Source organism: Amblyomma americanum, chromosome 10 (genome assembly GCF_052857255.1).
Source record: "Amblyomma americanum isolate KBUSLIRL-KWMA chromosome 10, ASM5285725v1, whole genome shotgun sequence".
Taxonomy (NCBI): Eukaryota; Metazoa; Arthropoda; class Arachnida; order Ixodida; family Ixodidae; genus Amblyomma; species Amblyomma americanum.
Window position 1 is genome coordinate 57,206,800 of NC_135506.1, and position 136,063 is coordinate 57,342,862.

The following is a 136,063-nucleotide window of genomic DNA, read 5'->3' on the forward strand; positions in this document are numbered from 1 at the left end:
ATCCATCCATCCATCCATCCATCCATCCATCCATCCATCCATCCATCCATCCATCCATCCGTCGGCTGTTGAAACCGAAACAGCACGAGAAAGCAATGAGATTATAATTATTTAGCGGTCGTAGGAAAATCTTCATCCCCATCATCAGCCTGACTACATCCACTGCAGGGCAAAGGCCTCTCCCATGTTTCTCCAATTCACCCTGTCTTTTGCCAGCTGCGCCCACCCTATGCCTGCAAACTTCCTAATCTCATCCGCCCATCTAACCTTCTGCCGCCCCCTGCTACGTTTGCCTTCTCTTGGAATCCACTCCGTTACCCTTAAGGACCCGCGGTTATCTTGCCTTCGCATTACATGCCCTGCCCAGGCCCATTTCTTCCTCTTGATTTCGACCAGGATGCCATTAACACGCGTTTGTTCCCTCACCAACTATGCCCGCTTTCGGTCTCTTAACGTTCATCATCATCATCATCATCATCATCATCATCATCATCAGCCTTAATACACCCACTGCAGGGCAAACGCCTCTCCCATGTCTCTCCAATTAACCCTATCCTTTGCCAGCTGCATCCACCCTTTGCCTGTAAACTTCTTAATCTCATCCGCCCACCTAACTTCCTGCCGCCCTCTGCTACGCTTACTTTCTCTTGGAATACACTCCGTTACCCTTAAGGACCAGCGGTTATCTTGCCTTCGCATTACATGCCCTGCCCAAGCCCATTTATTTCTCTTGATTTCGATTAGGATGTCATTAACCCGTGTTTGTTCCCTCACCCACTCTGCCCGCTTCCGATCTCTTAACGTTACACCTATCATTTTTCTTTCCATGGCTCGCTGCGTTGTCCTTAACTTAAGCTGAACTCTGTTTCGTTAGCCTCCACTCTTCTGTCCCGTAGGTGAGTACCGGTAAGATTATGCTGTTGTACACTTTCCTCTTGAGGGAAATTGGTAAACTGCCACTCATGATCTGCGAGAATTTGCCATATGCGCTCCACCCCATTCTTATCCTTCTAGTTATCTCCCTCTCATGATCCGGATCAGCTGTCACTACCTGCCCTAAGTAGACGTAATCCGTCACTATTTCTAGGCTCTGGCTGCCAATTGTAAACTGTTGTTCCCTTGCTAGGCTGTTGAACATTACCTTGGTTACCTCTTAACGTTACACCTATCATTTTTCTTTCCATGGTTCGCTGTGTTGTCCTTAACTTAAGCTGAATCCTTTCTTAAGCTTAAGCTGAAGCCTCCATGTTTCTGCCTCGTAGCTGAGTACCGGTAAGATGAAGTAGTTGTACACATTTCTCTTGAGGGATACTGGTAACCTGGTATTCATGATCTGGGAGAACCTGCCATAGGACTACCACGTAGGAGAATACCACGTGGTCATCTATGCATAATAATTACTTATGCATCATTACAAAGAAGAAAGCAAGCACCAAAAAGTTAGGTGTCTATACTCCTTTAAGTGATGCGTCATTGCCCTGCGATGGCAGGTGCTGCCATCTATGGGAATAGGAGACCCAGGTTTCTCTTTCCGAGCAACTGCCACCTGCAATGGTCGTTCGTTTGCTCACAATCCGGTGGGCAGGTTGTGATGATGCCACCAGGTCACATGATCTAGGTGGAACACGTAGATTGTCGGAGCGGCCGGCCACTCCGGCTGTGAGGCTCCAAACCATGCTTCAAACGGTCGATGCCGAACAAGGCACTGGACATTATGTAACGCGATAGCGTTAAAGGCCCCGTTCTCCAGAATATCCGGTGTTGGCGTTGTCGGTGTCGACGTTGTGAGCGAAAAATCATGAGCATGGCCCTAGCAGGCGGCCCCCAGAGATCAACCTAGGAGGCAGATGTGTCACCTAGGTGACTTGACCTTGCGGCGTCATCAAACCTGCCCACCGGTTAGGGAGCAAACTGCCCGCCGTGGCAGGTGGCAGTTAAATTAATGATTGGTCGCTCGGGAAGAGCAACCTAGTCCGCACAAGGCTCACCGATGGGAGCACATGACATCGCAGGGCAGCGGCGCCATTGGACCTCTGCGCCGGGAGGAGAAGGAAGACTCCCAAGGATCTATGAATGTAAACTACAGAATTACGTTCTAAATATGCCGGAAATAACCCATTACGCTTTCGCGACATCACATTGGCGGAAGTTAGAGGGCCTCAGAAAGGGGCTCTCAATAAAGTTGCGGTATGTCTGGGATGTCAAATGACGCCACTTCACAAATATCCTCCAGCAAGGATTTTTTTAATGCGTTTTGTGGAAGCTGAGTTATACGCAGACAAAATTTGGACTTCCGCGTCTTCGCGACTTTCCCTCTCCTGTCGTCAATTTCTCGCACGCGCTTCTCCGCCGGCTCCACCCACTCGGGCCCTCCTCTACCTCTGCAGTAAACTCCCGCCGAGTTCACTGCAGCCCAGCTGCCGACGTCACTTGCACGACACGACGTCGCATATGCCAGGTTTCGTGCCAAAACCCGGCACCGCGCGTCGCCGCGTGGTGCGAAAGCGGGAATTTTTAAAGATGTATTGTAAATTTCACGCTCGCTTTTGAAGTCTCGTACGTGGCATGAACGCTCGGTGGCCTGTACTCCGCACAATGCAAGCATTTTAAAGCCAGGCTGGAATACCTTTTTCTTTGGCCCCTTGAGTGTCCTCTCCAGTTTTTTTTCCGAGAAGGGGGGTACTAAAGTTCTCGCATTAAAAATCTGATGAAGGGACTTTAGCCTGACCTACGGCAATTTTTGCAATCACTCAAACTGGAGCGCAAAGCAACGAGGCTGCTTATGGAAGCCGCCCAGGCTGGAAAACGAAGTCCCAGAAACAACCGCGTCTCGCCGTTTAGCCCGTGCAATAGAATTGAGCTTCCACACAGTACGAGCCCGGGCTCATCAAATTCCTCCAAGAATTCTGTCCATAAGCTCTGGCGCGGAGAGATGACCCAGGTGCCACCAAGGCCAGGACACCGAATGCTTGCCCGGATCCCGCATGCCGTCAAATCTGTTGCAAGCATTAGAACACTCGTGGCAAATTCAATTCGCCCTTCTCGTATGTGGGGTACCCGTTGTCGTCGTGCACTTCCCTGTCACTGCGAACGAGGCCAAAAAAATTCGGCAGACAGACTTACGACTGCCTACATGTAGGAATGCAAAACCATGCCGTGGACGCAAGACAAAGACGTTTGGTTGCGGTTTGCGAACTGAGTTTATTTCAGGCCCTGAGTGTATTTTTTTAATGCCGAAGCATTACTAGTCTCACTGCAAGAAAATCCGGCGGCGTGTGTGTGTTAGTGTGTGTACTCGCAGATGCTGCTGAAAATCCCAGTGATAGGGGTGACGTCATCAAGCGGCCGTATGACGAGCATAGCAAGCCAAGCACCGCCACTTCAGACAATCATATACGTCTTGTTCGTCTATATATACTCACCACTGGCTGACCTCAATGTGGGTCCAGTTTTCCCGACAGCTTTCGTCCCTGAATTGTGACGCAACCGGGTGGCATCCTACGATTTCTGGTTGGATGTAGCTCACATCTGCTAGTCGAGTTGGAGGCTGCTTCGCAACAGGGATTCGAACCGACGAGATATTCACCTTCAATTTTATGCCTTCATAGACTCCTTACGTCTCCCTTCCCTCATTACATCTGCCTTTACCTCTTTCCGTATTCGCTTTCGGAGTGCTTGATAACTCCTAATTCCAGCATGCGCTTTACCTCCCTATCAAGGAGATTTCTCTGCCTTGGAGAGAGTCGATAGCACCTTGACCGCACTGGCTCCTCGGAAGTTAGCTCAATATTATGCTCAATCAAATCAGTTCTGCCCGGCCTGTCTACGAAGCAGTCATCACTCTGCTATCAGTTCGCCGAGATCAGACAACTGAGATTCTTTCAGTTCTCTCCGCTCAATTCCTGCCTGCAGTACAAGCCATTGTAAGGCATTGTCCAACCACGAGTTCCTCCGGATGACTGCAGACAACCGGAGCCGTCCACTACGACACCTTTATTCTTTCATTCCCTTCTCACCACTTCGTTCACCGCGCGGTTGAGCTGTCCACGGAGAAGTAAGACAGTTACTGCACCCTATGCATCTGGTTCCCTCAAAACCAATTTTTAACGTGACAGCGTTAACGGACCCTTGCCGCAGAAAAGCCGGCGTCGCTGGCCGTGAGCAAAGAATGGGCGAAAAATCTCCAAAGAAGCAGACACTATACGACCGCAAAGTTTGCAGACACGGTGAAGAGAAGATGTGGATGTATGTTGTAGCGTGAGCCGGTCAACGTGGCCGTGTCCTGAAGATGCAGTCCTATACCTGCTCATTTTCGCTACCATTTCTTCTGCCTTCTTTGATTGGGAGCGATTCAGATGTCTCCAGTAGCCAATATTTACGTTTCACAACTTTATGCTCTGAAGTACGCATAACTTAGCGGTTACAGTTCTTGCCGCGAGATTACTGCGCGAAGAGAGGGCCGCAGCGGGAGCGCAGACGACGGCTGTGACCACGAGGCGTTATTGCATGGTGCCTGGCATTGCACCCGGTTTGGCGCCTGGTGCAGCACTTCGAGCCGTGGCACTTGGCGCCTGGCGCGGCATCTGGCGTGGCGCCTCTGATGGCCTGCGGGGACAGCTCAGCGTCTGTACCCGTAGGTCTCCAGACTTGCCGTTGGCCCATGGATGGCGACGATGGGCGCGGACAGCCGCTGGGCGATGAAGAGCAGCCGCATGGCGACGGTGTAGGTCGCATAGTCGCGGTCACCGCCAGGACGGCGAAAGCAAGGCAGGCCCTTCAGATGCTCACCGAGTCCCGCTGGGCTCAAGGGAAGACGCCGTCCAGCACAGAAGGCTGCGCCGTGCGGGGCTCGTCTCCACTGCGCTGGGCTGTCGTCGCAGGTCCGCTTCGTCTGCATGCGGACGCCTCCGGCACTTTGTCGTCCGTGGCTTCGGGGAGGCCGCCTGCCAGAGGACCACTGCTGCTGTTCTCCGTTGGAGGCAGCATTACTGCTGATGTTTCCATCTGCGCTGGTCGGCAGGCGAGGATGATGATGCCCTCAGGATTAATGGCACGTACCCATGGCTGGGGATTGGCCAGGGTGCATTGCTAATACAAACGCACACATGGGCAAGGAGTGGAGTAATTGGATAATTTTGTGACGAATTAAGACTCGAATTTGGATTAAAAATGGTGATAAAGAACGGAAATTAAAAAGCTGTGGATTCACATTCTAGCCGATGCAATTATATATCCGTGAATAAAATCGCACACTGGTTTCAAGGCATATCATTTGGCGCTTGCCCCGAAGGAGAGGAGGATCGGAATAGATAGAGGTAGGCCCGGTCGAGCGAAGGGGATCTCCAAGTAAATTCTAGGGAGAGAAGCAAATCACCGGTAAAAGAGGAAAAAGTAATCTATAGACTCAATTTGCTACTGCTACTGCTGTTGCGGATAGGAAGAAAGAAAAGTGCACGGGCCTGCCTACTGGCTCAAGCCGAGCCGCGCTCGCTGCCGCGTGCTGAAAGTAGGAGAGTTGTTGTTGTTGTTAGCCTATAAAAAGATGGCACATACCCACACTGGGGGATTTTAAAGGATAGGAGAGCAAAGATAGAAAGAAAAGGCGCGCCACGTCCGTCCAGGGCAGATGTCAGCTTCTCTTCGCGTGACTAGCGTGGCTCATGCTCATGCTGTCCTCTTTGTCGTTCACTTCTTCGCCTTTCCAAAGGCGCCGTTTTTCTCACAAAACCCACGGTCATTTCCAGAGTAAACGTTTTTGCAAAATCATTAACTTCAAGAATTTTGTCAATGACTCAGTGTACAATGCTGATTATTAAAGGTATACGGCACCAAGTTTTTGGTACCTGCTTTCTTCAGGAGGGATAGTGGGTGTACCCATTACTTTTCCCTTGCCTCCGGATAGCTAACGAGGGTCTCGAGTCTGGCACTCTAGTCTTGGTGCCATAGGTAACATAAGAGGGTTCTTTTTAAGCTACCACCCTCACCGTTAGACCACGTTCCTACGTGGCACTCGCGGTAATACAGGTAATACGTCCGCCGCAATGAACGAGGGTGGCGCTGGTGAACACCCTGAAGGTTCGGTCACACTACAGGTTACTCTCTACAGTTGGTAGAGTACCGAGCTCGAATTTCGGAGGTCGTGGGTTAGGATCCCACCGGTGGCATGCAGCAGTTTCTGCGGCTTTCTAATCAATTATATTTAAAGTAATTACCCTATCAAGCTCCCATTGATGAACATGACAAATCATTAAAAAACATCCTCTGTGCTCCTTGGTTTCGGTGACTGTTAGCTTATCCGTCAGATTTATTTGGACCCTAAATGGGGTGTCTAACAAGCTTTGGTAATGATATACTCAACTTATAGTGCAGAGACTTCAGTCGTTCTTTCAAATTTTAGTGATTTACAAATAGCACATACTTGCTGTTACTTTTTCTTTCTTGCTTCAGATAGATAATGTTTTAACAGCTTTGGCCAAAAGCCTTCAAGCCACATAGTTTACTTTTCAGCTCTGTAGTTTGGAGCGTATGCCACAGCTATCCCTCCAAATCTTAACAGGATGTACGGAACCCTCCCACTCACCTTTTAGGACCCTTCTGGACATTGGGCAACCGTGAAGCCTTCAGGACTTTTGACGTAGGCAGTATATATGCCCTCAACAGGAATTATGTCTCGCAACGAAAGTTACAGCGAGCAAATATGAAGTTTATTTTGCTTTGCACACGCAATCTTTTCTAAATGTGGCCTATCGGGACTAAGGGTTGAACAGATTAAGCGATGCTACTGAAATGAACTTAGCGAAGAGTATTGAAATGCTCTGATGCAAGAGTTAACTGAAAGAGAAATGTAAAAGCGTATATTACCAAGGTGCAAACCATGAATAAAACTCTTGCCTGTAAATACGAAATGTTTAGTGAAGGCTTGTAAAAGGTTTGTAAGGCTTGTGAGGCTAATTTAGAGGATCGTCGATTGCATCTTCGCCTCAAGTTTTGCCATGGTATTTTCTATATGTATCACAGAAAAAAGACCGTGCACGTATTCAAGGCCAAGAAGGATTCATTTAACAGTTATGCTTTCAGTCATTTTTTGTTCGAACATTGTCAGTGGAATGTTTTATCGCCTGAAATTTTTTCGAACTCGTCATACGAAGCATTTTACCAAGCGTTTACGGCTTAATTTAGCAACGTCTGTATGCATGTTTTTTTTATGTGCCATGTTCACTGTACACTCAATTGTTTTAGCGTTTGCCCCCGTGCTATAATGTAATGTAGGCGATGCAGGCACTAAATAAACAAATAAATAAAAATGAATTGATAAAAACAGTGCCGGCCACACCGGCCACACCTACACCATTTCTTCCGAGGCTGTTGGTCTTGTCACTTGCGCTGTATATTCACCGCGCAGAACGAACAAACCCGTCAACTCGTTCTTGTAACGCAAGAGTGCAGCTACCACGGGTCGTAATAGAGTTGCCTTGAACTGGTTAGTTGGTTTTTTGGGGAAAGGAAATGGCGCAGTATCTGCCTCACATCTCGGCGGACCCCTGAACCTCTCCGTAAGGGAAGGGATAAAGGAGGGACTGAGGGAAGAAGAAACGAAGAAAGAGGTGCCGCAGTGCACTGACATCGCACAGCACAACGGCGCCTTTTGCGTTTCACCTCCATCGAAACGCGGCCGCCTCGGTCGGTTTGGAACCCGGCTTTCCTTGAAGCACGCCGAATCCACTTTACCGATACTTGTGGGATACTTCTGCTCAGAAATATAAACGAGATAATAATAATAACCGCATTTTTTTTTCATTTTTCTGTGCGTTCGGGTGCATAAATTCCGAAGTGACTAATTCACACCGCGCACTGCTCCATGGTCGTCGCTGAAAAATTGCGGGCATTAAAAGCATTGAGCAAATCCTTGAGCACCCGCAGGCGGGAGAAGCTTCCCTGACCGCAGTGGTCTGTGCAGTCCTCGTACTCCACGTTGAACGCAGCGAGGCCGTAGTTCGCCACGCTCACGTTTGTCCTCGCGACGCATAACTGAAATAAAGAGAACATAAAAAAACACTAAGACGTTTGCGATATGCTATCTAGAGAGGGTATTACGGATATGTGCCTCTCAGCGTTGTCAGAAGGAACTGCCGACGAGGCACCGGATCAGAAGTATTCGAACTAATAACCAAGCCTTTTCTACTGGTATCGGTAGCTAGCAGGCGAGAAATGGCCTTCCAGCTGGGCCAAACGCTAATTATTAATGCGAGAGCATTATATGTCTCATCAGAAACGAAATCCAGCGGTGTTGGCCAAGAAAAGTGCTACCAAAACCTCATGACGTCAGCATGGTGTCGCATGCCGTCAGCAGTAGACCATAATATAGTAATGGATGATCATAGGCAATAAAGCAAATTTAACACTTTATACGAGAAAGTAGTAGTTAGTGATAGTTGGTGATAGTGATAGCTCTATTTATTGATAGTGGCAGTTTTGGAATGATAAAGACGTTACTGAGTAATGATGAGGGTCATTAATTATAATGCAATGATAAATGCTTTTAGGTCAGAGGTCTTTTCGGTAAATCCCTTTAGGTCAAAAGCCTTTGGGGCAAAGGATTCACGGTAAAGGCCTTCAAGGTAAATTCCTTCTGTGTAAGGCCTTTGGGTCAAAGGCCTCTCTGGTAACTTCCTTTAGGTCAAAGACCTTTGAAGTAAAGGCTTTACGGTAAAGGCCTTCAAGATAAATGCATTTCGGGTAAACGCAGTTAGGTTGAATGTCTTCATGGTAAAGTCCTTTAGGTCAACGGGCTTTATGGTTAAGACCTTCAGGCCGAAAGGACGGTTTCGCATTTACTGCACGTTAGGACCTTAATCTAGACCTGAATTGCGAATTCCATCGCGAAATGTACCTGAGATATGACAAAAAATGCAGAAAATATTTTTAGCGCGTGGCGTGTCGACGTGTCCTTAGATGATCTGTGCATGACTCGAAACCACGCAGCGTGTTTATGAAAAGAAACAGAGTCAGCCGCCGCGGTGGCTCAGTGGTTATGGTGCTCTGCTGCTGAGCCGAAAGACGCGGGTTCGATCCCGGCCGCGGCGGTCGCATTTCAATGGAGTCGAAATACTAGAGGCCCGTGTACTGTGCGATGTCATTGCCCGTTAAATAACCGCAGGTGGTCGAAATCATCCGGAGTCCTCCACTACGGCGCCCCTAATAATTGCCCGAGTCGCTTTGGAACGTTAAACCACATAAACCAACCAACCAAGCAGTTTGTGTCAGGTGCTGCTGCGAGATTTCCTCAAACACACATTGTTTGAGGAACACATTGCTGAAAGCAAACTGCCCTTTGTTGGTAAGGGTAATGTGGAAAGCATCGCTAGGTGCGCGGCGGGTAACTGAGTGAAAACACTCTGTATTCGCATCATATCCTGCCGCAGAGGTTGATTACATTGTCACGAAGACGACGAAGCTGGCGGTGGCACGGGACGTAGCGCTGAGTGTTACAAAGTTTTCTTTTCTATCAATTATTACATTTTGACTCAATGATTTTGTTTTAATCCCTCTCTTTATTATTATTATTATTAATATTATTATTATTATTATTATTATTATTATTATTATTGCAAATTTTGAAATCAAAACTCTTATCCCTTTTCTGTCCATGAGGAAGAATCCTCCGTGTTGCGTTCCCGCGTGCTTTTCTTTTTTATTACCTGAGTGCAGGTGAATAGCCACCCGATTCTTGGCCGATCCCCCAGTGTGGTTATGAGCTATCTTTTGATAGGCTAACAACAACAACGACGTAGCTCTCGCGCTAGGCCAGCAGCCATTAAAATAATCTCATTGCCATCGTCCATCGCGCCTCATTCTCAGCTGGTCGTCACGTAGCATTTCGTGTGAGGTACGGAGTATCGTCCCCAACCAGGTTCTGGAGCTTCGACGTCCTCCGTCAGCCGTGGTCGTCGGCCGTGAGTTCTTGGCCAGCGTCGCCCAGCCGTGCCCCAGCCTGCCAAGCCCGAACCGACCTCGCCGCTCACCCCAGCCCCGTCCCCGCCTTGATCACAAGACACGACGACATGACGACGCTCCCGCGACCCGAGCCCATGACCCGACCGACCCGAGACGCTGCCCATACGTGAGGACACAGCCCCGCTGCCCCTGCCGTTCGGTGCGTCCAAGGGCTTCGGCCGTCGGCTCTTGGCGACCTGCGGCCCGGAAGCTTCGTGGACCAGGATCCATTCACCCATATCTTTCATCGTGGCGGCCAGCACTTCCCCTCATGCCATTTCTGTTGTACCGTCCTCTGAATTCATCCCCACTGAGCGCATCTCTTCGTCGGTGTCTTCTATTCACGATAGGGCGATCGCTCGGCAGCCCCGGGTAGTGTCACGAAGATGACGAAGCAGGCAGTGGCGCGGGACGGAGCGCTCGTGCTAGGCCAGCAGCCATTAGAGGCCATCATCATCATCAAAATCATCTCATTGCCATCGTTCATCTCGCCTCATTCTTCAGCTGGTCGCCACGTAATGAGATTGACGATGGGAGCAGCCACGGTGGCTCAGTAGTTATGGTGCTCGGCTGCTGACCCGACAGAAGAGAGTTCAATGCCGGTCGCGGCGGTCGCATTTCGATGGAGGCAAGATTCTAGAGGCCCATGTACTAATAAGGCGGTTCAGTGCACGTTAAAGAACCCAAGGGGGGGGGGGGGGTCGAAATTATCCGGAGCCCTCCATTACGGCTTTCCTCATATCCCGGGTCGCTTTGGGACGTTAAACCCCTTTAAACCAAACCAAACGAAACCAAAGTAATAACTTCTTTATTAATCGTCCAAACAGACGAGGAGGGGGCGTTGCTATATATATTGAAAACCGCGGAAATAGTATGATTCCTGAATTTCTCGCCATAATTAGTTTTAACCGGAGATGATTAGGAAGCACCACACGTCTCTCTCGGCAAAGCGAACTGCGACGAACTTGCGAAATATCAGACTGCTTGCAGGACTTCACACCAGAGCAATAGTCAAACTTAAAAGCTTATTACTGCCTGTATACTCCGAACATACATTGATGACTGGCTGCGATTTGTGGGGAATTGTTTTGTCTACTAAGCGCCTCGTTAAACTGTAGCCTTAAATTTTCTACATGGGTTCTGAAAGGCAGAGGTCCAAACTAGAAATAAAACTACTATATAATAATGGTACCTTCGCAGTTAACGCATGTAGATCGAAAAATCTGAAGATAACGAGAAGGCATGAAATGAAATTCAGGACAGCGGTAGAGCTGGAGTCTCTTGGCCTTAACATGTACAGTCCCCGTCAAAAGTAAATAGCCATTGGATTTGCTTGAGGCCTACAGCATGTTTCATTATGCATCCTCAGCGACCGTAATCTCTCGAAAGAGGAATAGTTTTGCATTCTCAATCCTCCAAAGCTTTGTAGTGCTATATATGCTAGGGAGCCCCGCTCAACAGCTTAGAAGAAAAACCATTGGGCTGTAAACTTTTGACGGGGACTGTACACGTGAAAGCTCGCATGAACGATTTCAGAGATTACCTTATGCTCTAGGGATCCAGCACTGTCGTAGGCGAGGAGTTTTCCCGCCTTCCTGTTGTACGCTAAGGCGCCCTGGGGCTCTGTCTTGTGGTATGTCACGACGTACGCCGAGTCGCGGCAGACCTGCGCAGTTTGCCGTATTGAAGGCGAGTAAGCGACCTTCCCTTCGCCAAGCAGGCTCTATAGGGCCTCAGGCCTATCTTCCTGGTGGCCTCTACAGGCGAGTTGTGTAAACTGAATAAATCTCATCGTGTTGTAGCAAAACATGACGTCTAAATACCGCACACCGGTTTATATACAATAAAGAACAGAAATATATCATATTTCAGTTTTTCAAATACAACTTTCTTTTTCCGCACTAAAAGTTGCGCATGAGGTTGCTGGGAGGACAACTCCCAAGTATTTACGAAACAGCAACTATACTTTATCATATTAAGCTACAATTAGTTTCCTGGGCGAATTTCTTGAACTTCTTTCTGTTCCGCGTGATGGTATCGGCTGTTTATATTTTCTTTTTGCATAGCAAAACAACGCAGAAGCTTCAAAAAGGCGTCAGTACTTCACACGCAAGCGTTTTCCGTCGACCGCTGCTTGACTTTTCTGAAGCATGGAGTTCAGAAAGCTCTCAGTGAACGTCCAGTCCCTACTTTTGCAGCAGCTGGCCGGCTTTGTGCTCGCCGCTGTTGGCTTTTGTCTCTTGGACGACTCGGAAGCAGTTCAATTGAAATAGTCTCAGCATACTAGCTTGGCCACCCCATACCTACACACGTGCCCGCAGCATATGTATCTTGAATACGAAAGCGAGATAATATTAATTTAGATCAAGGCGGAAAACGATCGCAGTGGAAGCGCTCATGAAAAGACAGGCAGGAATCAACAATTCCTGCAGGCAGAAGAGGGCATTGTGGCAGAAATATATGCTCAGCAATAGCAAATAAGCCTTTTATATCTGTGGCATTTTGAATTTGAAAAAAAAATCGAAAATATCGAATGTTTTTGTCCACAAATGTATCTCAGATTAAGAAGGAGGAGTACTTTCACGAAAATATGGCTTTTTAATTGAGATTCCGTGAACTACTCCGGCGTATACCGCGTGTCACAGCTAAAAGTGAGCCCGGTTTAAAAGAAAGTCAATTGTCTTGCCGAGTACAAACAACTCCGTGCTGTTGATAGCCGCATTACTTAGACTTCAGTGTTTCTCTCGTCCTCAAAAGTTAATCATTAGTAAAGTGAAACTAGTTAACTTCTTAAATATTGGCTTCAGGAATATAGTATCAATTGTGATGTTGTACATCGTCTCAAAAATCAGCTGGACAAAATGTTTGCACCTAGCGTTAATTAGGGGCCCTATAAGAGAGCACGAGAAATACAGAACCTAAAATTTAACAGCGGCTAGCGCAAATCTTTCGCCCAGTACTCACGTAAAAGCCCGTTCAGGAAAACACTCAGCGAAAAGCGGATTTTATTTATTGTCCTGGGAAGCTGATTAGGACCGCTGTCACGCGGTAGCTTCTTTTTTGTTTTGCGGACTTTCTTTTCAGGCGGACAAAAAATAAAGAATCTATGAGTGCACAAACAGTGCGCGAATGGCACTTTGGCGCAAACATTTATTCTGTTTGGTTGTTTTTCAAGCCGGTATACAACTTTGCATAGGCACTTTTTCCCTGACACGAATAATGAATAAGTTTGATAATTAGTCTCTAATAATTAAATGAGCTTCCTGAACGAAAAAAAATACCACCAACAAGGCCTACCGTGGAGCTCCAAACAGCCTTATATTCGTTTCGCTCGCATAATACTGAATTTTTTTTTCAAAGATCTTGGTTATCTTCACTAGGGGCACCCGCTATAAGCAGCGGTGGATGCTGTTGTCCCCGAAGTCATCGTACCTAGAAATGAGCACAAGCCCTACTGCAGTTGGGCGCCTCCTGAAGCCGCCTAACGTCGTGAGAGGCGCAGCTGACGTCCAAAAGCAGCTATACGGGAGGGGCAGCATACCCTAACAAGCACTGCCAGTATCGGACAGTTGCTGGATCGTTCTTAGGAACCACATAAGTATACCAGCCCCAATGAGTTCACGGGAAGCAAAGTTCAACCCAGAATTCAATGCACTCTCCCTTTCATACAGTAACTGACAAATTTTAAGGCGATCACAAAGCGAACAAGGGAGGGGAAAACCCCACGGTGCTTGTCAACGTTTCGGCAAGGAGACTGGTCTTCGTCTTGTCGAAACGTTAGCGAGTACTCTGAGGTTTTCCCCTTCCTTGTTCGCTTTATGATTATCGAGAACCATCTCACCAACCTCTCTCTTTCATAGACTCAAATCTTCCGTTGGTTCTTCACGCAAGTACTCATTGTTGCTCAGCTCCTTTAGACAGAACCCAGGAGGATCACTGCACTCATTAGGTGCATTTCACAGAGGGCGCTCCCCTTCAAAAGTTCCCAAAGAAAGCTTTAGATGCAAACTGAAAGTAAGAGACGCACCTGCACCGGGCTTCCGAGGGCTTCGCCTGAGTCGTGCCTGCACTTCTGCAGGAAGCCGAAGCCGCCCTGGGACCCACTCCGAGCGCGCACCTCCGCGTTCTGGTAGCGCGGCTTGTACCAGCGGCCGAACATGGCAACCGAGACGAACAGAGCAGACTGGATGTCCCTCGTGTGCAGCTTACGGACGGTCATGTGGGCGTCCCTCTGCGTAGACAGGGACGACACCATCACGGTGTAGCACGTCTTATGTTGCATTATGTGTGGCACTGGTGCATGATTACATATATGAGGTTGGGCTCCCTTTGCAGAATAGGCCATTGCAAATGAACACTAGAAAACATCGTCTTTAAGGCTCCGCCTTCGGCTTTACCCGAAAACATTTTTTTTTTGCAGTTTGCAAGAAACACACGGACAACTTACACGGGCAACATGTGGCTGGGCTTGGTTACCAAGCAGAGTGCTTAAACAGAATAATAATAATAATTGTTTTTTGGGGAAAGGAAATGGCGCAGTACCTGTCTCATATATCGTTGGACACCTGAACCGCGCCGTAAAGGAAGGGATAAAGGAGCGAGTGAAAGAAGAAAGGAAGAGAGAGGTGCCGTAGTGGAGGGCTCCGGAATAATTTCGACCACCTGGGGATCGTTAACGTGCGCTGACATTGCACAGCACACGGGCGCCTTAGCGTTTTTCCTCCATAAAAACGCAGCCGCCGCGGTCGGGTTCGAACCCGGGAACTCCGGATCAGTAGTCGAGCGCCCTAACCACTGAGCCACTGCGGCGGGTCTTAAACGGAAGCTGAAATCGTTTTTTGAGAATTCGAGGCTATTCAAGAATTATAATCTATGAAGCTTCTAGGTAAATCGTGCAAAGTACTTCTGCACTAGCATTTAAAATAGTGACATAATCATTGATTAAAACCATAACGATGTTCAGGCTTCTCCTCTATGTGTTGTAGAATCCGCGGAATGTAATTGTAGTGACGTCGATGTCGCCGAAATTTCAAATGCCCACTGCCTTCGCCTGCGTGCTGCTGAGCGTCGTCCGATGATGTCAAACAATGCTTCGAGAGCTTCACAGTTGATGGCGTTGGTTTTCTTTCATGAAAGAATCGTTTCTTCACTGGAAAAACGTAGCGCCGTCATACGTGATGTCATTATCGGGGCCTCTGCCCTTCGCTGTGCAGTGCATGGAAACCTGAACGCCGACGCCACTTCATTCGGCGATTACGCAACAATTTAAAATGCTAGCGGAAAACGATTTCGCAGCATTTGCCTACATATTTCACGCATTCGGCACTTTTAAATTAATTGAATTCTAAAACCTCTTCAGTTCTCCCTAAAGATTACTATAGTGGCGTTCTTATCAGCCGCTGAAAAAAAATGGCGCAATCTGGCGCAATGCCGGTGGTAGGATCCCACCAGCGGCATGTGGTTGTTTTTTATTCTGCTTTTATATTAACCTCCCATTGGTGAAAAAGCTACAAATTAAAAAAAAAATGCTTCTTGGTTTCGGTGGCTGATAGCTTCCATCATTTATGCCATAAAGAACACCTCTTTTACCTGCACTTGACGGATATATCTATTGTTATAGCGAAATCTTACAATATAGGAAAAAAATTGAGTTAGTAACCCCTTTTCCGTTCAAAAATGCTACAGTGTCGAGAATTGTTGGGTATGCCGTGTGCTCTTTGTCAGTATTCAGAAACCACTCATTACATGCCGGCTTCAGCATTTCTCTGGAACTGTTGTCATTTCACTGCGGCGCTCTCACCAGGCTCGGAGAACCATGGCGCGTGAAGCGTTCCAGCGTCGTCGGAGGCAGTATCTCGCAGCCGACGGACTCGCTGTGATCACGACCAGAGCGGTGACCCACCAACACGACAGCGTCGGGCTCAAAGGTGTCCCTGGGCAACATAAGCGGATTAGTGGTTCTGTGGCATCGAAAGTTTAAAGATGGGCTACTTAGCAGAAAGTACTTCGAACTGGTAACACAGATTACCGTCTGTGAAGTCTGTGCCATCTAGGCGGAGGTGCTGAGTGGTTATGCGGGCGACAACAATGCTCGCTAACAACAAAACAAAATGCACGGTGCCTACAAGCAGCCGCTGTTATTACGCGTGATTGATAAAGGTAGAGTCACTTGCACCTGAGGCGAAAAGAAGAAATGCAAACACCGTAAGAAATGAGCTGTTTGTATAATGCATGCAGAAAACCTAGAAAGAGGACAATGTGTTTCGTCTAGGCATACTTATGGGACGTCCATAACGAGGCTTCTGAAGTGCGGGCGAGTCTGCGTAGCCTTGCTGAAGAGCTGATGTCACCACATAAGCATATTCAGATCACACCGAATGTTCGATCTTATCAGGTGCCATGTAGGCGGTCGGGGCTGAAGCCGTACTTCCAGTACCAGCGTAACTCACAGTACTGCATTAAATTTTCCCACGACGCAATCCTTGGGAGTGCAATAGCAGTTCTTGACCAACGCCTCAATCGGAACTTGGTTCTACACTGGATTTTACGCTTCCCGTAACCTTCCGGAGCTTCTTTTCTGTCGACCAACATGCGGTGAGGCGCGAAAAACTCTAACTTGCAACTAGTTTTGAGAACTTTTTTCTTCTATTAGTCGTGAATTATCACCTAATTTTCATAGTCTAAAAACTAAATTTGTTAAGCTCTGCTGAAAAGGTAGTCAGGTATTGTGAGGTAGTGAGACGCGCTGCTTTCATTGAAATCATGCACCAACTGGCCCGGCAACCTTCCGTAATGTAATGAGGCATATATAGTACCATAACGCTTTTCTTGTGTTGGGAACAGAATACGGAGGCAGTCATTCCGTACCCAAGACAGGTGGTGTGGCGAGAAAGAATGTGGTACGCTGAAAAAACAGTTCCAGTGACGCTGCCAGTGACCGTCGATCCACCAGTATTCACATACGGGCAAAAGAAGAGCTCATTGCACCCACATGTTCGCATCCAAAATGCACCAGCCTCGCCCCCTTCCCCGCTTTCTCTAGTCGTCGCAAGACCTGATCTGGCGAGAACCCTCCTAATCCCAACTGGTTCTGCCAGCACGATGCCTCAGATGAGGCAACATCGGTCACGGCGGGGACTTTCCTTCCTTGCCAGTTACTTGACGGCTGATTGAAAGCACATTTGAGCCTTCGTCACAAAATCCTGCTCACATCAAAACGGGACTGCCGATACATGGCCTTTGTCGGTTGCACTTCCGCCGTGGCAGGGGTGAGCAAGACTACATTGATGGTTTGCATTGTGTTCTCATTCTGTGATATGCTGACTTTTAATTCGGTAGCATTACAAATGCCATGAAGGCAAAAACTTTCTGGCGTCGCCGGCCTCTTCGTCTATGTGAAAACTCGACCTGTGGCAGTTGACAATTAAGGGGATAAAAAAAATGAGGGAGGCATTTAAGCTGCCCGCCGCGGTGGCTCAGTGGTTCCGCAGTTCTCGGGTTCGAACCACGATGTTAGGGCCGCGTCTCGATTGAGGCGAAACGCAAAGGCGCCCATGTGCTGTGCGATGTGAGTGCACGTTAAAGTTCCCCAGGTGGTCGAAGTTATTCCTGGGACCTCCACTAACGGTACCTCTTTCTCTATTTTATCTTTTTTTCTCTGCCTTTCTTTGAAACAAACATCCCCCTCTGTCGCCCGGAGGTTAAGAAATGGTGGTGCGCCGTATCAGCTAAGCAGCTACCTATTGATTGCATTGGATTAGGGGGCTTAACGTCCGAAAGCGACTCAGGCTATGAGGGACGCCGTAGTGAAGGGCTCTAGAAATTTCGACCACCTGGGGTTCTGCAACGTGCACTGACATCGTACAGTACACGACCCTCCATCGAATTTAGATGGAGGTTTCGACGGAGGCGAAATTGTTGGCCGCCCCACATCTTGTTTATAATAATAATAATAATAATAATAATAATAATAATAATAATAATAATAATAATAATAATAATAATAATAATAATAATCAATCTTTATTTTTTCGGTGCCCAGGAACAACCCAAAGGTCTTGGTGCTGGTACACCATTCACACGCACAAAATGTACATTTATTTCACTACAAAGGAAGACACTCAGGGGAGGTAATGCAGCAGTCAAGGCGATAGAAAAAAAAGACACATAAACTAGGCGCGACAGCAAGCATGAAACAAAAAAGCGAGAACAAGGAAACAGCGAGAACAGCGGTAAATGAAAACAGCTAGAACAGGCAACAGACATATAAATAACTAATAAAACAATAAACAAAGAGAATGAACACAAGAACGACCGATAACAGCCAAGTACAGCATATATCAAAATACAAACAAGAATAAAGCCAATACTAATATGAACGAATAAGAGATCTCTGAAATACAAGCTAGAAATACATCATACACAATAAGAAATGTAATTAGTGAACGCGTTACAGAAAATCAGGCGTGAGTACACAGTATTAAAGAAATAATATTAATGAAAACAAGTACACGTGATGTACAATTAAGGAGAGAAAAAAACAATATAATACCGGTGCAAACGCACAAGTGTAGTAAAGACCAAATGCATGAAAGCGGAAGTTATGTGTGAGAAAAAGAGTGCTCAAAGTGGAATGTCACGGACATTCAATATAAAGGAAGGGAGAGAATTTTCGAATATATCAAGGTGAGGACAAAGAGAATTAAACAACTTTTGCATTCTGTCCAGAGGGGAGAGGGAGTGCAGGAGCGCAGAAACTTGAAATGGTCTGAATTCCCTTATGCTCTTTGGCGGTACACGCAAAAGGATACGCGCTAGGAGCTGAGGGCATAGAATGTGACCATGAAGAAGTTTATACAAGAAAATTATATCTGCCCTCACGCGACGGCAGCTAAGAGAAGGAAGCTGCAGTGAGTTACTCCGTCTGGGATGAGAGCTAGAAGTTTTGCAAGAAAACCGATGTTGAAATATGCGTAAAAACTTTATCTGAACTCTGTCGATTTTTTCACAGTTCGACTGGCAAGTGCCGCTCCAAACAACAGACGCATATTCCAAAAGCGGCAAGCATATGGAGAGGTAGAGCTTTAAGAAAGGGAGTTGGGATCGAAACTCTCTCGAAAGCCTGCAGATGAAGCCGAGTGTACGCATAGCCCGTAGAGCAATGCGTTTTGTATGAGAGGAGAAGCTGAGGCTACGGTCGAAAAGTACGTCGAGGTCATTAATTTCATCAACCCTGGGCAGCGGCCTACCATTCACAGAATAAGAGTAGAGAAGACTGTGCGTTTTACGCGTAAATGAGGCAACCTTGGTTTTAGATGAATTGAGAGTGAGCCCATTCTTCAAGCACCAATCAGAGAAGGCGGATATGTCCGATTGCAATGACAAGCAGTCATGAAGAGTATGTATTGCCTTGAACATTTTTATATCGTCCGCATAAAGGAGAAACGAGGAGTTTTTGACCACGGAGGAAACGTCATTGATAAAAACAGAGAACAGAAGCGGGCCTAATACCGAGCCCTGAGGAACTCCGCTGGTTGGAGTGTAAACAAATGAGGTCTGTCCATTTACACTGACAAAGCAGGACCGATCAAGAAGATAGTTGCGTAAGAGGGCTACAATTGAAACGTCGATCTCAAGCAGCAGAAGCTTTTGAAGAAGTAATGAGTGAGTAACAACGTCGAAAGCTTTGCTCAAATCACAGTACACAGCGTCTACCTGACTCCTCTGAAGGACTTCAGCTGATGTATACGTCATAAAAGTCACAAGGTTAGTTGTAGTAGAACGACCTTTTATGAAACCATGCTGATTATGTATGATTACATGTTTGAGGTGGAAGGAAAGTACTTTGTGCAAAGCTAATTCAAAAAGCTTAGAGGTTGCACAAAGAAGAGAAATGGGGCGGTAGTTCGAAACATCAGATTTGTTTCCTGATTTGAAGACAGGGAAAACACGCGCCGTTTTCCACACGCGGGGAAAGGCAGAATTTTTCAAACAGTTATTAAATATCGTGGTTAAAACAGGGACGAAGGTACTATTGAAGGCTTTTATTATGGCGGCTGGAATGCCATCAGGTCCAGGGGACAAAGATGGTTTCAAACACTTAAGACTCTCACTTACGAACTTCTCGTCAAGAAGTTATTATTATTATTATTATTATTATTATTATTATTATTATTATTATTATTATTATTATTATTATTATTATTATTATTATTATTATTATTATTATTATTATCTACGTGCCCTGGTCAGCGGTTAGTTCGTCGGAAAGTGGGAGGTGGCGTCGTGGGCTCTTGACCTCCTTGTGGCCTAACAAGAGCTCCAGAGTTTTATATGCGGGTTCTGTAGAGAATTTTGCAAAATCAAAAATGTCATGAAATTACACACGGGCTGCCCACACAGTAGTCTAACAGGAGGCCGATGAGTGGAGCAGACCAGGGCTTGGAGGCCCCACTGTGGGCTCGGCAACTAGAGTGCGCTTGGTCGGCACTTAAGAATGGCCTTCGGTCTGTTGTGCTCATTTCAACGCGATAGCGTTAATGACCCGTGTAGCAGAAAAGCCGGCGTCGTCGTAGGCGCGTTGACAGTGAGCGAAAAATCCCCAGAGGAGCAACCTAGGGGGCAGGTGGGCCACCTAGATCACGTGACCTTGTGGCGTCATCACAACCTGCACACCGGATTGTGAGCAAACTGACCACCGTGGAAAATGGCAGCTAAATTAATGATTTGTCGCGAGAGGAAGGGCAAACTGGGTCTTATAAGCCCAACCGGTGGCAGCACCTACCATCGCAAAACAGTGGCGTATCGCTTAACCGCTGCAACCCTGTGCCATGTGCGGTATGAGGACGGCCAGACATCTATGCATGTTACGTAGGGAGTGACGAATTGTACACATGTGGGCATTACACGATTAACGCCATCGCTTCATACACTTAAGGCGGAGCTTAAGTGTCCCCCGCAGATTTTCTACGCCGCATCGCTTCAATACGGTCAAGCCATCTTAACTAATGCCTTGCAGCGGCCCTCGCCTAGCTTGCTGCGCTCACTCCGCTGCCGAAGGCATTGCGCTAACTGACTTTATATTAATTTTAAGGTTTTAAGGGCTAGTTCCAAAGTACTGTAGACTACAGCTTCGATGAAAAGGAAGTTAGGCCTAGCAACGTCTATTGACCGGTGAGCTACCAGCATGCCAGTGGACGGCACGCCGCTTGAAGAGGCGCGTCACAAAAAGCGTGAGGCTGTAATGTATTCTTGCTTCTAGGTTAGAAAATTGGTTTTGAAAATGTGTTTGGAGGAAAGGAAATGGAGCGTAACGGTCTCACGCATCTCGGCGGACACCCGAACCGCGCCGTAAGGAAGGGATAAAGGAGGGAGTGAAAGAAGAAAGGAAGGTTAGTGGTAGGTTTATCAGTTGGCATGTTTGATACTCGTATATCGAATTACTGATATATTGAATTATATCGCTATCCTCTTGAGTCCAATATATATTGACATGACTGTGTAAGGCAGATAAACAACCCATAGGGTGGCCGATATTAATCCGCACCTGGGCCCGAAATTAGCCCCTTACGAGTGGCCTCCATCTGTGCGAAATCAGCCGCCGCGGTGGCTGAGTGGTTATGGCGCTCGGCTGCTGACCCGAAAGACGCGTGTTCGATCCCGGCCGCGCAGGTCGAATTTAGATGGAGGCGAAATTCTAGCGGCCCGTGTGCTGTGCGTTGTCAGAGCACGTTAATAACCCCAGGTGGTCGAAATTTCCGGAGCTAACCTTCACTACGGTGTCTCTCATAGCCTGAGTCGCTTTGGGACATTTAACTCTCATAAACCAAACCAAACCAAACCATCACCTGCGCGAACTAGGGCCGGTACGGAAATCCATTACGGGCCCAAGTTACGCCGATGCTCGCCCTTGTTGCAAAGCGGCCATCGACGCAGAGTGAGCTTCTTACATGGGATTGACAACGAATCGCACCGCGCAGCATAACAGTTGCCACATAGATTGAGATTAAAAATTTTCATCGTGTAATCCGTGCTTTCAGTGTAGTACCTGGATATACTTTTAAAGCTCCACAATACTGGATTGGCATTCGTCAAAAGTACTGATCAGTGAATGGCTCCAACTGCTATGGTCAGACACAGGGCGTCTGACCATACCAAAGCCGGGCGTAAACTCGCCGACGGCTCTGCACAGGTTCTGAGGGAGTTCAAAAATGGACAGAACAGAAATAAAAAAACTGGGTGGGGGCGTGAGTCGCGATATGAGATGAGGAGTCATTCAATTGCAATATAAAGGGAAAATGTTTAGAATGGAGATGGTGACAGGTGGTTTTTATTAGTTACGTGTACAGGATATCTGCTCCTATATTAATGGGAGCACGTCTATCATTTCTATTGCAATATAAATGTCAAATTTCATTTCAATTTCAATCATTTCAATAGCGCACAGATTTGGAACTTCGGTACACGCTGGCGTATTGTAAAGTATACCGTCAAGAGGATTAATTTTTCACCAATGTTCCTTTCTAGTGCGCTAGCATTACTGGTCGCTGTGAGTGATTTCAGTGATGTGTGTGTTTTCCTTCTGCGTCAAACTAAAATAATACCAGAAAACATTATCAGGGGTTTATCTCAGCTAGACCAGGATATCCGCGTATGCATACATCCGCGTATATCCGCACATATCCGCATATGCGCATATGCAAACGTCCCGACTACTCAGTGGGGAACTGCGATTGACTGGGTTGGATTGGACGAATGCCATGCTACTTCAAGAATACAGGTGAACGTAGTCTGTGCGGCAAGGCAGCGGCATAAAAAAAAGAAACAAACAGAAAAATAAATAAAAATAAACAAAACCTACAAAAGAACAAGAGATGTGATGTGAACAAGACGGTAGTGGCAGTGGTTCAGCAGTAAAGAGTGAATAAAAGAAGGTGTCTGCTATCGCCAACAAAAGGTGTTTGCAGTGGTTTGAAAAATAACCAAGCAGTCGTCACTGTTGTCTACTTCTTGCTAGCGCACTCGAACCTAGCTCTTGCAGAACATGACCTGTCATCTTTTTAAAAATTTCCAGCTTCCTTCATTCTTGAAATTGCCACTATGAAGTGCTGTGAGTGCCCGCTAGCAGTGACTGTTGCACGCACCGGGGCACCGCCCATGCGCCTACCTGAAAACATGCGTGGCATGTTTGATCCAGAGGTCGGAGTGCATAGCCGCCACCAGGACGGTGTAGGAGGGATGGTCGCCACCACTCCTGTCCCGCATCATGGAGGATACGGTCTGCGTAGTAACCGAAACGTATGCTTGGAATCTAGCACTGTGGCCTCTACCTTAGCATTTCCGCGCATAGCAAGAACAGCACGTCTGTAGTCTATAGTTCTTTCTCTCAACCGTTAATGAAAGAAGGGTGCACTAGCAGAGTTTGACATCGTGTCCCGATAAAGGAAGGCACCGTCTCAAATACTTTCTTCAGCTATGGGAAGACAGCTAAGCCGGGAGGGTCAACCACCGGCAAAACTTTTTGATTCAAGGTCGCTATAGCTGCCAAATTCCATTGATTCACTGCTTCTTCAACTTAAGGATAAAGCTACAGGAGTTACAATTCAAGGCAAGGGCTAAATCACCAAATAGTAGAAGTAAAACATTTTTTTCGGAAGAGAAGAGTTAGGGCATACGGGGTGCGGTAGAGATAGATTTGGAGGTTCAGTGGTCGGTCTTCCCTATTCCAGGATCCTGTTGGCCGCCGCCACCGCCTTGGCCTCTCGTTACCAGCATAAGCTGTGTGGGCAAGCTATGCGGAAGTTTTGGGTCAAACTTTCGCGCAAGCAATCACAATTTTTTTTTACTATGTGGATATTGTATAGCTGCACTTATCGTGTAATCCAGTGCAAGTTCAGTTGAACTACGAAGCGATAGTTCTAAATAGGCCAGCATGATGAATGAGAATGCGACTACACAGAATAAATGCACTGAACTGCCTTCACGTTTCATTCTACTGCAAGTTTTCTCCAGTGGTTCGAAAGGAGCAGTTTAAAGTTGTGCAGAAGACACTTGCCTTGAGGATCTCCATGAGCTGAGTGAATTTGTCGTGCGAGAAGTCTGAAAACGGAGTGTTGATATATCCGAAGTGAAATATCCTTTGGTCCCAAAGGCTGTCGAGGTGCGCTTTGGTCGATGAATCAGACAGAATATCATCCATTTCTTCGAAGGCGCTGCAAGGCATCACGAACGAAAAAAACTATTTTTTTTTGCTGGAAAATCTAACTCAAGAATTATACGATAACAGATAATGGCGCCAGTGCCTCACAAACAAGGAAAAAAACACAAAGCACAGAGATAGTCACGCACTGTCACGCTACGGAGATGTCCAGAGAATTCTTAATTGGTTCGTGGTGTTGCTTTTCTTTGGTCATAAAAATTTCTTGTCCATGTCTATTCTTATCACCCATTAGACGGCCGTGGACAGATAATGTTCACAGTTCCAAATATAATCTATGACCTTCTGATATCTGGTATTGTGTATTGTTTATTTGTCTCGGTGCTCCGAATGGCAGGTGAGAATGAAAGTATACAGGTTGCGAAAGACGGGCTGGCACAAAACTTGGACAGATGTTTGCGCAGCGATATACCACAGTTTACGTGAAACAAGAAAAAAAAAACTGGCTGGCGGTTTAACATTGCTAAGCACAAAAACAATGTGCGAAAGCACGTTTTTTTTTTTGCATCTGGACACTATTGCCAAGTACCTCAAAACGCGATTGAGGTCTCCACGGACACAGGGCGCCAGTTATGCGCCTTTCCTTTCCTCAAGAGTAACGGAGTCTAAACCTACCGCTGGCTTTCAGAACAGGAAAGCCGCACAACTGCCAATATGTAGGTGGTGGTGGTGGTGGAAACATTTATTGCCAACGACGATGTAAATGGTGGGGCGAAGCCCCCTGCATGGCACTGGGATGCTCCCTCACTGTGAGGAGGAACCCCTACAACGCGAATGATAACCTTTGGAAAGCAATCCTTCTCAGAACGCTAGAGATGAGCCGGAGCTGGTCTTGAGGAGAAGTTGCGGTCATAAGAGTCTCCCCTTGCATGACGAGGGGAATTGGTCAGTGTATCGGGCATGTAGTAGTATGGGGTGTGGACCAGTCCGAATTTGTAGTTGTCGCCAGTGTGTGGCCTGCGCTATGGCGAGGGATGGGGATGGGGGTGCGGACTCCCTTCGTTGTTCCCAGTAGCACGAGTGAATATCATGGAATTAAAGCAGGCTCTCCCCGGCCCGTAGAAGGGGCTCGACTCCCGCCCGGAATGTGGACGTCACCGTCTACTCGCAGAGTGATTGAGGTGTCCATTGTCCCAGTGAGCCAGTTACACTTGTTACTCAGAGGCTTCACACACATACACAGACACACCGGTAAAAGCCGGGGACTGCGGCTAGGAGTGCTTTCGCATCAAAACCTAACAGAGAGGCGCCACAAAATTTTAGCGCCGGAAAGATCCCCAGGTGGACGAAATTATTCCGGAGCCCTGCACTGCGGCACCTCTTTCTTCCTTTCTTCTCTCACTCCCTCCTTTACCCCTCTCCTTACGGCGCGGTTCAGGTGTCCGCCGATATGTGAGACAGATACTGCGCCATTTGCTTTATCCAAAAGCCAATATTCCTGCATGTCCGCTCACTTGTAGTCGAATCCCACGCCGTAATCGGTCGTCGCGTGCTCGGCGGCGTGCCGCAGGAAGTGGCGGAAGTTGTCCTCGAAAGGCCCGCCCAGCTCGTTGGCGCCGTCGCGCTGCAGGGAGTCGAAGAAAGTGAAGTCGCACAGGCCATCGTCGGGCAGCGGCAGGCTTCGGTTCAGCTTGACGCCCACGGTGCACACGAGGGAGCCGCGAAGGGGGGCGCGTCCTGCGGGAATTGTTTGCCTCGTCAACGAGTTAGTGGCATGACGTCTGTGCGCCGAAGCCACACGAATGCAAAATAAAACACAATTATTACTTTCTGACAAAGTCGAATATGTGAACTTCCGATGACAACGGCTGCCCGGGTACTCGCAAGCGTTTTCTATGCAACCTATGCTGTATGATAGTTCCTGTGTTCAATTATTTTGACAGCAGACGCAGAACGCAACCGTCCAGTGTTATGCGCTATCGCAGGTTTTGTACTTACGGTCATTTTCAGCTCAAGGGTACTGGGAACTAGTTGCCGTTTCCTTGTACCTTAACGCTCTGTGATCTTCATCCTCCTGCATAAGTACTTCGGACACTTTCCATAGACTGTAAACACGAATACGCCTATATCGGACTAGAAAGGAAGTAAGCCGACCTTTAGTGCATTCTCTTAAATAAAAAGGAGTGCGCTGAAGGACAGCCTACTCCATTTTTACTCCTTTCTGTGTACTTTTGAAGATACAGTGTCAAGCTACAACAGCTATCACGACAGGGGAGTCTCGTCACATTTGGCTACAACGGCGGATGCCCACGGGAAGTGCCTTCTTAACGCTCTTCTTTAATGAAGATTAGGTGCTTTCCTGATATCCTTTTTAGTTGTAGCTCCGCTGCTGTTGCCGCAGTGAATGTTTGTATCAGAATAGGCCCCTTCTACAAATGAGGTTTCAGTTTAATTTTCAATTTATTGCGCATTTTTCATTAATATACAAAAAAATACGAGGTAAGGCAACAAAAAAGCTGCTAATTAGCAGCTTGACGTAAGTTGCGGCCCCTTTTTCGTCAGGTTGAAGGGAATTAACATACACCTTTAAAACAGATAGATGTCTGTAGACAAAAAGGCAGAAAACATCACTGATACACGTGTTAAAGATATTCTGACTGGAAACAGTCGAGGCATATTATACTCAAGCGCTGGCATTAGTGGCCGCGATGAGCCTGTTCAGCGATGTTGCAATGGCCCTTCGGCCACACAAACAGAAAACAATTCCAGAAAACAAAAGTTCCACGGGTCGCATTCTAACTCAGGAATTTGCCCTGGGAAGCGAGTACGGAACCTCATAGCCACGACAAGTGCCATGTCAATTGATGGATAGTGGTGTACATAGTCTGTGCGGCAAGGCAGCAGCAATAGGGGCGGAACTTTCCATGACGCCATCCGAGGTGGCATGGGCGAAGAGAAGGTGGATGACGTGTACAAACTCCGCCTCCGTAGCCGCCATATAAAGCTTCCGCACGCTCGCCCATAAAACCTCCACGCGTTGCACAGCTGGCTTCCTAGCCATACGGTGCTGGGATCTAGGAGCTCTCCCCAATGCGGCGAGGGCTCCTTGTCACCGGGTGTATCTGTTGCTAAACCGTCGTCGTCGCTTCGGATGACGCGGTTGCTGCGATGCGCGTCCTGTCTTTCAATCTTTCCTCTCACATCTCTTTTAACTCGCCTACTGTCTGCACGTCGCAGTGATTGTGGCTCAGCTTGAGCCAGTGGGCAGGCCAATGCACTTTCGTCTTCATTGTTCCTTCAGTCCAAAAACAACAACAGCAACAACACACGCATGGGCGTCGTGCCAAACATGGACTAGAGAAAATAAAAAAAATAATAATTTGAAAGCGCTCTGAAAGGGGCTCTCAATAATCATACGGTATGCCTTGGATGTTAAACGAAGCCGCTTCACAAATATCCTCCAGGAGAAACTTTTTCGCGATGGAAGCGTTCACGGTACGAGGTGGCAGGTCGGCCTCCTCATCATCGTCCTCATCAGATTCCTCGCAGTGCGGGAGTTATCGAACTTCGCGTACTGTTATTTTCGTCAATGTATGGCTTCCCGATGTCAGCGGCATCATCCGCGCCAATGATGTCATCCCGGGCGATATCAGAACGGGCCAGCTGGGCATCTACAAAGCGTTGCCACAAATCCACATGCATCCGATAAAATGCTCACTTACGGAAGCAAAAAAACTTGATGCATTCCGCAGTCATTTCAATCCATGGGGCATTATCTTTCCAAGGCGAAGAGCAGAGAAATTCGAACTGAGACATCGCAGCACCGGGTTGGTCAGTTACTATCAGCATACGCTGGAGACGCGCCGCCGACCGTATACCTTGAGAACATGAATTATGCCCCTGTCAAGTGGCTGGTGGACTTCAACAGCGCCTCCTCGTTCGTTGTAACTGAGGTGTGCAGCCACAGGCCTTCGCTGCATATTAGACGCAATGCGATTGCCTTAATACATCTTATGACCGCAGCACCGCCCTCGTCCATAATAAGAGAGCGTTGGTTATAGCTGCGTCCGCTATAAGTGAGCTCGATTGTATGTAAACTTTGGAGCGTATGTTATACATTGCAACACAACCCAGCTGATTTACGGCGTTTGAAATTACCATAATACATATCCATAAGAGCGCAGTATTGTTCTAATGGATGGTCACGACGTAACGGCCTTTGTCGATACCGGCGCCAATTACTCGGTCTTCAGCGGCAACTTCTCTCGGCGCCTTTGCAAGGTTACCACACAGCGGGACGGCCCGCCCATATACGTACCGCGGGAGGCCACCTCGTAAACCCTGTTGGAAAGTGCACGGCCAGCGCCGAGATTCACGGTGAGACGTGCCCGGCCACATTCGTGATATTGGAGAATTTCCCTAAGGATGTCATTCTTGGCTGAGACTTTCTCCGTGATTATAGACGGCGCAGGGCGGGACAAGTTGACCCTCCGCGCACATTCTTCACCGCCAATATCTCCCCGGGCCACTTGCGCTGCGATGAAAGTTGATGGTGACCATGTTCACTAGCTGCCGATGTCGACAGTATTCCTGGCGGTTAGAGCCAATACAACCGCATGTGGCGAAGGCGTTCAACGTGGGTGTGCCAACATTTCCTTGACCAACTTCAGGAACGAACCTCAGCCCCTGACGAAAAGGGAAGTTATATTCCCAACTGGGCGAACTAAGAGACGTTCGCGAAGCTGTTCCGCTGCTTGAGGAGGCAGCCCCGCCCGGACACGAGAACCTACAACGTTGCCCCTGGACATCGATCCCAAGCTTGAGCCTTCCCAGACGAGCGAACTGCTCTGTCTTTTATAACGGTACCGCTTCGTGACGACATTCCGAGTTCGCCAGACGCCCGTCGCCAAGCATAAAATTATTGTCGACGCCGCACCGGATTCGCCAACCGCCGTACCGTGTTTCTGTGAAGGAAAGGGAAACCATACAAGAGCAAGTGCGCGAAGGGCTGAACGAAGACGTCTTTCAGCCATCCAAGAGTACGTGGGCCGCGCCTGCAGTACTGGTCAAGAAAAAGGACAAGACACTTCGATTTTGGGCAGACTACAGACGACGCAATAAGGTCACCAAGAAGGACGTGTATCCCCTACCTCGCATCTACGACACCCTCGACAGTCTCCGTCACGCCCGCTATTTTTCGTCCATCAACTTGAAGGGTGATACTGGCAGATTGAAATGGGTGAGTGCGACCGGCAGAATACCGCATTTTTAATACCGGGTGGCCTCTACGAGTTTAAGGTGACGCCGTTTGAACATACAGCGCCCGCGACATTTCAACGAGTCATGAACACTGCGCTCGCCGCACTCAAGTGGAAGACGTGTCTCGTTGTATGTGGATGATGACGTTGTCATCTTCTCAAGCACTTTCGCTGGCCATCTTCTGCGCCTTGAAGCGGTTCTTCAAGCCCTCCTGAACGTCGGACTCACGCTCAAGTCTTTGAAGTGCCGCTTCGCCTGAAGTGAGCTGAAGTCTCTAGGAGATATCGTCAGCCAAGTGGGTGTGAAGTTAGATCCTGAGAAAACATGCTGCCGTTGCATCCTTCCCTCCACCATCGGACGAGAAGACTATCCGAAACTATCTCGGTCTCTGCACGTATTTCGGACGTTTCGCAAGGAAGTTCGCCGAGATCGCGGCGCAACTTTACCGCCTTACGAAGGATAGCGTCGCCTCTGAGTGGACCGAGGAGCAGCAATCAGCATTCCGCCAATTAAAACAAGCCCTTGCAGCACCCTCTATACTAGGCCATTTTGATCAAGACGCCGACACTGAAGTCATCACGGACGCCAGCAACAAAGGACTAGGGGCTGTGCTTGTGCGAGTCCAGGATGGCGCTGAGCGGGTTATTGCCTACGCCAGCTGAGCTCTTTCGAAGGCGGAGGGCAGTTACTCGACAACTGAAAAAGTGTGTCTCGCTGTCATCTGTGCGATCATCAAATTCCGGCCCTATCTGTACGGTCGCCCTTTTCGTGTCGTCACCGACCACTATACGTACGCTCTGCTGGCTCGGCAATCCTAAGGATCCCGCAGGCCGCCTTGCTCGGTGGAGCCTGCGGCTACAGGAGTACAACGTCACCATCACCTACAAATTCGGCCGCAAACATGTTGACTGTCTCGAGCCCCCGTGGAGCAGGCGCCAGGAGGCGAAAATGACAACGAGGACGGCTTGTTTGGAGCATTGAACGCGGAAGATTTGGCTGCTTGCTCGGCAACGCAATGATCCTCAGATTGGTCGGCTGGTACCGCAACTGGAAGGGCACGAAGCGGCAGTGCCCCGCGTTTTCCTGCGTGTTCTGCCGAGATTCAGGAACATGCACAGTGTATTGCACAAGCAGAAATTCGACAGTAGTCAGATGTCGTGGCTCCTTGTTGTGAACGGAAGACCTGCGCACCGAGGTCGCCGAAGCTGGTCACGACGATCCTACAGCTGGTCACCTCGGCTACAGCCGAACACGTTCACGTATTCGAGAAAGATACTACTGCCCGAGACTTCCTAAGTACGTCCGTCACTACACAAGAACTTGTCGAGAGTGTCGAAGGCGGAAACCACCGCCCACACGATCAGCTGGTCTTCTTCGGCCACTGGAACGACCGCATGCTCCGTTACACACAATGGGAATGGATTTTCTGGGCCCATTTCCAACGTCGCAGTGCGGTAACAGGTACATTATCATAGCGATGGACTATCTAACGCGATACACGGAGTCCTGAGCACTTCTGTCGGCGACGGCTGTTGAGGCAGCCCAATTTCTTTATTGAGTGTATTGTGCTCCGTCACCGTGCCCTGCCATTTTGATCACTGACAGGGGTGCCGCGTTTCTGGCACAAATCACACAGGAGATCCTCCGACTAAGCTGCATCTGCCACCACCGAACTATTGCGTACGATCCGCATACCAATGGGCTGACGGAGAAGCTGGACAAGGCGATGGCGGACATGATCGCTATGTACGTGGACGTCACCCATCGCAGTTGTGATGAGGTACTGGCCTAAGTTACATTCGCGTATAATACCTCTGTCCAGGAAACGACAGGGCTGGGACACATTTTCATTGTTTCTTTTCTGGTCCAAATGTATCTATGTCCACCTAGGAGACGACAGGTATGCTCCTTTCTCAGCTGGTACATGACAAACAGGACACCACGATGCTTGACCCTACGCTGTCGCTCGAGGCGCCTGATGACGTAGCCGGTGATGCACGACTAGTCTGCGAGCGCGTGGAGGAAGCTCGGCAACTTGCCAGACTCCGCATCCAACACCAACAGCATACCGTCGCTCGTCGGTGCAATCTGCGTCGACATGACGTCCATTTTTACCCTGGGGACAAGGTCTGGGTATGGACGCCGGTACGACATCGAGGTCTCTCCGACAAAGTCACAAAGCGCTACTACGGCCCGTATACGGTTATTCGTCGCATCGGTGAACTTAACTAAGTCCGGCTTAAGTCGTATTACGCGCGATGATCGCCGGCCCCCTTCCACATTTCCCACTGCCTTTTACATCGGCCAGCAGGACTTGCTGGGCCCGCGTGTGGTTTTCCGTCTGTGTTATTGGTATCTGGTCAGCATCGGGACGATGCTTCTTTATAGGGGGAGGTAGTGTAGCGACTGCAAGAGAAAGACGAGGAGCGAACGCCGCGTGCCGACGACGACGTTGCTGCTGGCTGACTTGCCTGCTTTTGCGTCCCCTGCCTTCGCCTGTTCTCGCCGCCGGCCTGTACGTCAAGCCATGACCATATGGAGCAAATTCACTCCAGAAAATGAAAAAAAAGAAACTAGAGACGTACATAAGACTGCATATACCATCACACACAACTTAAATCAAATAAAACCACCATAACAAAAAGAACATTGAAGCTGGCCGCATGAGCTAAACAAATTCTTGGTCATGATGAATTAGTTACCCAACTGGGCTAAATTGGAAGATTTGTGCTCAAAATTAGGTATTTTTTCCAGTCACTTCTTGACATTTTTCTTGTGTCTAAGTTTTTCTCGTCTAAATTATTTAGCAATTTTAGAAGACGATGGACAATCCTGTTGCACTCCTGGTTTGTACTACAAAATGACAGCGTCCAACTCTCTTTATGCCTAATGCTATATAGAAGTTTCGATGCTTTACTGATGCTGCAGGCACTGTTTAAGTAAGTAGTTACGTGAATTTCTCGTGCTCTGCTTGCATCTTATTAAAAGGTTAAATTTGTATTGGTGCTTTACAGGAAGAATATCAAACAGTAGAAATAATTCGTGTGAGTGGGCGTCGCAAGAAATGTTTGCGATGTGGTGGATCCCAATTTTGTGCATGCGAAATAGTTAATGAATATTGATCTGGAATGAATATTCAAAAGGCCGCACGGCTTTTCTTCCCCATCTCATGCTTTGGACTGCAAGAACAACGATCAGTGAAGCCTTCGCATGATTTCTACATTTTTTGGGGAAAATCTCCAAGTGGCCTCCCTTCAAGTGCGTCAGTGGTACAAGAGTGTGACAGTAGTGAGAGCGGTTGTTTATGGTCCTGATTGAGAGACCGCGAAACTACTGCGATTTTCGAGTGCGTTTTCTTCCGAGGCTCATGAAAACATTCCACAAGTGAAACAAAGGTAGGAGTACACACTCGAATACACTATATAGCGCATGCCCTCCAGGAAGCAAACCCAATGGACATTAAAACTCCCACGGACGTCTTGCGGACGTATGGGACGTCCTCAGGACGTCCCAAACGTCCAAGAGACTTTCATTGTCCATTGGAAAGGAGCCTTCGAAGACGTCGTTCGCCTTGGCAATTCACAGCATTAATGGACATTAGCCACCGCCATTTTAGAGCGGTTGGTGCTGCAGAATCGTTCGATAGAGGGCAGTGTATAATGCGCACTCAAAAATTCTGCAAACGTGCTGGCAATGCAGTATATATGAAGTGCATGCCTGCCGCAGTGCGCTGATCGTACGGGATGTCTGCACCCTACACCGCTGGCATTAAATGACCGCTAATCTGTAAGGTGGAGAAAACACGTTGGGCAGTCGTTAGGCTGTGATAAAGATAGACATGATGCACATGCGCATTGTCCAGTCCGGGAAGACGTACTCCTTGCCACCATAAAAACCGAGAACGGTCCCAGTCGCAAGCTACTGGCGGGTCTTCCCGTACCGTTAGCAGAGAACCCCGGTTTCTAATCGTACCCAAAAATCCTGGACAATAGCATTTTTGAACGGGAAAGGGTTTATGAACGCAATTTTGTCCATATATTGTAAGATTTCACAACAATCGATATATCCGCAGATATCTCCCGTCGGCAGGCTTACATATTGTTTTCCTAGTAACGTTTTTGCCATCGGCGGCGTTCCCTTTGGTTTTCTATGGCAGTCTGAACTGTTCAATGCCAGAGATGGAAAAACATTTAAAGAAAGATTTCGCTACACATCTGAATAATGAATCATGACCTTCAATATTTCCGTAACAGCACCCTAAAATTTTTGCAACGTTCGAAGTTTTTGTCCCAAAATGTTGGACATGATTATCGCACATTGAAGAAAAAAGACGTCAAAGCCTGTTTCAGAACTCCACCGAGGTGGCTATGTTACCGTTGAAGGCACAGAATTTGTGCTTGCCATGAGAATTATTTCTCCAAAGAAAACGTGTCAGGTTTAAAGCGCCTCCGACGGATTAGTTCGCAATTACCATATGAACTGCGGAAGCAGTTTTCAGAGATAAGGAGGCGGGTGCAAATGTATGCCTGAAAGAACATGAAAAATCGATCTCAGGATCGATGTCCTCACACTTGGTTGATCAGTGCCGCGAATGTAAAAGTTGTCAGCCCCAATTTGCACAAGGTGAAATTGTAGCAGGCCACGAGGAGCGATTCTCACGGGAAATCAACGAGGCTTTTTATACATCGAGACAGGGAAGTTCACGTATTAGCACACCATCAATTTCTTTAAGTGCAAAAGAACTAGCATACCTAGACTACGTGTAGAACTGATACCTTTTCAACTTTTCGTTTTCTTTGAATGTGACAATCGGATTCCCGTTTTTTGTATCATATGTATTGTTTCTCAGCATTGCGATCTTTTGAATTTTTCGCCCTGCGCGTTTCACGGTGTTATCCTTTTGGTTATCTTTTTACGAGGTGGGTATGTATTGTGTTCTTTCCAATAAAGTTTTAGTTTCGAAAAAGCGCTCGTGACGTGTCTTGCCCCTTCCTTGCCTCTTCCTTTGGCCTTGTTCTTTTCGCGTTACCTTTCATCATGAACCAAATTCAACTAGCCCAACTTTCCACATTACTACAATAATAAGTGCACCCGCCGCGGTGGCTCAGTGGGTAGGGCTCTCGGATACTGATTTGGAGTACCCGGGTTCGAACCCGACCGCGGCGGCCGCGTTTCGTTGAAGGCGAAACGCAAATGGTGCCCGTGTTCTGTGCGATGTCAGTGCACGCTAAATATCCCCAAGGGCCAGATTACGCAACTGTCAATTAGGAAAATTGTCATAAACTTGTCACAAAGGTGTCAATAAGCCTCGCTCCTATTGGTCGGTCGTGGCCGGCGGCCATTTTGCTTTTTTGCGTCATGGGTGGCTGCAGATTACATCACGGATGTGGCAGAAGTAGTGACGTTGCACGCCTAATTATGCAGCCGCTAATTCGCAGTTTTTTGTCACAGTTTCGAGGCCCAACTTCGAAAGCTTTTTGTTTTGCTTAATATTTTAGAACTTTAAACACAACGTTTTGGCAAAATAAAATATTAGTTATTTTCATCATTGCTTATTTCTTATTTCATTTTACAAAAAATTTAGCAGACGCCCTGCTGTAAGTGGCTGATTTCTCGTTGCGTCACGTGGTGACGTCTCATCGTTTCGTCATTTTGACGTCACTGTCAATAACGTTTGACACAATTTGTCACAGTTGCGTAATCTAGCCCCTGGTGGTCGAAATTATTCCGGAGCCCACCACTGTGGCACCTCTTTCTTCCTTTCTTCTTTCACTCCCTCCTTTATCCCTTCCCTTACGGCGTGGTTCGGGTGTCCACCGAGATATGTGAGACAGTTGCTGCGTCATTTCCTTTCCTCAAAAACCAATTTTCATTTTCCTAATAGGCGCAGTGCTCACTCACGTGCCCTGATGGATTTCGTTGCCGCTCGCGTCTGTTTTTCCGAAGCGGCAGTCGTAGTTTCGTCCTCGTCCAAAGCAGCAGCCCGTGTTTGTATTGGTTCCTTGGTGTATGCCACTGAACGGTACCTTTGCTGAGTTGTGGTCGTGTCTAGTTCAGCGGTGCTCAGCGGCGAATGGTCGAGGAAGGCTGGGAAATTTTGCGAAGCAGAAAGAACGTAGTGTTAGAGTTAAACACGAGCCTTGGAATTCCTGTAGAAAACTGTCCCAAACTAAAGCCGTTGCAAGCGACCCGACAGACGTGGTCTAGAATTTAGTCCCCTAAATGTGCGATGCTAGGGCAGGTTGATGTAACAATAAAGCAAAGAATGAAATAACTTCCAAAGTATACACCGCTCGTAACCTTGGAGTGTTGCTGCTACTTTTTATCCCTCACACTATGTTTGTTTCCGCTTGCAAGCAGTTTGAAAATTGTCTTCTCGGAGCAACTGCATACTCGTAGGGGATCATTGTTGGCAAGGCTTAGGAGGAAACATCAGTCACCAGGAAAGCTATATGCGAGTGGATTAAAGTAACGGAATGTTGCAGTTTTCGGCTCCAATCGACCTTAGTCATCAGCGACGCAACAAATGCACCGCCGTGGGAATAAGAGGCCAGTAACAGGCAGGAACACATATTTCGTACTCGCTGGATTCAATAATGTCAAATGTGCCCACGAGGTGGAGACACTTGGTTCAAACAACAAAATTATTTTTCGTGGCTCTGGAGTCACAGTAATGGCCACAGCAGCAGTGGCGGCTACACCGTCTAATGCCGGATCACTTGGGAACCAGCAGTCACTAGGAAAGGAAAGCTCACGGTAACTATGAAAACCCAAATAAATGACTCGTGCGAATCATTCGGTCGGGATAACACCATAGGGCTGGTGTGCTTGAGTGGTTTACCCTTTGTCTAACAATCATACCTACTCTCAAGACAAAACTTCCGCGCGGAGTGAAACTCAACGTGTTGCTACTTGTTCTGGAATGGACAGGCACGAACAACGGCAGACGATGCACGACATTTAGTCGTCAACAACGTGCAGCTCGTAAGGTTCACATACATAGCAAAACCTACAATAAACAATTACTGCAAAGTGATTACAGGAGCACTGCGCAGCGCAGATAAGATCTTTTGTCGCTCTAATTAACCAATAAAATTTTGACGCAAGTTCTTCTATTATATTTCTATTCTATTCTATTTCATCTGTGGCCAGATTTCGTGATATTTGATGCGCAGTCCCCTCTCTGCTCTGTGTCACTGTAGCGTCGATGTCGAAGCTTCCATCCATAAAGGAAGGCAAAACTGAGCGAGAAATATTGGAAAACTTGGCCATTCACAGGAGACATGTTCGCGTCATAGAGCACCAATACCCTGAACGATAGAAAAAAGTAGGCGCGCAATGCAGCGCCGCTTTACTGGCTAAATTGTTTCGACCCTCGTGGCTCTCCTCCAGTAAACACATTTGGTAGTTTAGTTTAGTATCATAGGTCCTTCTTCCTGCATCCCTTTTCGTCCGTGGCATATTTTCGAAGATGAAGGATAATAAAGCGCCTAGTCAACTAATTAAAATCTCACGTCAAAAGTAGATACCATAGGTACACGTAAACTGGAGTCATAGCGAAAACTGATCAGAAACTGCTGGCCATGAAGAGTGAAACTCCGTAACACGTCTTATGCTATTTGTTTTCTTCAATTATGTATGTTTATCGAATAACACAGTATGCCATTCTTCTCCACAGCATAAGTTGACGAGAAAGGGAAGTATAAAGAGGGGCAAAACTACAAACTCTTTGCAACCACATCGTATATTCCTACTTAAAGCACCAAGCACAGCTCCGACAAAAGAAAAGCTGTATCGCAGATACCTCCTGGAACAGACATCTGTTTTATCGCCATACTCAACAATTTTGGGCAAAAGCATTTTTGAACAGAAAAGAGTTTGAGAACGCAATATTGCCATATATATTGTAGGATTTCACTGTAAAAATCACTATATTCGTAGATGTCTCTTTGGCACGCTTGCATTTTCTTGGTATGAACGTTTTTACTAGCGTCAAAAGCGTTTCTCTTAAATTTTCTATGGCAGTGTTAGCTGCTCTATGCGAATGATGGAAACTCTACAAAAGAAGGATATTGCTACCTATCGGGAAAATAGACCATTATCTTAAGTGTTTCTATATCAGTACCATAAAGTTTTCCAATACTGAAGATTTTTGTCCAAGAATATTGGACATGCGTACCACCCCCTTCGAAACGAGACACACCACGTCTGGTTTCATCAGTGTACGGCATACTTCTTACTTGACAATCAAGAGTGCAGTTACGCACTGCTAAAAAGATAGCAGTGCATAACTTAGCCTCACGTAGAAAATGAATCGGTCCTCCTCAGATGGCTCATGCACCCTCATTATGGTGGCCACATACATAACACAGTACGTAGCTTGATTGCAGCAGCATCAGCAGGAACTTTACGGTGTTTGTTACTAGTCTGAATTCGCTTGCTTGCTAGCTTTGTAAGGGCGATTCTACAAAGGTTGGTGGGGAGAACTAAAATAAATTTTATACATTGAGAAACTACAAGGATAAACAATTAACAGAGCCCTTCAAAAACTCGGAGAAAGAATCCAAGGAACACCTCGCTTAATGCAGGAGACTTCTCTGAGAAAACGGTCACAGATCTTTCTGAAGCCGCTTGTTCACAGCACCGTCGGCCGGAAGCCAGGGCAGTTGGTGGCAGGACAGCGAATCACCTTACTGAACGGCACTAACCTGCCAGCAATGGCCTGGAACCTAGAAAACTAAGGCAATTAGTCGGTTTCAACTTTCCTCGAAGAAAATCTCCAGACGGTATGAAGAAACACCGAAGAAAACTTTGGCCGTTGGTGTTGTATTGTCGTTGGGTTGTCCCGATGAGTTCTTCTTACGACCTACCGGAACATCGCCGCTTTGCATACTCGAGGAATAACACGCAAATGTTTTCACTTAAAACTTGGCTGTATGTAGATGCACTTTATCCAGTCTCGTTTTTTCAGCTAGTTCGTCTATTCCTAATTTAATGATCACTTTCTTGTTCCCGTGTGGTTACAGCTAGGGTTGAAATTAAAGCTTATTTCTTGCCTTATTATCCTATTCCTCCTACCATAACCATTTAATGCCAAAATAAAACGGAATAAAAGAAAAATAATACCACACAATGACATCCACACCAGGCTAATTTACTGCCCCACATTCCAAATGAAAATGAAAGGAGGGAGTGACGGAAGGAAGAGAGAAAGCGGTGCCGTAGTGAAGGTCTCCGGAATAATTTCGACGACCTGAGGTCTTTAACGTACACTGACATCGCACAGCCGACAGGTGCCTTTGCGTTTCGCCTCCATCGAAACGCGGCCGCCGCGGTCGGGTTCGAACCCGGGAACTACGGCTCAGTAGACGAGCGCCTAATCACACAACCACAGCGGCGAGTCACATTAGAAAGCCAATACGAAAATGTCGTTAGCGCTGCTAAAACATGAGCAATCGGTGAAGGGAACTTCGACCATGTTCACAGCTGAAGCTTTTATGCCGGTTTGGCTTTAAGCCGGATAACAAGCGACTCGCTTTGATACTTATTAGGTAACAATACAATATGGCAACTCCCGCTTTGAGCTACAGCTTGGGCCTTACGTTGTGATCTCCTAACCTGCAAGTTACAACCTGTTGTCGGTGTGACAAAAAAAAACGAGCAAAAAGCGTGAGCTATTCATTGATGAAGCTTCCCTGTCTCTTCATAGACACCCCTGTGAAAGTCTTACCACGACCGCGATACAGAAGCGTCAGCAGAACTTACCACTTGACATCGCCATCGCCAGGAGCAGAAAAAGCACCATCACGGCGATAAGACCAGAGTACATGGCCCATGTAGATAGCGGTCGTTCGCTGCTGCAAGGAAAGGCGGGCCTTTGTCTCATAAAAGGCGCATTTCACACGCTCTATATTCTTGCATCAGTAGTGCGCTTTGCGATGTCGATGAAATGCGCGAAAATGACTGATCTAAAAGCCATGAGAACGATTTTTGAGTATGGAATACCATGCCAGAAAGTGCTGTGCTCCATACACTTACGATGGTTGTACTGATTCAGAAACTGGAATATGAAAATCAAAGATAACGAATTTGAAACCTATAGCGTCCACATCTTGCTCATTGGATGTTTCCAATTTGTGCCCGGTTACATTACTTACCGGTGGTCGAAAGAACTGCTGTCTTTTCTTAGAACACAAGAGGAAACCAGAAATGAGGCCTCACTCGATTCGAAAATTAGAAATGTGCAATACCAACGGTAATGCATTATGGGGTAAAATAGCTTTAAAACACTTACTAGTTTCTTCCTCGTTGATTTCGGTTATAAAAGTTTCGGGTCTGACTTCTGGGCCCTCTTCTATCTCCATTTCGGCTGGAGGGAGAAAAAAAAAATCGAGCGCTAAAGCAAGCTTTCCCACAAGGCATGGGGATAGATTTCGGCATCAAACAATGCCTGGGCTCCTATTCCAGTGGGAAGTATTCGAATCATGGGTTCTTTTGATCAAACAAAGTGAAAACGCGTGCAGCCATAACTATCCTTTGAAACGCACGCGTAACAACGCAGCAAGACCGGCCGTTAAAGACAAATGGATCTCATCGGCGATAACACTGCGTAGCTTCCACGTATTGCGTGCTCGCGTGCGGCTCGGCTGACTGGCTCGGTAGGCGCCAAGCCAAATTTCAAACGGTCGTATAGTTTCGGATTCCGGCGCGATGCACACTCCAGCGGTTAGCGGAAGAAATTTCAACAAACGAAAGTTTTCTTCCAGCGCTGCCTACAGCTTGTATTGGTAAAGCTATCACCACCGCGTGTGAGCCGGGCTAATAAAGTGCTGTTTGAATATCGTTCATGGAACCAATATGCCTAAGAATTTACGATATATTTTGCACATAGAGCTCGATCCATTCTGGCGAGAGTGGGCACCGGAACGCGCCTCGTACTACTCACGGCTCATCCCCACAATTTAAAATGCTAATTTTAGTTTAAAAGAAGAAGCAGACAGAATTTTGAGCAGCAGTATACGTAGTTTCGCCCATAAAATATGCAGGAGGCCTGCCATGCCGCTTTCAAGCGCAGGAAGACTGAACTTGAATAGTGTAATAGTGACGTTGCAGGGGCACTTTCGCAGCGGCAGGGCTTCGGCTTTGCCTCCGATTGCAGCGCACCCGCAGTTTTAAAGATCGATTTTCGTGAATGAAAATGCGCGTTAGAATCAGTTAAAACGGGAATATTGTGGATTTGCCCACTTTTAGCTTTTTGGACGGCTACTGCTTCTCGTCAATGATTACATAGGCGGGTAATGTAATGGCGTTCCTCATTTATTCGTACTGCTGGACATTCAGCAATGTATGCCTTCCCTTCGGGGAAAAAAACGCGCGCTGTATAGAACAGGCGTTTGAGTATACGTGTATCGCCGCCTTATAGGGACGGACATTGCTATGAGCCGTATGCAGTAGATGTTCAGGGGCAGCTTTCATGATTGGAAAGAGTCGACTCCTGCTCGCCGGCTACGCAGCCAGTTTTAAGAACCTCTACTGTTTCTGATTGTGCACAACAGGAAGGCAATACAAAATTGTTCTGAATAAGCTTTGTTCGCCCTCTCTTCCCCCTCCCTCTCTCTCTCCGTTTAGCACTCGCTTGGATTTGAAGACGATGACGACACGGAAACGCGCTGTTGTGCTGCTGAAGGAACGCTAGGAACGCTAGGAACGCTGCGCTGTTGACGCTTTTACGATACCAGAGACTAGCGTGATTATACTTTTTGTTGCAGTATTGATATTAATGTCTTATGTCAGGCACATATTTACTAGTTAGTGATTATACGAGGCTGCTATATTTTCTGTCATGGAGAGACAATATAGCGTCTGCCACCCGAACGACGGTCGTTATCGTCCTAAACGGACGAGCTGGCACGGAGGCAGCTTAGGTGCTCGTACTGGGTAGCAGAAAAAAAAACGAAAAAAAAAACGTTGCGCCGGGTGCCGCTTTAACAAGGGTGCCCTTACTCGTAATATTCAACCTCTCAGACGTCTGTTATTCGCGTTCACGTGATCGGAAATAGCAAGGCAGAAGACGGCTGAGAGGGCTAGATGATCTTAGACAGTTTGGAATGTGACATGGGTTTCGTGTCGTAGAAGAGGTGTACTGCTTTTGTGAAACGTTTGTAGGCCAGGGGGCTAACTTGTGAGCCCCTTATTTGGATGTAGAACACTCTCCTGTACTTGGCAGCCGGCAGGTAACAGTATTAGGGACAGAATTAATAATGAATGAAATATATCTTCAGCTCACAGTGCAGTAGCATATCTCTAGGGAAATAGGCAGGAATACTTTTTTTTACTTCCACCCGTAACTTACTTCCACCCCTAACAGCTCTGAGTCGCTGTATTCTAATATGCTGATATAGATGGTGAGACTCTGCTGCGCCCCTATACGATATGATTGGCATGAATAGTGAAAAATGATTCATGCTACAATAAAAACAGCAGATTACGCCTCAAAAAAATGCAGCGCTAAAAATTTGATTTTTATTGCGTTTTAGGCTGATCGGCTATTTATCACCACAGTTTAAAGCTTCCCAAAGAACGCGAGGATGCCGATAAGAAAGACAGAAACGACTAGAGTAGCGCAAGTACGCGCCACCCTAAGTTATCATCTTAAAATATCACGCAATTCTATGCCCAGCCAGCACGTCTAAAGAAATTTTCACAGAGCGTTTCCCGCCTTACTCACCCCAATGCAATTGGGATGCGTTTAGGTTTTAACTGTGGCTGGCGATGTCAGCGGGATTTATAGCACCGCAGAGTTAAGACCCCCCCACATGAGTCACTCTAAATGCGAAGTTCTCTACGGTCTGCTATGAAAGCGTAGAGCTGTTACGACCGTTAGATGACATTTTCTGCGAAATGAAAGTACCAACACAGCGCTCAAGGGGCCTTAAACTCACTCATTCAGGTGCAACCGGAAAGTAGGTATTTTCGTCCTCCTTGTTCTTAGTATGGCTGAATCCACAACATCCAATCAACGCACCGACCTCGGATTTGCCCGCGTCGTCGTCGTTGTTGTTCTTTACCTCTGTAAACATGGCATTTACCCACGCGGGAGGATTGGGCCAGGTATGGTGGTGAATGTCAGGGAACATTTTGTAGTATTTGCACAGAAAAGAAAGGCATAAGGCGGAGAAGTAGAATAGTGGGTCAACCCTAAGGCTCCGGTCTGCTCCCAAACACTTCTTCTTTGGGTAATTATGATTATATTTGTTGAAAAAGCAATTATTTCATTAACAGCAGCGCTAACAAACAGAAAAAAACTGAACAAAGTATACGCTAGCGCAAGAACTTGACATCTGCTATGCATTCACTTCAAAGAATTGCGCATTTGGTGACTTGGTCAGGTATCAGTTACCGCGCCTGCCAAATGCGAAGCCTGGTCTGTCATTCAGGGCATGCACTATATTAAGGCGAAAGCCTTTAATGGTTCATACTTGAGGCCATGACCTTGTCCGGTCTCAGGTCATGTCCGGTGTCAAGTCATGTCAGATCGATGACTAAATTAACCCGATAAGAAAAATCTGTGCACGGCGAGATTCCAACCACATCCTTTTGTTCCGCAGCCGAGCGTGCTAACGAGTACGCTACTTCCTGCGAATTTTTTTTCTTTATTGCATGGAAATAGTGCCGAAAAGAAAAGTCTAAGCGTGCTTACACCACAAAACACCAGGCCACCATACCCCTGCATGACCTCTCTTTCCAAAACATCAAATGTCTGGGAGGCACACACATGCATCCAGATAGGGGAGCCAGCTAGGCGGCCCTTGCAGGGCAGCGTATACCCCCCGCACCAAAGCGCATTGTTTACAAAACAAAGACTTGGACGACCGTGGTGATTCGGCGTGGTGGTCCATCATACAGGTCTTCCAGAGGCTAAATAGTGCCAGCAACATAAATAGATCATATGGCACAACACAGTTTTTCTCCACAGGCAAAAAACGGATACGGTAGGGTGTGATGCCAATGTCCTTCTTAATTGTTCGTTGTAATATATCCCAGAAGCACACACCATCAATGCACAGAATAAAATAATGGCCAATTATCTCTGGTGTGCTGCGCAGGCGGCAGTTCACCGACCATGGCGCAAGCATCTACTTAGCATGAAGTCATGCCTTCACAGGGAGCGTAGATGTGTGGAGTTTAAGGAAGAATGTTTTTGAAGCAGAAGAAATGCACTTTCGGCGAACACGTTTTAAAACTCTGGTGTCAAGGAACTCCAGAAAAGGTTGCCGATACAACGGTACAGGGAACAAATGTTCTGTAAGTGCCCGAGTCAGCTGCCTTCTGGAGAGGCTATACAGGTAGTCTAAAGAAAAGCACACAGTGAGGAAATTGAAGGCGTCAGCAACTTCCTTAATGAATCCCCATAAAGGCCCCTCATGAGTGTGTCCAGTCGGTGCGAACAGGAAAAGAAAATGAGCACTGAGATGTCTATAAGCATAGCTACTAAAAAAAGGGTGGTTGGACGATTTGAAAGAGAAAAAAACGGGAAACAAGCTGATGCACGAATAAGTGAACAAGGCCTATTCCACCAGACCATAGAGATAGAAATAGGTTATCGCGACGCATTGGCTCCCATTAAGAACGCCATACGAATGTAGCAAATATTCTTTGCATCACCTGCACTTTCTGTAGGAAATTCTTCTGTTGTAAATTCTAGTGTTTAGCTGCCATTGCGTTTTAGTGCAATCCGCTCAATGTCGCACCCCGGTTCATGCATGTCGTCAGTATGTATACAGTGGTCCTCTTCATCGGTTTGCGATGTTAAATAAAAGCACTCTTCCTTGGCCACCGTGTGTTTATTGTTTTGTTAGCGCTGCGCTTACTCACGCCACCTGCCTTTCTTGTTGCAGCACCAGGGAATTTTTTTTTGTAGCGCAAGCTACACTGGCCGAGGTGTAGCCGTTTCGCGTGGCTCCTGGAGAGCCGTGCTGCGCGTGCGCGAGGAGCAGTGACGTCCTACGGCGCACAGCTGGCGCGCCGGAGCCGCCGCCGCAAGCGCCTCGCCGATATGCGCATTCTCTGGAAACCGCCCCACGTGACCAGCCACGGCGCCGCCTCTGTAGTAGCGCCGCGCCGCCGGCAGCTGCTTCGCACCACGTCACCGACCACGTGGCCAGCCACGTGGTTGACCACGTGGTGTGTCATTTTCGTTAATTTTCAGCCATATTTTGCACGACGCCGAGTTCGTAGTGGCTGCCATGCCTTCAGTTTTACGGCAGGTGTGAAAGTGCGCTTATACAGCACCCTTTGAAAATTTGGTGCAGAGAAAAAAAACGAAAAAAAAAACGGACCCGCCACGGTGGCTCCGTGGTCAGGGCGCTCGGCTCCTGATCAGGAGTTCCCGGGTTCGAACCCGACCACGGCGGCTGCGTTTTTATGGAGGAAAAACGCTAAGGAACCCGTGTGCTGTGCGATGTCCGTGCACGTTAAAAATTCCCAGGTGGTCGAAATTATTCCGGAGCCCTCCACTACGGCACCTCTTTCGACTTTTCTTTCACTCCCTCCTTTATCCCTTCCCTTACGTCGCGGTTCAGGTGTCCAACGGTATGTGAGACAGATAATGCGCCATTTCCTTTCCCCCAAAACCAATTATTATTATTTATTATTAAAAAACGGCCTGTATATATTCTACATTCGCGATCTCTCAGGGAGTGAAAGAAACAGGGCCAGGGAAGCATGCGCGTAGCCAGTGAGGCTATGTTGCGGCTCAGCCCCCCCCCCCCCACCTCCTCACCCCTCCAACCCACTTCGGCAGAACTTTTGGTGAAACTTGGTTTAAAGTCGATAGCTTCCCGGAGCGTCCTTTTTTACGCTTTTGCAACAAAACACTCGCCCGAAAGTACCTCATGGCTACACCCCTCGGTGGGAGGGGTTGAGGGTATGACAGAAAACACACGGGCCCGACAGCTCAACTACGACACTGTCGGCAGTACTGTCGGCAGTACCACCTAGCGCTTATTCATTGTGCGTTTGCTAAGGAAGATTTGGGGTCACTGTTGAGAAAAGCCCAAGGAACTCTAGTGACTGATGTTCAGATAGCGTATGCTCGTACATTTAAATATTGTCGTCCACATAGAAGAATGTCATTTTGGTAGGCAAATGCACAATCTTCAAATATTTATTACGGTTTGAATGTGTGCCACAATTTTCTTGGCCTTTTTTTTGGTGGACCTTGGATACAAAGTATATGTTAAGTTCCCCCTACTTCTTTACAGGCAACCCAGTGCTGACATATACCTACCTATACATGCTATGACATATACATGACGTATATATCGCAGTGTCGGCAATGTGCGTTCCACACACCAACGCTTACTGCATCATGGCGTACAGTGCGACTAATGATCGCGAAGTCGTCGATGTGCGGGTAGCGCTTCAGGGCATTCTTATCATCTGTACATCCGAATTTCAGGACATCCAAAATTGTGCATGTTTTACACAGTGCGCTCCTGCCAGGGAATTTTTCGAATTTGTGTCATCTAGAAATTTGCATCAGCTGCATTCGTATCACCCAGATGCTACTGTGTGTTAGGCTGAAAAAAAAAAACTGATGAAAACTATGTGGATGATGTGGAGTTTGAACGTGACTGTAAAAATTTTTTTTGTCACTCCAGGTGTTCTTTTCTTGTCATTGCAGTCTCTTGAGGCACAGCGCCTCTTAGCAAATAACCTCAAGGTCAGTCTGCATTCACCTGTTGAATGCTGCTGGTAGTTACTCTGATCTTTGGTGTTGACATCTTTGGTGTTGCAAGACAGAGTATTGCCGGTCATCATAGAGAGCTTTTCAGTCTATGTTATATGAGAAGGATAAGCTCGGAGTTTTGTGTGCAACCTGATCCTGTTTGAAAAGGCTACAAATTGTTTCTGAAGAGGTCCTCACATTTAAGAGAACAAGAATTCTTTTTAGAACACGCTGAGCCGCATGCTGTGGTCATTCTACCCTGGCGGGCGGACGTATGATAGTAAAGTTCCGACTCTGTTTTTTTTTTCCCGCAAAAGAAACCCTTCGCTCCAATTGATGTCAACTTTCCTGGAAAAAAGGTCGGTTCACTACACGAGTAGATATGTTGAATGTAATAAACTTTACTTTGTTGGCCAATACTTTGGATTCAATCTTGTTGACAACATTTATGCTTTAAATGTTTCCAAGTTTAGTTTCCGATGGTGGCTAACCTGGATCCGGAGGCAGCTACTGAAAATGATTCAGGTACAGTAAAACCTCGTTGGTTTGTGCCCGATTCATCCGATTTCCCGGTTCGTACACTCAAAATCGTGGACACTAAAAATGTCCCTTAGAGTTACATGACAATTAGTTTCTGAACACATTATTGAGCCTTGCCTGCTGTTAACATGGAGTAAGATAGAGATTATTGGCTGATTTATGATGCCATAGGTAGCATAAGAGGGTTCTCACACAGTCTCTACCCTCACCGTTCAGCCACGTTCCTACGTGGCACCCACGGTAATACAGGACAAAGTAGGCACCTCTGACGCTGTGGACGAAGGTGACACTGGGGAACACTCTCAAGGCAAGGTTGTATGCTGTATAGACACCCGGGAAAGCGGAAGATTGTACAGGCATCGCCATAGCCAAGCTGCTAGAGCACCAGACTCAAAATTTGGAGGTCGTGGGAGCAGATCCCTTTGGCGGCACATTGTTGTTTTTCTTTTTTGGCTTTCTAATCAGTTATCAATTAATGATAAAACACTAATTTCACTATTGATCTCCCAATGATCAACACCACAAATTACAAAAAAAAGAAACATTCCTCTATGCTTTTCGGTTTTGGTGGCTTTCAGCTTCCTTCATATGTCATATGCATGGTGTAACTTGGATGCAATCATAATAGAAAAATGATAGAACCAAAACTGTTTACGAAAAAGGAGCAGCAATCCTTGCTCCCATTAAAGGGCATTGTTGCACGCAAATACAGTTCAGACTAGGTCAGGAAGGCATCTGGTTCTTCGAAAGAGGCTCTCAAGCTTCGCAGCGCTTTTCTCGCTAGCACAGGCCCAAGTGCTGATGGCACAAACGATAAAAAAAGAGGTCCCTTCAGCTCTCTTGAACCACACCACGGTGAGAAGCATCGTAGTTTTTCCAAGCATGGTGAACCCGTATGCTGGCACACTGAGAGATCTTCACTCCAAAAAGGAATAGAGCGGACGATGACCGCCAGTCCTTGTCACTCCGTGCATCAGGGCAGGCGCCTAGTCCAGCGAAAGAATGTAGTTTTGTAAAGAAGGCCAAATCGTCCACTTTCCGTTGTCATGACTCCCGAAGAATGGCTTGGAGCTTTCCACACACGCTATCTGCTGCGAAGCCCCGCTCGTCGCAGGCATTGCAGGCGTTGGCGAGGGCGTCTTCAAAACGACGGCACGCGTCCGAGCTGAGCACCGCATCGGCCCGACTCTCGGGCAGCGACGTGCCGTGCAACAGCTTTGCTAGGAGTTGCCGCAGGTGCTGTGGCAGCAGGTACCGGTTCTCGGGCACCAGGTCCAGGCGGCTGGGCAGCGTGGTGTAAGGCAGGCGAGCCACCACAATGTGGCAGTAGTCGCCCAACGCCTGTGCCTGGTTGGACAGTAGCGCCGCGTACGTAGTGTGGTACAGCTCGTCTATGTTGCTTTCGCTCACGGCGCCCAGGTCCTGCGAGGTACGAAGTCGCTGCTGAGTGTGAACAGAAGCTTTCAGATCTCTTGGTAAACACAATTTAGACAAGTGTTGGCCCCATAGCACAGCTCAGTTCCCACGAGTATACGCAAAATGTCCATTATGTGATCTTCCTGTGTAGCAGAAATGCATACAGCCTGTGCTAAAGTTGATCTAGGATATGTTTAAACTTAAAGCGAATCACGAAATAGTTCGATATCATCAGCACATAAAACGTGGCTATATATAAGGTAACCTCTAGCCTAGAATCAAGAATATCGTGCACCATCATGAGTGGCGCACTTCCCGTAGTAACGCACCACATGCCGGACCACTGGCACAGCACCACTCCCAAGTTGTCGTAAAGCCTAGCCTTTATTACATCAATGTCGCAGCACAGGGTGCTTTAGCTACTCGCAGTCTATTATAAGAAGTATATTCTTGTTACCATTAGACAACAAATGCAAAAAGACCTCATTAAAATTTAAGTACCGTTGGTTTCCGAAAGGCCTTTGGAGGTGAAAGAGTCAAACAAGAGCGGCCGGTAGTCTTCGGGCTGCTTGGCTATATCACCGCACGACGAACGGCCGACCAATCACTTGCTTTGCAGCATTACAGAAGTGTCACGTAGAAAATGGCTGCGAAAGCATCTTCACATGGCTAGCCATGGCGGGTCTTCCCAAGGTCACGTAGTGGCTTGGCGCCGCACTCGAAAGGTCAAGGCGAGTTAACCATCTTAAGTGCCACTTGTAGGGGCCTGGCGCTTCGCTCGGTACACTGATTGTTCTGCTCAATGGGAGTTCACTGCTACTGCATTTTGTATGGAATTTTCAAAGGGGTTTTCCGACTCTTTGTACCATAGACAATAATTCGATATGCAAAGGATCAACTGTTTAAAGTAATGCAAGTATTGGCCAAAATAACACCCTTTCTGTAAAGAATAAGATGACACGTTCTCAAACCCGATCCTCTTCATTCACCAAGCCACAGACCTGTATCATGGGTGATAGCATTACAGGCCTTTTGCCTTTCCTTTATGACGTATTGTACCAACACTGAGAAACTCTGCATGTGACAACAGCAAGCCCCCTCAGCGCGCTTTTACATGCAACGTATCTGCAAGAAATAGAATAAAAGCTTATCTATTGGAACTGCAGGATGAAGCCAACGAGTTTAGAGTGAACCAATCTACGAACCAACAAAAGTGACCACAAAAAGGCGTACAGTGAGACTTGAAGTGGTGAAGTGGTGAGATCATACTGTTAACTAAAATATTCCGTGATCACCTCCTGCTCTTTTACCGGAAGGCAACGGTCAACACCTTCTGCTCCAGCGCCCAAACAGTGGAAGGCCTCCTCTTCTACTTCAAAACTGAAGAACAGGCGGGAAGTATTTAGCGCGCCTCAACTTGCGCAGCGGAGGGCCGCATCATGACTTTGAAAGACAGTGGCTGGAAAATCGAGCAGCATATGACTACCGCTTTTCGACCAAAATGGTTACGCAATCTCAGGCGACTCGCAAATTCCCACTTGCGAGCCTTGAGGGTCAATGTAATGCCCCTATGTAATGCTCGTAAGGGCCCTTAGGGTACATGAAATAAATGAAATTAAAATGACCATTTAGGTCAATAAGCAAAAGTCATCAGGGCAGTTTTCCAGCACTTCGAGACAAAGTCACAAACCACCAACCCATTGAGAGCGCTTTCTCACGATAACCCATTTCGATAACGACCTGGAGTCGACTTCATACATGATTTCAACCTTCTCTTGAGGTGTTTTGACGCGGTATGATCACTGAAGATGGATGGCATTCTAAATAACTACACCATGGCACACAGAGAAGGCTTAAATTGGGGCAACCGCTGCAACCAACTGCACGGAATGTGATGCAGAAGGCACTGGAAAACCTAGATGAAGACATGCAGCACAATCACCAAAAGCTCCAATTCATTCCTTATGCGAAGGTTACGGTTTTGTGCAGGACCACAATTTTCGGATTCAGAGTGACTATGATGCTGCGATGTGCCCGATTAGTTAGTGTCGCTCATTGCTCAACAATTAAAGCTAACACTGAAAATTACTGATGGCTTCAGCAAGAGTGATTACAAACCAATGTTGAGTAGAAATCTCTTGCTGCGGAGTGAGTGCATTTTCCTCCATTCATTCCCCAGACACACCATTTTTACCCTCTCCACATCTCCTGCAAACAAGCAGCACAGCTTTGCACATGCACTGCTTGGCTGGCTGCATACATAGCCACCTATCGCGGAGGCACGTGGTTCGAATTATGAATGGCGGAACCAATGTGCACTTGAACTAATGGGCCACGTTTTACACCCACTTCTTGGAGCATGAAAGGACCAAGTTGCACCAATTGAATTATCCACAAATTAAAATAATTAAAGTTGTAATTAATAAGCTTTCACTATATGCAGCGACAAAGACAGGTTAATGAAGAATGTTTCGCTGCCTCTCTAAAACGTCTTTCGGTGAAATGTGCAGCAACTATTTCACCAACAAATTGCCTCAGATGCCCACCTTGTGCTGTCGATATGCCTGGTGTTTGAGCAGCGCCCCGTCGGACTCGAGTACCAGCAACATTTCAGGCGCTCCCCTGCCCGCCGCTTTAACGGCCGCGGGGTTGAAGGTGGGGCAGGGCAGCTGCGCCATGGCCATGGCCCAGTCGTGCGTCACGTGGGCGGGTCCAACAGCCGCTTCGTCCCACTCCACACGCATGCCCAGCTCGCTCTCGAGCAGCGAACACAGCTGGGACACCGCCGCCACGTGCGGCTCACTGTCACGTGAGTACACCACGTTCACCACTGCACACCCAAGAGTAGGAGGAGGATGCGGACCAGAGGAGGAAGAAGAAATAAAAGGTTTTCTGGTTAGAAGCCAAAAAGCAACTATTTTTGGATAGAAGCACCCGCCGCGGCGGCTCAATGATTGGGGCGCTCGGCAACTGATGCGGAGTTCCCGGGGTTCGAACCCGACCGCGACGGCTGCGTTTTTATGGAGGCAAAACGCTAAGGCGCCCGTGTGCTGTCCGATGTCAGCGCATGGTAAAGATCCTCAGGTGGTCGAAATTATTCCGGAGCCCTCGAATACGGCACCACTTTCTCCCTTTCTTCTTTCACTCCCTCGTTTACCCCTTCCCTTACGGCACAGTTCAGGTGTCCAACGATATATGAGACAGACATTGTGCCATTTCCTTTCCCCAAAACCAATTACTATTTTTATTTGTTAGAAGCGAATTCGAAGCGAGTAGTAGTATTCTTCAAATAATCTCGAAGAAAATATTTTGGATACTTTCGGCGCACAAAAAAAGGTTTGTGGGAACACGCAAGGTCACTACATAAAAAAGGAGAACGCATTGAAGCTTGGTCACACTCATTGATGCTTTGTCGTTGTCCTGCAAAAATGGCCAACATAAATTAGGGGAGTCGATCTACATGCAGATCCCACATTTTTGAGGAGTGAGATCTACTGAGACCCCTAACTGCCGGTCTTAAGTGCAGTTGTGTCATTGCGTATCTAATGCTTGCGCGATGCACACACCTGCTGGGCGTACGCATCGTGCGCCCAGCGCCACCCCGCGTCATGTGGTCTGATAGGGACGCCCATCTGCATGTGTCTCGTGCTAGCTCCCCTTGGTGCTCGCGCGATCGCGTTCGCGAATTTAAAGCAGAGAAGAGTTGTGGCACTTACAGTAAGCTCAGACTCATACCGTGGAAGTCAAGGGAGCCGCGCGTCGAACCCCCTGAACACGCACATATCGCCCTGAGGATGCCACAAGGCGCTGGCCAGCTGTTGGCACGCCTGTCCCGTCAGGACCATTCAGCGTGCTCACTGGCGCCGCACGGAAGCGGATCGCGCTGTGCTAAATCTTTCTGTTTATGCGTTTACGGCGTATATGCCCCACGGGTAGCCCCAGTCGCAGACACCTGGCAGTCACAGTTCTGGGCGTCGCGCTTCCGCCTGCACGTGACAGTTGTGAGCATGCGCACGCCGGCTTCGGCATATAAGCGGGAGTGCAGGTACATGGTGCGGAGTCGAGGCTTTGGTTATGCGCGCGCCGTGGTGCCATTCTGGAGGAGGTACGCTGAACTGAAACCACAGGCAGCAAGAGTTCCAGAAAAGTTATTCGCACAGTACGAGTACATTTCGGGATTTCTAATAACAAACATCCGGATTGAATCGAATATTTTATAAACTATTCTACTGAACGTTTGAAGTCATCGAATAATCGCACATGCCTATTAATTACCCAATACACTAGTCTGGAATGATAAATGAGCTTTTCAGGACAGCATACAAAAAGTACTTACCAAATGAAAAGCTTTGTGTATAGAAAATAGTGTGCGTAAACGTTAAGTACCTAAGGTAGCTAACTGTTAACTTTTCAGCACTACAAAGGATGGCTTTTATATAAAAAGAAAGTTCGTAATCTGCATATCGCCAATTGTTTCTGACAATTAATGCCCACATCAGAGTTGTTCAGAGTAATACAGAAAAATAACTAAATTCAAGGCACAATTCACACAACAACACAACGGAAAGCTGAGTGGTATCGCGCACAGCCAGTCCACTTGAGGTACTTGAATCTATGGTATCTGCGATGCGAAGCACAAAACTCATTAAGTCGAATCTAAGCTCGACAGCTTTAAAAGCAGCTGCCTGCAGTGCACAGTCCTGTAACCATGGCATCCTGACTGTTTAAGGGGGAAAGGCAACGAACAAAATGGCCAATTTGAGCAAAATTTCCAAAACTCATTTTTTTTTCGTAAACCGTCAGCCTCCATCTACCTACTGACAAAAAATTGTAACGAAATATGTTGTATAAATTTTAAAAACGTCTTTGTGATGCATGATCAACAAAAATTGTGAGCGAATAACAGTTCTGATGGCCTCGGCGCGTCTGGAATTTTAGGGATTTCCAACGACTGAGCACCGGCAATGGCGCTTCGTAAAGAAAGACCATGGAATGATTATGCCTTTTGCACATGAATCCCAAGATGTTGAGGAGTGCAATAAATTTCTCACAGTTTATATTTACACAAGGTAAAATTTGAAATTTTTTTGTGAGGAATCTTTTCATGTTAATATATATACTGTAGTACTAGACGCCTAAGAAAAGAACTAATAGCTTCATTGCATAGCACAGGGCTTTGTGAAAATGCACATAGAAATACTTGCGCATTTTCTATTATATATTTAATGTTGAAAAGAGGAATGTAGAGGGTTTTAACTATAACTATTCGACTATATCTGCAAGCTTCAAATAAAATGCAGTTCTGAAATCACCATAAAATATTACATAACACTGTGCCAAATGTGGTTAGATTTCATGCTGAATTAACGAATATAGTTTTAATCGATGCATCCTCCCTAACTATGCCGAGCAAATGAGGTGCTGTGGGATAAGTTCCTTAAACGAGAGAGGACAGAACCAAATCCTCGACAATTTGGTGGGTGGATCACAAGCGGTTTCTTTCCATTTCGTGTTCTCTTCACATATGGACTTGCATTTATGTTAATCTGAGCACATACTGCTCTGTTTGCAAACATGCAAGCATGTGGCTCTTGATACAGCTGAGCTTGTGCCCCTCGTCCAACATTGTTGCCTCATTGTGTTGCGTGTTCTTCAAATAGCAGCTAGCCCAATATCGGCCAGAGAGTAGTCGTGGAGTCCAGCAGGCGCATTTTTCCGTTTGAATTTTCGGCCCCACCCAACAGCAAGAGACAGGGTATGAGGGTACAAACCGGGGGGTCCGGGGTTCTGCCGAGACTTGCGGTAAACGGGCAGTTGCGATGGCAGGGTAAATGGTTTGCCGGCCCATGCTTGACGCCGTGCCCGAAGGACGGAAAGCGCTATCACAGCAGCTGTGATCAGGAGCAATGGCAGGAGCAGCAGCCACAGCAGCCGACTCTGATTCGCCTCTGGCCTGCGCCAGGAGCCTTTCGGTTCAGCTGTATGAAAGAGTCGCACAAGAAACAAGGAGAGTTCAAGCGAGTTGTGAAGGTCAATCCGCCTTTGGTTTCTGCAACCTGTAACAAGGGACATGATATAAGACTGAAAAATAAAGATGAGATTACACGGTGACAGATATATGCATCAAGACAACACAGTCAGCAGTGCCTTTGATATCTTGCAGGAGAATCACTGAGAAAGTCAACACCCAGGTGCCATTCTTCAGCAGCAGCTGACTCTTCAGATATCCACGTAAATAATCAACCAGTCTTGTGCAATATATGAGGTGAAATTGCAAATGGAATGGCTGATGACTTCTTCATCGACAGCGACATCATGATGTTGCCAAATCCATGCGACATTGGCACCAGAATTGCTATCGGAATGAATCCTTCTGATATCAGTAAAAATGTTCAGAACAGCCCCTTTGTGAAATACTTTTGAACGGGACAGCTGGTTCGCGTCATGGCAGACCTGACAAGAGTCACAGCTGCAGCAAAAGGTTCACAGGTGCTCTTTGAAAACACTCAATTTTCAATGCTGAATTCGACTTTGCTCAGGTAGAAGTGAAAACATACTGATCTCTAGTACATCCGGAAAAAACTTAAGATGAACAAGGTATCTACCGTATGGGATGTTTTAGAGCGCTTACTTTCTCCCCGTTCCCCCCAGTCCACTCCCACCCTCCTCCCGACTTTTCCGAAGGAAGGAAGGAAAACGTTTATTGAGCTCTAGAGAGTAGGTGAGCAATTTGGCGGAGTCAGGTGTGTCGTCCGTCTTCTTAGCAATGGTCGTCTGCCCCTAGTCCGGGGCTCCGCTGGATGCCGCTGCCAGCCGTGCTCGCAGGATTAGCCCAAGTTGGACGTCCTGACGGTCCCTGGAGAGCATTCCTTCCCATTGCTCCGCACTCGGGTTTGGTATTTTTGGTGCCACCTCTATTTTCTGGCGGCCCACGTTATGTGATTGAGCGTGGTTGTTTCATGGCACCATGGGCATTTGTCTGTGTATTGTGTGGGTTGTATTTTGTATGAGTGTATTAAAATTCGGGTATGAGCCCGTCTGTAGCAGCCTCCAGGCGACGGCGTCTTCCCTGGAGAGAGATTTATGTGGTGGGGGGTACCGTTTCCTGCAGCCCTTGTAGTGGTTTAAGATTGCCGAGTAATCTCTAGGGACAGGTTCGGCTTCCTCGAGGTCGCTTGTGGAGGGAGCTCGGTAGAAAGTGTACCCTCGAGCTACCCTGTCGACCGCTTGGTTGCCTTCCACTCCCGCGTGTCCCGGCGTCCATACCATCGTATGTTTTATTGGTTCTTCTTCTGTGCTTTGTTTGGGTCGGTCCCCAGAGCGGAGTATGCGGAGCCCTTTGTGACCTATTCTGCCTAACATGAAGTTTCGGCATGCCGTTTGAGAGTCGGTTAGTATTGTTAAGGATCGCTTAGTCCGGTAGCCCTCCGCTGCCGCTAGAGCGACGGCCACTTCTTCAGCCTCGACTACCGTGCAGTCCCGTAGCGACGCGCTGATGATTTCCCGCATGTCCGAGTTTATCACAGCCGCTACCGCGTTGGGGTTGTTTTGTCCCGTCCTTCTGGGCTATGTGGCTGCGTCCACATACACTGTTGTTGTCTGGCGGCCTAGTGATTTCTGGATGTACTCGGCTCTCGCATTTCTGCGTTCTTCTTGTAGGTTGGGGTCCATGTTCTTGGGGATGGGGGTCACTCTAATTGTGCCTCGTATGCCGTCCGGGATAGTCGCGGTTTGCTGGATTTCTTGTATTTGTTCGTTGCATCCCAACTTCTGCAGAAGCTCCCTGCCAGACGGAATCTGCTGTAGTCTCTGCAACTGGGCGGCGTGTTGTGCCTCTATCATGTCTTCAATGTTGTTATGAAGTCCTAGTGCTAAAAGCTTCTCTGTGGATGTGCATTGCGGTAGATGGAGCTCTGTTTTGTATGCTTTGTCTATAATCGCATCAATCTGTTGGATTTTGCTTTTGATTGGGTTGTAGTATGGAAGACTGTAGGTGACTCGGCTGATCACCAGGCTCCTGACCAGCTTTAGCGTGTCTTCTCGCATGCCCGAGCGTTTATGGGAGACGCGCGTGGTCATGCGGGCAACGTGTAGGGTGGAAGCTTTGAGTAGAGCAAGTGCATGTGTACACCGTTGGTTTGATTGTATCCACATGCCCAAGATTCTTATGAGTGTTTTCTCTGGTATGGGTTTTCCCTCTAGGTAGACGTTGAGCCTAAGCTCGTCGCTGTTTGGAACTGTGCGGTTTTGTTTCCCTCTCCAGACTCTGAGCAGTTCTAATTTTTCGGTGGAGCATGCTAGCCCTCTCGCTTTTACGTAGTTCTCTACGCAGGTCGCGGCCTCCTGTAGTCTTTCTTCCTTTTCTTTTAGTGAACCCGTATTTGTCCAGATGGTGATGTCGTCGGCATACATGGCATGGTGTATTCCTTCGACTTCCTTAACTTGTTTTGCAAGGCTGATCATTGCAACGTTAAAAAGCGTAGGTGACATGACCGAGCCCTGGGGAGTTCCCTTGTTAGGGGTGTGGAACTTCTCCGAGCGGAGTTCTCCCCGCCCTATCGTCGCTGTTCTATCTGAGAGGAAAGATTTGACCTAACCGAAAACCCTCCTGCCGCAGTTCAGGTCGTCCAGGCCTGTCAGGATGGCTTCGTGGCTTACGTTGTCAAAAGCTCCTTTGATATCCAGTGCCATTATTACGTTCTCTCCGTCCCTAGGGACGTTAATAAGAACTCCTTTGATTTGTAGAGGTACGTCTTGGGTCGACAGCTTCGCCCTGAATCCGAACATATTGGGGATAGAGTTCGTGATCCTCCATGTATTGTTGTAGCCTTAATGTTACCACTCTCGTACAGCTTGCCGAGGCACGATGTGAGGGAGATGGGTCTTAGGTTTTCGATTTGTAGCTTTTTACTTCCCCGGAATTTTCCGATCAACACTTTCTGACCCAACGGTGCATTGCCTAATAGAAGTTTGCGTGTGGATACATAGCACAGGATGTCATGGGTGCCATAATCAAGGCCTATGCATAGGTTTCACAGTGCACACCCGAACAGGTACTAGTCATAAGGGAATCAGAGAAATGCACAGTTTTTCCCTATGACCACGGCAGGCACTACAATGTCAGTGCAACCAGTAATGGTTTAAGGTGACTATGTAGAGCTTGTAAAGAAACTAGCGACGATCAGTTATTGATAGCCGACTACGTGCACCCTGCTTTGTGATCAGGAAAATCTGTGGTTCTTCATCATGTCATCCATGTTATTAATATTAGGCCTTGTTCAACTCCCCTCAACAATGCCCCCAGGGCCATGAGAGTATTTGAAATCAATAAATAAAATAAAGCCATAGTAAAGGGAACAGAAGAAGAGCAGTTCGTTGCCTGCAGGAAAAGAATCTTGGTGGCAGGCTGCACAAAGCGCCCCTTAAAATTCCTTCGCTCCCTCTGCTCGAGTGTCATCCAATGCGTTTGAAACCAAACGAAACAAGGAGTCTGTACGAAGAATAGTGAATGTACGCATAACATTTTCGTGCTCCTGCCGATGCCCTTTCTTTTTATGTTGCAGCAGTCAGCTCCCAAGTGAAACCTTGTGAAAGCTGCAGACATGCAAAGCGAAAGCGTGCCAAATTTGCTGTTTTCTTCCCTTGGAGCGCACTCAGCATTTTGCCTCTTTATAATGAGCCACAAGTTTTCACACAGTTCAAATCAGTGCTTGGCATTCAATATTTGCACCACCTGTGACGATGACAGCACTGCCTTTCCGCTTCCTCATGCTCCATGCTGAGGTCTCCACCAGCTGCTCTTGTGAGGAGACCGTCGTAGATTTTTCAGCGTGCAAAGTCGGCTGCCCTTGCCACAGTTGTGGGACTTCCCGACGGCACTTGGTGGCTGTTCTTGTGTTTCTTTTCGCGGTAGACACTGCCTCTAATCTTGAACCAAAATTGAATGAAGTATTCTTCAGAATTTTTAAAAATATTAATGAGAAGAGAAGAGCAGCATTATGGCTCATATTCCGCATCTTTACTGTGACTATCTTTCTTTTTTTAACAGCTTATGAACACCTCACATCTGTTTCTCCAAGCTTGAAGGCAGGCGCCCTGAACCGGTGAAGATCCGGTTCATTACATGAAACACACTCTGCCTGGCCAAAGCTCAGTGAGTTACCCAAAGTAGCTTCCATGAGCTTGCACAAAGACGAAGAAAAACAAGTCGGAGTCGTCCTCCATTCAAAGGAGTTCGTCACTGACAGATGAGTCCACAGGCGTGCGCAAACTCTTTATAGCAAATCAGCCCCATCTTCATGGCAAATGAAACTTCAGTTCCTTACAGCAATGCTTAACGTGACAGTGTTCTGTGGTCACATTTGCATGGAACGCAACCAATGCTGTGACGCCAAAACGTGTTGAGACCAGGTGGCCACCTTGTTCATCGTGACTCACAGAAAGCGAGCAGAGGCGGAAATGTGTGTCCTACACACGCAGCAAGACTGCACGGATGTGTAAACACTGTTAGAGTCAGTTAACGACCAACTTGAGTACTGTACTACATGGCTTGGTAACTTCGAATTACGTGTTATGTTGTGAGATGACACAACAATCCGTTTTTTTTTTGCTAACGTACCTTCGTCGTGGCATCGTGGTCAAGACCTTGTCCAGACAGTAAGCAGGGTGATTCGATTTACACCACCGAATTATCTTTATGGTATATACACACGTGGCCATTTTTTTCCCCTTATCGATGCAGGAAGCCAGTTTATGCTGAAAAATTTCCTGATAAGACTACGGTGAAGAATGTTCGTTTGTACCAAGTGCATTGGCTCACTCTGAAAGAAGGGCGTTCTGTCAAGAGGCCTATAAAGCAAGCATTTTATTGGTCTGCTGCCCTTTTATTAAGGTAAAGTGGGGTAAACGTGACAGGCAATGCAGAAAAATGCTGGAAGCGCTTGTCTGGACACCAGTTGCAACAGCATGCCATACAGCAACCCCAAGGATTCAGCCCTACATCTCCGGTAATGGGCCTCCTCCCCCACTTCTACTTCATCATGGCGAGCGTTCCCCCACCGGTGCGCTTGCACTGAGGTGTAACGGAACAATCATTCTGGCGAGAAGTGGATGCTTGCTGCACATCATTCAGGCTTCTGGCCTTGTTGCCGTCTTCTTTCCTGTCTTGTTTCTTACCACGGCCCCTCCCTTTGCTACAAAGAGCGCGAAGCAAATACGTTTCCTACTGTAATGTGAGTTAAAGCCTTTTTCCAGGATAACAGTTCTCCTGCAGAAGCCTACAGCTAACAAAACCTGGGTTCTGTTGTGATGGCTAACAACGGCCAAACCTTGTTATAGCTAACAGGTAAAAATCTTGAAAAGGTTCAATAAAGCCCAATTTTGTTGCACAACAATTTTTCCACAAACTCGCGCTTTAGAAGTAAAATTTAGTCAGTGATAGGACAGCAACTGGGAGAGATCGTTTCCGAAATTTCAGCGCCGTTTCGTAGCGACTTGCAGCGATTGCGGATGCAAAAAGTCGAGTGCCAAACACTAGTTAAGATGGCATCCCTACACAGCACAACCAGCATGGGGCGACAGCAGACAGAACGCCAGCCAGGGTGGCTTCCCGCATCACATCGATACCGCGTGAGAAATGGGATGCTAGAACGAAAGCTGTCGCCGGCTTCACCACCGCCATGACGGGTGATGTGAGCACAGGATGGCTACTGAAAATGCTACGATGATCCATGAAGCTGGTTCAGGGCACTATTAACAGATGTAAGAGGAGCCAACGGGTGTTGACCACGAGGTTACCAACTGTTAATGCCACTATATTTTCCGTGGCATTGTTGGCAAGTACGAGATAAAACGTGAACCATGGCGCAATGCTAGCCAAACTGGCACGAGTAACTTGACAGTTTGAGGTATCTGTTTTATGACATACTACGCTCAATGGATACAGTAAGAGTACATGTTTGTTAAAAATATTTTGGGTACAGTTTGATACAACCAATAATTCGTAATATCCATGTTCGTTACATCAAGGTTTGACTGTACTACGCAACAATTTAGTTGCGCTTGGCGCGAGGCAACGGCCCATTGAAATTACACTCATACCTCAATAACAGAGATGGTGCTACACCCTGATAGCATCAAAGTGCCTTCATGAGGCAAGTAGAGAGAACATTCATGTTTAAGAGAAGCTCTCATTTCCTGGCCAGCACACTGCCTGCCATTTTCACTTGTGCAATGTTTCCCCACCAGATAGCATTGCCTGTCCGGTTCACTTACAGTGCCTAAATACCTATTGGCGCCCTACAAGATGACTTTGACAATGCCACCATTATGGTTCAGCAGAGACGCAGAGTCGCGCTGCCTTCTCGTTACTGCGAAAGCATCACTTTAGGCTTCGTAAGCTAAGACACAGCACTGAAACCATTGTCAAGTGTCTAATTTTAGTAAATATAAAGAGCGGCAAATAGAGGAACGGAAGAAAAATGAGGAATAAGTGCTACTTCCAAAAAATTATATTAGAAAGATTGATCAGTATATATAGACATCTTAAAGGCACATAGATCCCAAACTACCCCCACCAAAACCTGACTGAGTCTAATTCTAGATTCAGGTGAAAATTCAGATATTTCTTTCCCGTAGTGCCGGTTTGCATGGTCAGCCGATCTGCGATCAAAAACAGTATGTTCACCAAACAGAGGGTGTCACCTTTCGAGCACCCCAAGATGACTGGTAGGGCTCGTTTTTCTGCGGCTGAGAATAAAATGTGACAGCCGCATTCAGACTGGTTCTAGAAAGGCAAGAAAATATTCAAAGTGCGCAACTAAACAAAAAAAGACCCCAAAGTAGCTCATCTCAAGATTTAGGTTGGGTGCAAACAAGTGCGGCAAAAACTTTCTATTTCTAGCACATACACTTGCACAAAAGAAAGGATGAGGACAACCAAGGAAAACACACAACATGCGCAGTGTGCGCCCACTGCAAATGAACAATGTTCACGTTTGTAGGTCTATTTAGGCGAATCCCAGTACATGGAAAAAAGCAGCACATTCGATTCCATTCACACAGTCCCCAGCAAGGTCAGGAAAAACGTATCTGCGCGACGTGACAGCTTCACACAGTGAAATGCCATATAAAGGCGCACAATACCACTCACACCTGTGTGCGCCACAGCAGTGAAGGGCTCACCTGAGGGCAGCTCGATCACCTTGGACATGAGAGTGATGCATTCCCCGTACGGATTACACTCAGGAATCACCCGCACCTTTTGAAATGCAAGCAAGGAAACGGCTTGAGTTTGTAGTCTTGTGCCACTGCGAGCCCCATTCTGACCGCAGCTAAACAACAGCCAGTGTGTGTGTGAAGTTACACCCGGATCAGCCATTCGGGGGAAAAAAACCAAAGCTCAATGGAACCAATGGAGGCGGGGAAATGCTCGAGTACTTTGTATTTACTTGCACGTGGAATGCATTCGCATAATAAATGCGCCCTTTAGATCTGCCACTTAAAATGTGACAAAATTTGATTCGCCAGTATGTATAATGGTCCTGCGCTCTTAATAACGGCACTACCTGAAATAACACCAGATGAAAAAATGCCCTAATAATGCTAGAAATTACGTTCCAATATATCAAGGGTAAGTGCAGATTCATGCACACAAGCTTACATATTCGTGAATTGCTGAAAATGCGAAGAGATACAACTTAAAACTCTACATAGTACATTTTAGGGCCCTCAATTGTTTTGGCACAATAAAAAAACTTGGCATCAACAGTGTCAAACCGAAATTGCAACAGTTGCACGGGAAACAATAAATCTGTTTACACAAGATCCTTTTTTCCAGCGAATGTGACTAATTTTTACCATATTTACTCGCATAATGAACCCACTTAAAAAAAATATTTTACAATTTGGGGAGACAGTTCATTACGCTGGAAAAAGAAAATTTTGACAGATCGTTTTCTGTCAGAAATTCCGCCTGCCCACGTCATCCCAAGTGGCAGGTCACTGTTTTGAGTCATGAGACACACTGGGTCAGATGTTTAGGGGAATCCCCAAAGGTAGAGTAAGTTTGTAATAAGCAAACAAATTATTCATTGGTAGCCACACAAGCGCAGCCATACGGCTACAAAGGAAAGTTGCATAGCTTCCACAGAAATTTCGTAGTTAAAGAAAAACTCGTCCTGGTCCGGGGTCCGAACCCAGGACTTCCGCTTTACCGGAGAAGTTGCTCTACCAACATGCACCTAAGCGTAGCCCGTATGGCTTCACATGGGTGGATACCAATGAGTAAATTGCTCTCTTTGAGACACACTTAAGCAGCAACTTCGCGTGCGTGCATGTGTGTGTGTGTGTGTGTGTGTGTGTGTGTGTGTGTGTGTGTGTGTGTGTGTGTGTGTGTGTGTGTGTGTGTGTGTGTGTGTGTGTGTGTGTGTGTGTGTGTGTGTGTGTGTGTGTGTGTGCGTGCGTGCGTGCGTGCGTGCGTGCGTGTGTGTGTGTGTGTGTGTGTGTGTGTGTGTGTGTGTGTGTGCGCGTGTGTGACAGCTCTGCCCATTCAGGTATGCTGCAGAGCACTGCAGAGCCTTGTAAACATGTCTTACATGGTACAGAGGACAAGAAAAATCTGAAGAACCGGGAAATTGGTAAAACAAACAACAGGGGCACAGTTTCCACCTGAAACTGTGCCATCGTTATTTGATTCAAACCCACTGAAACAGAGTGCGGCAACTGCAACCTGTACAGTAGATATTTCTGAGGTTATCACCCAGTTACTCTATGCAAAGAAACTTTTTCACAAGATAGCAGAATGCATCAAACAACTGTGAAAGGGCTCAGTTCCATTGCCTTATCAACAAAATCGCGTCACGTTGTTTCAAGGTTTCTGCAGTGAGCCCCTACCCAGCCTATGCCATGCAGGAGTGATTAAAGCCAGTTTCCTGAATGGGTATCACATGTCTGCACGCTGAAATGCATACCCTATCTCTCTATCTCTAAGTACACACCACAGCAAAGAAACGTAAACAATTTTTGTTTGGTCCCCGAAGTAGTGTCTTTGTATTTTTTTACTTTGCTAAATAAATAAACATAAGCTTTAAAACTTTCACCTCGTGAAAAATACAAAGTATGATGCGGGAATACAAAGGAACAACAATGCGCCATGTGGAAGTACCGTATAAACGCGTGTAAGGGCCGCACTTTTTTAAAGAGCATTAGCTCTTATTCATCACGTTTCTCGATTTCTTGGGGTCAGCTACCACCTCCCTTCAGCGTGAAATTGTCTAAGTCCGGGGAATTCAAGATGGCGCCCCCCCCCCCCCCCAAGTAAATCGATATAGCAAACCATTCGGTGATTGATTAACGACGTCGCTGATTTTGTTACGTCATAATGAACTAGTGATGTGACTATGTTTATTCGCTTGTAAGTCAGCACTTAATGAGATCAGAATAAAACGAATTAGATATTTGGAATCTTCCAGATGAGTAGAACACGGCAGACACCAAAATTAATTAAGTTAATATTTGTCATGGTTAGGCTTATATTCATTGCTTTAAGTAATTAACCGATAACGTCTAGATCTAACTAATGGCATATTCGTATTTTTTAATATTTTTTCAATATTTTTTAATATTTAGTTGGGGAAACTGGGTGCGGCCCATACAAGGGTGCGATCCTTACACGCATTTGTACGGTATGACACATGATACTCGATAAGCTTCTCGCTCAGGACCACACAAATGTTGTGTCGCTCTCAGTCTTGGATCAAGGATTATACCACACCCCACTGATGGACTGAAAATCTCACTGCCAACTCACCCGAACACAGTAGTATATCCCTGCGGACAGGTTCTGAAACTCCAGGTGCACAGGTGAGTCCTGGAAGGGAAAGGGGAGAAGAGTTCGTCCGTCAACCTCGCTCCAAGCTCATTGCAAGCCATACATCAAGAAGTGAGTTTCAGTTTGCCAAACCTCAATTTTCACTTACACAGACATGCAGCCTGGAACCAGGATATAACACACTACAGTTTTGTGAACTGCTGGGCTTATGAAATAAGATTATCTTCCATATTTCAATGCAGCCAGTATATTCTACAATAGACACCCAATACATCTGCCATCACACGGGACACCATATATTTTATTTGCCAGATTTGTTACGATGTGAAAACAAATTGATAGCTGGGAATGCACCCTACAGAACTACCCTGAAGCAGTGCAAGGGAAGCATGCAGAGTTTAGATTGAGGCCCCGGAAACAACGTTTGTGCAACTTCAGAACTACAGTAGATGAAAGATATTTCAGATTCTGATTATTTGGACTAGTGAAATATTTTGAACTTCGCTAGGCGACAGTAATGTTCCTTAGAATGTCAACATTTCAGCAACAGATATTTCGGACTCTGTGAAATCAAAAAGAGTTTTCACTCAAAAACAGACGCCAGCAAGAGCCTGTGGAGTCTGAAAGTTTCATTTTTCGACCTAACATAGGTGCTCGGAAACATCCGAATATTTGCCGCTGTCACTAACTGGAACTGAAGGGGATTTACTTTGATGACTTACTTGAATGAGATTGCTGATTTCTTTACCTTCCATTCGCCGCTCTAGTTATTGGCAAGATGTTGGATTAATTTCCTACTGAAGTGGTTTGCAAAGAAGTGAGATCGTGCCAGGTGCAGCAACCATGTTCGCTGGGGATCAAATGAGGAAGGGCGTTATATGGTCGGGGAATGGGGCAGTGGGAGGAGGTCACTTCTACTCAATTCTTCCCACAAAATTCCTTTATCAGTCTTTTCGAGCATCACCAGGGAAACGAACTCTTGCAGTGAGGAGCGAGCTGTGCGACGTGCCACTGCGGAACTCGCTCGTGGCATGGCACGTGAAAAGACCTACGCCCGCATCACGCATTTTACTATCAGTGGCATGATTTGTGTTGTGGACGTGACAAAAGCATGGCTCAAGCTCAAGTACAGTCGCACACACACCTGTTTACAGCGCTTGAACGTCGCACCGGAGAGTACGCCTGCATCATTAACAAATGGCCTAAAGCTCGAACCATTGTCATGGATCACTGTAACTTGCATACGTAACATGCCGAATGGTGAAATAGTAAATTCGCAAACTATGGTGAATTGATAAACTCGCAATTCTTTAGGTTTGTTCCTGTCAGTAAACTGTTCTTTTTTAAGTTTATGAATTTTTTATACTGTGCGATTATTTGCACCATTTCTAGAGCCTTGCAAAATCCAGAAAATTGGTCGGTGACTGTAATACTAGTACACAGGTCATCAATAAAAAAAGACTTTGTCGGGAGAATTCTTCCCCGTGCATATCTTTCAATAGAGCTGCAAATAGGTTCAACCTTTAGTAAAGCCCCCATGGTGGGGAAGAATTGTAGTGAGTTAGTAACTACTCATTGGGATCCTCCCAAGCACAACCATATGGCTGCAAAGTAAAACGATTCAGATTGCACAAAAAAATGAGTCCTGGTCCGCGGATCGAACCCAGGACCACGGCCTCACCGGAGAAGTCGTTTCGGATAATTTCCAATGCTTGGGGTTGTTTAACATGCACTTGCTGTCACAGTACACCAGCCTCTAGCATTTCGCTTCCATTGAAATGCGACCGCTGTGGCAGAGATTGAACCCGTTTCATTCGTGTCAGCAGCCCACCATCGTCACCACTGAGCCATCGCAGCGGCTCCCATGATGAATAAGTACCGGCTACAGGATGACACTTCATGGTGGCACATTGTTGACACTCAGCCCTTTTTCATTGGAAAGCCAAAATTCCTAGTTTCATCGTATCGATCACCACATTTTCATCAGAGTGTTTCTCCTATGCCCACAGGTATTGCGTTGGCTATCTTGCTCCCGTTGCAAGACTCCAAACCACCTGGGATATCTTATTGCGTCAAGCAGCTCATGCATGCTGGGGACATCGCATTCTCATCTAGAGTGTCGGGTTCACTGTCGTTATCATATCTTCCAAGTTCTCGAGTACGTTATTTCCGAAAGGCTCGACCATCGCATCTTGTGTCGCCAGGGTGCAGGAGTCTCATGATAGGTGTAGAAACTGTACAGCTTGTCACCCCCATGAATGCTTTAAAGGTGCTGCATGTCTTCTCATGAGCTTTTTTCATCCATGCTCTCCCCAAATTTGGGCAAGGCATCTCCTTCTATTACGTCCGCTTCAAGAAGAGCTGTTGAAGCCAGCACTGTTCCAAGGGCTGTTTTCCTAAAGCATTGCTCAACGGTCTGCTTTGGTGAGGCATTCTGCAATGCAGGAAGCAATATGAAAGCTTAGAATAAGTCCATTTCAGGTGGGAACTGCAGCTAAAGGTCTAGAACAGTGGTTCCTAAACTGGGTTCTACCCTTAGAACAGTTTATAGGGTTCCCCGAGCTCTTGTTTATTTCTTTATTTTTAAACATACTGCAGGACCTTCTCGGGCCGAAGCAGGAGTGTTTACAATGCATAAATGTGATCAAACAGAACAAAACAAAAATACAAAATGCAGAGATCTTCTGTGATTCAAACACAAAATGAATAGGAGAGAATTAAAAAGAAATCTCAAGTTTTGAAATATAATTAGCAAATATTTTCGCGGATGTACACTTCACCGCATCTTCAGCTAATTTATTCCTATAGGATATGAAATCTGGAAACTTGGATCCATGCATGCCTGAACTAACCAATCTTTTTCTTACCCACTTCATTTTGAGGCAAAAATACAAAATAGAGATCTTCTCTGATTCAAACACAAAGAGAATAGAAGAGAATTAACAAGAAAAAGTCAAGTTTTTCAATGTAATTAACAAATAATTTCACGGATGTACACTTAATCGCATCTTTAGATCATTTCTCTCAATAGAATATGGCATCTGAAAACTTGAATCTATGCATGCCTGATCCAAACAATCCTTCTCTTACCAACTTTATTTTGAGACTTACCAGACTGGAGTGATTTATAGCAAACAGCAGCACTCTATAGCCGATCATTACTCGTTGATTGCGGGCAGTTTTTGAGGAGCCACGCAATTGTGTATTCTGGTTCGCATGCATGTTAGGCAAGAAGGGATGTGATCCAAGGTATTTTGAGTTCTACAGTACCTCTTGGAAGAAAATCGGGTTCCCCGAGCTAAAAAAGTTTGAAAACTCTTTGTCTAGAGACAGCTCGTCTTCAGCCGCTGGGGATAATGCCCTGCCTTGTCAAGATCTGAGACGTGTAATATGGTGGTAGAAAGTTAATCCCCACACAGCTCAGTTCTAGGTCCTCAACATGGTGCATAGAGCAGCTTTTAGGACGATACACATGTGGCGTTCTGCTTCCCTCATCTACTGTTTGAACACCAGTAAATGAACAACCACAGGCAATCTGTCATCCAGTCTTTCTTTGTTGCTTTACTGACAGGACTAGGGTGTCTACCAAATGGACGTTTCCAAATTCCTCGAGTTTTACAGGTTTTCCTTGAGTGCATTTGTGAAATTCCCAGAATGACACAATACTTCGTTTTATGAGAAAATAAGCTGACACAAAGCCGCCTGATCTTATCACTTTCCAGTATGCATGTAAAAAAAAAACAATGGTTTAATCCTATTTGAATAGTAAGGAGTATAGTTTATTTCATTTAAAAAAAGGGGGAGAGATTGGCAAAATGCATAAGAAATAGAATATATTCGAAAAATTGCTAAAACAAACTACGAATCTAATGGAACATTTTCAAATACGAGCCTAAAGGAAGATGCATGCGCAAACAAATATCTTCAAATGTGAGATATTTCTATCTACTTACAAAAACCGCAATGGTGTAGGGTTCTGGACTTTAGCGTCACAAGTGCTTTTCTTTCTCAGCAAGTTTATTCAGACGAACTGCAGATTATACAAAAAATAGTTTGTAGAAGTTAAAAACAAGAAACCTTAAAGTAACACTGGAATGTCATCTTCAAGTTCGTGTGAAACGCTTCAGTGTTGTTTCACTGCTTTAGAGAGTTTATTTTCGTTTGAAGGAGGGACACTTGCACTTCGGCGTCAGTGAACGCTTCCTGGTTCTTCAGCAGAAGCTCTTTTACAGAAGTGGCAGCATGCTTCTTTTCCCGTTCCTTCCTCAGTGCATCGAGGAAGGAACGGAAGTGCATCATCCTTTGCCCCACGGACCATGTGGAGCATCCTCATGGTCAGGTAAACGTTGGCAAGTCTTCCTGCCGACATTACGGCGTGATGCGCGATTCGCTGGGCTACCAAAGATTGCTCCTTCTGATTCTCAACAAGGCAGTCCTTGTTAATCGAAAATCCCCGCTCGATAGACGAGTTTCCGTGCGAAAGAGACAGAATCACTTTCACAAAAGTGAATATTCTCTGTACTGCAGCCCCTACTTTCCCCAGTTTATTGGGAGCAGAAAAAAACATGCTTACAGCATATCGGGCTCCTACTCTTCTAAGCTGGTGAGACAGGGCGTGGATGTACGACATAACCGCCAACTTCCCTTCTTTTGGACCAGAGCTAAGTTCTGAGGGGGGCGCTGGTTTTTAGCGCTGGTTCTTAATGCGATGGATCACAACCAACTCGCTCAATCCTCACTTCTTCGAGAATACGACGGCCGTCGCTGAATTCACAAAATTCTGGTTTGATCTCACGGAGAAATTTTATGTTTACATTTAGCCTATTCATTAAGGTCTGAAGAATTTTTGATTGAGAGAGTCCATATGTTGATGTTTTAAAAGCAGACAGAAATTTTTTCGTCCGCGTGCGCCCCATAAAGCATGACGTCAAGTAACGCGTTTTCACACTCTACTCTGCCTCCGACCAAAAGCGAACCAATGCGTCCATTCGCTCTTTTTGTGCCACTTTGTTTACTGATTCGCCAAACGCCACGATCAGGTGGGAGGCTGCTTCCGACATGAGGTTCTCCTTGAAGAAAGGTGCGAGGCCATAGACAATAGTATATCGTACGTTGTTTTTGCCAAGCTGCATTTTCTTGGCTGTAGCTTTTGATGGGAACATCAAAGGGAACAAAGAAGCAGTTGCCGCGGCAGAACGGAGTGATGTGCGCGTCATAAGAGCACTGAGGCCCCACATCACTACAGCATTTATGACCTAAGTCACGCTGAAGGATATCCTTTGCTGTACGATTGGGTTGGACGTCTGTCGCAGTAGTTGAAGCACTTGAATGATGCGCAGAAACTAACAGCACTGCCCCGGCATTGGTCACAACGGTGGCCGGAAGTGTCTAAAATAATGCTGGAGAGGGTGTCCCGGCTTTGGTAATGGCCAGTCGGTGCTCCTTACTTTGAGTGTGACCTGTCACCGCTTTTCTCCGCATGTTGCTGAGCGAAAACTGGTTTCTGCGCAGCGCACAGTACGCTCCGTTCGGGTTACTTTCGATGTACCTAGTCGAAGCTGCAAACTCGCAATTTTTCGCATTCGTCCAGTCTGGACGAAAGTGCGCTTGAAGGCTGTGATGTTTGACACGTCACACACAGCATGCCTGCGGCACCACCGCAGTAATTAAAACTTAGTCGCTTAAAAAGGGGCCGCTAAGTACGGAGAAAATTCATTGCTTTGCTAGCGTCGGCAGATCGAAAAACAGCACGAAACTATTTCCCTTTCTCTCAAAGCTGCGCCGCCTGCATCGCGTGCGTGCATCCTCTGCAGCAGAAATGGAGCCTTTCCATCAAGCAGATGCGCAGGGACGAAGAGTTCATTTGGGACCATCGCAAGTTCTTACGTTTTCTGCCGCATTGTTGGAGCTGTCCACTCGGAAACACAGGAAAACAATGGGAGACCGCTGGCCGTCGAACAGCGGACCTGCGATCCGCAGGAAACGCGCGCACTGCAGCTAAGTTTCCCTGATATAAGCAAAATTCCTCCGAGTTTTTCCTCAGTTTTTTCAGAATATCCAAATTCCCTGAGAATTCCCGGTTTTCCCGGTTGGTAGACACCCTGCTGGACGGTTACGAGTTCGCAGTGCGTATGTTTGAGAATTAGCAACCATGAGAGAGCAATTAATTTTTCAGAAATACGCTGAGCTGATACTAGTTAACGAAGGTTTCAGCGTGCTGCAAAGTTCACCGGGCCAGTCATCGCAGCCACAGATCTCGGCAAAACGAAAATAATCCATGCCCGCACTCGCACCACAGCACCACAGCATCTCAGCACCCCGCCAAAGTCAGTGCTGTGAACAGTGCTGACAACGGTGCAAAAGTGTGGAAAGAGCTATGCGCTGATGCTACAATAGGCAAACCATGGGAAGAAAGCATGCTAACCAGAGCTCGAGCATTGTCTGCACACGACAGCTGCTGTAAGCTCGTATTTTTCCTCTCTGTGGGATGATGTTTGTCTCAGTGCATTTTTATAGTGCTTACTGAATGAACATGTGCGTCTTATATGCTAATGACATATTTATAATTTTTTTTTGAAAAAAACAACAGTTTGCAGGGGGGTGCATCTTAAAGAATGGTGTGACTGATAAACCGGAAAATATGGTAAGTGAATAATTATCAGTGCACAATCACTCATACACACACACGTCTAATATAATTCACTGCAAGTAGCGTGTGGAGCAAGCGAGAGACACATACGGCCTGGTGCTCTGTCTCCGTGCGCACTAACGTGATGAGGTTGCCGTTGTCGCAAGGTTGATCCTGGGTCGACGCATTCCACAGACCCACACGCAGGTAGTCGCAGCCGGGCGGGCTGTTTTCGAACACGTTCACAGATGCATCGACGGTCCTCCTGCAGGAATCAAGCAACAGAGCCATTTGGCCTTCAGTACGCAGCCAAACGTCGTTCACTGGCGCCTAGCAGTGCATCTCGACAGGATGCAGTTAAAATGCCAACGCCCATGGATGAGCAGTGCGATTCTGCCAGTGGAATAAACAGAACCTGATGATCCATCATCCTACCAGTGAATCAACCTACTAGATGGCAGGGTTACCAAGTTTTGACATGATGGCTCCATGATGGCTCCTCTGTGTGAGAGCGCAGGTGTGGTGAGTGAACACTCGGGAAGATTTCGCACTCTAAGGTATGAGTACCGATGGAACTTGTGCCTTTTTCCTCAATGCACTTAAGTGCTGGAATGGAGAGTTTATGCTTCTGCAAACAACGTTACCTCAAATTTGCTACCCTTTTAATTTCCCCTTTAAATGTCTAGAGTGCCTGCATCAGGAGACGCAGAAAGTGGCAATTCTGCGACGTTATGGAGCTTTTGGTGACAAAAGACTTTTCCCGCTTCAAGTCTGGTCCCTATAGCTGGCACCCAGCAGCAAACCTGCTATGTGAATTGCGAAGTTGCGCTGCCATTTCACTGCATGCCATACTCAACCCAAGGAGCTCAATTACCAAAGATGCGCAATCCTCTGCGATATTGCCGGGATACTGATTAAACTAGTGTACAATAAAACATCGTTACAAGAAGCACTGAAGGAACCCGAGAAAGAGGTATCGTGTAACCAAGGTCTCTTGTAGCTAAAAATTCTAAAATCACTGAGGAGTCTGACTAAATTAGTGTATTACATATCAGGAGTAGGTGCATTTAAACAGTCACACACATTAGCAGGAAATTGTTAAGGGGAATTCACGTGACTTAACTTCTACATGACTTTTAGACATTTGAGTTTGTGTCTGATGCGAAACTATAACGGATAAATCTTTGTACAGAACTGCCCCATGTAAACATGCTGACAGCTCCGGTGTCCAACCCGTCTGACTACCGGTGTACAGAGCGACCGGCACCGTAGAAGCTCAGACGGAAATCCATCCCAACACAAATTGAACTCAACAGTCGATGCAGCAGTATGACTGCAATAATGAAGCAGAATGAAGAAGAATTTGGTGCAGTAAGGCAATAATCGCAACCACGTGATGTGTGACATCGAACTGCGGAATGAAAGAGAATAAAGCCAAGGGAGTGAAAAGTGCAGAGCATGCAAGTTGATACACTTTCGGCCGTGTTGCGTAACTGTATCCGGGTTGTGTCTCTACTCAATAGTCTAGAATTTACTCTACGGACTTAATATGTGGTCCTTAGTAACCGAGTGTCTCTGGTAACCATGTCTCTTGTATGGGATGTTGTTAACATGGCGAACATAGGAAAACCAGGCAAACCACTTTCAAATATTTCTTATAATAGGGCGTCTCTCGTAGCCATGTCTCTTGTAACAAGAAATTACTGTATTTGCAAGTATAAAACACAGCCATGAAGATAACGTGAGGTGGGTGTTTGAAACCTCACGAAAAAGAAAGAAATACATCAAGTTATAAAGAAACCACTATTTTTGCAAGCCATCTACAAATGAAAGAAGAGAGCTCAGAAAAAAGCAGACAGCTCACAGAAATACCGAAGTAACGGATATGTCGATATTATATGAGAGGCAACACTGCATAGATGTGCGCGCAATCATTGATCCCAACAAAGCCTCTGATGCGTTAATGCACGCAGTATTTTATCCAGCAGCAGTCACTGACGTCGCCGTACTACCGCTGCTATTTGACTCGCACTAGCCAGGCCTGCTCCCGAGCTTCCTTCCTTTCTACCAGCTCAACTCTTTCAGTGCCTTCACTTTCTCAACGGCTGGCATGCCACCTTTCGAAGTTCACTGCCACTTTTTCCTACAAGTCGCATGGTCCCAAGGTCAGCGAAAATATCTCCTAACAGCTGACGAACCTGGCGCTGAAGGTTGTTGTAGATATTTTGAGGAGGAGCGAGGAAAAAGGTTCACAATATTTTGTACCTTAGTTCCGAATATAACTGAAGACGAGTTCTGCAACTGATGAGATGAGGAAAATAGTTATATTCATGTGAATAAAGTGCAATGCCCTGTTCACTTCATCCCAACTGCGTATTACGCCCTGAGACCGATAAGTATTCCATTGAAACACTCAAACTGCACCCTTGCCGAGATAGTCATTATGTGTATCAGCAGCAAACCCTCCTCCGTATATACACTATTAATGTACTTCATTCCTTTTCCTTAACAAATGTAAGCTGACCTCCATTGTGCGCGACATCCTAGCACACTATCCCAATATCTTGGACGTGTAGACAGCTATCCCAAACTGCCAAAATGTAAAAAAAAGACTACCACCTCGCATAATCATCTGCACCAAGAGGACCAGCTGAGCCAAAAACACAATCCCGATGCCTTGGAAGTTCTTCCATGCTCTCTCCCCAACTTCCTGGTATGGCTCGAGGTGCCGTCCATTACATGTCCAGCTCCTCAACCGAAATTGTGTTCCAGTATTGTACCCTTACTGTATATATAAGAAATCCCGGTTGGTCAACTTCATTCCTGGGACACTTAAGCGATATCAGACTGATACTGTCAACAGTGTAAAACATGCACACATATGCCAGTTAAGGAAATATCATGACATCTACCTGCCGCGGTATGTCTGTGTTTCTGGAAAGCACTAGGCTTCAGAACGAATCTTCATGCAACTCCCTTAGACCTATTCTCAGTTATTACTGACAACAAGCTACATTCAAAGTCTCCTACAAAGGGGCTGCTTTCTGTACGTATGAATGAGATTACGAGCACTTTTTTCCTGTCCGTATTGTCTCAGCTCCTGCTCCAAAGTTGAGAACGGCCATCTTGGATCCCACAAAGAGCGCTGCCATCACATTCAGCTTGGATAAATGAGCGGCACCAGCACTCACTTGGTGTAGGAGGCCTCGATAATGACTGTGGCGTTCCAGGAGCTGCACTGTGGCTGGCTGCCCAGGCCATTTCCCATAACCGCTGCAAAAGGAGTGCACGACGATTCGCACAGAACTTTTTCATGCGGTAAAAAAGACTACACCTTTGAAAGGCTCACAACACTATTCAATACATTTTACTTGTATTTAGTCGTGCTCTAAATATGTATAAATATTTAGACCACGACAAATGAAATCGAAGGAAGAGCCACACTTAAAGAGGCTCTGAAACACCTTCCGAGGAGAGCACAATAACTCACTTAATCACTGCACTGTGTAGCCATGAAAACCAGAGCCAAATAATACACGCAGCACACGACCCACAATCACGCGTGAAAGTTGGCGAGCCCTTCCCGGCGACTTTTTCATGCTCGCACCCTTCTCCGTCCCCCGCGTCTGCGTAGACAAGGTGAGAGGTGGCCATTGGTTAGGTTCTTTCCGACGTCAGGCAGCTACCGTTGCCCCGGCCAACAAGTCGCTTACCTCCGGCGGGTCTGGAAGCTCCGCCTCCAGAGCGGGGTCGGCGAAGGAGCGCATTCCTTCCAGCGTGCGAAAAGTGACGAGAGGCAAGGGAAAGGGGCGAAGACGCTGAATTCAAATTTTAACTACAGATAACTCATCTTCTACAAAGCGCACTTAAAAAATCCTTGTTGGACACTATTCGTGAAGCGGCGTGCTTCAATATCCCAGGCATGCCGCAACTTTATTAGACCCCCTTCACAACCTCATTAAAGTCAGCTGCTGTCTGAACAGGCATTCGTTTTCTTCTTTCTTATTTGCCACGTGAAAGGCTAAAAAAGGCCGCCACCGTCTGGAAGATGTTGAAGTAACGAGCGTTAGCTTTATTGAGTGTGCATAAAACGAAAGTGGTTCCGCATCTAGCGGGGCTGGTTAAGAGAACCCTGAGCGGTTCGGAAAAGTAAACAAACTTTTCCGCCAAGCGGAGCGATCGACGCTTTGCGCCATCTATGAGTGAAATTACGATGCACGTCTACCCGTTGCCGAGTTGCGCCGCCAGGTTGCGCCCCCTCAGGATACGTCCCAAACGGAACTTTCTTGGTTTGGAATTTAAAGGTGGACCTAGAATTCGGCTTGCGGTGCAATATGGTAACGCTCCAATTAGTAATTGCACTAATTGCACGTATACAATGTTTACCTATTATTTAATTCTGGTTTTATTTCTATCCCACAACCCGTAGGGCTTTATTTGGCGACCAAATTCGGTACACAGCTGTCCCCGGATGAGTGCCCCTTGTTGTTGGATTAGATATAGTAGAACGTGTTGTAGATCGGACGAGAACTGGTGTATTTAGCATGTTATGGCTGATTGCTAATGTCCGGACGCCGTCGACGGGTATCTGTTACGGGTCCAGGTTGGAATTTTTTTTGGAAATGTGGCGAAGAGTATGAAGGTTTCTTCACTCAAGACACCGGTCGGCGGGATCGGCCTTGTCTTTCTATTGTATCCTATCTTTCAACTCTCCTTCTATCTGCACGTGGTAGCGATTGTGGCTCGTCTTGAGCCAGTGAGCAGGCCTGCGCACTTTTTTTCTTGCTGGCAGCAACAGACGACGTGTTGTAGACGGCACTACAAGTCTCAATGCGAGGTGTGCTGTTCTCAAATTGCTGCCACCGATGGCGCTGTTATCAAAACACCACGAAATCTCAAAACGTGATAAGAAGTTGCTGACACAGATGGTGCTGTGATCTAAAGGCGGTAGCAGACCCCCACGACATCTCCAAACATGATGAGTAAGAGCTAACGCTCTTAAAATGTCATGCATGAACGACCAGTGGTGTGCAGTTGGGGCACGGCCAGGTCACTTCCTTGTTTGCACAGCTGAAGATTACACGAGATCCTAAGACGGCCAATGAGGTATCTTTGTCGAATAAAACTTCATCTGCCAGTGTGCCTGAAGTGTTAACTCAACCATTCAAACGTGTCAGCAGAAACAAACGTTGCCCCAATGTACTCCTCTTTCTCACTGCTCTTTGTGACTGTTTTCTTGTGATCGCAGCAAATAGCTGTAGGTATGAAAACCTCATATTAAACTACCCCATTCGTAAACATTAAAGCGGATTTTCGAAAAAAACAATGGTCGGCAGTCAAGCTCGCTGCACCTCTGATGAAAGTTATCAAAGAGAAATGGTCGCGAACATCTGATGGAATACCGCATGCCTAACATCGCAGGTGGCCAAGAAACCCAAATGTCCACAAGAAGAAATATTCACTCAATGTGCAGAGTGATATGGTTTTTCCTAGATATGGGAATGGACAGTGTACTAGTCCACATCGTAAGGCGGTGGCCCCCCTACCTCCACCTCAGTGTGAAATTTTCAGTGGAGAAACAACTGCTAACCGTATTCTTACAATGCAGAGAGAGAGAGAGAGAGAAGTGGTAGAGGAAAGGCAGGGATGTTAACCAGTAAAATGTTCCGGCTGGCTACCCTACATTGGGGAGAAGGATGAAGGGGGCGTAAAAGAATAAGGTGTAGAGAAATGCGTTTCGTAGCAAGCACGACAGGCAATGACACAATCACTGTAAGTCACAGGCCTCCGAACCTGTAGCCTGCACGCCTTGAGGGCTACCGAATGCTACGACCTGAGTAGAACAGATCGAGGGCCCTCAATCACAAAACAGTGTCAAGAAAGCCTGATTTACCGTGGCGGCTGATATTGTTGATGGCAACGTAAGCATTGGACTTCTCGGAAGGAAGAGGTTTGTGGAAGCGTTGTGCCAGCTATTGGGCAGCTGCAAGCACTAGATTCAACAAATACAGCTTCTGCAGTGCATTCTGTGCAGCTGGCATGTGCATGCTGGAAAGCAACACACGCATAGCACTCGAGATTGGCTTCAGCATTACAATCACTTGCTCGTCTGTGACCTGGCCCGGTTTCTGACCTACTACCCGAAAAGCAGTAGGCTCAACAAACTGGGTGCGCGGTGCTGGGGTGGGTGCTAGGTGCTTCAGGAGCGATGGCCAAATAACTTGCTGGTCCCGGTCTTGGACCGGAGTTGTGACTTGTGCTTGATTAGCATGGGCTCTGGACTCTGAGTACGCGACAGCTGCTTGGCCACTGTTGGTGTGTAGCTCAGGCACGGATGGCCAAGGCCCGTCTGCGACGACCGTCTGTGCCTCGCCAGTCATATTGCTCCCAGTCCTTAAAGTAGTATTCGGAGGGAGAAGTCAAGTTGCGGAAATACTTGGACGATCCTTTCCAATGCTGGCTAAAGTTTTAGAAAGTCTGTGACGAGGGTGACGACGTCGTCGCACCTTAGCGGCCTCTTCTCTGTATGTGGAATTCTCTCTTGTCATTTGAGTATCGCCATTTCCCTTTTCAGGCGAGGACAATATTTTGAGGCAGCGTCATGAGGGCCGCGGCAATTGGCACACGTAAGTACTGTTGCCGGTGAGAATCGCCGCTGTGTGGCTGAGTACACCGCGGGCACACGATGGGGGAATTGCACACACTACTCACGTGTCCTATCTTCATGCATTTCTGGCACTGGAGAGGCTTCGGGACAAAGGCCTGACTGCATGCCGAACGCGTCCAACCTTCAGCTACCTTGCAATGCAGTCCCCTAGAAGCTCAACTTGATGCACTTTGTCCTCCCAAGATGCTGAGCTTGCAGTATGGCTACACCGTCGGTAGCTGGATGAATTAAGATGGGCAGATCAGAATCGCGGATGGATACGTCGATGTCCTAAAAGACGCCTGCCGTAGTGCCACTCTCTAGAAGGACATGGGAACGAACGCTGATGCCGCCAAGCGTTCTGATGTTGCTCACTCTCAAGCGCGTTGCGTCCATGACATCAATGGCGACGACACTCCTAAAACGATTCAACTTCACATCCTTAATTGCTCCCTGGATGCGAGCATCCAGCAACGCAGACGTGGCTTGCCATTCGATGCGGTGAGATAATCAGTGGTAGTCTCTGGCACATACAGGACACTATGTGCCGATGATCCTCGCTCCGCAGTGATTGTGGACGTACTCGACGCCGACGAGTCCTCACTAGTGATGCAATACTATCGTTAGTACTATCGATACTATCGATAGTTGTGTCCCTATCGAAATATCGATGGTGAAAAAGCTATCGATAGCACTATCGTTAATACTTTCGAACAGTCCCAACTACCTTTTAAGCTGAATCGTCCCGCTTTTTCGTCTCTATTTCAGGTGGCAGTCAATTTGTCTTAACTCTCGCAAGCTCTCACAACCCCAAAAGTTATCTTTAAAATTGGTTACCTTGTAAAGAGCTCGGCGTGCAGAACAAGAATTCACTACGCTTGCACAGTGCATGTGCTATCATGAGGCACAGCAATTAATGTTCGTTCTTCTTTCGTTGTCTTGTTGCATTCTTCGTTGCACGTTAAAGAACCACAGCTTGTCGAAATGATTCGAGAACTGCACAATGCAACCCTCATAGCCTGAGTCTCTTTCGGGCATTAAGCCTCGTAAAACCATGAAACCAACAAGGTAACGCAGATGTTTTAGCAATATCGCTGGGCAACGAGTGCAGAATACCGATAGTGTTACTATCGATAGTCTTACTATTGACCGTCTTACTATCAACACTCTTACTATCGATAGTCTTAATACCGACGGCTTCCCTATTAAGAGTCTCACTATAGACAGTACTATCAATAGTATATCGATAGTAGCGCTAGAGCTAGTTCTTTTACACTGTCGATGTTAATATCGATAATACTATCAATCGTCTGTCGATATTAGCACTATCGACAGTTTTTTACACTATCAATAGCTTCAAAAACAAAACCATCGATACCATCGATAGTAAATTTTCCGATAGTTTTGCATTTCTAGTCCTGACCTTTGCGCTGTCTCCGCTTGGCCTTCTTGCTTAGGACTCTGATGAAGCCGTCGTCAGCCGTAGAGTCATCGCTGGTGGCCGAGTACACCATGGTGACCTGGCTGCTTGTGTCGTTCGGGGGGCCAAGACGCTTACTCTGGGCGACAGCGGCTGACCGTCCGGAGTGAAGTTCAACAGCGTCCACTTCCACCACCGTCAGCAAAAGGAAACAGTTGTTTCATTATAATGTCGTAAATCAGAAAAAAACTGAATAGGCGAAGGGACGGCGTTCTGATCAAGAGCCACTTCATCGTCTTTAAAATGCAGAAAATTTAAGAAAACCATTGTGCAAACAAAATTGCCCGCCCTTCCCCGCCCCAACCACTCACACGTAACCCACGAATACAACCCTGGCCACACATAAGACCCCATGGTTTGCTCCCACGAGCTGCTCTTCTTAAGCACTACCAGAGTAAGCACTTGGCCTCATTTGAAGCACACGAAAAAATTAACAAAATTCCAAGAACACAGCCAGAACCAAATGGAATCTGATAGTTTACGATTCCTCCTGTGCTTCAGAAGCTGCAGTTGGTGGTTTTTGACCGAGTACTCTCCATCACTTCTCTTTGGCCTCAGCTATGAGTGTCTATTCCCCTAGCATAATACTGTGTACAGTGTTCCAAGCACGATTTCCATCGCCTGTTGTTTATAGATCGATGCACTGCATATGTTCTGGCTTGAAGAACTCGGAACGATAAGAAATAACCAGAACTACAGACAGAATTTGCAGGCAGGCAGCAGACTGCAGGCAGCTTTTGAAAATCAGCCTGATGAACTATGCACAAAAATTGAGAGCACTGCATTCCCAAAACTAAAAATGACAGCTGTGCCAACGAACAGCACACAGCATATCAGCACAGGCCCTACCGTCCGATAGGAATCATGACACCATACCTACTGGTACTCACCACCCCAGGTGTGGCTGCCAGAAGAAGCAAAAAAATACAAGGGAAGGAAAGAGAAAGGCAACAATGCAAGTGACCAAAATCAACCCAAGGACATCAATATCCAAGTTGTCCCTTACAAGTGGCACATAGTGAAGCTCAAAAGGCTTTCAACCTGCACCACGTACCTGAATCTGCCTTGATTTCAGCTGGCCACTGGGACGTGTGATTACCAGAGGGCGACACCACCTGGTCATGTGAAGAAGAGGCAAGAAAACTTCAGTGCTCCGTTCCTTCTTCCTTTTTCAATAATTATACTTTTTATCACCTTTCCAACTGGTCAAAAGGCGCCGGCAATGTTCAGTGTACTTAGTCCCGGCTATGCTTAGCAGCAACGTGGAAGTAGTAGCAAAAAGCGCGGGTTTTACGGTATATCAGCAGATAAGGCTATCGTATACTGCCATATTAGTGGACTTCAATATAATTTGAGCCAAAAAGTACTGCCTCCCAATTGCGAAAGAAAAGTCCCCCCCCCCCCCCCCCTCAATATAACTCCACACTACCACCGCACAGCTGCTTGCCAAAGGTGCAAGACGGATGTCTACGGCGCATTCTTTGTAATATAGATTCCCATGGTATGATATCGCGGCGTGTGTGCCACTGAAAGCAACAGACTTGTAACGACGCAACTGCAGGGCCAGCACTTATCAAAGGAAATTAAACGATGCAGCTTTCAGGTTTCCACACTCTGTCAAAACCCTGCTGACAAGCGTATGCAAGCAGCAGACAGAACTGTCGACAGTCCTGGCGATAGTTTTGGATTCCGCTGTGACGTGCACTTCGAAGGCTACCAGGAGTTTACTCTTGCACTATCTACTGCTTAACTGGGAAAGCGACTGTCAGAAAAAGCAAGCAGGGTACACAGCGTGCTGTCCAATTTTTGTGGACGGAACCGTCTTGCATATACATAAACGTTTTTTCCTGAGTATTTTTTAAAGCACGAAGTTTCGCACTTCCTGCCGGCAACGGGCACTGGCAAGGGGCGCATATTTTACATGGCTTGGCCGAGTCTACCTTAGACACCATATAGGTCATCAATGCATATGGGCCAACCCCCAAATGTGGGATGGTTCTTTATGCAACAAAAAGTGTTCTTACACGCGGCGATATAGGGTATAATGTGCCAAATGTGGTGAAAGAAGAAGCCCTTAACATAAATTTACATGACCTTCACAAAACCATTAGTTGCCCGACCATGCCTTAATTACTTTCATAACGAGCTAACAGAGCCTTAACTGACTGTATTTCTTCTGCCTCTGCCTTTACACTTACTAGCCACAGGTACCGAGGTTGCAGTAGTACAACATATACACTCATGACATCTGTGATGCCACACTGCAACTTGCTTAATGGGCACGACATCCGCAACAGGTGGACACAACAAACAAGCTAAGATTAATATTACAGTATGAACTACTATCACTATTGTTACTACGGCCTAGTAAGAAGGCACAGAGACTGCTGGAAATTCTGTGCTCATGCATTATTGGCACAAAGTATACTATGTTCATGTTCTGTACCCTACACGTGCACTGTGCTTATACAAAACTACATACAGAAACCTAGATCTGAAATTCAACGTGATGTAGCTGCAGTCCTCCCACTAACAAATAATGTATGTAGATGCTTTTTAGCTCCACAAGCTGCTCAATAAAGGTCCTTAACACTATGACATGACCCAAATACTTTGACATCTAAAAGTGTAACCTTGACCGCGACCTGGATCGGCATATTCCGAATTTCCCAGCAAAAAGTAGCTTGAACTTTGTCAAGGGGCTTTCTCTAAACTGGCGTGGTGCTTGGCAAATTTTAAATATTTAAAACTTGCTACACAGGTCGGCTCTAGGCAGGTACAGTGTTGGTATAACATGAAACCGCATGTTAAAAAAACTGATGACATTAAATTTATATTCTTCAAAGGAGCATGTATGTGACCAGGTGTGAAGAGTGCAGCAGGGCCCACAGTTGGTAATGCACGTCAGTACTTAGGCTAGCCCAAAACACTAGTTCGCGCACACCATATAAAAGAATCCAGAAAAGTACGAAATAAAGCCAACAAAATGAAAAACAAAGAAACCGGCTCACCACTGCACAGTACTTTCCAGGTGAAAGTAAGTCAACAGGAAGGCTGAACGGCTCGCCCTCATCCTGCAATGCATGTATGAGGCAACGGTTGAGGTACAGCACACCGCAGCTTAAATTTTTCCACACTGCTGTCTCATACAGAGGCCATAGCTCTTGCCTAAAGCATTGAGACACTCTCAAAAGCATTGAGGCACTCTCAATGCACAAGGGCACCGGCAGCGTGCCAGCTGCTATCACTGAACTCCAGAAAGAAGGATGCCACTAGGCACTTTTACACAGCGCAGCAACTACTGGCCCACTTGCGGATTGAGTGGCAGTGTGGCCGTAGCCATTCACATGATCACACCCTGTATATGCCTCACGCTACATTCGTCCCCTTCGAGTGGGGCACGCGTTCGCCCCTAACCATGTGACTGCACCAGCACATAGCTCTTCCCCGAGACCTTGCGGCTGCCCAGTGCACACCAGATGTGACTCGTGCATCACACAACTTTTTTTGTCATCGGACCGGAAGTGCGCCTATAGGACACCACCAAACACTTCGAAACATCTATTGAATGCTCAGTGCACATCTTTGTAGTAGTTATAATCAGTTACAAGAAACGACGTTTTAGCTGCCATGGACCGGATGGACGTGTGCATAGATAGTACCATGAAAGAAGAATAAAGAAAGGGCTGAAATGAGCCCAATTATGACACTTGGTAACATGCAATTACAGCACAGCTGCGAAAATCTCGCCGGCCAATTACGGTAATTTCTCACCGTACATGAGCTGGCTGCCAAAAAGCACAGCACTGGCCCCTCGAAGATATAGCTGTGAAAGCTACTTCAATACAGCAACTAGCATTAAAATACCTAAATAAAACAATACTTCTGCAAGAAAAGATAGCACCTCTAAAATAAATACAACTAGCAAATACTTGAATTACCGTGTTGTCCCACACATAGGTCACAAGACTGCTCAAGGCTTCTTATGTGATCTGCACTGCTCCAGAGCAGGAAGGCATTTAATTAATGCATATTTTCTACCTACATCAGCTCATAAAACTCGCCAAATTAGAGAGCATGACTGGCTCCTTCCTTTCACACTATATTTTACATCTGTTGGAAATCTTGCCAGCCAGTGTTGAAGGCAGTGACCCTTAGTTCTTCCCTGACAGAATTAGCTATATAAAATGCAAATTTTTTATTGGATATATAAAGAAACTCCATAAAGTTAGAAAAAAAAGAATTAGTAACTGCTGGTTACTGCTCGAGGCTCTAACAAAAGTTCTGCGCGTTTCACGTGAAAGTCGCAGGCATGTTTGCACGTTACATTAAATTTGCAGAAACAAGACATCCGATCAGACCCCCTCCCCTCCAACATACGAACCTAAAAGGAAAGTTCCCCATAATAAACGCAACAAATCAACCCCAGCTTAGGAGATGTGTGGAATGTTAATCAGAAAAACAAGAGGATGGACAACAACAAGCTGTTGCTAAACTCACCTAACAACACTTAGCATAGCCCTCAGAGACCATTTAGAGTCATGGCTCAATTATGGTAGGGCATATCAGTGATCAAACTAGATGCTGCCGATGATTTATTTTTTTTTGTCCTGGCAGTGCCATTTGCATTGGTTTTCCTTTGGCTCTCACCATTAGGCCTAGGCTTCGAGAACTCCCTCCAAAGAGGCTCATTTCAGCATCAAGAGTGAGTTCCAGCGTGAAACGCTTCAAGCAAGAAAACCTAATGATATGACATCAAACAGCAGTGCACTTTATACTCAACAAGCATCCAGTTGAGCAAAGTTACTTCGAGCAGGTGTTCTAAAACTGCTCTCTGCGGAATCCCTGGGTTCCTTGGTGTGTTTTTGGGTCGCCTAAGCACCTAAACGCATGCACGCCTTTACTTGCATCTTTCATTTCACCCACTGGTTTTGGGACTAATCATACTGCAATTGCTTTACACCAGTTTGGTATGCTATATAAAGAGTCATTAAATATTTAAATAGGGGCATTTTTGAGAGGACGCAGCTGCAGGCTCTTTCTCGCATGCATACTATAGGCAGGAAGGGAGAGAAGCAAGAGACATGGGGGAGGGGGTTAATCACAACCTTTTGAAACCTGTTGGTGTTTTTTGAGGATGAAAAGGTTGACAACCCGAACTAACACCTTCTTATATAGATGCCGAGGTTAACCCCATCGAATACTCGTTCTCAGCAAAAATTGATTCTACGGCTCCTACTGGCCACGTACACGTTTGTTCGGCAGCAGAATTCAGCTGAAAAAACTGGACTTGAGAAAGTTGTCCTGCCATTCTGTTCAAACTCATGACGTTGACATCGAAAATGACTGCGTGATGCCCGCTTTAAAGTGACTGGCAGTGTATCCTGGCATTACAGATCCCTGCTAAAAACTGCTTTGATGCAATATAGTCCGCTCTCAAAATCGGCTTGTGATTGTGACATCTGTATTTCACCTTTAGTGCGCTAGCACTTACAGTGGCCGTTCTCCGCATTTAGCTTTAGCGCATTGGTTTGTCTGAACCCTGCTTTTGGCAGGTGACCCACACCTGACACCAGGTTGTGGGCAACCTGTCCATGTGTGTGTGTGTGTGTGTGTGTGTGTTTGCGCGTGCATACACACACAGCTGCTGCCACATTGTGATGACATTGCAAGGTCACACGCTCTATGTGAAAAGTGAACCACCTGCAGATATTAATATTTGGCCAAACTACGCACAACGGCTGCAATGTTTTTGCCCTTTCCCAAGCAGCAGAGGTCATCGGCCCAATATTGAAACAGGATGGTCCCATCCTGGTCCTTTGTAGGGCCAGCTTTGCCAATACAGTTCCAATGTTGGGCCAATTGTGCTGCTTGGGATGCAACTTACAAAAACACTGTCCTCAGTGAAAGTCGCACCTTTTCAGTCGGTGTGATGTATTGTATCAATTTTGGACAACTTAAATTTATCTTCGTCGTGTTTTCATCTGAGTTCGTGGCTACAGAAAATGCAGGGTTCCGAGTTACACTGTAAAGTAAAGTTTGGACTCTCCTTGTTCTTGATGCCCACGCAATGTCACCTCTGAGCTCATCTTGCTGCTGACAGTGAAGACAATCGTGCCTCACAGATTAGATATTCCCAGTTGCAAAACTTAAATAGGCTCTATGTATCAAAGAGCATTAGTACGAGGTGATCAAAATTTGGGTGTTTACGGACTGCCAAGCGACTTGCGGTCAATAACGTAAACTGTGTTCAAGTTGCAAACTTGGAGATTTTGGATAAACGCGCAAGTGCCCGAGAACAAAACCAGTGAAACACCTGCATGAACAAAAATTCAAAGATATAACAGTCTGAGAGCTTAATTAAGAGTTAATAGAAGCAAAAAAAGAAACGATTTTTAGATGGCAATGGTGACATACGGCAAAAGGTTTTATTGGCCACTCCCAGATGGCACAACCATCTGTAAGCACCCGGAAAGTGGCTGCACTGGGAAGATGGACAACAACTACCACAGTATTACGGAGTAAGGTTTTCTTCCTCTTTTTCGTCCAAGAAGTATGATCAAGAAGTTATGCGTTACTCACTGTGATATGCTCTTCTAAAATGACATCTGCTCCGTGGCTCTCAGCACAAGAGGACGCCCGGGGATCCAGTTTCAGCAACTGCACAACCGAGCCATTCGGCGCTCCGTTGACGAAGAGGTGTTCTTTCCGGCGCTCAATCGTCACCTCCAAGGCCAAACATAGTCCCAGCAGGGATATCAGAACCACAGAACGCAGCATGCTGTCAAATCAAGACGAAACGGTCGGGAGCTCAGTATGAGTGCAATTTTTCCAAACATATTCAGAAAGTGTTCAGGAGCATATGACCTCTCAACAGGAATATGTTCGCATGAATAACACAATGTGTGCCACCTGATTTGCGTTAAAAAACCAAAATTACCTCTTTTCAATGCACACTTTGCAATTCGATCAAAAAATTGCGAATTCCAACAACATTTAACGAGAGTTGTGCAAAGTCGTTAGGCTCCTAAATAACCATTGCTCAAGAGACTCCATCTATTGAGAATGTAGTGCAACAGCCCTAGACTGATTCCTCACTTTCCTGCTGGTCTCCCTTCCACGCGCACTGCTCCTGCTCCTGTTCAGCCATTGCCACTTAACTCCACCATATTCTTTTCTTATGTCTTCCACTTGTCCCTTTGCTTCATCAGAATAATCATCCTTTGTGATTTACCTCTGATCGTTCTTTAAAGTGTACTGGCACAAAGAAATTTTTGCATTCTGCACCACATTCTCCACCATAGAAATTCCGTTGCTGAGGCCATATGAAGGTTATACGCGACCTCATGTTAAGTAACAGAGGTGCCACAAACTCTGAGCCATCATCACTGGTCAGTGATTCTTGGCCGATGCAAACGAGACGCTTCCCAACATCTGTTACCATGATGTGCCAAAAATCGGCCGAAATGGAGGGCCAAATTTTTCGATACAGCATTGCGGTGTTGCTAATACAATCCCTATAGTACACCATATGAGGATTTCTGCAGTATCCGCTAATTCACCATGCAAGTAGTGCGAAACCAGAGCACAGAGTTGTGTTCACACGTGGTTCCCTTTGTGTGTTTAGCTCTATTATATGCAGCAAATGGAACCACGTAAGTGTGGAACCTTCAGTGAGTTGGTGGTTCCATGCAAGAGTGATGACCGCACAAACGAACAGCAAGCACGAAGTACGGAAACACAAAGCATGACACACAAAACACATCATCATCACCATCATCAACGTGACTACACCCACTGCAGGTCAAATGCCTTTTCCATGTCTCTCCAATTAACCCTGTTCTTTGCCAGTTGCACCTACCCTATGCCTGCCAACATCTTAAATGATCTCATCCACCCACCTAACATTCTGCTGCAACCTGCTTCGCTTGCCTTCTCTTGGAATCCATTCCGTTACTCTCAAGGCCCAGCCAGCGGTTATCTTGGCTTTGCATTACATGTCGTGTCCAAGCCCATTTCTTCGTCTTGATTTCGACTAGGATGTCATTAACCCACATTTGTTAACTCACCCAGACTGCCCGCTTTCGGTCTCTTAATTTTACTCCTATCATTTTTCTTTCGATTGCTCGCCGTGCTCTCCTTAACGTAAGCAAAACCCTTTTCCTTACCCTCTACGTTTTCGCCCCGTTAATGATTACCGATCGGTAAGATACAGCTGTTGTATACGTTTATCTTGAGGGATATTGGTAAACTGCCATTCATGCTCTGAGAAAACATGCGATATGCGCTCACCTCATTCTTATCCTTCTAGTTATTTCCCTCTCAAGATCCGGATAAGCTGTATGTCACTTAGTGCCCCAAGTTGACTCATTTACCGCTTCCAGCAACTTTCTGCCAATTGCGAACTACTGTTTCCTTGCTATAGACTGTTGAATATTACATTGGTTTTCTGCATGTTAATTTTTCACGTCCACCGTTTTGCTCTTTCGGTCTAACTCATTGATCATGATTTGCATTTCACCTCCTGAGTGACTTAGCAAGGCAATCTAATCAGCAAATCTCAAATTACTTCGATGTTCTTCGTTAACTCTTATCTCGAATTGCTGACAATCTAGGCCTCGGAACACCTCCTGTAAACAGGCGATGAATAGCACTGGCGAGATCGTGTCTCCTTGCCTGACGCCCTTCCTTATTGGAATCTAATTGCTGTCTTTATGGAGGAATAGGCAGCTGTGCAGTTTCTATATGTAAATCTTCCAGTATTTTGCATAAGGCTGTTATATACCCTTGTTCCGCAGTGCCTGTATGACTGCTGAGGTTTCCACTGAGTAAAACGCTTTTTCTTAATCGATGAAGATTATATATAGGAGTTGGTTATATTCTGCGCATTTCTCTATTACCTGGTTTGTAGTGTGAGTATGGTTTAGTGTGGAATATCCTTTACAAAAGTGTGCCTGATAATTTGGTTGTTTAAAGACTAATGTTGCCCTGACTCTATTGGAGAATACCTTAGCAGATACTTCGTAGGTACAGTTGCAAAAAAGTACCAAATGTTCTTATTCTAGCTCTCATATATTGTAACGCCCAAAGCTAAACATTTAGCGCAACCCTCCCATAACACACAAAAAGTCATCAATGCGAAAGGCAACAACAAATTACAATCAAAAGCACCGGCTCATTGTTGCTCCTCAGGGTACACAAAGGCAAGCAGTGTGTAGCACCCTCTAGCATCTATAGGCCCTCTATCTCTCAACGCATTACGCGATGAGATATGAGGATACTTCACTCAAGTGCGCTTATTAAAGATATCACGACTGCTCTTGCGCACTGCCGAGGTCTCTTCAGAATAGACTTTGGGTCATTGCCTGAACTCTACCATTCAGTGAAGCCTTAATCTGTTGAAACTTCGACAACACTGGAGACAGAATTAGTTGAGGCTGTCTGCATTTTCTTTAGGCTTCAAACCTTCGAATCTTTGGACTGGCTGCTCCAAAAAAGCAGTAAAAACCTGTGACAAATGTTATGAAAATCCAGTATTCTCTCCCTAATTGCCCTACATTCCACGTAAGTAAAAAGCTGCCAACTTTACTACTGATATTACCGCCATTAGATGAATATAACGCGAGTTATTTTCCTCAGTTCATCGGTTAGAGAGCGCATCTCGCATTATGTATGTATTCGGAACCAAAATTACAAACATGACGTGAATTTTGGAGTAAAATCTATACTTCATGACAAAAGAAACAAAAACCAGGGCATTCCTGGAACATAGTCTTGACCTTGATTAAATAAATAAATAAATAAATAGATAAATATTGTAGCGACTGGGATTCGTAGCCGCGGCAGCACAAACAGATCAGCTTTGCTGGCTACGGCAGAAGAGCACTATGCTATCGCTGCATTTTTTTTTTACTGCATGGAAATAGTGCCGAAAAGAAAAATGTAAGCATGCTTACGACACAAAACACCAGGCCACCATACCCCAGCACGACCCTGATTTCCAAATTCTTTGAGGCACACATGAATCCAGATAGGGAGCTAGCTAGGCGGCTCTTCCAGGGCAGCATATACTCTCCGAACCAAAGCGCATTTCTCACGAAACAAAGATTTCGATTACGATAGTGATTCAGCGTGGCGGTCCATCATGTGGTTTTCCTAGATGCTAAATAGTCCCAGCAACATTAAGAATTGCTGAGACACAGCTTTTCACACACAGCTTTTCTCCAGAGGCAAAAAACCGATACTTTAGGGTGTGATGTCAATGGGTTTCTTAAATGTTCGTGGCATTATGCCCCAGAAGAACATAAATGCTATCGGTACAGACGGTCACGCCTCATGTTAAACTGCAACACACTCTCGCGTTGTGCATTGCACATCGTCATCTTCATCAAATTCCATCGGCGGCACGAACAGATCAGATTAACTTAACCTGAGTCTAATATCGTCACCAAATGTGCAGACGACCGAGCAAAGCAAAACCATGAGCCAACCAGGCCAAGCAAATGCTTTCGTACGTCTACTCGGTTCCACAACGATAAAACCCTACCATTTTTTTCTCCCTCTAGATGCTCTTCAATATAACCGCAGCAAGCTCCACCATTGAGCTTTTTAGCCGCCAGGAGAAGCCAGCTTTCCGGCAGCCTCGGGACCGCGCGGCGCGCTCGTGGAATTGGGGGTGGTTACGAACGTAGAAAGAATGCGGCGCGAGGCGTCGAGCAAAAGAAAGCACTGAAAGTGTTAAGCGGGGAAAGCAAATGATGAACGGGCACAGAACAAGGAAGCACGAAACACTAGGGAGCGGTGGCACACGGCGATGATGGCGGCCACTTGTGCGCGGGTGACTGTGTGTGTTAATACGTCGGAGGCTTTGCTGCAGTAAAGACGCCGCAAACATTTGTCAATTGTAAACATCTAATGTTTCCGCGTGCCGCCGTTTTTTCCAAACCCTGGGCTGTAGATGGCTTAGTTTAAAATGAGGCTGGGATCACGTATAATCGTAATAAATTATAATTTTGACAATTTTGTGAGGTCTCCAACTTTGCCTTTCGCGTTTTTATTCGTAATAGCGTTAGATACGTGTAAATGCGGTGCGATTACTGTCTAATTAAAACTAGCAAATTATCACAAAACCCTGCCAAAATACCGAGGCATATACACTAAACCAATGGGGAAATTCAAAGCTGCTCTGTCACCAGTTAATGCCGCAGTACGACAATAAGGAAATCTCTGGCTTGTTTCTCTTAAACGCTATCTTATGCAGTGCTACTTTCCAGTGGGCCCTTCCATCTATGGTGGCTGACACTTTGACCATGCTTTTAGAAATATGTCAGAGCAGGCCACTTTTACCAAACTGCGATATACTAATTTACACCTGTGAGTACAAATGAAAGCCTTGCACTTTTAACAGTCTGCATTTTATGTGAGGGTGACATGACTGAAACACGCATTCTGCAATCCTCTAGCACAAGCAGGCCACTCAGCACCACTCACAAGTTTCAGGAAGTGGGCATCTCTAAGCGAGAGCTGCTGCTGTACAGCTATCCTAGCACATACCGGGTCGATATGGTCAGACAGCTGCATCAAACAAAGCGCGCGCTCATGCAAGGGGTTATCGCGTGGATATTAATTCCTTATCAGTCAGCACACTGTATCCCCTCATGAGAGAGAGAGAGAGAGTTATGACACCAAATGTCAGAACGCCGGTAATACAGACGGGCTGGCAGATACAGTAGTGGGTTCTTAGAACTGAAAGAATTGCTTCAAGAGCAATAAATACAGACAAAATGAAAAAAAATGAATGATGATGGCACGTATTGTAACGTGGAGAATTCCCCACTGTGCGGTAGCATTGGTAAATGCTACTGCCACACGAGTATGTGAGAATTGCACTTCTCTTCCGGGAGGGATATAACAAGTGCTCTATGCAGTGATAAATGTGTTCGCATCGACCTGAGCATCGTGTCGTGCAGCGCGTTTGCGGGCGGCATCCGGGAAGTGTTCAACCTCTGTTTGACCTGTCGCTTGTTTGTCTCTCTTGTATCTCGCATACGTGCAGCTTCACTGGAGCAGCACTGGCAGGTTTATCATAATTGCTTCTGTTATTACTGCGCAAGTACACAGTGCCGCCCCTTGCAGTCATTTAAAGTGGTAAACTTAACTATTTCAGACAAGCATTACGTTCTACAATAAAAAAATTTGAATGCTTGTATCTGTGCATTTCGACCCCCCCCCCCCCCTCCCTTTACCAATTATAACAAGGAAGGATCAAGAACTTTTAAATACATACACGCCTCACACTTCCACGCTCAAAGAATCTTAGCCCTATTCCTAAACGGAAAAACATAATTATACTCAATCAATTATTTTCATTATCATCCGCAGCTATTTGCCCCCAACGAAAAACCAGCCACAGTGTCCTTTAGTAATATATTCCACGGCTTAAGGAAAAATATGGCTGGCAGTTTAACGTTGCTAAGCACGAAACATTGCGCGAAAGCACATCGCGACGTCTATGCTTATTTCTTTTGTTTTTTGAAAAGTTATCTCTTTTCTAGGAGAGCTGGAAATGTGCGTGCTTCCAAATAACCAGAAGAAGCAACTTGGCTTGCCTGTCACCCCTCAGTATGGTTTGTAACAGACCCAAATTAACCTAACAGTGAAGCTCGCATGTTCAGAACTCAATTCATTTTAAGCAGCAATTTAGTGCCTTCATGATGACAGAAATTTGAAAACTACAAAATTCTAGGCCGAGGATTTCAAGTCACTACAAATTAAGTCCAGAGACCACAAACATGAAATATTAAGGGCAGACGCGGGTCTTGAAATGTATAAAAATGCGAAAACTTCAATTTCACAAAGATAGCCTATTCGGGTTCTATACAATCTCAAGGACCTGCGTACAAAGTTTCAAGGTCCAATTCGACCTCCAACTAGTAAAAAATTGGTATATTTCATGGGTCCGAAGTGCATAAAAGGCCATTTCAGTGCAACATTAGACCGAACTTCACACCTGTCACTTCCCGCAACCACATTTCCAACGGCAGCCATCTTGGATTTATTAAAAAGCTGGCGCTGTCCCCCACATCCTTCTATTACTCAATGTCGTAAATTTTTGTGGAATGTCCGCATTTCACCCCTTTCTGAGGCCTCTACAACGACCTCAAAATTGCTGGCGCCCGCACTTCAAATGCAATTTTCTCAGCTTGATGATTTTTTTCTAAAATGACTAGTCTTACGAGAAATCTCATTGTTTTTTCACGTTGCAATTTCAATTAATCTTAAACATTAAATTCATAAAGAACTAAACTATGAAGCTATGCTGTTATTTTAATGGGTGAGTCAAATATATCAAGGTTTGGGAACCATAATGTCATCTAAAATTATTTCTTAATTATGATGCTTGTACACAGCTCAACAATTTTATATGATAATGGACCTCAACAACAATACAAATAGCATAGCTGCAGGAACGTCTTTGGCTACCGCTCTATTACAATCACGATGAAAAAATGTTGACTAAAAGTGCTTTAATAACCAGCAAGAAATGAACTAATTAGGCATATGTTTTTGTCATATAATGTGATAACTAATCGAGACATATTGAAACAAATTATATTTTGCAAAACAGGAAGAAGAAATACATTTACACACCTAACTTCATTACGATATCTTACTGATAAAAATTACCATTTTTAAGACCAGCATCTTCACCCTTTTTTTAGGCCGAAATGTTGATTCAGTGGTTATGGCACTCTACCGCTGAATTGAAAGATGCGGTTTCGATCCCGGCTTCGGCGGTCGAATTTCGATGGAGGCGAAATTCTAGAAGCCCACGTACTGTGTGGTTTGAGTGCACGTTAAAGAACCCCAAGTGGTCGAAATTACCGGAGCCCTCCACTATGGCGTCCCTCATAGCCTGAGTATCTTTGGGACGTTAAAACCCCATAAACCAAACCTTATTTTTTAAACAGACAACAACATAAGAAGGAAAAAAAATGTCATGACAGGAAGCCAGGTCTGAACACCCCTCTCACATAAGCAGTAGCGTGTGATTAGCAAAGGCAAAAGCGGCTGTATGATAGTCTATGTACCAAGGTTTTAAAGAGATAGGGACACCAAAATTTTGGTTGCTCTTTTTGTCCTTAAGAATGATGCCTAATACATCTCTATAGATGGATCACCACATGGTGTTCACCAAGGCCACCTATATGATGTACAATTGAAGTCTTCTCTCATTTTATTTTGGGTTCGGATTTATTAGCGTTGTGATGTCAACGGTCAGAATAAATTTCTTGAGGCATGAAGGAAACAATAATATAATCGCTGCTTCTTCATTTATTGTCATTAAAACTCTCAAGACATGTTCGCTTTAACATTGTAATGAATAAAAACAACAACGCAGAAGTTATGTAACGGTTTTTTCATCCCTGGTGCTACCTATACCGGCACTTCACGTCACGGGGGTCGTTGGTTGTAAAACCTGTAACTGGAAATGGCAAGAGAAGAAATTCGAATATAAATTATTTTGCAGCCACAGGGAAATAACATGTGCTTATCCATATAAACTAATGTTTTACGCATAATTAAGAAGAAGAAAACATGCAAGCAAAAATTTAGTATATATGATCCTTCAACACATGTCAAACACGTCAACTGAAGGTTGCCACTAAAATGGGTATCTGTACACAGGCACATCATAGGTGGCATACTGATTTTTATATCCGTCCAGGCAAGGAAATCCTACGTATAAAATGGCAAAGTAATACATTATTTATAGGTTTTCATGAGAAGAGAAGCACATTGGGTCCTGCGGATCTAACTTGGGGAGCTTTCTTCTTTTGTGCACAAAATTATGCATGCATCAACCCCGAACTTTCCTTTACCCTCTTTATTTAGGACTAATGATAGTACAATTATTCATAGCGGATTGCTTCACTATATACTACAGCAAGTCAACAATAACTAAATTTGGGAATTTTTGAGCAGTCATGCATCTGAATGCCTTCTATTTTTTGCATGCATGTTAAGGCTGTTTCACATGCAAGCGGAAGCACTCACGATTTCGGTCACCACAGTGGGTCGAGCGGCCATAGTGACGAGGTTCCAAATAGTTTGAAATTCAACGCTGCTCCGCTTTTCCCAGAATTGCGTCTGACGTTTGCATATGAAACAATCTTTAGGCAAAAAGTCACTGAAGCCAGGCCACAAGGTGTCCCTCAGCATATTTTTGTAAGCAACTGTTGCTCCCTGAGGCTTGAGAGCGACTGGATTGAGTGAAAAATTTTTACAGCGTTGTGCGTGTGTGTGTTATGCCTTTTTCCCTTCTGTCTTCCTCCTTTTAGTCCCCTAATCCCTCTTCCCCAGTGCAGGGTAGCCAACCGGTACCCCTTTTTGGTTAACATCCCTGCCTTTCCCTCCTCCTTTTTATCTATCTATCTCGTAGGATGTTTACAGAAAGGCACAATGTCCTTTGATGCAAAAAGTAGCCAGTGCCTCTGGTGGCGTGTTTTTGTTTTACATCATTTACAGTGCTTTGATCTAGGACAAACAAGTTGGTTTTGTTAATGTAATATAGAACACAAAACTTTACATAACGTATCTCTAGTTATTAACGCAATTTGCAGTATATTTACTCTTTGTCAAAGCATCAAGCTCGCACTAAGTGATGTCATATCCGCTACTAAAAACTGCCACTGTGTGGTGACACTGTCAGCGCCACGAATTTGTTTTTGCGAGCTAAGTAAAATATTAAAAACCACAGTATACGCGGTACGACCGATGCAATTATCATCACTATAAATCATTCTATGCATCCAACAGGCAAAACAATGCACTGAAAATGTGTTTCGGGGCCCCTTTAAACATTTTGCTTCGATAATCACATCATATTCCCCCCTTCTCTCCAGGAATAAAAGGATTTTTCACGATACCAAGCAGAAGTATTTTAAAAGAGCAAAAAACCAGGAAACCAGAACTGGATTTCAACTAGCCTATGACGTCACGACCTAGCAACGTATGACATCACCGATACTCTCACAACACCTATCGTTTGCGCTTTGGATGGCTAAATTGATAACTATAAGTGACAGCTTGGGTCAATATTTGTTTGATATGACTCATAGCAAGCTCTAAATTTTGCCCTTCAGCTGACGCAGAGGGAATATCGACGGCCGAAAGTCCAGTGCTGTCACACACGCAAGTCTGCCCGTAGAAATCAACCCAATTGAGGCTACGAATTTGGAGATTTTAAAATTAATTTGTGCTGCAACAACAGACTGCCCTGGACCGAAATATGGCACAAAGAACCAGAAACTTCGGAGAACGTACGATGAAAGTTTGAGTAAAATCAGAGGCAGTGCAAAGAATGCCGGACTTACCCTTTAAGGACAATACATTGGTTTTGGTTTTTGGTTTTGGGGGGAAAGGAAATGGCGCAGTATCTGTCTCATATATCGTTGGACACCTGAACCGCGCCGTAAGGGAAGGGTAAAGGAGGGAGTGAAAGAAGAAAGGAAGAGAGAGGTGCCGTAGTGGAGGGCTCCGGAATAATTTCGACCACCTGGGGATCTTTAACGTGCACTGACATCGCACAGCCCACGGGCGCCTTAGCGTTTTTCCTCCATAAAAACGCAGCCGCCGTGGTCGGGTTCGAACCCGGGAACTCCGGATCAGTTGTCGAGCGCCCTAACCACTGAGCCACCGCGGCGGGGTACAATACATTGAAAAGAGGCAAAGTCAGCAGGGGCAACAAAGTAACACAATCTATATCAGGTACACGCAAAGGTGCAACATGACAGCAACAATCACCCACAACACCTCCATTGCTTCTTTGGTAGCAAATTTTCTACGTCCTGTGTTTAAATGATGCTACGCTTCAAAGAACCAACCGTACACACTTGAAATAGAGCATTGTTTGAATAAATGTGATGCGCCTTTCTTCTACAGTCCCAACGTCTATTCCCAGCGCCTAATACTGGGCAAAAAGTAGTTATTCTTTGCTCTCTACGTATAAACCCCGAAGGGCGTCGCACCAGTGCATATTTTAAACATAAGCACAGAAGGAGCCAAGACAACGCATACCTACCTACCCCAGCTAGTCGCTCAGGAAGTTCACGCAGTCGACAAGTCTGCCGTCGAGACACACTGCTCGTACAACAAGAATCACAATTGAGTGAAGACCCTCATTTACCACAATCTGACCCAGAAGGCAAATCCAAAACGAGATATAAGAGCACTGCGCAGTAGAAATGTACGGTGAGCGCCGCGCTGGTGGACAAAAAATTAAGTTTTCTTGCACACAAGACTATCACGTGGACGCTTGCGAGTAATAAGAGACACAAGACGATGCTTTTCCGTCAAGGTCACTACCTGGGATGCGTCGGCGGCTAGCCCGAGTCATGCACTTACCCGCTGTTAGGCAACGCTGCGCCGCCGCGCGCCTGGCCCAAGTGCTTCTGAAAAAACCAGCGCTGTTATCTTCTCAAGCGCGCTGTCCTCTGAAACGGACGAAACTCGACACGGGTGTGCCTCCCCACGGTTGCGAGTTGCCCCTATCGCTGTGAAATGGGAAGCGGCGCATATCCGGACGAGTAACATCGCCTGTGCCACTGCTTGCTCTGAGTTCCGACTGGAGTTCCTCGTTACTGCCCCGATTGCTTCCTCTTGCTATTCGGAGGCTTAATCTCGGGGCTAGCCCATGCTTCCAGTGCGCCGGTCCGCGCGCGTCGTCAACAAGCGCGCAGCAATCCGCTCCAGGCTCTTATCGCGCGAGCCGCACGCGTTTCCTTTTAACTCCCGAATCGCATCCTCTGATGAAGCGAACAGCCGGCAAGCGCCATTTGTTCAAAACGCAGAACGATACTGCCACCTTATCTTCCGTGGCACGCTGTCCCACCGGCGGAACTTGCTCGATGTCGCAACGGCGGGTGCCAGCAGAGAGCCACCGTGCTTTTACGCACAAGTCCGGCGATCGACGGTTGAGCGCGACGCAGCTTGACGGCCTGTGTGCGAGTTCAGTTTTTTAAGCGGCCCGGCACAGACGCAATGAGCGCGCGACAAAGAGTTTAAGCCTTCAATGAATCGCTCACACACGATACATCGATCAACAGGTGTTCGCATTAGGCGCGAACTTCTCCAGAACGGAAAGAACGGTCACACTGTTAACATCTTCCAGATTCGCATGCACACATCCGAATGGCGCGAATGAACGTTTATAGATATACTTGTAGATGTTTATAGATGTAGATATAAGTATAAGCATAGACGTTTATAGCTATAACTATATAGTATATACGTTTAAAACTAATAGTTTATGACTATAAAATACAAACATGCTAGACAGATGCAATTACTGCTCTAGATAATGGGGTGGTGACGACCGCCTCTTCACGTGCCCCCACTTCAAAGTTCGCAGGCGCTAGTGCGGTGAAGTGCAGTACGAGCACTCACGGCGCAAGATTGAACGACGAAAAGACGACAACAACAAAGAGTTCAAAAGCGAAACTATGCGATCAGGACAAGGGTCACCATTTAATCAGGGTGTTTCTAGTTTCACGACAATCTTCAGTAGCTGTCTCCCTGGATGGCACACGTACTCTTGCAGCATCGCAAAACAGCCGGAAGAATAATTTTCTGTGAAGGATGGCCGACGTTGTTAACGGGTGTCACGGCTGGTTGCCTCGACATCATTTTCTTTTGTGACACAGCGGGACACAAACAGATGATGGAGGGAAGGGGGTGAAAGGTGCGGCTTTTAAACTTTCGAAAAGTCTGTCAAATCGTCGTGTAGAAAGCGATTGAGTAGGAATATTTTATTTATGAAGCAGTTGTGCGTGTCTGTAGCTAAAGCCCGAAATAACATGCAGTGCGGACCACTTTTACTTCGAAACAAGAAGCATATAGATGGTCCCAAACGCGGGCTGTTTTTTATCAATTCGTCTTATCGGCAGCGATGCGCGTCCCATAGGCTTCACTTCGTTTTTCGCGACAGGCTGAGATCGCGCGCGCGCGAATTCTGCGAGGTTCGGCACTGATGCGAAGCTGCAGGCCGGTTATATCGATCTGGAGGGTTTATTTTGAGTTATATACGTTTAAATAGCACATATGTTCCACAATTTTACGGGCGCCTTAGTATATGTTTTTCTTATCTATACCAGTGAATTGTTTGAACTCTAATCGCCCACAGGAATACATTTGGTCGGGAGTATTTTTTACACCCCATTGGTTTAGGCTGCTTGCTTGGGTCAATCAGAAGAATTCGGATATTAATTCGCATCGTCTGCGGCGATGGGGAACCAAAACAAGCCACTACACAAGCGATGGCACTGGTGGCTCCATCTCGTTTTGTTTGTACTAGCAACTCTGCCATGGAGGTTTGGCAAAGCAAGAGGAGGAGGCGGTGAGATGGCGCCACATGGGTCATCGGCCGGTCAGCAGCTTGTTATGTTTCGCCGTCACCACAGATGATGCAAATATCCAACTTCTGATCGAATCAGGCACGCACCCAAAGCAAATATGGCATAAAACAAAACTGACGGCCAAATACCATTTCTGATCGAAATTAGAACTCAAGCAATTCATAGGTTTAGTTGAAAGAAGCATTATACGTGGTGCAGATAAAATTGCTGGACATGGCATGTGGCCGGCAGCCTCGGTTATTCAGCCTATTGTTCAGCGAAAAGTCTGCTTTTTTTCATACGTATAAGCCCATGCAATGACCACACAATATCTTTTGCATTGTTTGAAACGTCTGTGGTGGCCATGAATATATTGGGCTAAAAAATCACATCTACAAGACGCGGTTTTGCAGTTGTCTATAAAACATCTAATCTAGGACGTCTAGAAGTTGTTTTAGTAAGAATTTAGGCCCTCAGCTACTCAAGATGTTTACAAGCCGGCTTAAGTAAGTTGTCCTCAAGGCAGCCTGCTTCAGAAGTTCTGAAGCGGTCCCTCAAAAGACGTTTTCATCTAAAGATTATAGTTCAAGGCAAGTTATTTGGATGTAACGCGACATGGCGCATTGTCGATCAGTGGGGTCGGCGTTAACGAACAATGTAATAATACCAATGACGCTACAAAGATAATTTTGAATTTATGAAACTTTTACGCATTTTAAAGATTTTTAAGCATCACTCCGTTGATTGCTTCGCCGACTTCGGTTCAGGGTACCGACGAAATTTTCTCGCTTTGCACCGAGACTGCTGGCAGGAGGTGCGGGATGGGTCGTAAAGCTGCGACGCTGCGGATTGCTCACTGTCCGGTGCTCCGGTCAGCAGGCAATGTTTCTTAATTAGGCAGCGGCAAAAGAAAAGTTTTGAGCACTTATCGCGGTGGCAGAAGAGGCGGCGCCTAAACGAAGGAGTCTCAAGTTTTCTTTCTGAACATTGTAACTCCGGTACTGGGACTGCAGGTGTTGCTGGAGAAAATGCTAGCATGAACAGCATGCACTTTCCCTGCAGTGATGAGCTATCCTCTTCTTGTAAGAGGGCACGCTCACACGAAACCGATCGCGAGGTGCAGTTATTTTGCCGCGACTTCGCAACCTAATTTGTTGACACAGACGGGGAAGAAATGAGCGCGGAAAGGTTTCCCACTGCCTTTCTTCTGACTAAGCTTGGTTTTATCGGGGCCGGATGCATTGCTGGTAGTTTGAGCGCTGAGGTCACTCGGCATTCATCCGTGCGTGCTATTTATCGGGCTACCCCTGTAAGCAGAAACTTGGGAAAAGCGTTTTCTCCTAGCAGTGACAAAACGTCGCTATCAGACGCGTCTGCGGATGATCAGCCAGTAGAAACGCCTGAAAGCGACAGAGTCGTCGTCTTGGCTGGCGACGAGCATGCGCAAGCGAGTTGTGATATATCTCTCTCCGAAATGTATGTGACATGCGTTGGCGAGCATGAGTAAGCGGGTTTCAATGAGGCCACGAACGTCGAGAGCGATTCAGAGAGCCTGAAGCATTTTCTTGCAAAGTGGTCCACTGAAAACAATATAACCCACAGCTGCTCTTTCTTTGCTGTTAAAAGAACTAAGGAAGCATTCATGCTACTCGGGAGTTCCCAGCGACCCTAGGACGTTGCTGTCGACACCTCGAACGGTGGATATAAGAACTGTGATGGCAGGGTCTTATTGTCACCCTGGGATTGAAAAATGCACAAGGGTTCTGCTCTCGCGTGTAGATGCAGCATCTGTTCCAGCTAGAAGTGGCATTATGTTTTGCATTCATGGGCTTCCTCTCACAAACAGCTCTCACAGCCAGTTCTGGCCAGTTTTAGGAAAAACAGAAGCGCACGTAGCAGTGTCTTGCTGGTTCGTTGCTACCATGGACATGCGAAACCAAGCTCAGTGCGTGAGTACCTTTCAGATTTGATTGCGGAGGTTAAAGGTCTTATTTCAAATGGACTCTCCTTTGCTGGATGTCTTTTAAAGGTGTACATTAGGGGATTCATACGTGATGCTCCTGCAAAAGCGTTTTGGTTAGGCATCAGGTCACGCACAGGTTATTTTGGTTGTGGCAAGAGGAGGATCACAGGAGGAGCATCACGCAAGGGAGCATCACAGGAGGACAAGTATGTTCGTGTGTCAGCAGTTTTTTGAGACAAATAAACCTGTACGGACAGATGAAAGTTTTGCACAAAAATTTCAGGAAGAACACCATGTCAGTGACGCACCTCGCAGCACATTGCCTGTAGGACTTGTCTCGCAGTTTCCACTGGAGTACATGCATCTAGTTTTTTTTTGTGATTGTGAAAAAGTTGCTGCTTTTATGGGTGAAGGGGAACAACTCGCACCGCCTTTTTTTCCACAAGTGTGAATGTAATCTCGCCGCGCATACTTAATGTCAGCCAGTTTTGCTGCGGCTGCGAGTTTGCTCGTCTTCCAGGACCATTGAAGGATCTTGGCTTCTGAAAGGTGACTGAACTTTGCTTATTTCTGTTGTACCGTGGTCCATTAGTGCTGAAGGACACCCTGGAGCAAGAAAGATATGAGCACTTCTTTGTGCTTCTTGTTGCAGCCAAGATCTTTAGCAGCCCTGACATGTGCAACATTTACAATACGAATGTCAAACGAACTCTTTAGTTTCTTCGTTTTTTCTTTCAGATCTTTGCATGGTCACAGAAAAGCGTCCTACGGCGTTCACCACTTAGTCCATTTGGCCAACGATGTGGAGAACTATGGTGCACTGAGTAGTTTCAGTGCTTTCCCAGCTGAGAGTTTCATGTTCAAGTTGAAATCCGTTCTTCGAAGCTCAACACGGCCACTTAGCAACTACACAATACCATAACTGAACTCAGTGCTAGTGAGAGTTTTTGTCCTATGAAGACTTAACGTGGGGCCAAAGACCCTATTCCCAAGCATTTCACCCTAAATAAGCCGAGCACCAGACCAGCGGAAAGCTTGTGCTCGTTCTTTCACCGGTGACCGAGTGCAGTTGCAACTTTGTGTGTAATGCTTGTTACATACTTGAATTACTGCTGTGATTTTCTCCTTAGAGACTTTTGAGAGAGCAAGGTCCAAGTTAAAGAATGCGGAGTGTACATGGCTACATTGCAGCGTCAACAGACCAAGGTATTTGTGTACTAATACTAGTCTTTCGCCATTTGAGTAGTTGCTGTGCCAAAGTGCGCAATGCACCACAGACTCAAGCTCTTATCACATCCTTCCTCATATGCTGCTGATTTAAATATAAAAGCTACGGACATTCTTTTCGAACGCTGAAGTTTCGGACAGGATTCACATTCCGGACTAGTGTGACACATGTCACAGTTCCCAGAGTCAGTGTACAACCGTGGCTAAAATTTCGAATGCGTCGAAACTTGTGCCGCAGTATCTTCAACCTTATTAGCATGGCGTATGGTCATGCGGCCACACGGTGCACAGAATCGTGCATTCATACAACTGCCGGAGGCGGCTACGACGCGAGTCTGAAGTGAAAGTCGAAAGATGTCAGCGAAAGCACAACAGACACACCAGAGACGAAGAGCGAGAGGACGCACCCCCTGTGATTTCTGGGGTGGGTCCTTGTGTAGACCAACATCGCAACGTAATGCGTTGCACTGCTCCGAACGTAGGTGTGTCGTCAGCATGAGGCGTGAGATGCGAGCATGATCTCTTGCATTGCCAAACACGCCGATGTGTACAGTGCACCTATGTATTGAGAGCAGGTTTATATGGGACTCACTTGAGGTGAATCCTTTCATCTAAAAACTCAACAAGGTAGCATAAAACCATGGCGGAAGCATAGCTCTAGAATATCGTGAGTGCAGAAAATAGTGGTGTGCACCTGTGATGAAATGTTTCGTGATTATGACTTTCTCATGACAGTACCTATTATAATCCGTGCTTCACCTATCACATAACTTCAGCTGTCGAAGAGTGTAAACAATGAGGCATTGAAGACTTCGATGTTGATTTCCGGCTACAGAACAGCTAAGAAAGCCAAAGCCGATGTAGCACTTTCATGGAGCATGTTGGTAGTTCTGCTCCCTTATTCCACAATCTCCTTCGCGATTCGTTCTGTGAAATGTTTCCTTTCGCATTTGGGCTTTCACTCATATCACGTGCGCACGTCGGTGATGTGCCGAACAGTGCAGCCGTTGAAGGCAGAGTTTGTGGACGTGGTCGGCATGCTGTGTGAACATACCGTGTTAACATGTCGACATCCACACTGGTGCGATCGCATGAAAGTCTCAGAGTGTAAACACGACCATCGAGTGCTTCTTCCAGCAGCCTTTTTTCTCGATTCTAGAGGTTCAAATACTTCTAAACTATTCGAGGTTTCCGAACAATGACATGTGCTTTGAAGCCTGAATCAAATACCAAACTATTCGCTTCGATACTATTCGAATACTCACACAACCCTAGCATTTCAGCTTCTAAGACACAGCCCGGACCCCCTTCCGACCCACTACTGTACACGCCTTGAGACCTTACGCCTCAATCGACGCATCTACCACCTCTTCACAAACGCCTTTTTTTCTCAAGATGCCTACATGCTCGGCCGAATCCGGACACTTACTTTCCCCAACCTCTAACATCTACACCAACCGCTACATACAAATGCATGCATAAGGTGAAGCGCCACCTCCACATTTTTTCATACGACATGCGCCCATAAACCAAACCACCACCAGCAGGCACCACGCTGGGAGTCTGGGAGGCACTCATCGCCATATCTGCGGCGTCAGCCAGCGCCACTACGGTCTTGAACCGAATACTCCACCTGCTGCGCTTCAACCACCTTCTTCGTCGCTCTCATTAAATGCTTATTGCTTCCTTGACTGTTATGTCCTATTCTATTATATGTTTTTCTTTGTTTTCCCAGCTCGTAACGAAATGTGACATGATGCAATCTAACGCCAAGCCTCTGCCTGCACATTAGGAAATGCTACTATTAAATTGACACCGAGGACAAATTGAAGCTGGCCTCTATCTTTAGAGTACGGCATTCTGATGACATCAAGTCTACTTTCACTGAAGACAGAGCTTCTATGACGTTAAAGAAAGGTGAAGAAAAAATACAGGTGCTGCCACCACTGGCCGTTCTTGCAAGCAAACTCTGGTGCATGAAGACAAGTTTTCACAAGAGTCCCAGAGGCCAGGTTATATACCATTCACCACAGAACGGTGACCACAAATTCTTTACCGGGCTTGACATCATCAGTTTGTTTCGAACAAGGCAGAAAAATTTTTAAATAAAACTTTCTCAGAAATAAAACATCTTTTGACTCTGGACAAACCTGAACGTAGCCAGCAGGGGCCATAAATAAAATTTTACTCAGAGCAAAAATTAGATGCAGTTTACCTCATGGTCCTTTTGAGACAAAAGATCGCATTCCTCAATTATGTTCTGTAGATTTTTTGAGGCAGACTGACGGGAAGACCGTGCTCTCTGGTGTGATGTCATTTACGGCCAGAAAATGTTCTCTGCACGGAAGATAAAACCAGCCCAGCTTAGTTGCGTGGAATGCAGCCTGAATGATGGCAATGTTGACGCGTTACAAACGCCTCCCTGAAGCACACTGGTACAGGAGTTCACTGCCAGCAGCCATCGACCGCTGCACCACGAAAGTTTTTAACTCCTCTCACTCGAGGTGAATCTCTTTGAATGACAAAATACTGATTACATGTAGAGGTCAACCTTTGAAGACATATAGTTAGAAATTAAATATAAATAGCTTTCTTAAAGTTTCGTACAATTATGTGTACAACGCTTTGTCCATTTACAAAGCCAAAAAAAATATGTAGTAAATTAGGGGTGAGCGAATATTCGACACCAAATATCAAAAATATATGATTCGTATTTGCATTCGAGAAATTGATATTCGAGAATTTACTAATCGAAAATTTCTGAATTCTCGCCAGGGATCGCGTACCGCGCCGACTTTCATAAATTCGACCTGGGCAATACCCCAATCTCTGGGCAAATTATCCGACGATCAAGTTTAAAGTCTCAGGAACACAATACAAAGTTGCTATTCTCTTTCTTCGGCGTCGTTTATCGCGTGGCCAGACAGCATTCCGATGCCGCTAGGCTCGAGCTCGTGCGGAATTCTGCAAGTGGGCTTTCTCACACATCACACATGCTGCAAACAAGGTGGCTGACGACCCACTTCGAACAATCAGAACGCGAAAGCGCACTTTGTTTTTATCCTTCCGTAGTATGTTAGACACTTTATGTCTTTACCCATGGCATTCATCTTCTCACCTTCATAGATGTTTGAGCGTTGCCTCCGCCATCCAATTTTGGTCTACTAAGATATGCGGGAAAGCCTACCAGCAGACTTTCGCATGAGGCTCACGAAGGGGCGAGTCGAAGTGTCACAACAGGCAAATGATCCTGTGAAATACCCACCTATTGCGTGGAGCATTGTAACCCCGCACCTCGTACGTGGGCGTAACGGCTGGCGTGATACCGATCAGGGGGCCACCGTCGCTAGCGCCAAAAATTGCCTGTACTTCTAGTTTCGACCTCTAAGTTTCGGTGCTTGCCGTCGGCCTGGGAATCCAAGCCTAGCACCGCGCCGCTTTCGGACGCCGACTGGCGAATCGCTGATCATTGTATTCCATTTTTGAAGCAGCCCCCTCCCCCCCTCACCCTGTTCTGACGCCAATGTGTGTTCCTCCTCGCTTGCATCTGCGTTGTCCTCCATCACGCTGAAACTGGGCTTTACCGCATTTCATATTTTCCCCATTTTCAGGATTTCCCCCTTCAAGGGCACGTGGCATTTTATAAAGCGACCTTAGGATAATTTGGGAATTTCTTCCAGTACCTTAATTGGATTTCGAATTAATGAGGTTTTACTACCCATCGTACTATATTTTTGTTGCCAGTCTTTTCATTTTAAGGATATCATTTTGTATGAACACATAACAGGTTGGGTACTCTTATGCGGCGTTATAAATTAATTTATATATTTATGTGCCCATCATATTTTTTTGCATGGCGCGGAGTCAGTCTAGTTTTCTTTACTTCAGCTGCAAATAATATACACTATTTTGAAAAAAAGGCAACATTTAACAACAAGGCAACAACAACAACAACAACAAGGCAACACAAGTGTAACAAGGCAACGAGGTTTAGCAACAAGGTAACAACGAAAGAAAGGAACAGCAGACAGAAAGGGAACATTTTCATGTTTACCATTTTCTTAACCATATTTTTGTAATCTACAGATGTTCAACTGAATATTTCAAGCCATTTTTTCTTCATATTCGTGTTCAGTTCATATTCGTAAATTTTATTATTTGTACACCCCTAGAGTAAATCCATTGAGCTGACCAGGAAAGCCAGCAGATGGTAATGCTATGCCAAATACACCATATTTTGTTTTGAGTTCATTCTATGCTGTTCATGCAATCTTGATAATCATGTTAACCTTTTTGTTGTGCTAATTATTCCCTTTTTCATATGACCGCTTGACGCCACTGCCTTCTCCCCCTTTGTGCAATGTCCCTAATGGGACCTTTAAAGGAGTATAGACACTTAACGTTTTTGTGCGTGGTTTCTTGTTTGTAATGATGCGTAACGCGTTGTTATGCTTATATTACAACCTGGTATTCTTTCACGACCTCTAAATAATTTATAATGCGATTTCTTTCTCGTGCTTTCGGTTTCAGCATGCGACTGAGTACAGTGACGTGAACGAGTGCTTACTGTTCACGTGAGACATGAAAAAACTTCAATATAACCGCTGTTCCCCGTTGATTGTCATTTCGGCGCTTGAGGAAGGCTGTCTTCACCACTGCAGAAATTAAAAACGATTACGCACCGCTTATATTGACGCTTTTTATGCTTCGCGTGACACAAAAGCACTCTTGGACATCATAGCCATTGTTCGACAGTTGAAACCGAAACCGAAACAGCGTCACAGAAAAAAAATTGATTATGAAATATTCAGCAGTTGTAGGCGGAAATCACGTGGTGATTCATGCGTAGTAGTGTCTTCCGCAACACTGTAAACAACAAAACATGCCACCAAAATTAGGTGTCTGTAATCCTTTAAGAGAAAAATAAATGACGATGCTGGCAGCTCGCAGAAAGTCCAGTGTTTCTTTAAGGGCCTGTGAAAGGGTCTCTAATAAAGTTGCGGCATGCAGGGGATATTAAAGCACGCCCCGGCACAAATAGCGTCCAGCAAGAATTTTTTAAATGCACCTTGTAGAAGCTGACTTATCTGCTGTCAAAATTTGAATTTCAGCGCCTTCGCGCCATTCCCGCTCCTCTCATCACATTTTGCACGCTGGTAGGTAGGCGCACTCCACCGGCCCCTCCTCCGGGGGACAGCTTCCTGATCCGCTGGAGTTAAGCGGCTTATTGGCCGCGAACCACGGTAGCTTCCTGACGTCTGAAAGAACCTAACCAATGGCCACCTCTCACCTTGTCTACGCAGATGCGAGCGACAGAGGAGGTTGCGAGCACGAAAATGTCGCCGAGAAGGGCTCACCATCTTTCGCGCGTGATTGCGGGTCGTCTGCTGCGTGTAGAAGAGTATTATATGGCTCTGGTTTTCATGGCAACACAGTGCAGTGATTGAGTTCATGTCCTGTCCTCGTAAGGCGTTTCAGATCCCCTTTAAGAGAATCATGGAAGTTGAAGTGGGTCCTGAAAAACTATTAACACCCAATTTTGCCTTGCATATTTTCTTCTTTCAAATGATGCATTAGACATTAGAACGCATGGATCACCACGCGGTTTTCGGCTATGGCTGCTAAATAATTTAATATTGTATTTCGTTGTGATGTGTTAAGGTTTTATCCACCAAACAATGGCTGTGATGTGTACCTTGCCCTTAACCCCATATCCATTTCTTGTCTGCAAACAAGAAATGGACACAAACCAGGGGTGATGCAACCCAAACATCGCTGTCCTAGTGCTGAAGTCACTGCATTGTGCAATTTTCATTCTGTGTGTGCTAAATAAGAGTACTACAGCCAGATAATTACGAAATCAAATGAAAATAAAAATTAGGTGACGCCGACAGACAATAAGAACTATATCTACAATTGTAGGACTTTAACGGTCAGTATTCTGCACCTCCCTCTTCCAGAGTGATCAATGCGGGAAGCCAATGTATTAGATTTAGGAGATCAGCCAATAGCAACATATGAGCGTGCTTTCTAAAAAAACATACCATGTACACCAGGTTCGTACACATTTTTATTTAATGTTTTTTCTGCAAGTAGACAACAAGCACACAGTTACCAGATTCTGTCGTGACACCCAGGTCATCGCTCTGCGCCACCACAACCGAGATGCCCCTGCAGCCGGTCGTCACTGAGCAGCGGTCATCGTCAAGGCCCCCTGGAGGAAGGCCCCGTGAACTACCGGTCATCCTATGATCGGGCACATATAAAAAAAAAAAACTCCTTACCTTTAGTCGTGAATGACCACTTTTGTTTTCATTTCTCTCTTTTTTCCTGAAAACAATTTTTGTTTCTATCTCCGGTGATGCCGAGTGTAACACTTTGATGGTTGCAGAAACTTGTACAGTCTGGTGCAAGCCAAAAAGGAACACACTGCCTACTTTGAACAGTCAGCCTTCCCTCTAGTTTGATGTTAACCTTTACGAGTGTAATAATGCTTATTCCTCAATGAACACAGATTCGCAGTTTCAAGGGCATATGATATAGTAATTACTGTTAGCTTGGTGTATCGTGACGCCACGAAAGAAGATTAAACTGTAAGCATTGAGTGGAACATCAGACGACATATCTTTCAATACTGGCAGAGGAAAGGGTTCAATATTTTCACCCACATGGAAGCAGATCCTGAGTGAACTGTACAATCTTAATGAAACGAAAAATTGCGGTGCCTCTATGTCTGGTACAAAATGGCAATGCAGAACCTTACAGGCTGCTTGTTGGTGTGTAGTCTGGGTACGAGCAGGTGAACTCACTTGTCAGAGACTTCTGTCTCCAAATGAGCATTGATGTCTCGTACATTACGTCAATAACAAAAACTGAAACTGGTAGTGAAAACATAGCTTGTAATGAATTAATAATGCTCCACTCTCGCTTTCTGAATTTATGTCATAATTATGGTGCATGTAGGAATTTTTCAGCGCGAAAAAACTGAGTTGCATAAACTTAATTCCTTTACGAGGCATTTTCAAGTGAGGTTCAAAATCAAGCGAAGAAGTAATCCTTGGTAGGAGAGTAAAGAGCATAAGGCCTGTTCCCTTTCGTATATAAGGATATAACAGTAGCACAGACAATCAGGCACTAAAACTGACCTGGGGACCGCTCCCTGCCAGGACAGCCTTAGAAAGAGAACTACATGAGGAGGCCATGAGTTTTATCCCCTCTGCTGTGATATGCCTGCTACCTTTCCCCAAAACTGCTTCCCCAAAACAACTGAGATACTGAGACTAATTTCAGCCTGCCCGGAAATCTTGAAATCAATGAGCGTCGGCCTCTATTTATTATATACAAAGCCAATGAGCCCTCCTAACGTCGTTGATTCCTGCAGTGCCTACATTGAGAGCATGCCATTTAGACAGCCAAAGGGAGCTAAAACACTCATGCCTACTCCAGGCTTCTTTCACAACTAATGCACGCAAGCTGATACATCAGTACTTCATGTTCGGCTATGCCATTTTGATCACTGCATGAAATGAAGAAAGTATAAAGAAGTTAACACTGCTTCCACGGCAAATACAGTCAGCGCTGCCCTGTGTCCTACGTTGGTGTGGGATAAACTTGCCATATCTAGCCGTCAAAAGGCACAATTGTCAGCAATTTTTTCGAACTGCTCCAGCCGTGACACACTGAGCAAGATAGAATATACAGTCAAGCACGCTACAACACCTTCCTGTAAACATGAAGGACTTTGCGCGAAAGAAACTTGTATTACTTTGCAGCAAGTGACATTTTATTGCTTAGATTTGGGAACAAAGCCAGAATGGTAATGACGATTTTTTTATAGTACAAAGGCAGCTTTGGCGAAAGAGCACCCTGCCACAAGGGATTTCGAAGAACTCGAGGAGGGGTCAAATCCAGTTTTCTAAGCATTTTACCCCAGTGAAGCCAAGCACCAAACAAGGTAAAGCTTGTACTCATTGCATCATCAATGCCTTGTCTCGTGAGGTTCTCTCTTGTCCCGCTCTTTTTGCGCAGTTAATCACTGTTTCCATAATGTCGTACCAACTAGACCCTCACCGGACTGTACTAGGTTGCACGGGACTGAACGCCGCATCTCCTGCATCCGAGGCAGATACTCGAGCCACTAAGATACCACTGCAGCCCAAAAAGATAAAATGAACAGAAACGAAGTGCTTGTTACTGTCTGCAACAGCAAAATCTGAAGTTAAGAAGAAAGACGCTTTGCTTGAAGTTGTATGCTCGTTGACCAGAATCTCCATATTTATCTGTCCTTTGCAACCTCCTCTTTGCATATTGGAGACGCAGGCAATAGGAGCAGAAGCGTTCCCTGAACAGTGCCCATTGCCGCATGTTACCGCATACAAGTCAACCATTCCAATTCGTAGCCCTCATTGGTTACATAAATGAAAACTCGGGCATAAATATCTTCGAAGTCAACTTATATGAGGCAATTTACGGTAGTTTTCTATGTTTTCCATAGAAGAAACACTGGTGCTGCAGACAGGAAAACCTGGAAAACAATTTAAAAATGTCCGTAGCCCCAGCTGTGCTAGTATGCACAAGAAACACGCACTACCTAATATATGCAGGTCTTAAAAGGTCCCTGAAATTATTTAGATGGGCATATCCTAGAGCAATATATCTGTAGAGGTGTTGTTTGTGGGTATTCCAGTGAAATTTGAAAGCTCTGCATAGACTCTATAATTTAGAAATAATTTTTCGCTGCTCGCAATACCTAGCAAACGATTAGGACGAAAAACCGCATCGCGTGTCCCGTAACCCAATGACGTCAGTGGGCAAAGCACCAGCTTTCAAGCTCGCCCCATGTGCTCACTGACGTCACCAGGGAAGGGGATACGCGGTGAGGTGTGTCGCCATAATTGGTTGCGTCGAACTGCGAGCAGCGATTTTTAAAATTCAGTTCGAAATTATAGGGCGCATGCAGAGTTTTTTTTTTTATTGCGACAGTGTGCGTGTTGACATAAGGTATTTACAAATATAGGTACACACTGGACTCCCGAAGAACGTTCAATAACATCCGGTGGTGCGGCCCAACAGAGCTTTCAAATTTGACTCGAATACTCACAGAGAACACCTCTACACATATCTTGCCCTAGAATATGCACATTGAAATCATTTCAGGGTCCCTTTAAATGCAGCTAAAGCTAAAGGTAAAAGCCTTTAATAGCTCATGAGTGGCGTGGACAGGATGTGTCACGCTATCACCAATTCTTAGCCATTCCACCATCCAATCCATAGCCATCTAACAAGGCCATCCATAATCCAACAAGTCAAACCATAATCCACAATCCACTCTATTATCTAAACACGCACGAACTGTCAATGAAGAAAAATAAGAAAAGAGATTTTTGGTGTAGAGGGGAATCGAACCTAGGCCTGGGGCGTGTGAGACGGGGATGATCACACTGCGTCACGGCGGTTCTTTTTCTTTCTTCATTGTATGAAAATAGTGCCGAAAAGAAAGGTCTAAGCACGCTTACGCCACAAAACACCAGACCACCATACCCCTGCATGACCCATCCTTCCAATGCGTCAAAACTGTGGGAGGCAAACACATGCGTCCAGATAGGGGAGCCAGCTAGGCGGCTCTTGGAGGGCAGCATATACCCCCCACACCAAAGTGCATTGTTCACAAAACAGAGATTTCGACTACCATGGTGATTCGGCGTGGCGGTTCATCATGCGGCTCTTCCAGAGACTAAATAGTCCCAGCAACATAAATAGATCATATGGCACAACACTGTTTTTCTAACCTGTCAAAAAAAAACAGATACCGTAGGGCGTGATGTCAATGTCTTTCTTGATTGTTCGTTGTAATATATCCCAGAACAACACAGCATCAATGCAAAGAATAAAACAATGGTCAGTTGTCTGTGGTGCACTGCACAAGCGGCAGTTCACTGGCCATGGCGCAAGCATCTCCTTAGCATAAAGCCGTGCCTTCAGAGGCAGTGTACATGTGTGCTGTTTAAAGAAAAATGTTTTTGGAGCAGAAGAAATGCACATTCGCCTAACACATTCTAAACAGTGATGTTAAGGAAGTTCGTCACGACGGTTCGACGTTTGGAGCTGAATAAAGGCGCATCTAGTGAATGCAGAGTGGTCTTAGAAGCGTCGATGATAATTATGACCTTATATATTACAGATGACAAAATTAACAGAGTACAGAAGTATGTTTCCGGTAAATTTACTTTTTGCTTGGCGTGTCGTATCGCCATCATGTGGCACCAATTAACCCCCTCCCTCTTATGCAATGTACGGCGCTAGCCCAGCATATGGCGCCATAATGCACGCATAAATGATTTCGCGTTACCACAGGTAAGTTGTCTTAATGTGCCTCCTTGAATTTCATTCAGTACAGCATTACAGCATAAGCAAAAGCGTTTTTTTTTTTCGCCGAGAGCTTGCAAATGAGGTTTTACTGCTTGCTAACATTTCCCAGTCTGGATGCTTTCAGTCCCTTTAAACGTCGCCACGCTCATTACAGAGCCTGAAAGCAGTGTTGAGTAGTTCCACCTTTAACTGAGTTGCAGTTGGTGGAAAAGGTGGTAGCCCGCACTTCAACAGTTTCAGACTAAGTGAGTTAGCAAAACAAAATACAAATCTCAACGAGTGGGTCGAAGATGTGACTAAGATGGGGTAAAAATATTCGAAACTAGAAATAAATAAAAGAGTGCTCAATCGCAATCGTACCATGCGTTTTTGCTTGTTCGTAGTGTGCAGTGAATACTGATACGTGATAGCTAAACACGGACAACACCGGATAACGGCAGTACTAAGTACCTGTGACTCTGCTGTAATCTGCAGATCTCACTAAATAAATAGCCGAAAATTTTCCTACAAAACTTTCAGAGGAGATAGACATCGTCTAGGAGGCAAACTTACGTGACCAATCTCATTATACAAATTGAGCGCATGGTTACATCCACGGTGATTTCGACATGTTCGATTAATCCGCCTTTTACTCTACCTCAAAGAAAACCTCCTGGTTTAAATACAGTTTTACAGGACTGTGCCTGCAATACAAATCTCAACATGCTAAGCAGTTCTTAAAGAAATCGGGACTGAGTCCTGTCGTGCTGCACAGGCTGTCTCGAATCCGGGCTCCATTTGCTAGCGTGTCTGAGTCTTCAGGCTGAGGAAGGACTGAAGCCTGAAGTTTTGGAAAACGAAAACAAGCGTTTTTAATGGCACTTTGACGAAACTTACTTACATATTGAAGAAAGAGGAAAGTAGTAAGTAGTAAGTGTTTAATCAAGACTATAATAAAAAGGAAGTTAAAAGATTTTTGCTCACCCCGGCATCTGCCATCACTGTATCGGCGGCACCTGAGCTGAGGCAGCGGAAATAAAGGATAGGAGGCAGTATGGAGAAGGGAAATTAAAGAGGTGATGGGACAGCAAGAAAGGACATAGAGAGAGGTCATATATACACTATTTACAAAGAGTCAAAATAAAGTTTTCCAGGTCGTGCGCATGTACAGAAAATGATAAAATAAAAATAAAAAACACGCGCACAACACTTTGCACACAACAGCTGGGGTGGGGCGCCCAGCTGTTAAGCGTCCGAGGTAGTGCACGGGGAGCGTTCCGTCACAGCGCATCACTACCTGGCGCAGAACAGACGGGAAGTCAAGCCCGTCTGTTCGAGAAATGCACAGAGGCTCACCATTGTTCGCTCTCGGGTGCGCGCACTGCCCTGCGGCCGCAGTAGTGTCTTGAGCGAGTAAAAGAGGAAACAGCAAAAAAAAAAAGATTTCATGCCTCAAGGGAATGGGTGAGCCTTGTCGCCAAGGTCCAGGCGTCATTTCTCATTCAATACAGCACAGGCGTCCGTGTGCTGTGCGATGTCAGTACACGTTAAAGATGCCCAGGTGGTCGAAATTATTCCGGAGCCCTCCACTACGGGACCTATTTCTTCCTTTATTCCCCCAGTCTCTCCTTTATCCCTTCCCTTACGGCATGGTTCATAATAATAACAATAATTGGTTTTGAGGAAAGTATGATGATGATTATGGATTTTCATGACGCAAGGACATCTATGGGCAAAGATCGCCATGACACAACGTATTTTCGGTTTCTCAAGGTGGAGTCAAAGACACATTTCTCAAGCATTTCACCCTAAATAAGCCGAGCACGATATCAGAAAGCTTGTACCCATTGTATCACCGGCGGGTACCCGGCGGCACTGAGGATCGAACCCCGCACCTCGCGCATGCAAGGCGGATGCTCAACCACTCCGCCAATGTAATAATAATTGTTATTGGTTCAGGGGGGAGGGGCGAAAGGAAATGGCGCAGTATCTGTCTCAAATATCGGCGGACGCCTGAACCACGCCGTAAGGGAAGGGATAAAGGAGGGAGTGTGAAAAGAAAGGAAAAAAGGGGTGCCGTAGTGGAGGGCACCGGAATACTTTCGACCACCTGGGGATCTTTAACGTGCACTGGCATCGCACAGCACACGGGTGCCTTAGCGTTTTACCTTATTAGGAGTGGCCGCCAGTTGGTATTACGATTGGCGCCAGCATGTCTCGAGGATTGCCACCAAGACAGAATCTCTCGCCAGGTGTCTGCGGGGTGCATTTACCGCGCTCGCCCGGTCGTTGCTGCGTGGGACAAGCGGGGAGCAGGGTTCTGCGAAAATACCTTTAAGGAGTCGCTGTCGCCGGCCGCGAAGTGGTTCCGGCTGTCTTCCGATTTTCTCCGACGTCTCCACCGACCCGACTACTCCTGGCTTCACGGGCACAGCACAAGCTTGGGAACGGATCGCCACAGTGGCTCGTCTGCGGGTTTCGCCGGCCATCGCTAATGCAGAACCACTGGGGATTATCTCCCGACGGGGCGCTCCGGCTTTGCGCCTCGGCTTCTTCGAATTTCACCGACCGGCGAGAGCGGACCGAACACCTGACGTCTCCTGCCAGCCCGGCGGGGTCCTGGCCGCATACCACTTTCAATCGGACTCAACTTATGACAGGGGAGTGTCCATGTGTGCGGAGGTGTCTGTGTGTGATAGTGAAAGTTTTGTCCACACCCACCACGGCAAGGGCGTCTCTATACCTGGGGAATCTAGGGAAGACGCGGTGTATAAAACTGGACTGCAGATGCAGTTGCAGCAGCTCCCTTCTGAACTCAAAAGCTTGTAAATATGTAAAATAAACCAAGTTATTTTTCTCCACTAATGAACCCTTCACTCAGCGGCACTCCTGTCCGGGACGCAGCGGGCGTCATCTTGACCGAGGTTGCGTCGAGAAACGACCCTGATCCCCACCTTCAACAGCCTCCATAAAAACGCAGCCGCTGCGGTCGGGTTCGAAACTAGGAACTCCAGATCAGTAGCCGAGCGCACTAACCACTGAGCCACCGCGGCAGTCGCGCGATTCAGGTGACCGCCGAGATGTGAGAAAGATACAGCGCAATTTCCTTTGCCCAACAACCAATTTTCAATTTATGTTAGGAAAGGAAATGATGCAGTGACTGACTCCCTTATCTCGGTGGACACCCGAACGGCACCGTAAAAGATGGGATAAAAGAGGCAGTGAAAGAAGAAAGAAAGAAAGAAAAAAGAAAGGAAGAAAGAAAGAAGGAAAGAAAGGAAGAAATAGGGGCCGTAGCTGAGGTCTCCGACCACCTGTGGATCTTTAACGTGCCCTGACATCGCACAGCTCACAGGCGCATTTTGCGTTTCACCTCCATGGAAACATGGACGCCGCGGTCGGGTTCGAACTTGGGTACTCCAGCGAAGTAGATGAGTGCCTTAGCCACTGAGCCACCACGCCGGTGCCGACTAGAGGCACTGGAAAGCAAAGCTTCCAGCGACTCTATTTCAGACTGCTGCGCCGAGCGCCGCCTTGGAAGCTGTGGCCATGTGACTAACCACGCGACTCGCCGTTTGCTGGAAAAAGGAGCCGGCGACGCTCTCGCGGCATTCGCATTGCAGTTCTCGTAATGGATCGAGCGAGTCGGCCGGAGCCGTCTACGTCGTTGGGACGATTTCGCTAAACCACGCTTAGCTGAACTTAATGCGCAAGCGTTCCTGATCCCACTTCTTAGGTTTCAGGAGTCACTCTGCGTGGAGCGCAGCCAAATGAAATCGCGGAAGAACGCCAGCACCGCCAACAACAGAGAACGGAAGCGTGTGAGACGCGCTGCAGACACCGGTAAAGAACGCCAGCGGTGGCCGCGCCAATCGCGCTGTGAGTAGGCGGTGGCTATAGTCACTGGGAGTAATAATAATAATAATTGTTTTTTTGGGGAAAGGAAATGGCGCAGTATCTGTCTCATATATCGTTGGAAACCTGAACCGCGCCGTAAGGGAAGGGATAAAGGAGAGAGTGAAAGAAGAAAGGAAGAATAGGTGCCGTAGTGGAGGGCTCCGGCATAATTTCGACTACCTGGGGATCTTTAACGTGCACTGACATCGCACAGCACACAGGCGCCTTAGCGTTTTTCCTCCATAAAAACGCAGCCGCCGCGGTCGGGTTCGAACCCGGGAACTCCGGATCAGTAGTCGAGCGCCCTAATCACTGAGCCACCGCGGCGGGGCGTCACTGGGAGCGGTGATGTCCACCTAAAGGAGGCAGTTATGTGCCTTTCTTTTTCTTAAAACGAGCGGAAGGTTTAGACCGTTGATTCCGAGGAAAGGAAAGGCGCGTAACTGACTCCTGTGGTCAGTGGACATCTGTCATGCTTTGAGGTACGTGGCGGTGGTGTCCATCTGCGAAAAACACTGCTATCGTCGAAATTATTTCCGAGAACTCGACTACAGCACCTCTTTCTTCCTTTCTTCTCTTAGTCCCTCCTTTATCCCTTTCCTTACGGCGCGGTGCAGGTGTCCGCCGATATGTGAGACAGATCCTGCGCCATTTCCTTTCCCCAGAAACCAGTTTTTCGCAAAATATTTATTCACCCGCCGCGGTGGCTGAGTGGTTCGAGCGCTCGGCTACTGATCTGGAGCTCCCGGGTTCGAACCCGACTGCGGCGGCTGCCTCTTTATGGAGGCAAAACGCTAAGGCGCCCATGTGCTTTGCGATGTCAGTGCACGTTAAAGATCCCCACGTGGTCGAACTTATTCCGGAGCCCTCCACTACGGCACCTCTTCTTTTCTTGTTTCACTCCCTCCTTTATCTCTTCCCTTATGGCGCCGTTCAGGTGTCCGCCGATATATGAGAAAGATACTGCGCCATTTGCGTTCCCCAAAATCCAATTATTATTATTATTCGCAAAATATTTCGTCTTTAGTAATGCTAAACCGCCAGAAATTTTGTAGCCATAGCTACATTACGGTAGCATTTCGATCCAGCCGAGTGGCGGCGCAGTGGCGGCGCCGCCAGGCTGGCACGTGGTTGGTCATGTGTTGCGGACCGCTGCCGGCGACGTGGCGCCGTGGCTGGTCGCGTGATGCGAAGCAGCTGCTGCTGCCGGCGGCGCGGCGCGCTGGCGAAACCGAGCTGCAACGGCTGTGTCCCGCCGCGGTGGCTCAGTGGTTTGGGCGCTCGGCTACTGATCCGGAGTTCCCGGGCTCTAACCCGACCGCGGCGACTCGCGACCCGTGCTACACGGCCGCTTCGAATGCCTTCCAACCGAATGTCATTCGGCTCGACTGCCGAACTTCCGCTGCTACACGAAGTTTTTCAACGGCATTCGGTTCAGATGACATTCGAGTCGACGGAGCTCCACGGAGACATTACAGAAATTGGAATGCCTTCGAAACGCGAACACAGCCCGAACCGACCAATAGGCGTCGCCGCCGTCATCGCTTCGCCCCGCCCACAGCCGCGCGACTGCTTTCGGCTCTGTGGCTGCTCATATCCGCTGCTCGATTTTCTTGCTGTTTGTTTAGCAAATTGCCCCTCTTCTGTCTAAGTAAGTGCTTGCAGATAATAGTACACCAATGAACATTTACCGCGTGAGCATGAAATTTCCCCAAGAGTGCGCCGACGAGGACGGTTGGTTGCACTCATACTGTTGTTTACGTCGCTGCGTATGAACAGCTAGCGCTCGCTTGCATCTCATTCTGCGCTTTGGTTGTATTAAATAATCTCTTTTCATTTGTACAGGTCATGCCTGTGCTTGTTAACGCAGTGCGGAAATCTGTGGGAAGCGCCGATACGATCGCTCGCCTGAGAAACACTTGACAGCCGGGCTGCTGACATCGCGTACGACTAGCGCTTGTCACTAATTGTCCCGACTTCTTCTGGCGTGACCGGTACTTTATTTTAACCTACTTTATCCAGAAGTATGATTGGGGACTATCCGTTCTATTTGAAACGCATAACTTGTTATCCACAAAATAGCAACGGCGACGACTGCTGCTGGCCGTAAAGCAGTGCTCGGCGGTCTGGGTTACACCGGCGCTTCCCGTTCATCGTATGCGCGCCCTGCGATGTGAGCAATAATTGATTCAGATCACCGTTGTCAAAACTACACTCGTTGATCATTTGCATTCGCTAAAACTTGTGAATTTGCTCTTCACAACCGCTGAAATCACAGACGTAACCCTGCGGACTCACTAGGACCTAGTCGTCGCGGAAGGGAAGGGAGCGCTTATAGCTGGTGAGTGTTCGAGTGTACACATGTGAAATATACCCGTTCGTTTCGCTTATTAACAATATGAATAAGGTAGAAGGGCGAATATATCCACACCGTCGCCTCACCAGCGTGTTTTCGCTCAGCCGCCGGCCTGCCGAGGACATGAAGGCTGACCGTCCGCCGTTCGGATTCGTCGGTGTCGTTGGCCTCAAAACTTGTCCCACTACAACCATATATGCTGCTTTCGACCTTGACAGTGTCGTTGTCACACTAGTGTGACCACCGCCGCCGTCGTCATCGTACACTGAAAACGAGCTGAGGAAATTTGAAATGCGTTTGGAAAGTGTCGTGTAGCGCCGCGGAAGGCCGTCGAGTCCGAGTGCCATTCCAAGTCTCGAATGCCATTCGACTCAGAGGTCATTCGAACGTGACGGTGTAGCACAGGTATGACTCTGCAATTAAACTGAGGAATTTTCACTCGGCCAACTGTAGCTATCGCTTCACTCCATGTTTAACCAGAGCTAAGCCACCGCCACTTTTTTTCGGTTTCGGATGATACGCGGAATGAAGGAAGTGGGGTATCCATTTCTTTAGAGTTGAGCGATAATTCGGTTCTTTTCGTTTCTATCTTCTCCTTGTGAGGAGCAGATGGTGCCCACTCTCTTCAACAAAGATGGGAGTGGGGGGATGGGAGTCGAAATGAATGTACCGTCCCGCGTGGGTTGGCTAGCTGCTCTATACTGATAAGAGCGAGCCTTATTCACATGCTCCGTTGTGTTTTCTTAGAAGAATTTGGTTGGCATTCATTTTTTGCCTCAATTTCTGTTCCCACTGAAACAGTCCTCTGTAGAAAGTTTTCGATTATGCTGTTCTGAATAATTGCAAAAATATGTTTTCTAAACACTAATGTCCTTGGATTTGAACTCATGAAATATTTGAATTTACCCTTGCTGCGCGCCGACTATGGCAAAAACAAATATCCATATTTTCACCTCGCTCATAACGGAATATATTACCACTCTGCACAAAAACATCACGTTCAACATATGTAATCAAAAATAAATTAAGAATTCGCTTCTATCAGAATATGAATAGCATTGATTACTTTTAAGTTTATACTCTTTTGAATTCAGCGCTATCCGTGGCCCTGTTTATAGAAAATTTCATGCAGTCTTTCAGGCTTATTTGTTGGTTCTTTACGTAATTTTGTGTTTTTTATTTCCCCTTTCTGTGTCCTTCATTCTACTGAGCTCTAAATTTCTTTTTCTCCATGTGGTTTGTAACCCGCCGCGGTGGCTCAGTGGTTAGAGCGGTCGGCTACTGATCCGGAGTTCCCGGGGTGGAACCCGACCGCGGCGGCTGCGTTTTTATGGGGGCAAAGCGCTAAGGCGCCCGTGTGCTGTGCGATGTTAGCGCACGTTAAAGATCCCCAGGTGGTCGAAATTATTCCGGAGCCCTCCACTACGGCGCCTATTACTTCCTTTCTTCTTTCACTCCTTCCCTTTCCTTACGGCGCGGTTCAGGTGTCCAACGATATATGAGGCAGATACTGCGCCATTTCCTCCCCCCCCCCCCCCCAATACCAATTATTATTATTATTATGTGGTTTGTTTGCATATCTCCGTTCGGTTTCTATAGTGTTTGCTGCATGAGATTTCATTACCACTACCAATTACAGGAGCTTTTTTTCTCTATATTGTGATATTCTTACTTTTTGTTCCCTTTTTCCTTACATCTGATTTTAATGCATTGGTGTTTGTTGTCTTAATTAATTACTCCTGTTAGTTGTCTTACAACTAAGAGGTGGTTCTGATACAGCGACTGAATGTGGGACCTTCTTATGCACATTATTTTTTGTATGTACTACTACTGTGTTATGAATAAAATTATTACAACCCTAAATGGTCACTGCTGTGTGCTGCGCGAGCACCTAATCATAATTCCATTTGTTTTTAACAGTGCTCTCTGACGTGTGCGTGTCGCAGAGGGGATGCTGCCAGAGCATTACTGACTGCCAAGAAACGCACTTTCCAGTGAAGATTGCGAAAAAATAAAGTATAAGAAGTATTAAAATGTAGAGCCGAGAAGTACATTTCAAGGCGTCTTGATTTAACAATTATCTTGAGGAACGAAGCGGTAAGAAATATATTTCATATCTTCACATTGCCATTTCAATGCGAGTGCTATGGCAGAACATTGAATTATAAATTGTGATGCATTTAAAGTGGTCTAGGCGTACTATAATGCCAAAAATCATGCATACGTGCATTTAGCTCGTGCATCTATTAGCACGAATTTATTGGCTCGACTGACGAATAATTGCACCAACCGCTTTTGAGTTTAGATTTTCAAGCGGATAAACTGACCGAGAATGTCACTTTACCATAGTTTTCTGCTCTGTGAACATTGCGTGCCCAAGTCAGATGAAGTCCAATACTCTCTTCTTGCTTCTTCTGTGCCTGCTCATCACTGCTTTTGTGGAGTGAGTATGGCCACATTAGCCGAAGTCGTAATATATCCAGTCCCATTATGCCTTTCTTGTAAACCTCCATATATGCAAGAAATATGCTATAAAAGCTGATTTAGAGCAACCTGTTTGCTTACTTAGACCCTCTGGTTTGGGGATTGCGGAGGGCGTGGTTCTAAACATTATTTATATACCCTGTGTGATGATTGCTTTACGACCTTTTGCCCGCTTTATAAGCTCCAAGAGTGGTACATTTACTAGTGTCTGCAAAGATTTTTATTAGAGAACTCATGACTGTCTTTTAGACAGAGAGCTTGCAGTTTTTCAAAGGTAATGTTCGAATCTTGTATGCTAATAATTTCGACTTATTAGAAAGTTGATGCATTTCTCATACTGAACCTTTCTAATTGCACCGCGGAAATTATAAACGCATTACAGCCCTGAGCTACAACTGCAAGTAACGAACATTAACGGACATTATAGACAGTTATAAGCTCCATGTGCTTGTTTCCAATGCGTAAAGATAGGAACCTCTCTATCATGCTTATGTATGTTTAGCGACGCTTCTGCTGACATTTCGTTTCATTCTGTGAGAATCTGAAACGTGCATTGCACTTCTAACTCTCCAGAGGCAATTAGTTGGATTCGTTAACAGCACCATTATGTCAACAACGATGGGTAAGGTTAAGGGTGCGCTTACATAGCATATAAAACTTAAGTCGAGCGAATTCTTTGGCGTGGTTCAGCTTCACGGCGTTCGTTTATCTAGTCGATCTAATCTCGCCGGCTCCAGAGACGATAATGCACGAGATGCTCGCCACTCAGAAATAGCGGCACTCTTCGAAACTGTGACCAGAGAACGCAAGATGCTTCAGCCTGCTCCATAATGCGGATCTGCAGTTATACTTTGAAGTACGAATAAAACCCCCCGGCATACAAGTGTCCCCTCCATTTGTATTAAGGATGGGCCGCCGCTTACGATAATGGTGATGCAAAACATTTTTTCGGTCAATAAAGAACTTTGGCCCTTTGTCCGTCGCTCCCGTTGCCGTAAGCTTGCCTTCGTTCCCCAGCTAGCGCTGGTCATCCGTGTCCGCGCTTGACAGCCCGGCATATAATTGGGCGGGAGTTGACGAGAAAGCCTGGCTCCAACGCACCACAGATCTAGCACAGCTGTGCGGATTTCACAGCTGCGCTCACATACTATCCTTACTTACACGTCGGCGCCGAATATAATTAATGACAATGAGCGCGACAAGCAAGCTGTAACTTTGCCATTTTCTATCTCCTCCTCCCTGAAAATCTGGACGTTGTATCTCGACTGCTCAGCAGTTTCCAAAATATTGGTGCAGAAATCTTGGCATGTTTCTCTTTTGGCCACCGATGGGCATCTCAGCCCTGTTTGGGGAATGTAAAGTCATGTTTCTTGTGACTGTACGTCGCTGTATTCAATTAAGTAGCAGATTTCAGTAGGAGAAAAATGTATATTCTAAATGCAAAGATGAAGATCGGCTGCCGCACCAGTAGTTAGCACCGTAAGGCGAGACCGTAGACTGTCCGAACTCATGCTCAGTTTTTCTTCAGCTGCCCCTTGTCAGTCTTCTTCCGTGGATAAAACCCGTATTATAAACCAACACAAGGAATGTGGCTCATGCAACTAACTTTTCAGGAATTTACCAGCGGAAATGTGGCAACTGCTCGTCTAAATTCAATAGTGCGTTGTTTTCCTGTCTACGAAGAAACACCTGTATGTCAGACTTCCTCCATGTGTGGCAGCCGTTGTCAGAGCTGTCGTTGACTCATTACATTGAAAGAGAAGGCGTCCACACTCTCGTAGTGTGCAACGAAAGAGTGATCCAGGTTTATGTTAACTATACATGGGACACCAGGGAAGGGGCGTAGATGCTTTCGATTGTTTGCCATCCCCTGTCAGACGACTACACGCAGTCACGAATTGGGCGCTATCATGTTGAGGTGTGGGGGAGGTGTACAAAAAGTGTGCCCCATATATACCTCTTAATTCGTCTTCCTTTGATTAAATTTCGGAACTAAATATTTTGGTGCCGTAGCATTACTAGGCACATTTTTCGATTCCTGCTTTGTGGCGCGCGGTCTGTCTACCTACCCACCGTGTTGTAGGCAACCTGCCAGGTGTGTCGACCTGGCATGCCTTAATCTGGGTGGAGGGTACACCTGGATGAAGGCGTTCAAAGAAAAGGGTAAAGGCTTTTCGACCAAATGCCTTTAGGTTAAAGACCTTTAGCGTAAAAGCCTTAATGGTGAAGAACTCTATGGTAAATGCCATCAGTGCAAAGATCTTTAGGCCAAAGACCTTTATGGTAAAGACCTTTAGGCGAAATGCCTTTAGCCCGTAAGGGCCCTCCGTGCCCACCGTAACTAGTGCTACTGCGCGATATTGCGCGCTTAGCCATGCATAACTGTTTGTCAATTCGTTTTCTTATTCTGCTCTACTGAATGCGCCTAAGTTATTTTTCCTTCGTTAAAACTGCAATGATAATCTCCTTCTTTTATCAGCTAATCTTCTTTGTTTTGTTTACATTGCAGGGCTGGAAATATATTTCCTAAACTGAGAGGGCAGGCAAGGTGCCTGAAAGCGGTATGAACTAAACTGCTGTAGAAGTTATACATGGACTCTCTAGAATAGATCAAAACTGTCAGCTACGCTTTGTGTTTTTTTTTTGTCAGCGTTGAAGTCGGTGGAACTTCATCCAAAGCTGGCTCGCTAATGACCGCTAGCCGATAAGAGCATCCTTGCACTCACTGCTCGTTGAAAAAATATGAGACTCGAGGCAAGATAAATCCTTCTGATTTTATTACAAAATTTAAGCCTGCACTAGCTATCAGCAAATATCTTTATTCATTAGTTAAACTGATGGCTCCGCAACCTGTCGGGTGTAATAAACCGACGTCGTTTGTTTTATGAGGCGTGTTCCTGCATTTTGCTCATTTTCGCATTTTACTGCGCTTTGCGACCACTGAGAACCGAGAAGCACTGTAATGACAGTAGCAGCAAACACTACACACACAGTCAGTGATATCTAGCAGCTTCGCCGGCGAAAAATGAATGCATTTGAAATGAAATGCTTATCGTTGCCCTTCCATCGCTGTCTGTGAATTGTGCTGTATGGGAAGTATATGAATAGATTTTGCAACTAAACATTGCTCTAACAAGTTTTGCTTCACCATTTGACTCTTGGTTTGTTTCCGCTTCACTTCGTGTTTTTTTAACGAATAGATGGTTGTCAAGAGCGTCCCTTTTGAAACAGTGTGTTGGCAAGTATCAGCAGATGCGATATTTCTTCCTATTTATATTTATTTAAACAATCTTTCAAACATAGTTATGTCTTACTGCATGCTTACGACTCGGTGACAATATAAACCCGCCCTTTTGCAGCAGCGCATATGCTTGGCCCTGGAAACTTTCAATGACCTTTGACTCAATGTGCATTCAGATTGCTGTGTGAAAGGGTTGAGAGTGGAAGTGCACTTGGAAGCTAGGCACTTTAAGATCCCCAACAAGAGCTCAGAGGTATCCCTGAAAAGAAAAACAAATAATATTTTATCCTGTCACTGGCCTAAGGGCCATGGATTTTAAGAACTATCGATAGACCTCAACTTACAGTCAGAACAGCGCAACGACTGAATACAAAGGAAAGTAATAGGAGTGTTATTACTGGACGAAAAAACGAAGCAACGTGATTTGCAAAATACAGTCATGTTCGTGGTGGTTTGATTTATGGTGCATGGATAGCTTAGCGGGAGAGCATCGAAGGTAACGCGTTTTCAGCATGTACTAAGCTGGGTGCAAGATCTATTTCTCCATGCATTTCACCCCAGATGAACCGAGCGCCATGCCTGGGAGGGAGTGCCACCGGATTACGATGTTTGGTTGTTTTCTTGTTCAGTCCTCTGCAGCGGGGTCCCCCGTGAGAATACCGCTTACTGGGTGCGAAGCGGATGTTAAAAACATTCGGTCACCACTGCGGTAACCAACTGGAGTTAGCCATATACTAGATGTAATTAACTAGAGAGCTACCTGTGCGGGTTATGCGATGCTAAGAACACATAAATGTGGTGGTATTTTAAAGGGCGTTCCACCCCTCCCTGGCGGGGAGTGCGCACAGGTCACAAAAACGTCACGCCTATGAGAGGATTTTTGCCAGCCAAACAGAGTAGTATACGCAGGAACCTAAGGGCTTGTCCCTTGTCCAGTGTGGCTCTCCCTAGTACATACGTCTTTTTTTTTTGGCTGGCAGAAATCTTCTTCAAGATGGCCTACTAACAGGCCCATCATTAAGCCTTGCCTATGAGGGATTCACGGTATAAAGAGAAGGGCGCGAGATGGGATTTTGGACCACACAAAACAAATTGAACAAGAGCGTGAGGGGAGATATATTCTGAAATCCAACGTTTCGACCAGAATGCCATTCCTCGCCTGACAGGACTCCTCTAGTCGAAACGTTGGTTAGCGGAGTGAGACTCGCTTACTACCCTTTTTCATTTTGATTTGTGTTCCCGAGGGGGATGGCGAGCTTTCGAACAATGGTCCCCGCCTAAGATGTGCGAGGACCTCCCTGCTCAAGAAGGCGGGAATTCTCCCTCGGGCAAATCCCGCTTTAAGGAAACAGTCTGGAATTTGAGGAGAGATAGATAGCCTAGACCGATGCAGCAAACAGGTCCAAGCACTGAGATTAGCATATTTGCAGGGACAGGATCGCCACCGCTTCCGCAGTACACGGTAAATCGATCACTGGTAGAAACCTTTGTTCTGTCGTGTACGTGATCGGGCAAATTGGGTGAACCGATGGAGGTTTTGGGGACTGCTGCGCGATAAACGTTTCCATATATCGTCGCTAATGAAAAAGTACGCCGAAGCAAAATGCCCTCTGGATACCGTGTTGGGGCACTAGGAGCCCCGTAGGCTACGATATATGGTATCGTACAATTACGCATGCAGGCTGGGACAAGGCATTTCTCTAAAGCTGCGTAGCAAAACACCTAGTGGGGACACGGGCTACCGCCAGGACTCTGCTGGAAAACATCACTGCGTCCCGATGCCTACGACCTGCAAAATTTTGTGCATTTGTTATTCATGAAGAAATGATGGCTTGCAATTTAAACCTGTAAAAAAATCAATCAGGATGTCAAGTACTATTCCGTGGAGGGTTGAATAGTAATAATAATAATAATAATAATAATAATAATAATAATAATAATAATAATAATAATAATAATAATAATAATAATAATAATAATGTCGCCGACAAACGTAGGACGACACACAAGGGGGCTTTTAATCCGAAGGCCAAGAAGACCAGCAGCGCGCGTCCGAGCGGGAACGTCGTCTCCTTCGGTTCCACACGAGCCCAGCCATGCCGTTCGGCCGCATGGCGGCACTCGCAGAATGTGAGCAGTGTGGCATTGCCCCCCTCCTTTCAAGAGGCATCGCCTCGATGCCTCCGGCAAGGGGGAAAAACGGAATTGAGGCACCGAAAGTGTGAAGGTGCGTGTGGCGGCGGTAGTGAATGTGAACTCCGACAATGGCTAACTGGCGTAATACGGTTTCATGCGGGACACGTGGACGACTTCAGACTTGGGCGGTCGAGAATAGCGGACGACTCCTTGAGGGAACACTTTATAGTTCACCTCGCTGAGTTGACGTAGCACTTCGTAGGGGCCGAAGTAGCGCCGCAGAAGCTTTTCAGAGCGCCCGCGCAAACTTATAGGGCTCCATACCCAGATGTGCTCGCCGGTTTGGTAAATCACCTCCCTGTGGCGGAAGTTGTAACGCCGGGCGTCAGTTTTCTGCTGGTGTCGAATCCGTTGTCTAGTAAGGTGGCGAGCGGCCTCTGCATCACGAATGAATTGGTCAGCGCCGGTAACAGACGAAGGGGCACAATCTGGGAGCAGCATGGCGTCCAGCATGGTCAGGGCGTGCCGGCCATACACCAAACGGAAGGGAGTGAAGCGCATCGTTTCTTGGAGGGCGGTGTTGTATGCAAACGCGACGTAAGAGAGTATTTCGTCCCAGTTGCGATGGTGAGCGTCGACATATATAGACATCATATCTGCAATGGTCTTGTTCAGCCTCTCAGTCAGACCATTCGTTTGAGGATGGTAAGCAGTCGTTTTTCTATGACTGGTGCCACTGAGACGCAGGACCTCATGTGTAAGAGCCGAAGTAAACGCGGTTCCCCGGTCAATTAACACAACCGCGGGGGCGCCGTGGCGAAGCACTATGTGGCGAACAAAGAACTGTGCAATTTCAGCCGCGGTGCCACGGGGAAAGAGCCTTCGTTTCACAGTAGCGGCTGAGGTAGTCCGTGGCAACAACAATATACCGGTTACCCATGACGGACACTGGGAATGGGCCCAGTAAGTCCATGCCGACTTGCTGAAATGGGATTTGTGGTGGATCAATTGGCTCCAGAAGGCCGGCCGGTTTTGTCGGCGGTATCTTCCGTCGTTGACACTCACGACAGGTTCTAACGTAGCGTTGGACGACCATAGCAAGCCGAGGCCAGTAGTACCTGTGGCGGAGGCGTCCCAGTGTCCTGGAAAAACCAAGGTGGCCAGAAGAAAGGTCGTCGTGGCATGCAGCGAGAACTTCCTGACGAAGCGCGGGTGGGACAATGAGGAGATACGCAGTTTCGGTCGGGCCGAAGTTTTCTTGTAGAGGACTCCATCTATTAAGCAAAACGACGACAGTACGGGAGAGAAAAGTCTGGGCGGAGACGGAGCGGTACCTTCGAGGTACTCGATTAGAGGCAGCAGTTCGCAGTCGGCCCTCTGGTGGCGGGCAAGGTCGGATGTGGTGACAGCGCCGAGGAAAGCAAAATCGTCGTCGGGCTCATCTGGTGGGCATGGAAGAGGAGCTCGGGAGAGACAGTCTGCATCGCTGTGTTGCTGACGCGACTTATACACGATAGTGACGTCGAACTCTTGCAACCGAAGGCTCCAACATGCAAGGCGCCCCGATGGATCTTTGAGGTTCGCAAGCCAACACAAGGAGTGATGATCGCTGACGACTCGAAACGGGCGGCCGTACAGGTAGGGACTAATTTTGGTGATTGCCCACACAACAGCGAAACACTCATTTTCCGTGGTGGAATAATTCATTTCGGCACGGGACAAAGTGACTTGCGTATGCGAGCACGCGTTCCAAACCGTCTTGCCACTGCACAAGCACCGCACCGAGGCCAACATTCCTGGAATCTGTGTGCAGTTCCGTGGCGGCTTTCTCGTCGAAGTAGCCAAGGATAGGCGTAGATTGGAGGCGGGCCGTAAGTTCTGTGAAAGTTGTTTCCGATCCTGGCCCCAGAAGAAGGGTTCGGTGTCTTTTGTCAGGTGAGTCAGTGGCTCTGCGAGTTTGGAGAAGTTTTCAACGAACCTCCGATAATAGGCGCAAAGAGCCAGAAAACGCCGCAAGCTTCGTTTATCTGTTGGCTGGGGAAATGCAGCAACGGCGGCCGTCTTTTCTGGGTCAGGGCTAACGCCCTGAGCGCTCACAATATGGCCAAGAAACTTGAGCTCCCTAAATGCGAAGTGGCACTTTTCAGGCTTCAGAGACACACCTGCGGAACGAATGGCCTCGAAAACAGCTCGCAAACGTTTCAGGTGCTCCTCGAACGTGTCGGAGAAAATCGCGACGTCGTCGAGATACACAAGGCAGGACTTCCACTTCAGGTCAGTTAGTACAGTGTCCATCGTACGTTGGAACGTTGCAGGGGTTGAACACAAGCCGAAAGGAAGCACCTTAAATTCGTACAATCCGTCGGGAGTAACGAAGGCGGTCTTTTCTCGGTCACGTTCATCGACCTCGATTTGCCAATAACCGCTACGCAGGTCGAGTGACGAAAAGTAGTTAGCATGGCGGAGGCGATCTAATGAGTCATCAATGCGCGGTAGTGGATATACATCCTTTTGGGTAACGTTGTTGAGACGCTGTTGAGATAAAACACGCAGAACCGTAGGCTGCCATCTTCCTTTGCGACGAGAACAACAGGTGATGCCCAGGGACTCGTCAATGATTGTATGACGTCGTCGCGGAGCATTTCGTCAACTTTGAACAAAACACGATAAGGACGCTGACATAGTGGTCTCTGGTCGCTATCGATGATAATGCGGTGCTTAGTTATTAGCGTCTGAAGAACCTTAGAGGTTGACGCGAAACAGTCGCGGAAAGAGTCAATAAGGCTTTCCACGCGGCGTTTCTGATTGGTCAGAAGGTCAGGGTTCATGTCGATCGTAATGGATGGTGCCGTGCCCTGTTCCGCTGTTCCGGGGTCCATTGTGGATAAGGCATATTAGACGGCATGCTCGCCAAGTTCTTCAAAATGGGCAATCACTGTGTTTTTCGGCAAATGTTGGGGTTCGCTACTAAAGTTGGTCACTAAGAGCTCGGTACGTGCGTGAACAAGGGCGCCAAGGGCGCGAGCAACGCAAACTTGCCGAGACAGTAGCAGCGACATGTTCGCTTCGGCAATGCCCCGAGTACCGAAGCTGGTGTCACACTTGACTGTGACAAACTTGCTTGCTCTCGGCGGTATCGTTGTGTGGTCGTCAGAGACGGATAGTGCTTCTCTGTGCGGCTCGGGGTCTGTAGCAACGATTTGCTTTGTCGAAAACGATACCAATTGCTCATGCAGGTTGACGACCGCGCCATATTCTTTAAGGAAGTCCATTCCGAGAATCAGTTCTTTGAAACACTCTCGTAGCACGGCGAAGGAGCCAATGAAAGTTGCACCTCGGATCTTTATACGGCAGATGCAGATGCCAACCGGCGTCACCACTTGGCAACTAGCTGTGCGTATCTGCGGCCCATGCCAAGGTGTTAGAACCTTTCCGTGGGTCGTGGCTAGGTGGCTGCTCATGACAGAAAAGTCTGCTGCGGTATCCACGAGTGCTGACACGTCGTAGCCATCGGCGGCAACAAGATTTTCGGGGGCGGAAACAATTCTTTGACAACTCGTCGGTGAGGTGCTTGGTGCCGTCGTCAATGGGGTCGTCGGTGAGGTCATCGGTGTGGTCGTCGGCGCGGTCGTCGGTGGGGTCGGCGGTGGCATCGTCGTTGTGGTCGGCGGTGAGATCGTCTTTGAGGTCGGCGGCTGGGGTCGTCGGCGTTCGGGTCGTCGAATACAACCGTCGGATTTAGGCTGTTCACTCTCTGCGGCAGCGGTGGTCCTACCCCCGGAGGCCGCCGTCTTCAGTTTTCCCGGCGGGGGGACGTGCGTCTGAATTGGCCAGCGGATGATGTGTGACTGGGAACCCGTCTCAGAGAAGGCGACCTAGACTGACGTCGTGGAGGCGGTGAGGGCAGCACATGATCGGCCAGGTACTGCTCAATGTCTCGCGGTCTCTTACCTTAGCGTGGTCGAGGTGCGCTCGGTGGAAATCCTCTTAATCCCTGCCGCCGGTATGGGCAGTTGCGGAGCACATGACCAGGCTCCCCGCAGTGGTAGCATAGTGGCCGGTTGTTGGGTGTGCGCCACACGTCCGCTTTTCTAACAGGGCGCGGGTCACGCAGCTCGACGGGGGGAAGTATCCCTGCGTTGGTTCGGCAGCAGGGCGGAATGCCTGTGGCACTGGCGCAGGTCTCCGCAGGGCTTCACTGTAGCTCATGATGTACGGCTCCGGTTGCGGTGTCCGTAGGGCTTCGCTGTAGCTCATGATGTACGGCTCCGGCTGTGGTGCCGGTGGTGGCTGGACCACTCGCCGAATTCCGTCACGGAGGGCATCGGCTACAGCTGCAACCCTGGCAGGTGGAGCATCTAAGCGGAGGTTGCGCAGTTCTTCGCGAACCACACTCCGCACAAGCTCTCGAAGCGCCTCGTCTCCGGCGACTGGCAGTGACGCACAATAGTTGGTGGCCGCAACACTGCCCAGACGACCGTACTGCGCACTGCGTTCCTGCAAGGAACGTTCCATGGCCGTGGCTTCTATGGCGAGGTCAGTGACGGTTCTTGGAGGGTCGCGTATGAGGCCAGCGAAGAGCTGTTCCTTCACACCACGCATGAGGTGGCCCACCCTCGTAGTCTCGGGCATGGCAGGGTCAGCCCGACTGAAGATATGCGCCATATCTTCGATAAACATGGTCACGCTTTCGTTCGACTGCTGTGACCTGGATCGAAGGGCGATTTCGGTGTTTTCCTTGCGTGCGTTGGTGCTGAACGTAGCGAGCAACTCACGACGGAACACTTCCCAGCTGGTAAAGGATGCCTCATGGTTCTCGAACCAACCATGTCTTCGCCGAGTCTTGGACGCGAAATACACGTTTCGTAGTTTTCGGTCGTCGTCCCACTGGTTAAAAGTGGCCACACGGTCAAAGCCGGACAACCAGTCTTCGACATCCTCGCCCCGATCGCCGTGGAAGGTTGGCGGCGAGCAAGGTGTGAGGACTACAACCGGTGGGACAGTGCCGGAAGGCTGACCTGTCTGACAGCCAGTAGTAGACGTCATGGTACGCACCGACCTCGTCAGTGGCTGACACTCAGGTTGCAGGCCTCGCAGGCGGCGGCTCGCTTTGTGGACGGGTGTTGCGTCCAAGCGGCGCTGATGATCGTCAGAATTGTCCTCGGGGTTAGCGTTCATGGGACGATACCCAGCGGCTCCACCAAAATGCCGCCGACAAACGTAGGACGACACAAAAGAGGGCTTTTAATCAGAAGGCAAAGAAGACCAGCAGCGCGCGTCCGAGCGGAAACGTCGTCTTCCTCGCTTCCACACGAGCCAAGCCATGCGGTTCGGCCGCATGGCGGCGCTCGCAGAATGTGAGCAGTGTGGCAATAATAATAATAATAATAATATTAATAATTGGTTTTCGGGGAAAGGAAATGGCGCTGTATCTGTCTTATATATCGTAGGACACCTTAACCGCGCTGTAAGGGAAGAGATAAGGGAACGAGTGAAAGAAGAAAGGAAGAAAGAGGTGCCGTAGTGGAGGGCTCCGGAACAATTTCGATCACCTGGGGATCTTTAACGTGCACTGACATCGCACAGACCACGGGCGCCTTAGCGTTTTGCCTGCACAGGGTTGAAAGACGAAGGATGATTTCTATGGGGATTATGTCAAATGTGTTTAACGACTTCCATTATATGCAGTGTAATAGAGGTAAACCATGGGTTGCTTTTTCCTAGCGGCAGCCTGGCTTATTTCATGGTCCTGACAATCTTGTTAAAACGGTTGCTCTCCTTAATCTCTAGGCGCATGTTATTGGTTTTTGAGCGTCATATTTCTTTTTTTATGTTTGCAGAAGGGGTCGCTGTGCCCTGTATGCTTCCCTCGTTCTTTTTTTTTTTGTACGGTGTGCTATTTCCTGTTTAATGTCTTGATGTATCCTTTTTGTTTTCTTTTTCCCGAGAGCTTCATTTATATTTACATATATATTTACTGCTGTGCATTTGTGCTGCACCTTTCGCATTGCAACCCACTGAACCGCAGTGGTGGCCTAGTCGTTTGAGCATCCGCCTCGCATGCGGAAGGTGCCCGGTTAGATCCCCAGTGCGGCCGGGTACCCACCGGTGAAACAATGGGTACAAGCTTTCTCGTGCCTGGTGCTGGGCATCTTCGTAGCGAAATGCTTGCGAAATGGGCCTTGATTAGAATTTAAAAAAAACGTTGTGCCATGGCGCTCTTTGGCCGCAGATGCCCTGGCTGCTTAAAAAATCATCAACATCCCTTTTCCTTTTAATTTCGAGATTCTTATCTATATTTAAATATATTTACGGCATTGTATTTGTGTTCCACCTTTCGCATTTTAACCCACTCACTTTTGGAATGCCCACAGGCCCTGATGGTAATGAAATAAACAAATAAATAAGTAAGCGTCCAATATCGTCTCGCGCCACAACTAGCCTAAAATAATGATGGGTTAATATTTTATACTACAGGCGTTCATTATTACTGGAAAACCTATTCAGAATTGTTATGTACCACTTTGCATCTGCTCACTACCCACTTTAATGCCATCTGCGTGGGCCATGGGGGAACATGAAATAAAAAAAAAATAACAAATATGTATTCCTGTGAAAGCTGTTATAGCCTTCGTTAAGCCATACTGTTCTGCATTACACCCTGGAATCAAGAGAGCCAGTCGTGGGATCTTTAAGCAAATTGGTTCTTAATTTGTTTTGATTAAATACATTAAATTTATATAAATGTCAACCACCTGCCACACACAGGCAGCTGACAAAGAGGAGAGGGGGAAGTCTACGGCCCCAACTTTTGAGGAGAGGAGGGCGAAGGAAGTGCGAGAGTGTGGGAGACGACGGTTGGCCTAGTGGCTTTAGAGATTATGGCAAGAGCGGATGAATGCGGGAACGGAAGTTTAGTAAATACCAAATAAATAAAATAAATAAAATTGGAAGGTGGCTGCCACGGCACGAACCCAGAGGGTGGCTACCTTGAAAGGATATTATGAGAAGGATGGAGGAATGCGCAACCTGTGGGTGGGTCCCGGCCGACAGACTTCGCGGCTATAAGGCTAAAGAAAAGCTATAATCAGTCGCGATTAATGCGATAAGCCGGTAAGCCTAGCTGTACAAAATTTTCCGCACAGCTTCTAAACGGCTGTTGGCCTTAACTTGTCTCCTGTCTTCTGCTTCCTTCACAGTGCAACCCGAACATGCGCAATACCTGCCCTTTAGGCTGCAGCTGTTATGCAGAGCCCGGTACTCCCTGGTCGAATATGTGCTTTACTCGAAATGCTCCATTGCCTCACGGAATGAATCCATCACTACTTGGACCCCCTCGATCTTTGTGGCCGCAAAGAAGGCAATGAAATGGCAACGCAGACGTTCACCGTCGATTAAAAGAGCTTCTGAGAAAGAACTTCGCAGAGGTGTGGGCTCTTTCTCACTTACTACTTCTATTGTCTTTCTTTTTCGAGTTCATTCTTCAGCGCGATATAGACGACTTCTTGTCAGTTTTTTTGTATGCCCTGCTCACGAACTTTCTTATTTTCTTAAGTACAGAAGGAAGGAAAGCTGGGTGAGTCGGAGGACATTCGTATGAGTAGGATTAGTGTAAGCACGTCCTTGATCTGGGCTGCACATAGTCTTGATCGGCTCAACACATATGTTGCAGCTAAAATTCGGTCCCCCCTTGTTATGTCTGCTGCGACACTCGTTTACAAACGGATCATCTTCTGTTACTAGTAAAAAGATGTCGCACGAACAAACTTTAGGCCCCTTTAAGCATTTGAGGAGCGTATCTTTTTTTTTTGGTAATGAGCGAAATGAATAAATTGAAGCTAAGTGCAATTAAGCTGAAATGATATAAAACCACGAAATATTTCCTTCGGAAACACTATGACACGAAATCGGCCGAATGACCACCATTTAAAAGCACATCCCATACGAGCTTGGAATGCGCTACAGTTGCTGCGTTTAACAAACTTTCGCCTTTTTTTTTCGTCAAGATGTATTTGACTCATTGCAAAAAAAAAACAAAAAAAAAACACTCCGCGTTAGCTAAGATCGCTGGCTGTGGCGCAGGGGGGTAGTTCACCAGGCAGAGCACACTAAGCAGACGCAGCTTGTCCCTTCTGGTTTTCTTGCTAGGTTTTTGTCGGGGCTCCTCGAGCGGTCGCCACTCCGTTGCTGTTCGAATGGGCTTCTTTTTAAAACAAACGTTGTAAAGGTGCATCCAGACGACCGACCACGGACCTGTTTTGCCCCGCGGACTAGCATTCACGTGGGGTTTCGCTTCTGGTCTACGAGGTCCGCGCATAATCCGCGGTTTGAATCGCGCGAGAAATGCGAGAACATTTTTTCTGGTGGCGGACCACACTGGTCTTTCGCGGCTCAGCGCTCCCGACTGTCGAGGCGACACCATGGCGAAAGTAGTTTTACATCCACTGTTTACATGTCAACGTGGTCGGACAACGCTACGTTTTACTTTTTAGCCTTAGTACAACTTTATGGCTCGTTCATAATTTAGGCACTCGGCGGCGAGAGCGAGCGAAATTAGTCGCAACGTCGGTGCTCGCGACGTACACAGATATGGTTACAAAGAACAACAATTTACGCTGTCTACGTGCCATTAGCGTATGCACTCTCATGTAAGCTAAACGCAGGTATTTTTCTGCACGTTGCAGCATTTCTCAAATTTACCACCTTTAGTTCAGCCAGAGTCCTTCAAGGACTCTGGTTCAGCGTATGCAAACACAGACGGTAGGATACGCTCAGACTACGCTCAGCCCTGTGGCGCCATCTAGTTGTTAGAACGGGCAACTATTTTTGTCAACAAACGTGCGCTCCGCTCACGATGGAAGAACAAGCTTCCACCGTGGCTCCGCTTAAGCCTAGAAGGGGCGCAATCGTCAAGCCTGGACTCCATGTGCGCGAAAGAGCGAGCGACGCGACAAGGAGGCACGGCGACGCTCGCTCAGTCGCTTGTGGGCAACCTCCATGCAAGCGAAGGGGGCAGGCGGCGCGAACCCGCGACGGGTGGTGGTGAAAAGCCTTTATTTAATGAAAGAGGTGAGGCTCTTTAGGGGACCCCATTGGTCGAAGCCGCCAGCTTAGCCTTCTTGGCCAAAGCCTTTTGGGACTGAAGGTCCGAACAGCCAAGCAGGGCTGCCTCCCATTCCTCTCTGCTAGGGTTGGGGTGGGGGGAGAGAGCTGAGTTGCGCTGGCAAGCCCAAACCATGTGGTAGGTGTCAGCCACCTCCTCAGAGTGTTTGCGCCTGCCACCGAACGCGGGATCAAAGTGTTTTAGTACTGCCGGGCACAGCATTGTGTTCGTGAATAATCGGAGTACAACGCGTTCGTTTGCTTTCCCCAGTCCCTTTGCAGGGGCCGGGTAGAGGCGATGCCTATCCTTATAATAGGATGTGATAGCTTTGAAGGAGAGTAAGCAGCTACCTTCAGGTTCCAGGTGCTCAGGAGCCAATGGGGAACGCCCGGTGAATGAGTGCTCGGGCCGCCGCTTCTGCAGCTTCGTTTCCTTCTAGGCCCTGATGGCCCGGAGTCCAACCCAGACAGTGGGGTGTAGGATCGGTATCCCGGCTGCAGTTACTTAGTATTCGTTCAGCTAGTGGAGTTATCCAGCCAGCGTCATGATTGCGACATGCCGAACGCGAGTCTGTTATTATGTGTTTGGATTTTGAATCAGAAGCAGCTAGGGCGATGGCAACCTCTTCAGCTTGAGTTGTGCCTGGGGCTCGAAAGGAAAGCCCATCCACCTGTATTTCTTGATGTATGACCGCGGCCGTGTACCACCCCCCGTGGGTAAGCCCATCTACATCTACGTAAAAGACACCATAATTGTTCCCATAGTGGTGCGCTAAGGCTTCCGCCCTAGCCTGACGACGACCACTATGATCCTCCTTGTCCATCTTTGTGGGGAGGGGTCGAACTCTGATGGCGCGTCTCCAGAGTTCGGGCACTCGGACCCGCTCCTGAATGTGAAATCATGTTGGATGTGAAGGCGGGCTAGCAAGTGCCGACCCGACTTCGTTTGTGCTAGCCTCGTGTATTGATTTGTGAGATGGGCTTCCTTGAGTTCCTGAAAAGTGTTCAGCACTTCCAATGCAAGAAGTCTCGCATTTGAGGTGGACACAGGAAGGTCAAGTGCCCTCTTCATCATTTTGCGGAGTATTACCTCAACTTTGTCTTCGTCGTGTTTCCGCAAGGGTAGATAAGGGACCAAATAGAGGATTCGGCTGATTACGAAAGCATGGGCCAGCCGCACGGCATCCCTTCTTCGCAAACCCCCTCTCTTGTTGGAGACGCGACGGACTTGGTCTCCAACT

The 136,063-nt window shown here is 46.7% G+C and overlaps 2 protein-coding genes across 4 annotated transcripts; both read right to left on the minus strand.

The window, feature by feature from the left end:
- Window positions 1–7,618: 7,618 nt before the first annotated feature.
- On the minus strand, window positions 7,619–45,423 carry LOC144107837 (uncharacterized). 2 transcript variants are annotated; one of them, XM_077641050.1, is made up of 13 exons: window positions 42,349–45,423; window positions 39,702–39,776; window positions 39,565–39,591; window positions 39,446–39,467; window positions 39,173–39,264; window positions 35,309–35,494; window positions 25,663–25,885; window positions 24,047–24,203; window positions 23,159–23,271; window positions 15,794–15,926; window positions 14,021–14,224; window positions 11,537–11,659; window positions 7,619–8,028 (listed from the first exon to the last, which is right to left on the minus strand). In XM_077641050.1, exons 1-13 carry the CDS (start codon window positions 42,350–42,352, stop codon window positions 7,840–7,842), a joined length of 1,548 nt encoding a protein of 515 aa, XP_077497176.1. In that variant the 5' UTR covers window positions 42,353–45,423; the 3' UTR covers window positions 7,619–7,839. The 2 variants fall into 2 exon arrangements, with proteins under 2 accessions (XP_077497176.1, XP_077497177.1); XM_077641051.1 differs by lacking the exons at window positions 39,446–39,467; window positions 39,565–39,591.
- A 133-nt stretch (window positions 45,424–45,556) lies between these two features.
- LOC144107835 (uncharacterized) lies at window positions 45,557–96,344 on the minus strand. Of its 2 annotated transcripts, XM_077641044.1 has the most exons (12): window positions 96,082–96,344; window positions 85,258–85,456; window positions 81,687–81,749; window positions 79,730–79,790; window positions 78,619–78,801; window positions 73,741–73,822; window positions 70,661–70,814; window positions 63,901–63,960; window positions 61,275–61,350; window positions 53,864–54,070; window positions 50,639–50,922; window positions 47,327–48,098 (listed from the first exon to the last, which is right to left on the minus strand). In XM_077641044.1, exons 2-12 carry the CDS (start codon window positions 85,453–85,455, stop codon window positions 47,721–47,723), a joined length of 1,746 nt encoding a protein of 581 aa, XP_077497170.1. In that variant the 5' UTR covers window position 85,456; window positions 96,082–96,344; the 3' UTR covers window positions 47,327–47,720. The 2 variants fall into 2 exon arrangements, with proteins under 2 accessions (XP_077497171.1, XP_077497170.1); XM_077641045.1 differs by lacking the exon at window positions 78,619–78,801 and having other exon boundaries at window positions 45,557–48,098; window positions 96,082–96,341.
- Between the last annotated feature and the right edge of the window lie 39,719 nt (window positions 96,345–136,063).

What these genes read in the sequence shown, in the direction of transcription:
- LOC144107837 (XM_077641050.1), bottom strand. An exon ending in GGCGATGGCGATGTCAAGTG is followed by an intron (nt 35,495 to 39,172) that starts GTAAGTTCTGCT and finishes AAAATTTCCCAG; the next exon opens with CCTTCCTCGACCATTCGCCG. An exon ending in AGCTCATGGAGATCCTCAAG is followed by an intron (nt 23,272 to 24,046) that starts GCAAGTGTCTTC and finishes GTTACTACGCAG; the next exon opens with ACCGTATCCTCCATGATGCG.
- LOC144107835 (XM_077641044.1), bottom strand. Translation starts at nt 85,455, where the DNA reads ATGCTGCGTTCTGTGGTTCTGATATCCCTGCTGGGACTATGTTTGGCC. An exon ending in CAAGCGGAGACAGCGCAAAG is followed by an intron (nt 73,823 to 78,618) that starts GTCAGGACTAGA and finishes CTCCTTTTGCAG; the next exon opens with CGGTTATGGGAAATGGCCTG. An exon ending in ATCGAGGCCTCCTACACCAA is followed by an intron (nt 70,815 to 73,740) that starts GTGAGTGCTGGT and finishes TGATTCCTGCAG; the next exon opens with GAGGACCGTCGATGCATCTG.